The sequence below is a fragment of the Thunnus maccoyii genome, chromosome 3 (assembly GCF_910596095.1).
Source record: "Thunnus maccoyii chromosome 3, fThuMac1.1, whole genome shotgun sequence".
Taxonomy (NCBI): domain Eukaryota; kingdom Metazoa; phylum Chordata; class Actinopteri; order Scombriformes; family Scombridae; genus Thunnus; species Thunnus maccoyii.
Window position 1 is genome coordinate 10,530,730 of NC_056535.1, and position 143,275 is coordinate 10,674,004.

The 143,275-nt window shown below is 39.0% G+C and overlaps 11 protein-coding genes and 1 long non-coding RNA gene across 19 annotated transcripts in view; 6 read left to right on the forward strand and 6 right to left on the reverse strand.

Moving 5' to 3' along the window:
• LOC121893829 (interferon-induced GTP-binding protein Mx) overlaps positions 1–400 on the forward strand; it is a 13,169-nt gene extending 12,769 nt beyond the window's left edge. The window contains exon 12 of the mRNA XM_042405926.1: positions 1–400. This exon is cut by the window's left edge and continues 940 nt beyond it. The gene's annotated coding sequence lies outside the window, so the exon portion shown is untranslated.
• Positions 401–3,447: 3,047 nt separating this feature from the next.
• LOC121893955 (interferon-induced GTP-binding protein Mx-like) lies at positions 3,448–12,786 on the reverse strand. 2 transcript variants are annotated; one of them, XM_042406178.1, is made up of 14 exons: positions 12,548–12,785; positions 12,290–12,394; positions 11,241–11,378; positions 10,969–11,123; positions 10,519–10,657; positions 10,242–10,440; positions 10,068–10,146; positions 9,854–9,976; positions 9,568–9,709; positions 9,316–9,474; positions 9,090–9,166; positions 8,753–8,995; positions 5,382–5,614; positions 3,448–5,132 (listed from the first exon to the last, which is right to left on the reverse strand). In XM_042406178.1, the coding sequence occupies exons 3-13, from the start codon at positions 11,344–11,346 to the stop codon at positions 5,390–5,392; spliced, it is 1,647 nt and encodes a 548-aa protein (XP_042262112.1). In that variant the 5' UTR covers positions 11,347–11,378; positions 12,290–12,394; positions 12,548–12,785; the 3' UTR covers positions 3,448–5,132; positions 5,382–5,389. The 2 variants fall into 2 exon arrangements, with proteins under 2 accessions (XP_042262112.1, XP_042262111.1); XM_042406177.1 differs by having other exon boundaries at positions 12,290–12,786.
• Positions 12,787–14,775: 1,989 nt separating this feature from the next.
• LOC121893957 (interferon-induced GTP-binding protein Mx-like) lies at positions 14,776–18,244 on the reverse strand. Its single transcript, XM_042406179.1, has 2 exons — positions 18,058–18,244; positions 14,776–15,097 (listed from the first exon to the last, which is right to left on the reverse strand). The coding sequence occupies exons 1-2, from the start codon at positions 18,242–18,244 to the stop codon at positions 15,057–15,059; spliced, it is 228 nt and encodes a 75-aa protein (XP_042262113.1). The 3' UTR covers positions 14,776–15,056.
• A 3,566-nt stretch (positions 18,245–21,810) lies between these two features.
• LOC121894160 (interferon-induced GTP-binding protein Mx-like) lies at positions 21,811–31,598 on the reverse strand. 2 transcript variants are annotated; one of them, XM_042406563.1, is made up of 12 exons: positions 31,132–31,598; positions 26,892–27,029; positions 26,602–26,756; positions 25,562–25,700; positions 25,253–25,451; positions 25,093–25,171; positions 24,761–24,883; positions 24,500–24,635; positions 24,067–24,225; positions 23,914–23,990; positions 23,066–23,299; positions 21,811–22,513 (listed from the first exon to the last, which is right to left on the reverse strand). In XM_042406563.1, exons 1-12 carry the CDS (start codon positions 31,316–31,318, stop codon positions 22,232–22,234), a joined length of 1,908 nt encoding a protein of 635 aa, XP_042262497.1. In that variant the 5' UTR covers positions 31,319–31,598; the 3' UTR covers positions 21,811–22,231. The 2 variants fall into 2 exon arrangements, with proteins under 2 accessions (XP_042262497.1, XP_042262498.1); XM_042406564.1 differs by lacking the exon at positions 31,132–31,598 and adding an exon at positions 30,379–30,514.
• Positions 31,599–33,317: 1,719 nt separating this feature from the next.
• LOC121894161 lies at positions 33,318–35,554 on the forward strand. 3 transcript variants are annotated; one of them, XR_006095494.1, is made up of 3 exons: positions 33,318–33,503; positions 34,114–35,256; positions 35,465–35,554. It is a non-coding gene; the product is annotated as an uncharacterized LOC121894161 (long non-coding RNA). The 3 variants fall into 3 exon arrangements; XR_006095493.1 differs by having other exon boundaries at positions 34,114–34,960; positions 35,148–35,554; XR_006095495.1 differs by having other exon boundaries at positions 34,114–34,960.
• Positions 35,555–37,352: 1,798 nt separating this feature from the next.
• On the reverse strand, positions 37,353–40,481 carry LOC121894228 (zinc finger protein 544-like). The gene is made up of 3 exons (XM_042406674.1): positions 40,231–40,481; positions 39,583–39,939; positions 37,353–38,546 (listed from the first exon to the last, which is right to left on the reverse strand). Exons 1-3 carry the CDS (start codon positions 40,412–40,414, stop codon positions 37,726–37,728), a joined length of 1,362 nt encoding a protein of 453 aa, XP_042262608.1. The 5' UTR covers positions 40,415–40,481; the 3' UTR covers positions 37,353–37,725.
• A 2,744-nt stretch (positions 40,482–43,225) lies between these two features.
• On the reverse strand, positions 43,226–65,461 carry synpra (synaptoporin a). Its single transcript, XM_042406657.1, has 6 exons — positions 65,356–65,461; positions 65,157–65,222; positions 46,249–46,373; positions 45,441–45,639; positions 44,986–45,177; positions 43,226–44,137 (listed from the first exon to the last, which is right to left on the reverse strand). The coding sequence occupies exons 1-6, from the start codon at positions 65,371–65,373 to the stop codon at positions 43,886–43,888; spliced, it is 852 nt and encodes a 283-aa protein (XP_042262591.1). The 5' UTR covers positions 65,374–65,461; the 3' UTR covers positions 43,226–43,885.
• A 6,982-nt stretch (positions 65,462–72,443) lies between these two features.
• Positions 72,444–78,209, reverse strand: zbtb49 (zinc finger and BTB domain containing 49). 3 transcript variants are annotated; one of them, XM_042406102.1, is made up of 8 exons: positions 77,763–78,209; positions 77,217–77,372; positions 76,007–77,133; positions 75,830–75,876; positions 75,674–75,747; positions 75,320–75,402; positions 74,387–74,548; positions 72,444–73,947 (listed from the first exon to the last, which is right to left on the reverse strand). In XM_042406102.1, exons 2-8 carry the CDS (start codon positions 77,354–77,356, stop codon positions 73,199–73,201), a joined length of 2,382 nt encoding a protein of 793 aa, XP_042262036.1. In that variant the 5' UTR covers positions 77,357–77,372; positions 77,763–78,209; the 3' UTR covers positions 72,444–73,198. The 3 variants fall into 3 exon arrangements, with proteins under 3 accessions (XP_042262036.1, XP_042262037.1, XP_042262038.1); XM_042406103.1 differs by lacking the exon at positions 77,763–78,209 and having other exon boundaries at positions 77,217–77,756; XM_042406104.1 differs by lacking the exons at positions 77,217–77,372; positions 77,763–78,209 and having other exon boundaries at positions 76,007–76,888; positions 76,971–77,061.
• Positions 78,210–78,272: 63 nt separating this feature from the next.
• On the forward strand, positions 78,273–81,368 carry lyar (Ly1 antibody reactive homolog (mouse)). The gene is made up of 8 exons (XM_042406105.1): positions 78,273–78,725; positions 78,820–78,934; positions 79,028–79,135; positions 79,320–79,403; positions 79,909–80,218; positions 80,580–80,648; positions 80,822–80,907; positions 81,087–81,368. Exons 1-8 carry the CDS (start codon positions 78,604–78,606, stop codon positions 81,222–81,224), a joined length of 1,032 nt encoding a protein of 343 aa, XP_042262039.1. The 5' UTR covers positions 78,273–78,603; the 3' UTR covers positions 81,225–81,368.
• Positions 81,369–81,469: 101 nt separating this feature from the next.
• On the forward strand, positions 81,470–90,615 carry tmem128 (transmembrane protein 128). 2 transcript variants are annotated; one of them, XM_042406108.1, is made up of 5 exons: positions 81,470–81,719; positions 86,153–86,285; positions 86,914–87,075; positions 88,733–88,841; positions 89,049–90,615. In XM_042406108.1, exons 1-4 carry the CDS (start codon positions 81,632–81,634, stop codon positions 88,830–88,832), a joined length of 483 nt encoding a protein of 160 aa, XP_042262042.1. In that variant the 5' UTR covers positions 81,470–81,631; the 3' UTR covers positions 88,833–88,841; positions 89,049–90,615. The 2 variants fall into 2 exon arrangements, with proteins under 2 accessions (XP_042262042.1, XP_042262041.1); XM_042406107.1 differs by lacking the exon at positions 81,470–81,719 and adding an exon at positions 84,574–84,744.
• Positions 90,616–92,955: 2,340 nt separating this feature from the next.
• Positions 92,956–100,217, forward strand: otop1 (otopetrin 1). The gene is made up of 6 exons (XM_042406652.1): positions 92,956–94,099; positions 94,362–94,498; positions 94,844–94,902; positions 95,105–95,235; positions 97,161–98,068; positions 98,724–100,217. Exons 1-6 carry the CDS (start codon positions 93,727–93,729, stop codon positions 98,892–98,894), a joined length of 1,779 nt encoding a protein of 592 aa, XP_042262586.1. The 5' UTR covers positions 92,956–93,726; the 3' UTR covers positions 98,895–100,217.
• A 2,108-nt stretch (positions 100,218–102,325) lies between these two features.
• drd5a (dopamine receptor D5a) lies at positions 102,326–103,720 on the forward strand. Its single transcript, XM_042406653.1, has one exon. It carries the CDS (start codon positions 102,326–102,328, stop codon positions 103,706–103,708), a length of 1,383 nt encoding a protein of 460 aa, XP_042262587.1. The 3' UTR covers positions 103,709–103,720.
• Positions 103,721–143,275: the final 39,555 nt, after the last annotated feature.

Genomic DNA, 143,275 nt, shown 5'->3' on the forward strand with positions numbered 1-143,275 from the left:
TGTTAAACTAATTTATAATTCATTAAATTGTCATAAAATAGTTGCCACATGAACCTGGAGACTTTGCGCAGTTGGTAATCCTTCTCTGGCTCAAACCATTTGCACACAGTAAAATATTGTTTTCATAGAATCCATGATTTACACTGAGTCAAAATGAGAACAGTTAAGTATGTTTTAACTCCAAAACACCTGCAGGCAGTTTAGATTCTCCAGTTCACCTGATCAGCCCATGCTAACCACCATGCCACCTGTGTATATCAATCCCTGAAATAGGACAGTCATATAATGCATCACATTCCTGGATAACCACCCAGGACTGCATATTATGTCACTGTAAGAAGAATGTTTGATGAAACTAACTTAAACTAAATTATAAAGTATACCTTTTTGGAAAGTGAAACCCTTTTCCTCTTTTTTTGGATCACCAAGAGGATATATGTTTTCATCAGGAGAACATGAATATTTATTCTCTGAATAACAAGAAGTAGGAGAGGATGAGAGCAGTCAGTAGCCAGGGCAGACCTACCAGGTTTGCTGTTTGTAGAGAAACTGAAGAAGCACAGCAGTGAGTAAAAGACTGAGAGGAAGAGCAAATAACTGATACAGTAAGTCAACAAGTAAGCTGCTACTTGTTGACTTACTTGCCAACTCTGATTACAGTTGGCAAGTATCTCGCCACAGTTGCTCCTGCTCAGGCCATGGCAAAACCAGAGAAAACTACTGCTCAGCCTGCGGCAAGTGAAATCATTGCTCTTGCCATGGTGAAAACAGCTCAAACTCAGTTCCTGTTCTTGCACACACTGTAAAAGATATCCACTTAAAAGTAGGTCTGGAGAGAGACTTAGTGGCCAAACAAGTAAGCCAATAAAACGACCATCCCTGGCAAGTAACTGATGGCACCTCCAACAATCATTATGGCAACAGCGGCTCTTATGATAGACAGCAACATCAATGCCTGTTCTCATTGCAGTGTAAACAGTGTAAGCCACTGGTTGCCCTGTTCATGACTTGCAGGGACTCGATAGGTGACATCTCCGCTTTTTGACCGGATGCTGACCTCTTTTGCTTGTCAGGTTCTTCCATGTCAACTGACAGTGGACCCTCAATACCTTCACAGTGATGCATCTCAGCACCAGCAGATGTTAACCTGAGGAGACCTTTCTGTCCCACTGTGAACACTTGCACTATAGTCTCCTCCAACAGATGACGATGAAGAAATTCCTCCTCCAACAGAAATTCATTTCTTTTTCCTGGCCTCAAAGAAGAAGTTGACAAATATAACAGTAAACACTTGATACCTCTACAGTGACAAATCTTAGGGCAGGACTTCAGAAGACTCCTCGAAGTCCTGCCGGACACCTGCAGTGTCTCCTCAAAGGGACGAAGAAGAAAAAACTGTGTTCCAACTGTTGATTCTACCTCCTCAATCCTCTCAACAACCTTTAATTTTAAACTCTTAATCTTGACGATGAACACAATCCAACTTCTTGGTGATATCTGATAAATGAAAAAAAACTTTGGAATCTCTAGACAAAACTAAAGACTCACTTTCACCCTCTCAAACCTTAGTTACACTTTATTAACTAATAGATTTGTCTGTCTTTTCTTTTTAAAGACCAATTACTAATAAGTTAAGGATTTTATTTGTACTGTGGTTATGGTGGACCCTAGGAGGGGTCGGCATCATGTGGATGGAAGTACATTCACTTAAGTACTCTACTCACCCACAATTTTTTATCTACTTTACTTGTACTTGCATTAGTATAATGGTACTTCCCTACATTTCACAGGGTGTACTTTTTAACCCACCACATATGGCCTATTTGACAGCTGTAGTTGCACATGAAAATCAAGATTTTACAGACAAAACATTTCACTTCAAGTTACAAATTTAGCTTCACTTTGACTGGCTCCAACATTAAAAGGCTGCTCACACTGTAATGTACTGGCAATAATATCCGATGCATTCCAACATAATAAAGCACTTTGACAGGGGTCTGTGCACTTTTACTTTTAATACTTTAGGTACATGTTGCTCCAAATACTATATTAGTAAAAAGTAGATTATAAGCAAGTAAATTATACATTTCACTTTTATACATTTAATTTTTACATTAAGGTATTGCTGAGCCCCAAATCTCAGGGAAATAGTTGGTTTTTTGTTTTGTCCTATTACACTGTTATTATACTAAGTGTTAAACCTGATAAGTAGCATGATGGGTAATGATCCATAGTGACTGCTCTGGCCTCTTTACTCAAGCCTGTTACTGTGAAACAAGTAATCCCATATTGCACTCCACTCCACAGTTTTTCTTAAAAGCTTCTGTTTTCCTTATTAGAGCATATTCATTCATTATATGTCAAACAAGTATAACATAACCTGTTCAAAGTATTTTTTCTTTATTATAGTTCCTTTATTACTCCACAATGGTGGGATGGGGTAGGAATTTGGGGTAAATACTGTAGTGTTTCTTCTAATAATACCACAGGATTTGTTCACAGAATTATCTTTTTAAAGTCAAAACTCAACAGAAATTCTAGCCCTCCAACTTTTAAATGAACTCTAAGGGATATGGACTTGAGGGCAGGGGTGCCATGAGGTAAATGTTTTTGAGGGGGCACAGTTAATTTTTACACTAATCCAAGTTGTTACCAGTATTTATCTAGTTCTGCTCTATGTTGATCAAACTCAATCAGTAAATCTATTTACAATTTACATTTTTTTTTTTACAATTTAGTTTCATTTAGCAGATGCTTTTATCCAAAGTGATGTACATCTGAGAGATACAACTAGGATTGAATGACAGTTATTAACACTTAATTGCATTTAATAGCAATATTGAACAAGAAAATGTTAGCGAAAAGGCTTTAGACTCAGGGACAATATTAGCTGGTTAGCTAGCCAGCACTGTATATTAGCTTAAGGAAAGCACCTAAACATGTAGCTACTGTTTTTACATACACTATCTATGCGGACTTTGATCTCCTGATGTCCATTCCCTTTTGTAGGAAGCATTTCAGTGCTCTAAATTTGTTTTGACAAAAACACTAATTTAGCTACAAATAATAGCAAAGAACAATAAGCTAACTAATGTTAATGTGATTAACGTTACAGCTAAAATCACTGATGCTAGATTCATTTTAAATGAGGGAATTTTGAAGTTCTAAGTAATTTGCAAATTCACTCAAGTCATACATGTTGGCATATGGCGTGAACTGAGATTGGTTATTCATACCTCACACTATAGTTAACATCGACTCTACAGGAGTCACAGCTGCAGCTGAGCAACTCTACGAGCTCCGCTGCTGCTACTTAGCTGGAAGGAACCAACTAGCCTAAACAGATAGGGTGGTCTGGGTGTAGCAGACAAAGTTATATGAATGAAAACATACAGAAAAGTGCCTTTTGTTTATATATTATATTATCAATGCTGGGGCATACACATCTGCTTGAGGTAAAGATAGTTACATGGTGCTCTTGGTTGAACAGTGGTCAGAGTTTTTTTTTTTTAGTTTGTCAACCATAGGTTTTAAATCAACAAGAAGAAAAATGTGTGTTCAGTCTATACTGACTCTAGTACTATTTTTGTTGCATGTATTTTGTCCTATGATTTGGTTTGTGTGGGGGCTGACATTTGTATTCAACTAGGAAAAAAAGCATCCAAAGGGGAATTATTTATATTTCCTATTTTTCTTAACTCATGAGGACACCTACCTCAACCATGAAAAGAAAACACAAGCAAAACCAAAAAGCTGTATTCCAAATAAAGCCAACATATCAAGCTATAAGTTAATTCCTATTTGTTTCTACATATTTAAACCCTACAACTCATAATATGCTTCAGGAAAATATTGTTATTATGTTATGAATTAAATTTCAATTTAGTTGGATTTATTGATGGAACCATGCATGAGGGTAGTGATTCAACAATTTCAAACAGTGTTATTTAAACCTGTAAGAACACCCCATAAGGAACAGCAGAGACCCGGTTTCCAAAGATAAAGACTACTTTTTAAAAATATTTTTGACCAAGAAACCCTGTGTTAAAAACAGCTGGTAGTTTAAACTGTACAAAAACGTGTATTTAACACCCCAATAGCAGCTACTGACCAGGGTGAAGACCCACTCAAGGCTAATGCAATACTGGGTGTTATCACAATCAAGTACAAAAACACAACTAAAGATTAAAGGTGTACTGTTCAAACATGGCAAACAAACAATATGACTTATTGTATGTCTGTAGTTGGACAGAATTGTGTGTGTTGTTGATTTCCAGTAAATCTAATGCACTGTCTACTGTACTACTACTACTGGATGATCTGTATGCTGAGGATTGACAGGAAACTTACTTGAAAAGTAATCCATCACAGTGATCATTTAGTTGCCTTATTACCCCAAAAGTTCCATCATAGTCAGTAGTAGTAGTCAGTAAATGTAAGTGTTTTATTTTAAAAAGTCTGCATGCACCACATTACCACACACAAATAACACAACCCTGCAAAAATAAAAGTAGACACCTGTTCCATTAATCCACATGAACTGCATAGTCTGTGTGGAAGTAAAAAATAGAAGCAGCCTGATTTAAAATACAGAGTCCAATATACATGTATGTCCGGGCCAGGAGTAATCCATACCCATTTGTCACACATCATTTAACAATCCAGACAATATAAAGCTTATAACAGACACAGCTGGTTAAACAGATTGATCAACTCTATTTCTAATTATTTTAACATTCACGATATATCTAATGTATCACAACAATAGAAATCAGCGTTTACAGACCATGCTCCAATTGTCAGAATGTTCACACACTTTTTCAGGCCATATCATGAAATGTGCCACAATTTTGCATGTCTGTTTACATGCATATACAATAATGTATATACACAAAGAGCCTGGCAAAAGTCTTTCTTATCCATTCTTGTTACGATGACTTATGAGGTTTGGACTATTTATTTATTTTTGCATCTTATAGGTAACGTACAGTATATATCTATTGTGCCCTCAAGACCCGATGAGACCAACAATGATATACTCACCCCACAACCATCAACGAATATCAACGTACAAAATCAATATAAATTAATTAAATGTAATTTCATTAAAGAACAAAATCACGCTGTTGGTCCTTTTATTATTATTTATGAAAGTAAAATGGAAATTATGTGAAAAAAAGCATACAGGTAAATGGTAAATATAGTTTAGATGCAAATAGTAAAAGGAATCAAGGCCCCATTCTGTCTCAGTGGTTTCATCTACCGCAAATCCGCCCATTCAACATAGGACACAGTGAAAAATAATAATACAACAATCCTATAACCCATGATTGTACTGTTTTTGGAAAATGAAAGCGGCACAGCAAGTCATACTGTTAGGCATTGACCTCTAGAACTCCACCAGGTATGCACGGGCTTGCATGAGCCGTTTGAGGCGACTTTGCAAAGAAGACCTTTTTAGGTTGATGTCCAAATCCTCCTTTAGCAAGAACTCCATATTCTCCTTGTCCTGAAGCACCTGCAGCATCTCTCTCTGCAGTTGGACAGCAGACTCCTGCAACATCTGGTAGCGGATCACAAGTGGGATCTGATCAGCCAGACGCTGGCTGGCAATCTAAGAAAAAGAAAGAATGTTTGACAGAAGTATATCGAAGTCATGAGAAGTCCTTGAAAAACCATGGAAATGACATCTTACTGTTAATGTTTTGTCCAACGTCATTATCTGGTCAAAATGTAATTTTGTGCAATACTTACTTACTGGTTCATGACAAATACCTGCTAAACTGACTCAGCTGTACTTTGTGTTAAGCACTAATTAGCAAATAACACCCCTAAGATTGTAAACATTGTACCTGCTAAGAATCAACATGCTAGTATTACTATCGAAAGCATGTTAGCATGCTGATGTAAGCATTTAGCTCAAGTACAGTGTCACGGAGCCATTATCTCTCTCTTTTGCTGCGTTGACATGGATTCAGGCAGACGGTAGGATTTCAAACTCTGATCATATAATTCCAGGTGTTGTTGCACCAAAATGATTAGCTTCATGTTGTCCAGATCACCCATGTTTTCTCCTTGTGAGACGGAGCTATGCAACATCCGGATGTAAATACCGTTGCGGAGGATGGCAAAAACTTAAAATATTTAAACTTATGACGGCAATGCCGTCTACCATTACTGTTGCCAGTATTCTCTGCTGGCCTCACCTAATTTCACCGACCTGCTCTCATCCACTAAAATAATATGTGGTTTGCCATCTACCGTCTCCCTGAATCCATGTGAACACAGCATTAGGACCCTATTTCCTGAAATAGGGCAACGGCACAGATCCAACTCTTAATTCCTGGTGCATGGCCTATGTCGGTGTGACTAACATTTTTTTTGCAATTCTCCTGACCATCAATATTGGCGCTCCCTGGGCTCAACCAGGTGCAACGTAGAGAGACCAAATACATTAGTAGTGGGAGGAATACAGAATCAGCAGGTGGAGTTGGGGTTAGCTTCAGTAGTGACCAATCACATGAGCTCCTCTCATCCCCTTTAAACGCAGCAAAAGGTGAAACGGGGGAGAGAGGCTGACTGAGAGAGAGAAATCAGTTCACCTCTGTGAAGCATAGCAATTTCCAAAATATACATTTAGAACACCCTAAATATTAATATACATCAATCCAAATATGCTGACAATGGCAGAATGAAAATAAAGATAGTTCTTGTGTGTGGCAGCTGATTGCATACCGGTGCTGCCGCTTATTTTGTGCAAACAATTAATACAGGATAATTAATACATCTAAACTCCACAATTCTACTCCTCCTCTGCATATGTTAAAGTCCTCATTTGTGCTTTTAAGTATATGCAATATCCTTAAATAAACAGATACAAAATCGGATATGGAAATTTGCTGGTTAGTCAAAATATTTAAATGATGAATGAAGGTATTCATGCTGTGCTCACTGTGCATAAAGTAAGCAGGGCTGTTTAAACCTGTTTTAAAGCATTTCCACAAACACGTTTTATTTGTTCACAGCATAGGGGATGTTGATGCAGGCCTACTCTGTTTAGGAAGTAGCATGCATGGCACAGGACCTCTGGTTGTCAGTATTTTATGCACTGATTATACAGATACATGTTTATGCGCAAAACACACATGCACATGAAATGCAAATTTTGAAACTCAAGTCATATCACTTTTTAGCAGATGTGTTGTGTGCACATATTTGGAATACAGATATGCATGTGTAAGTGTCCATTTCTTCTTGTAATGAATATTTGGTCTGGTACAATTTTGGTTTAAAAACTGTTGTGAGCAGATGTCACAGGATGTCAACCTTTCCATGTTCAACAAAGGTCCATCTGGGAATGACCACTGTGCAACACATCTATGCATGTTTTGTTTTGTATTTTTCATACAAAAACCTATTTTTGATTCTTGAATTGGTTGAGAGCAGATCCTAGAGGGACATCCTCTGCATATAAAATCAACGTCATTAGCAATGATGTGAGCTTTATCTGGCTTAATAAAAATTATAAAGGGTTTATTATTGAGTCACATATGTTCATACTTTTGGTCATTTAGTTTGATATGAGCGGAACATCACCCCATCTCACGAGAATACAATAGTTCACCATGAGAGTTCAGAACTGAGAATGTGCTGCACTCTTGTTTGAAAAGCAACAGTAACAAGAGGACAGAAACCGTGCCGAAATAATGTTGTTGGGTAAGTCTGCTTTTAAAGTTTGCTTTTATGTTGGTGTGTATGTTCTATGTATCTGTGTATGCTCATGTTGATGAAGAGTTCAGTGATTTATTTTTATTTATTTTATTTATTTTCCTCACAGAGTTCAGATGAGGACTGTTGGCAGCTGTTTACATCCTGGAGTTAGCATTAACATTAGCCTGCCGCAGCCTCAGTGGAAACTGGAGCAAAGTGCATCAGATGGAATTAAAAGAGTTAAGAATTCAAACTGTCAGATTATCTACAAGAAGCTGTACTTTTAATGATAAACTTTTTCTGTCTTTTATCCTAACAAAAACTGTTGCACATCAATATTGACAATGTGTTTCTGTAAAAATGATTGAATATGTCTTGTATTAACTAATACAATACAACTATACTTGATGTGTTTGCTGCATTTCATTATATATAATTTTTATATTGTTGTGGGAAACTCACTTATCCAACAGAATGTATTTCTGAACTCCAGGTCATTGGATTATGCTCCTGTGGATGATATTGTTGGTCAGAATCTTCCTTAAAAATTGTTTTGATTCTCATGTCAATCTGCAGTAGATGAAAAAATGTATAGCAAACTCAAAGGGGCAGAACTTAACATAATTAAAAGGTGTTTTGTGATTTTAGAGCTGTCTGTGTGTCAACTGAAGCCAAGAAGCTCTTCATCTGCATATGCCATAAGAGGTGGTATGAGTAGGTTTTATCACAGATGTCATCTCCTGCCCAAAACAAAAGCAATGAAAGCACCAAAATTGCACTGTGCTGGCTAATCTACATAAACACAGCATCAGCTGCACCCTTCCTCGCAAGCTGGTGCAAGCATGCTCGTTTGGTGCCTGGAAATTACCAAACAGGCACAGACGCAAAAAAAAAAAAAAAAACAGAGAAAGAGACAGACTTACACCTGAGGAAAATTGCATGCAAACTGCGTTTGGACCAGTGCTGGCCTTGCGCCTGCAGGAAAATAGGGCCCTTAGTCTTGTTGTCTTGTTTTTCAAGAATCATTGAAAATAAGGCTTACTTTGTAATAGGATTTAAGATGCAACTTTAGCTGCTGCAGTGTGGCATGGTGATGATCAAAGATTTGGATTTCATCATCCTCTTCCTCCTCTTCCTCCTCTTCCTCCTTCTCTCTCTTGCTCTCACTCAAACTGCTGCTGTAGGTCCTGTCCTGAGAGTAAACGATCAGCTCCATCTTGAACTGAGTTCTCAGTGTGGACTCTGCAGTGGACTCCTTTTCTTGCTTAATGGCTTCGATCTTTGCCTACAAGTAAAATTCTGGTCAGTCTGAATATTGTGGGGACAAGGACTATCAAATTGTAAAAAAGGTCGATATTAAACTCATTGAAGTTGGCTACCTTGGCTGTTTTCAGAAGGTTGGGAAATCCGGTGAAGCTACTTTGGGCCAGCTGTATGAAAGCTTTCCTAACAGCATCTGGAGGAAATTGGAATAAGATACAGCAGGTTGATTTCTGACCAGATTCATGAATCAACTGTGCTAATCAGCAGTATTTATGATAACTGGAAAAAGAAGAATAACAAATAATAAAACTGAGTAAGTCTGTCGTTTATTCAATCATATACCTCCTGTATCTTTGAGTTTCTTGACAGCTGGTTCTTCCAGCTGTTTAATCTGCTCCTTGACCATGATCTCAAAGGTCTTGTAGTTGATGAAGCCTGGCAGTTCTCTTCCACGGTACCTCTCTTCATATTCCTCCACCTCTCTGTCAATTCTTATGTCAACTACAACACACAAATGTATATTAGAGTCCTGTGGCTGTGAGAATAACCCAGTGTTGGTGGAAAGCTGTAGTCCAGACAAAATGAAGCACTCACAGTTTGCTCCTGAGTCATCCAGGTGGGTGTTCCACTTCCCAAACTCTCTTCTGAGTGTAGAAAAGACATTGAGCCTTTCTCCACACTTGAGTTCCTCACCTGTAGTCAGACTAAGGGCATCTTGATTGAATGCTGACACTTTCTGGAGCCCATGAGACAACAGAAACAGGTGTTTACAGGTGTTTTTGTTGTTTATTTAAAATACTTTAGGATAAACTAATTCATATTGGTGGTGAGCATTTGTTATTGTAGCCAAGTAAATGTTAGGTAGAGTGAGGGAACTCACATCAATGAGGAAGGCGAGTCTCTCGCCTGCGTCAGATGGAGGTCCAGTGCCATATTTCTCAAGCTCTGCCTGAGTCTGTGCTAGTTTCTCCTCTATCTGCTCTTCCAGTCGAGGCAGAGATCTCTGCAAATCATACAGAAGTCAAAACTTTTAACACCTCAAGGTGACCAATCTTAATTTATACAGTAAATTTCCAAGATCAAGAAGAATTCACCTCAATATGTTGCACCAGCTCAAGGGTGAGTTTCTCAGCCAGTTTAGGAACAGTAGCAAGACCGTCATTGTAAAGAGTGCTACAGCAAAAATAAAAAGGTACTGAGAACATGCTCCACAAACTGCCAAACACCGCATAAATATTTGTATAAATGCCAAAAAAGAATGAACTTACTGGAAATACACATGATCTTTGAAGAAGGCTTTCTCTCTTTCTATTGCTTCAGTAAGAGACACCTTCTCTGTGATCTCCTTCTGACCCCTGCACCTGACGATCATGTAGCCCTTCTTCAGGTTGATGACCTCATTATGGACAATGTCAACCACTGTCTCTTCTGTGCCTTTGTCCACTAGATCAGGTTTCGTCAAGATACCTGAGAGAGAAAGAGTACACTTCCTAAGAGTCGAATAACTTATGTAAGAGCCAAGTGGCCAAAATCAGTTCCATTTACCCAAAGTCCTCTCTCCATCAGGATCCACTCGCCGTGCCATGTTCAAAGCCTCTGTGGTTGCTATGTCCACGTTGCATGGAACAACCACCAAGCTGATGGTCTCTTGTTTTGTGATGAACTTCTGGATCAGTCTCTTGATCTGAAAGTATCAATTCAGGTTGTGTCAAGTTATAAGTTGCACATCTGTCAAATCATATTCATGTTTGAGCCTGTTCTGTTCACATAATGAGTGAATATTACAGAACTTAAAGTCTACAGCCATTCCAAAACATTATAATTTAAAAAATCAGCAGCAAAGTGTCTTTCAACAAGAAGTGTCCTGGTAAATCTGGATAATCCACAGACCTCACTGTCTACACTTTTCATTGGAACAACTTTTTACCAAAGAAATTATTCTGTTGATGTGTTTTGGGTATCATCTAGAGTAAAAGGGACAATATACAAGCACACCTGATCTCCAATGTTCTCTGGTTGTCCCTTTACAGCCACTCTGGCGATACCAGGCAGGTCAATGAGTGTCAGGTCTGGAACATCAGGAGAGGCAATCTCCAGACTGATGAGGTCATCACAGATCCCCACCCCGACTCCGGCTATTTCATTCTGAGCTGGTGAGGGGATATGATGAATGATGGTCACAAAGGATGGAAGTGGCGAACTTAAATAAAATCAGTAGCTCCATCAATACTTTTGTTTGTGACATTTTAGAATGTGGTGTACTGTACCTTCGAGAATCTTTTCTTCCACATCTGCAGGGTCTTCTATCTCTTCCTCGTGGTCCTGGTAGCTTATCTTTCCATACCAGTCCTCTCCCTCTTTCTTTTGCTTCATCTTCAGCTCGAGAGGACATCTTGTCACAATGCCTGAATTAAGGGTAAGTCAATGACAAGAGAGAGGAAAAACTCAAAGTGAAATCCATTGTACTTGGTGAAAGTATGAAAAGCAGCGGGATACCTCAATAATAAACAAAGTAGAATTATCACCTTTCTGACAATGTCAACAAAAACTGAAAATGTATAAGCTTTGTAAAAGTAGAATTTATGCAAGAGCTGTTATATTGAATTTCATCAAATTGCACATGTTCATAATAAAGTGCTCAGTGAGTGTCTATCATATTTACTGAGAATAAGCCTGGTCTAATCTGGCAGATATTTTGAATTTCTTGTCTTGGTATGTTCTTTTGTGTGCCAAATTTGGTGGGCTCTGGTGTTCATTGTTTTAGGTGGCAGGTTTCCTCTGCTTCCTTCTTTGTCTGAACCGTGAGCCAGTTCATGTCAGTAATACAGCACTACAGTGAATGTTGCCTTGTGGCATTCTTGCTGGCTTGTAGCGTACAAGCTGGCACAGTGCCCTATAGTCAAACCAGTACCTGTTGCAAAACTAGTCTTACAGGTTTTGAGATTACCTCCTTCTGTTTGACGATGGAGTGATGCTCACATGAGTGAAAAATTACATTTAAAAATTACATTAAAAAAACAATATCCCATTACAGTTTTTATAGGAACTATTTTCTACCAATCCTACCTCAGCCATAACGACTCTAACATAACAGAGCGGTGTGCCCCCCCCCCTTCTGAATGTTCTTTTTTTATTTAAAAATGTTGACTTATGAAACTTAATCATCCCTTCATTTTAAGCAACAAACATCTTTTAAACACTACAGCCTTGTAAATACAGAATCATGATAGATAGATAGATAGATAGATAGATAGATAGATAGATAGATAGATAGATGGATGAATGGATGGATTTTCTTTCTCAGTGACTAACTTACCACTTCCTCTTGGCAGAGCCACACCTGACAGCGCCTCCAGCACAGAGCTCTTCCCTGAGCTTTGGTCGCCAATCACGGCGATAGCAGGCAGCGCCAAGTCCCTCTCTACACCCAGAGAGCGAAGAGAGTCAATGAGGTCAATGCAGGGACGCACCTTCTCCTCATACTGCTGGTTCAGAGAGTTCATGATGATGATTTGTCGTTATGTTTTAAAAAGGAACAAAACTGCTGGATGAAAGTCCTCACTGAGCTCTGTACCTGACAAGTCTACAATTGGCAGCTTCGACCTTCAGTGTCGAAACTGTGAGCCAGATAGGGCTGCCTCAGTGATGGAGAGGGAAGACCGGTCGAAAGAAATTGAAACTTAAGTTTGGTTTCGTTTCATGTCTTTTGCTGTTGGCGAAACAACGACGTGAGACGGTGGAGATGCCGCACCTGACGTCGCCTACCAGGAGATTTTTCTAGGCCTATAGCTGCTCGGACTGTGTGCAAAAATCTGCATCCAATGCAACTAAATAAAAGAAATGCATATCTGTTCAAAAACCTTTTTTTTATTTTTTTATTTTTTAGTAAAGAACATTTTCTCAAATTTGGTTTTTACAACTTGCTTTTTTTTTTTGGCTAACTAATGTCCTCAACAAATATTTTTTCTAACTGATTTTCGACGTGAGCAATGAGCGTGAATAAAAAAGGATGAACATAAACTGATTTTGGTCAGAAATTAAGTCTGAAATCAAAATATGCCGAAGCTTTCCTCCTCCTAAATTATTCATTTAACATCTGACATGTTACAGAATTTGAAAACTATGAAATATGTTTTTCTTTTTCTTTTTTTTTAACACTCTAAATAAGAAAAAAATGTAATACACCTGTGTGATTAACATGAACCACTGATTTTTTTTTATATCAGAGGGGAATATTTGTGAATCTATGGAGGGTTTAAAGGGCCTAAACTGAACATATTAAATATATAAATAATTATATGCTTAAATAAATTAATAAATATATAATTATATAATAAAATTCTTAAATGAATTAATAAATATATAATTATTTAATAAAATGCTTAAATTGAATGCTTAATTTTCACCATAAATAAATACATCCAAAGTTAAATGAGATATTAAATCAAAATCACCAACTCAATGGCTTGTTTGTTAGGCTCATGTCCCATCCACGTTATTAATAAATCAAAGTACATGTCAAATAAATTTTTCCCAAAGATGGTTTATGTTGTTTTAAGTAGTTCTTATCACGCTGATGTATGTTCAGGCACTAAATTTTCTGATAAGTTTGTTTTTAATTAGTTATTTGACAATATAAAAGGGGATGTGATGTCATGATTGACAGCTGTGATAGCCTAAACCTCTGTCAGGTGCTGGGAGGGCTGGGGGGCATGTTTATGGATTATAAGACCTGGATACCGGACTGAAAATGGTACTCATTCAGTCCAAAAAGAATTGCTCGGCTTGTGCATACACCAAAAAAAGTTTCTAGCCGCCGGGTTTGCTGCCGTGTTATATGGGCACTCAGCCCATAGACTTTACATTGTGATGATGTCATGGATTTTTAAATTGCTTTTCTCAGCTCAAGGAAAGTTTTACAAATATAAACCTCCATGGATCAAAAATCCATAATAGAGAGAGTAATTATTGACCTTTTTTGTAGTTTGAGCTGTCCTGTCAACAGCTCTACAGGTGTCTGTTTTACACTGGCGGTCTAAGGGGAAAATGCTTTTGTGGGCTGCAGGGGATTTTTTACTGCAATACTGTGAGTGACCACTGGGAAAAACTGGCTGCAAGGCTTAGCGGCGGAGCCCTATCCAGCTCATATAATACGTCCATAGGCGTGTTCTGCGGGCATTCATCCTGCAGCCTGATTCTGGCTCCAAATGATGTCATACAAGCAAGATGGCAAGATGGAGATATTTTGGCTTAATTTTTGCAAAGTGGTAGGAAGTGGAGACATGTCCATATTTATATACAGTCAATTGGACAGATGAGAAAAAGCTGAGGTTACATTCTTTTAAAAAGGAAGAGGAAAAGGAAGAGTTCAAATGTTTTATTTGACAACAGAAGAAAAAGGACAACAAAAATATTATTATATTATTATATTATTAGACATCATAATTCCTACTTCCTATAAAGAATAACCAAACAAAGATAGTTTAACTGCAAACACAGTTACTGTCTAAACAGGAATGAAGCAATAACTCAACCACCACTGAAAAATGAAAAATGAAAATGTAAAATGAAACACACATATGTTTATTTATGATGTTTTATTGTTTTTACAATGAGAATACACACTGAAGAGGAGCCTTCAAGGAAGTCTTTTACGGGCTGACATGCCCCCTTTTTATTGCTTGGATGCTCAGCTGATTGCACTGATCTGGTACATCACAACATCATCATTATACTCAAGTGTATCATGATATTGTCAAGAACTGAACACGGCTTGGACTCAAAATGCAGACTAACACAGTATGCAAGTTAAAAAAAAACAGTCCTTTAATTGCAGCAGGGCCGGTACACAGGTGATCAGTCAGTACAACAAGATAATCCAAATCCGTAGGCAAAAGGCGAGGTCAAAGACAAAACAGGTCGGGAACTATAAGGCTTACTAGGAGAAAAAAAAAAGTCCGGAACGCTGACAACAAGAGGAACAAGACAAACTGGCACAGAAGGAAGGGAACACTGAGACTATATACACTTGAGGAGGGAAGACAACGAGACACAGGTGCAACACATTAGGGCAGGGCAGGTAATCACACGGGAGGGAGACACACAAGGGCAGGAAGTGAAGGACCTGGAACGAGACAAGAGGTGAGTATCAAAATAAAACAGGAAGTACAAGACAAGGAACACTGGGAGAAACAAAAAGATAACTCAGCTTTCCAGCCAGGGCATGGCAGATATATCTTATAAAACCCAACTTTTATGTGTTATTTGTTTTCTGATTCACCATCTAGTTACAAATCTGTGTCAATTGTAGGTCTCATCAACAACAGAACCATAAACAACTTTCTTCATTCACTAGAAAGTTTTTTTTTCTTTTCATTATCTGTTTATTCCCCCATTCATCTTTATTATGGATAAAATTAAAGTCAGGAAGAGTCTGTCTGTCAGTAAGAAACACATTTTAAACACATTTAAATTTTACATCGTCATTTCCATTCAGTCACACATGAGGCTGAAAATTCCTGAATGTTGGGTTTGATATGAGTTACATAATTTCCATCTCCCTGTAACATTTAGCCAAATACATCATTTCCATTGTTCAAAAGACACCCTAATATTCTAAGTTATTCGATAATGAATTCACAATCAGAATATCAATAAATACTGATGCAAATTATGAATAAATAAGATAAACGCATTCTGCCAGTAGAAATTGTTCATGTGTGTCTAAGCAGGACACAGTACACAGTACACAATACAATATAAATACAGCATGCAGGTTTTTATTCATGTGAAGGTGTTTGTTGAACAGGTAATAGGCTGCAGAGAGAAAACACCACTGCTCTGGCAGCTGCCACCATCATCAGAAACGGATGTCAATTCACATGACTCTTCAGAGGAAAGGATATCTAATTTCTCTAAAAACATATTTCCTCATTTCCTCTGTCCTTGCATCTTCCGTGGGAGGGACTAAGATGCAAGGAAAAGATATAAGTGAGGGAAACATGGATGCAATTTAAAGGACTTGGGAGGTACCCACAGTCTCCTGGTTTTGGTTTTGTTTGATTCGTCATTTCTTTCAACATCCAACCTTCCTGCATTATTTTCCACTCACACGTACATAACTGACTAATGATTTTGTCACACCTTATTTATTTGTTTTTGTAAATAGTTTAATTTGATAAATAGTTTACTTTGATGACCCCCAACCTTTTGTGTGCTCTCCTTCCTTCTTTGTCTGAACCGTGAGTCAGTTCATGACAGTAATACAACACTACAGTGAACGTTGCCTTGTGGCATTCTTGCTGGCTTGTAGTATACGAGCTGGCACAGTGCCCTATAGTCAACATCAGTACCTGTTGCAAAACTAGTTTTACAGGTTTTGAGATTTCCCTCTCCTGTTTGACAGTGGCATGATGTTCACATGACTGAAAGATTACATTTAAAAATTACATTAAAAAAACAATATCCCATTAAAGCTGCAAGCAGTGATGATCAGGCCCTTGCACCTTCACGCATGCCGGGGTGTGCTGCAGTTGAAGTTTTGTTATTGCCAGGCAACATGATGCAGCATTTACTAGAGGGCATTGTGCACGGATATGCATTTTCCTGAATGTTGGACATTGTATGTAGGAGATAACTATCTTTCCCTATGTCCAGTTTACGGTGCTAGAAGACACAAAATACACATTTTTAGACCTTTTCCATACTTGTCTTGGCTTGGCTTGTCTTGGTTTGACTTGGTGCATCAGCACAGCACAACAGAGATTTCGATTTAAAGTGTGTCTTTTAACTGATGAGATGCTTGTCTTGACTGAAATAGCAGTGGGTTGTATACATCATGGCTGTGACTAATGGTCAAAGTATAAGTTGTAAAATGATGGATAGACAAATTTCATTTTGGAAACGTAAATCAACGTGGCATGGTTTGGGTCAGTAAAGCCAAAATTACCAATGGAAAAAGCCTATATTTTGATGTATATCAAATGTACACCACACACTTTAAATTTCATGTAAATCAAAGGAACTTTGTCACATAAGATTGCTTCCTGTTGCCTGCAGACAGTTCTACACAAGTGCATCATTCATTCAGCAATACATTTAGTGAAGGTCACCTGACATGCATATGCAGTGTGATGAATATGTGATGTTGCACAGAGGAGTTAAATACTACTTCCTGTGTCCACTATGTGGTGCTAGAGAGCACCCACTAATTATATGTCAATTTGCCATATATCTTGTGTAGACCATACCTCGTAAATTCCATGTAGATCAGGTGTAGTTTGTCACATAGCGCTGACTTCCTCTTGCCAGTAGGTGGCACTATGACTATGACTCAATATTGACATGTAGATGTGTTCAGCTCTGGACTCCAATCAAGCTTGTGAAATTTGGAGCAGAATGGACAAAGTCCAGTGGAGTTACAACAAGTTCCTGTTCCATGGCGAGACATGGAAATTGCCAGGGGCGTTCGACGAAAACTCATAATTTTGATAATAAAGCATCTGGTCATGATATATACGCCTACCAAATTTCATTCTTCTACGACAATCTGTATTGAGGGGCTCAGTTTTCTTAATTTTCTAGGGGGAGCTATCTAGCCATTTTGCCACGCTCATGTTTGAGACCTATAAAATATCAAATTTTTCGCCACTTCTGATGTATGTGCAAAGTTTAACATCTTTTTGTGCATGTTTAGGCCCTCAAAAATGCATTTGTTTCAGAATAATAATAATAATCCTTACAAATACAAGAGGGCCTTCGCACTGTTCGGTGCTCGGGCCCTATTTACAGTTTTTATAGGAACTATTTTCTACCAATCCTACCTCTGCTGAATGTCTAACTAACATGTCAGCCATAATGACTCTAAGATAACAGAGCGGTGTGCTTTTTTTTTTTTTTTTTAGCTTGTTGTGGTTCTTCCCCACAGCCAAAATAAACCAATACAGCTGTGAATACCTATTTCATGTCTTTTTAATTTACTTTTCTGAATGTTCATTTTTTTTATATAAAAATGTTGACTTATAAAACTTAATCATCCCTTCATTTTAAGAAACAAACAGCTTTTTAACATCTTGTTTAACTTACCTCTTACTCTTGGCAGAGCCACTCCTGACAACGCCTCCAGCACGGAGCTCTTCCCTGAGCTTAGATCTCCAATCACGGCGATAGCAGGCAGCGCCAAGTCCTTCTCTACACCCAGAGAGCGAAGAGAGTCAATGAGGTCAATGCAGGGACGCACCTTCTCCTCATACTGCTGGTTCAGAGAGTTCATTATGATAATTTGTTGTTTCCCGTAAAGAAATGATGTCGTAAAAAGGAACAAAACTGCTAGATGAAAGTACTAGTCACTGATGAGTTCTGTCCCTGACAAGTAATGTCACATCTGCTGCAACATAAACCTTTAAACAGCTATGGAGCGGATGCCACACCTCCTCGCCTACTAGAGGAATATTATTTATTTAACATTTGACAAGTTACAGAAGTTGAAAACTATGTATAAATTATGTTTTTTTTGTTTGTTTGTTTTTACACCACTATATAAGAAAAAGAAATGTAATACACCTGTTTAATTAACATGATCAACACATTTTTTTCTACCAGCAGGAAAATCTTTGTGGATCTGTGAATCATTTGATCGAGTTTTCGGGAAAATTGGACGCCCTTTTCGTTGTAGCCATTTTTCGAGTAACACCGCCCCCCTCTTACTCATTTTGCCCATTTTTCGAGTAACACCCAAACTTACTAATTTTACCCATTTCTTCTTAACACTCACTCCATATTCATGTTATCAAGTTTTTGCAAAAATTGGACACCCTTTTCATTTCACCCATTTTTCGAGTAACACCCCCCCCGCTTGCTCATTTTACCCATTTTTTGACAAACACCCAATGTCATTAATTATACCCAAGTTTTCGACAAAATCGGATGCCCTTTTCATTTTAGCCATTTATCGAGTAACACCCCCCCTTTACTCATTATATCCATTTTTTCACTAACACCCCATCTCACTAACTTTACCCATTTCTTGATCAATACCCACCCCATGTTCGTTTTGTCAAGTATTTGACAAAATCTGACACCCTTTTCATTTTAGCTTTTTAGCCCTTTCCTCACTTTACTCATTTTCGAGTAACCCCCCCCAACTCATTTTATCCATTTTTTAACTAACACTTAATCTCACTATTTTACCCATTTCTCAATTAAGACCCACCCCATGTCAATTTTATCAACTTTTCGGCAAAATCTTTTCATTTTAGCCATTTTTCGAGCAACACTCCCCTTACTCACTTTATCCATTTTTTGAGTAGCATCCCCCCCTTACTAATTTTACCCGTTTTTTGACTATCACCCAATCCTACCAATTTTGCCCATTTCTCGATTAATACCCACCCCATATTCATTTTATCAAGTTTTCGGCAAAATCGGACGCCCTTTTCATTTTAGCCATTCTTCGAGTAACAACCCCTCCATACTCACTTTACCCATTTTTTGAGTAACAGTCCCCCCTTACTCATTTTACCCATTTTTTGACTAACACCCAATGTCACTAATTTTACCCATTTCTCGATTAATACCTACCTCATGTTCATTTTATCATGTTTTCGGCGAAATCGGACACCCTTTTCATTTCAGCCATTTTTCGAGTAACAACCCCCCTTACTTTCTTTACCCATTTTTACAAGTAACAGCCCCCCTTACCCATTTTACCCATTTTTTGACTAACACGCAATCTTATCAATCTTACCCATTTCTCGATTAATACCCAGACCATGTTCATTTTATCAAGTTTAATTGGATGCCCTTTTCATTTAAGCTATCTTTCGAGTAACACCTCCCACTTACTTACCTTACCCATTTTACAAGTAACACCCCCCCCCCCTTACACATTTCATCCATTTTTTGACTAACATCCAGTCCTACCAATTTTACCCATTTCTCAATTAATACCTACCCCATGTTCATTTTATCAAGTTTTTGGCGAAATCAGACACCCTTTTCATTTCAGCCATTTTTCCAGTAACCCCCCCCCCCCTTACTCATTTTACCCATTTTTTGACTGACACCCAATCTTGCCAGTTTTACCCATTTCTCGATTAATACCTACCCCTTGTTCATTTTGTCAAGGTTTCGGCACATTAGGACGCCCTTTTCATTTTGGCCACTTTTCGAGAAACACCCCCTCCCCCCTCACTCACTGTACCCATTTTTATGAATAACATCCCCCCTTACTCATTTTACCCATTTTTGACTAACATCCAATCCTACCAATTTTACCCATTTCTCGATTAATACCCACCGCATCTTCATTTTATCAAGTTTTTGACAAAGTTGGACGCACTTTTCATTTTAACAATTTTTCAAGTAAAACCTCCCCCTTACTCACTTCATCCATTTTCGAGTAACAACCCCCCCTTCCACATTTTGTCAATTATTTGACAAGCACCCAATGTCACTAATTTTACCCATTTCACAATTAATACCTACCCCATGTTCATTTTATCAAGTTTTCGGCAAAATCAGACACCCTTTTCATTTCAGCCATTTTTCCAGTAACCCCCCCCCTTACTCATTTTACCCATTTTTTGACTGACACCCAATCTTGCCAGTTCTACCAATTTCTCAATTAATACCTACCCCATGTTCATTTTATCAATTATTGGGCAAAACTGGACGCGCTTTTCATTTTAGACATTTTTCGAGTAAAAACCCCCCCTTACGCACTTTACTCACTTGTCAATTAACACCCCCCCTTACTCATTTTACCCATTTTTTGACTAACACCCAATGTCACTAATTTTACCCATTTCTCGATTAATACCTACCCCATGTTCATTTTACCAAGTATTCGGCAAAATCGGACGCCCTTTTCATTTTAGCCACTTTTCGAGTAACACCCCCACCCCAGTCACTGTACCCATTTTTACGAGTAACAACGTCCTCCCCCCACTCATTTTACCCAATTTTTGACTAACACCCAATCCTACCAATTGCATTCATTTCTCGATTAATACCCACCCCATGTTCCTTTTATCAAGTTTTCGACAAAATTGGACGCCCTTTTCATTTAAGCCATTTTTCGAGTAACTCCCCCCCTTACTCACTTTACCCATTTTAGAGTAAGACCCCCCCCCCACTCATTTTACCCATTGTTTTACAAACACCCAATGTCACTAATTTTACCCATTTCTCGATTAATACCTACTCAATGTTCATTTTATCAGGTTTTCGGCAAAATAGGACGCCCTTTTCATTTTAGCCATTTTCCAGTAACACATTTTAACTCATTTCATTTTAACTTACTCATTTTACCAATTTTTTGACTGACACCCAATCTTGCCAGTTCTACCCACTTCTCAATTAATACCTACCCCATGTTCATTTTATCAAGTTTTCGGCAAAATCGGACGCCCTTTTTTATAGCCACTTTTCTTGTAAGACTTCCTCACAAAATGCCTGAGTTGCATATAAATAATTAGAAAATAATTAGAGTGCACTTTAAGCTTAATTGACCAGAAGATGCAAATTTGCTGTCCAAATAAAGTCCTTTATGCACTTAAGCCCTTTTACACATCATATAGCAAAAGTGTTATCCAGCAGTGGAGTAAAGGTGTGGTTGTGGCAAAATGGTGTTTATATGGAAATACTAGAGACTTTGTAGACATGTTTAATCTGAGTAAGATCCTGTAGCCCAACTCTGGCAGCTCCCGGAAAGGAGCTATTTTGGCTCCACTTTTGCATAGTGGTAGGAGGTGGAAACACATCATCCATAATTATATACAGTCAATCAAAAAGCAAAAGCAGGGGTTCCAGTCCATTCTTTTAAAAAGAATAGTTTGAGATGTTTTATTTGCCAACAGAAGAAAAAGGACAACAAAAATATTAATCTAGACATCATAATTCCTACTTCCAATAAATAATAATCCAACAAAGATAGTTTCACTTCAAACACAGTTATTGTCTAAACACAGGAATGAAGCAATAACTCAACCACTACTGAAACTAAATCAGCACAGCAAATAAATCATAAGCTACTAATGCTGCTATTAATACATTTTCAACCAAAGTAAACTTACATATCATATACACAGATCAAACTATTGAGACCTATTGAGAGAATTTTTATGAAACATGAACATATTGAATGAAAAGTCTCAGAAAACATGGATATTAAATCTCTAAAATAAATGACTAATTATGCTCAGAAATATGCATGGTAGAGAAATAAAGAATGCTGAATTAGCACATTTAAATGTGCTAATTAGAAATCTGGGTTTAGGTTTTGCACTGGAGATGTGTTGAAGTTGTATATGTTCATACTAAACTCAGTCAGCAAAATGCGTGCATTTGACAGGCGCTTGATGCGACCCTGAAGGTTGGTTCTCTCGGTTTTTATGCCATGTTCCTCATGAAGCAGGGACTCGGTTTTCTCCTTGTCCTGAAGCATCTGCAGCATCTCCCTCTGCAGTTGGACAGCAGACTCCTGCAACATCTGGTAGCGGATCACCAGTGGGATCTGATCAGCCAGACGCTGACCAGCAATCTGTGGTTTGTGGGAGGACAAAGATAATGCTCTAAATTTTAGCTTTTTTGGGTGGCACTTTAAAATAAAGACTGGTCTTAGTAAATGTATTGTTAATTTCTGCTGTTCAGTATCATTTACATATTGAATGAATCCATTTGGCAAACACTTTTGTCCAAAGCGTTGTACACATGAGGTTTGCCTGTCTTCACTGTCTCTTTTCACATACATACAGCAGGAAACATTTTACTATTTACTATTTCCCTATCATCAATACTAATAATGTCCTTGTCTATATATTATTTGGATGTCACTGATAAACCATATATAAAACTAAACCACTTGTTAGTAAATTTACTGATTATTAGATCATTATGATCTCACTATTTGTGAATCACTCATGAACAAAGTGTTTTGAAAGTGTTGCCTTTGGAGAGTTTCTCCTGTGAGCCATCCTAAACAATTACAGCCACGAATTACAGTAATTCATGAAAATTACTATCTTTATAGTTTATTTAAGATGTGTATGATTTATGAAATGCTGTGAAACACAACATGTAGAATTATTCTTACCTGGTAATAGGATTTAATGTGTTTCATCATCTCTTTCAAGGTGGCCCCAGTGTCATTACTGCTGAGAGCGCGGCCAGTGATTTTCTCCTGTTCTACTTCTTCTCTCTTCCGTTTCCCTAACTTCTTGCTGTATGTGCTGTCCTGAGTGTAGACGATCAACTCCATCTTAAACTGAGTCCTCAGCATGGACTCTGCTGTAATTTCCTTCTTGTTTACAATAGCTTCAATTTTCACCTAAAGAACATAGAAATGTATCAGGAGATATTTAACAATATTTAGTCAAATTATATGGAGCCCACAGGAAAAACATAACAACAATAATTAATATTTCATGCTCTCAATTTAATAATTTGTGCTTTCAATTTAAGAGAATTCACCATCATGCCATTCTCTCCTCCTGCGTACACCCTCACTAGGGATCGCTTGGATTTAATAAGGTTTTATTTTGATCTTGGACTAAATGGGTATATTTTGGGTTTTGGCTTGTCAGTACAACACTCTGAGATCTGAGACTTTTTTGCTGCAAAAACTTTCACACTCCTGCATATGTCATGCCAGTATGTCAGGATTGCTCGCAAACCTGGAGCAAATCAAGTTCTACCCGCTCTTCATTCAACATACATCAGCACATAAAAAGACATTTGTCAAACTTCTAGCTGGCTGAGTGTGTTTGGTGCCCTCAACAAGAGGGGAACAGGCAACATAGATAAATCAAGAGCACTAATTAAATAATCCGTGTGCATGAATTATTGAATCAAGAGCACGAAATTTGTTTTGTTTTTTTCTCTGTGGCCCCTCCTTGGCCATGTAACATTATATACAGTAGCAACTGACAATGAAAATGATACCTTGGCTATTGTGACGAGGTTAGGGAATCCAACGAAGCTGCACTGTGCCAGCTTAAACAGCTCTTTCTTCACAATTTCTAATAAACATACAAATCAGTAACAAGGTGAAAAATACATGGTCAAATAAAAACTGTATTGAGGTATGAGACATACCTGCCACTTCCTTGAGTTTCAGGATAGCAGGATCTTCAAGATGTTTGATGTGCTCCTGGACCATGCCCTCAAAGGTCTTGTAGTTGATGAATCCTGGCAATTCTCTTCCACGGTACTTTCGCTCATACTGAGCTACCTCTCTCTCAATATTCCAGTTGACTGCAACATGAATGAATTTGTGAAAGAAAAAGTAGATGTAAAGTAGTTCATTTGTTGATTAGCAGAGGTCAGTAGAGCAAATTTACGTAGTTATAAAAGTTATTACTTTGTATTTGGAAATGTAAAACATGTTGCACTTTTCACATCAAGAAGAAAACAAAACACCAGAGGAAACAATATTTTCCTTAAGAGCTCACATATTATGTTACAGCTTTGCAGTATGAAAGCAAAGACACCAAAATAGATGTAATGACCAGGATGTTTATGCACTTACATGTTATTCCAGAGCGGTCTATGGTATCTTTCCATGCTGCAAACTCTTTTCTGAGTATGGAAAAGATATTGACTCCAAATTTTAGTTCGTCCCCTGTGGTGAGGCTGATAGCGTCATGTGTAAACGCTGTCACTCTCTAAATAATAGATAAAAGACATGAGAATAAATGTACTGTATGTCCTATTGTATAAGGAGTAATTTGGGTTAGGAGATGCAGTGTTTTGTATGTTACTTAAAAGATAAAAAAGCCGATAAACTCACATCAATGAGGAAACCGAGTCTCCCAGTTCTGTCAGATGGGGGTCCATTCCCATATCTATCCAGATCTGTCTGAGTCTGTTTTAGTTTCCCCTTTATTTGCTCCTCCAGTCGAGGCAGAGATTTCTAGAAATCACACATGGCTCAAAATATTAACACTCAAAGTCAGCCAAGTAATTTGTAGTGAACCGTTAAAGTGAAGCTGTAAAGCTGGGGACAAATCTGAGGACTAGCTAAAACCTACTAGACAAACCACACATAAAGACTGTTTCCATCAACTGGCACTGATTTTTAGTCTTTGACCGATCAGTTGTCATGTGTGTCCCTGTATTCACCTGGATATGATGCACCAGCTCAATGGTGAGTTTCTCAGCCAGTTTAGGAACAGTGGCATAGCCTTCATCATAGAGAGTTCTACAGAATGAAATAAAAGGTTACACAACCTGTGAATCTGCAAAACGTTGTTTACATAATCATCAAAAAGAGTGAACTCACTTGAAATGCACATGATCACTGAAGAAGGCTTTCTCTTTTTCTGTTGCTTCAGTAAGAGACACCTTCTGTTTGATCTCCTTCTGACCCCTGCACCTGACGATCATGTAGCCCTTCTTCAGGGGGATGACGCCATTATGAACGATGTGAACCACTGTCTCTTCTGTGCCTTTGTCCACTAGATCAGGTTTGGTCAAGATACCTAAGAGACAGAGGAATTTAGACAAAGTTTACTTAGAACTACTAAAGGACAGTAAGGTTTTGAGCTACCTAAAAACTTGGTGGCTTAAAAAAAAAATCCAATATATTTACCCAAAGTCCTCTCTCCATCAAGATCCACCTGCTGTGCCATGTTCAAAGCCTCTGTGGTTGCTATGTCCACGTTGCATGGAACAACCACCAAGCTGATGGTCTCTTGTTTTTTGATGAACCTTTCGATCATTAACTTTATCTGAAAGTATTGATTCATATTATATCAAGTCTAAGATTATAAACTGCACAACTACCAAATCAGCAATGTGCTTTGCACTGTTCTAATCAAATAATAAAGAACTACATTATAACAAGACTAAATAACTGTAGCCTAGCGGCCTTGTGAGGTTTTAATAGGCGTTACAGACCAGAGAACAAACTTGTTGGATGAATGAGAAATCTTCTTACCACTAGTGGTGCAATACATGTAAGGAAGAAATGCCATGCTGTTACCTAATTCGAAAGGGTTTCTCCTCGATTTTTCAGTATGCTGTTAACAAAAACCATTTACTAAACCCCTCCTCCAAACAGCAATTGTCCAATTATTGCTGAGCAACCATAACTAGGCAACGCTTGTCAAGCTTTGGCTTTCTCCACATGCAGAAGCGATGTGCATGGGGCTGTATTAAGAGTCATACTGTGTGTAAGTTTGCAGGGTGGTGGCTTTTAGCCTTCCCAAAACAAAAAATAGATGAGAAAAAGTGTAAGGAATGGATTCAACTGTGTGTTTATATGCACTAACGTAAATTGCAAATGTTGTCCAGCTAATTGGCTTAGCACTTACAGTAGTAGCTTAACCCACTGTTATTTCCCAGGACAGTTTTGTGGGTTACAGGTTATGTAAAAACAGTGTAGTTTCCCCACTGTGTGGAAGCAGGCCCTAGATACTGTACCACAGTGTAGGCATATGTTAGCAGCTCTGTCCTGCTCTTGTTGAATTTGGTAACACTCCTGCAAACAGCCCAGTCAGACTCAAGCTAGGAGCCAGTGTTACGTTTGCTAAACAAAATCGTCATCTGAGGACCATGATTGTTTATACCAGATTTTGTGGAAATTGCTCCAGTTGTCAAGATATAGTACTGAGACCTGAACTACTATACCTGCTCTCCAATGTTCTCTGGTTGTCCCTTGACAGCCACTCTGGTGATGCCGGGCAGGTCAATGAGTGTCAGGTCTGGAACATCAGGAGAGGCGATCTCCAGACTGATGAGGTCATTACTGATCCCCACCCCGACCCCGGCAATTTTATCTTGAGCTGGAGAGAGAGAGACCGATATATGATGATTACAAAGGATGGGCATGCTGATCACCGAGCAGCAAATTAAACCTTTAACCTCCTTCAATACTTGGCTTAATTGTTAAGGACATTTAAGAATACGGTATACTGTACCTTCTCTGATCTTTTTCTCCACATCTGCAGGGTCTTTTATAACTTCCTTATAGTCCTTGTAGCTTATCTTTCCATACCACTCCTCTCCCTCTTTCTTTCTCTTCATCTTCAGTTCAAGAGGACATCTTGTTACAATGCCTGAATCACGGGAGAGTGAATGATGAGACGAGGAGCAAAAAGTGAAATCCCATGTTCTTACCACACAGCAACATATCTCAGACAGTACATAAATAATTTCAATTAAAAATTGGGTCTCAAATAATTTATAAAATTGAAAAATAGGTCTGTACATCTAAATGTGTGACAGGCACATCAGAATGAGCAACTTGAGTAAAAGTGAAGAAACTTCCACACATTGTCTCGATTACTATGAGTATATTTATTTGCAACATTTCTGTCTACATGACTTTCTTCACATATATGATTTTTCAGGTCAAGGTGTAAGTTATATTGTCAATAAAAATAGGTTAATGATTGGGCCTGTCATTAAACATTTATTGAAATCCAACTGAAGTCACATTTAATCATACCTTTTGCAGTAAAAAATAATGTTACTGTGTTTTTTTAGTGTATTGTTAGTTGTATGTTATTAAAAATAACAAAGGTCTGTGGGGGAATCAGAAATGCTCCTTTTCATCTCAGCCAGATGATGTGCAGGCTCCATTCTCTGGAAAGCTCCACTGTCAGGACTGTTCTTTTTTTTTGCCTGCATTAAAAACCATAGAAGAAGACATGCCCATGGTTGTTGCCAGGAGCCATACACAGCAGTGACAATGTGACTGTGACTTGTGTGGTTTAAAGTAATTAAATAAGGCAATTCATATATACTAGCTATATCAAAGAAAACATTGTGTAATGTATTGTTTCTGAGTTGGGTTTTATGCGACTTGTGTGTGTGTCTGTAGTTGGCTTGTGTGTATGCAGTTACTGTACTGCATCAGTGTTAGCAGAGTTAGCTGTAGGCTAAGTGCCAATAAAACATTATGACTCAGCGTCAACTCTGACTGTCCTTTCTTGCACACTCCGTATATTACACATAGTATTTACAGAAAATGTGGTGTTGGTGTTTTTATTTGTAAAAACTTGATGGGTCACCAACTACCTCAATAGATGGGCTACATACCAGGAAAACCACAGTACTTGCTCTTGCTACTGATGTGTTGTTGTTGTTTTTTTTAACATTTTATGGGTCCACAAAACACTTTTAACAACAAAGTGGCTGCTTCTAGCAGGTCTTGTGCACATATACAGAGGAAGAGAGAGAGAGAGTGAGTAAGTGAGAGTATGTGAGTGAGTCAGACAGAGTGAGTGAGTGAGTGAGTCAGAGAGTGAGAGAGAGAGAGTGAGTAAGAGTGTGTGTGAGTCAGAGAGTGAGTGAGTGAGTCAGACAGAGTGAGTGGGTCAGAGAATGAGTGAGTGAGTGAGAGAGAGAGTGAGAGAGTGAGTGAGAGAGAGAGTGAGAGTGTGTGTGAGTGAGTCAAGGAGTGAGAGAGTGAGTGAGAGAGAGAGAGAGAGAGAGAGAAAGTTCCGACCAAGCAATCTGATTGGTCAACTAGACGTGCTCAAATCAGTATGACAGCACACCTAGCCATGATCAAATGAAAAAAGCCTCATCACTAAAAATATTACTCAGCCATTCATTAGAATTACAGACCATGACGTCGCGCTAACAACAACAGGCATTTCTGGGTAGATGACTGGTGGTTGATTTGAACTGCGGAGATATGTGAACTTGGCAAACTTGTTTTTTTTCTGTTGTCATTTTCAGCCGTAACTGTAACGTTTAAAGATATGTAGTTAAACACGGTGTTCCGACCTATCTGACGTTTCTGTTGGATTTAGTGTATGTGCTGTGTTGCTTTGTTAGCGTCCTTGGTTTGTTTTGTTTTGTTTTTTTTTTTGGGGGGGGGGACCCGAAGCGGACTTTTGAGTTGTCTTTCGTTTATGTTTGTGAAACTGGACTGAAATGAACTGATTAGGGGTTGTAGGGAAAACAAAACGGACCATTTACTGAGTGGATTGAAATATCTATATATAATATCGAAATATCTTAGTTACAACAAGATTGAGCTAGCAAAGCAGTTTTGTGTTTATATGTGTGGTATTTATTCAGTTTGGGAAATGCCACAATCTCTAGAAAGCATTAGCTCAAGTAGGCTGGCTGACTCACGACAGTGATGCAGTCAGGAACGAGGCGCTTGACCGCATCACTGAAGCACACCCTCTCTGTAATATTGCTTAATTAAAAATGCGATATTCTATCGTCATAAGCCGACACAACCAAGCTCAGGTCTCTGTCAGACAGAGAGCCAATCAACTGTGAAATATGAAATGACGCTTTAGTGGGGCTACGGGCTGTCTGCTCCACTTGTCATTAATTTCGTGTGATCTACATTGAATACACTAACACTCTGAGCATGCGTATTAATATTTTCCCACGTACAATACACATTGCATTGTGAGAGAGAGGCACATTCACGCCGGCCACCGTAGGCCCGCTGCGGACATGAATCAGGAAAACGCAGTCTGAAGCAGCAAGGCAGGGAACAATTAAAAATGAACTAAAATCTAACACAAATTATATAATGCAATTTATGAAGATGCTATATTCATAGATAATAAATTATAGCAGATAAAAATTTGAAAATTGATAACATCATTTGTTTGAACAGTTCTTTCTGGTGACAGCAGGTGGGGCTGTGCCTGCCCCTAATGACCAGTCGCCAGTGAATGTGACTAATTGAATAACTTTTGCAAACTTCACATCATGGGATCATTAAAGTTTCAAACGTGCACTTACTATAACTTGAAAATAATGATTTTTAGTCTCATTTCTGAATCTCACATTAGCCTATGTAGTTTAGTATGTTATTGATATGGGCTGAACACCCCTCCGCAATGAAGCATTAGGGGTCCATTACTAAACCTTTACTGGGATCTTCATGCAATCCGTGAATATAAACTATAAGATGTTCATTAACCATATTTTGTCAAAGTTTGGCATTCTCTCCTGAACTCTGTGTGCCATCTTTTCTTTTCCTGTGTCAACACCAGCTGAGCGGCTGAGATAAGTGTCATCACATTTTGGGCGCGGTCTCTTCTGTGACCCTAGAGGTCACGAACCATATTTGGAAGTTCAACTTCCTTCACATTCATGTTGCGGCTACAGCTGGATCATGAATGTATTATAAGAGCTGGATACTGGACCAAAAATGGCGCCCATTCAGTCCAATACGAATTGCTCGGCTGGCACATATGTCAAAAAAGTTTCTAGCTTCCCGGTTTACTTCCGTGCTGTGCGGCCCACTGAATATGCGCAGTGCTGTTTCCCCCACTGGCCCTGCCCGCGAGTTCCCGCTCAGCCCATAGACTTTACACTGTGATGACGTCACATTTTAAAAAATCACTTTTCTCGGCTCAAGGAAAATTTAACAAATATAAAACCTCCATGGATCAAAAATTATTAATAAAAAGAGTCATAATTGACCTTGTTCGCAGTTCGAGGTGTTCTGTCAGCAGTTCCCGTGTATGAGGAAATGGAATAGAGCTTAACTCTCTAAACTTTTTCAATTCATTCTCTATGGTGCTTCTTATCACTGCGTATGTAATTCCATCTCTGACCACAGTGTGGGATGCACTAGCAGAGTGCCGTTGTCCGTTTGTTAACTTCACGGGCAGTAGAAGAAGCAAATCAATGTTATTTGTGGGGTATTTTTTATATATATATTTCTTGAGAACTGCTCATTGAAAGAACCTCATTTCCCCATCAATGCACCTGCCAGGTATGAAGTAGATCGGATGAACGGTTCTCGAGATATGGATAGGACAAACTTACATACATACAGACAGACAGACAGAGATTCCTTGCTTTATAGAGAGAGATTTAACAGTGTAACTATTGGGTTGTACATTTCACTAAGTATAAGTTGGATTTGTTTAGTCTTGTTTTCAATAACAGAATGTTTTTTTAGAAAAAAATTAGATTTTTACATTACAGTTCCATGATTGTGCATTGTTGCCATATAGCAACATTTTACCAACTACCCCCTAAAAAATCTTTTTCAAATAGGCCGATTGCCATTGTTTAAGCAATTTTAGGTAATAAAACCACATCAAAACATTTTTTTTTGTTTAACTAATAATTAATGCAATAGAGGGTTAAAGGGTAAAATGTTTCACACATACGAATTTATAGTGAAGTATCTGCGTCCAAAGCAAAGAGTTGTTTTTAATAGCTTACCACTTCCTCTTGGCAGAGCCACCCCTGACAGCGCCTCCAACACAGAGCTCTTCCCCGAGCTTTGATCTCCAATAACGGCGATAGCAGGCAGCGCCAAGTCCTTCTCTACACCCAGAGAGCGAAGACGATCAATGAGGTCAATGCAGGGACGCACCTTCTCCTCATACTGCTGGTTCAGAGAGTTCATGATGATTTGTTGTTTCCTGTAAAGTTTTTCTGTAATGTTTTTCTTTTTTTTAACACCACTAAATATTAATAAAAAAATACACTTGTTTGATTAACATGAACTACTTATTTTTTTCTAAAAGCGGGAAAATCTTTGCGATTCACCTTGTTCTTGAATTAGATGCGCATTTTCTAGCATTAATTTCTGTAAAAATTAAATTAAAAAACCAATTTAAAATCCACTCCACTGCCGCTGATAAGCAGTATGTAGACAGTTTTCAGTGCGTCAGGTGAAAATGGGCATGTACTGCAATGAAACCAGGAAACTCGCTGAGAAATCAAAACTTGATTTAAGTTTCGTTTCCTTGTCTTTCATTTCTCTTGCTATGTTTAGTGGGACCAACGCCAAAGTTGCAGAACTCTATGTGACAAATTGGTGAAACGTATATTAAAGGAGGGCGCTGTTGAAGCATTGTGCCTATGTAATGAATAAACCTGTTCTCCATGTGACAAATGCCTTGTTATGAGGTTTTGTGAATGAACCTACCTCCAGCCCAGGGTTAACAGAGTATATACGGTCATCTAAATTCAACTACGACACATTGTATAAATAGTCCACCTGGTATTTGGGTGCGTGGCTGAAAATCACTGAAGAAACTGAAGACAGTAGTGGTCAGTGATTTTAATTAATTAACCAATATGTCCATCTTTTTCCATTTAAAAAGTTTTATTTTTGTCTATCATCAAAAGCAATATGTAGTCCAGTCTTTCTTACATTTATAAGTATGCACTATATATTTTACATGATGATTTTTGTAAATGAAAAGGTGGCTTTAACAGTCAGGTCAGATACTATTTGCAACTTTGTGATTGTTATTATATTATAGTGGTTCATCACAGAAATGTTGTAATCGTAATGTATTCGTGTTAATAAATATTTTACTAACAGGTTAAAGATCTGTTAATAGAACAACATTTGTGTTGTCAGGTGAAAAATCTTTTGTGGCTAGTGAGAAAAATCATTAATAAAGTAATTAAAGGGCTCACTTGCTGATAAATTTGCAGTTATAAACTTTAATAGGTTTAATAGGGTCACAGGTCACTTTCTCTCTAAAAAGCAGCAAAGGTCAGTAAGTCATCTTATCAATGTTAATACGTTATAATAAAGAGTTTTTATAATGATCCCTAATTTTTTTTTTTTTTTTTTTTTTTTTTGTAAATGTCGACACATTTTTAAAGAATGGATTTTGATCTGGATGCCCTGGAGCACTTTTCCAGAAGATCAGAGGTGAAACGGTCCATTGGAAGGTTGTACATGATGAACTAAAGAGTTAAAAAGACAAACAGACAAGTGTCCTGTGTTAGGAAGATAAACAATCAAACTGATCTACAGTACAAAGCATTAGTAAATTACTTTTTTAGGCTACTTCTAACAAGGTCAGTATAAACCCATTATAAAAAGTACCTTATTAGAAAAAAAAAGTATATTAAACTAACTTTTATCTGTGTTGTAGTTGTTATGTTTCAACGCTTGTTCAGGCATAGGCTAAACAATAAGCACGCAATTAACAACCGCCCAGGCTATGTATGTAGTCAAGCCAGTTGGGGTGCTGAGTCAAACATAATTTATTTTTATGCACGTCAATGACAATATTAAGCACAATGAGGGCGTGAACCACCAGCACATTTCCTTCATTAAATACTAACTTACCACAAAGCATCTCTGCACGCATCATAAAAACCTGTTGAAGTTGTGGTGACCAATAACTCAGTCAATTATCTGTGCCAAAATGAAAAATGTTGTTGCCTGGGAGCAGCTAAAAGGGCAGATGATAGCCTACTATTTGGTTTAGCCCAAAATGTAAATACTCAAAGTTCAAACACCTCATATGTATTTCTCGCTCTATTGATTTAAGTTGCTGCTCTGCTTTATGTGGTTGTAAACTTGCACTTCCAGTATTTCTGGCAGCACCTGAAGTGAGCACAGGTCGGTGGAAAATCTCCTGAGTGACCAGCAGGAGGCGACAGTGCTTTCAGAAACACCACTGACACGTTTCATGACAACAAAGTCTGATAATGGGATGTGTTCATCTGTGTAAACAGCACCCCAGCAGACATGGACACCCTGCAGTATCTAAACGCTCTTATCTCTGAGCGGCTGGCTGCGGCGGTAGTGGAGATTATCAGGGAGAAATCAGCCGATCCAGGTAGGAGATAGATCACCTGAGAACACTGGTGCTCTGTCCTCAAGTAAGATTACACAGATCAAGTGTGTGGAACTAACACTTTCATCCCTGGCAGCTGTGACACAGGGTACAGTAGATGCATTTACATTATTTAATTTGCGTTTTATAAACAAAGTGTTGCAGCTGACATGATGAGGCTGCAGCTCCTTTTAGTTTTTGTCATATTGTTTTCAAATAATGGCTCAGATTAGCCTATTTTTCATAAGGATGTTTTAAGAATGCATGCATGGTTAAGAAGCAGTGGCGTGTGTTGACCTTTAAAACAACAATGTCTATATGACTCTAGATTCTAGATTAAAATGTGAATTTAGAGGCATTTTTCATCTCCAGTCTCACTTCTATCTACACTCTTAGCCTATTTCAATCAACAGCTCCACAGGTCCTAAATGCAACACTGGATGCTGATTTTTGCTGTTCATTTTTTTCAAGAAGACATAGGCGTTAAACAAGATGAAAACATGTAACAAAATGTGTAAGAGGTCATGGATGCACTCATGGTTGTGTTTTTTTTCATTCAGATACAAATGACAAGATAACATATATATATAATTTCTCACTTGTTTCCTTGTAGATCCACTTGAGATCACTCATTATGAGCAGGATGGGTCTGATGAGCAGCAGTACCCTGAACATCATCTGCTCCTCTAGAAGAGACCGACCATGACTACAACCTCTCTCTTCAGTCAGAGTGTTCATGATGAAACTCATTCTTACAGTCCCAGCCAAGACCAGACTCTCAGCAACAACACGGAAGTGAATGGAGAAAGGATTAAGGCACTCACACTAACAGGAACAAGACAAAAGAAGAAAAAGGCAAGGCAAATCTATGACTTGTACAGCAGAGGAGAAGAATTTATTGGAACAGAAGTTGCTAATATTCTCACTAGGGAGAGAGGAAATGCTTCCCATCAGGGAAAAGCGGTTTGAAGAATCGAGACATTTGAGGGATCATGTGGGAATCCACACAGGAGAGAAGCCGGAGCAGTGTCAGGAATGTGGCATGAATTCAGAAATGTTTGTTTACGTTTGTTTAAACAGCAATAAGGCCTTTTATTTTGGCTTTTTATCCATAGGTCACACTTTCCAATTACATAACACACCTGTTATTAATATGAATGAAATAAAAAGATAATAGCTGTTTTCAGGGAGGGCATGTCTCTTGAAAATAAAAGCTTTCAAGTACAATAATTTAAATGTGTGCTGAGTTGGTGTTTATATATGCTTCAGTTCCTGCAGCAAAAAGTGGACTCTATTGAGGAGAACCTGAAGAGGCTGATGACCTGGGTGACAAAATTCCAGGGACCAAACAGCGAAGACAATGCTCTGGACCTCAAGCACAGTGTGGAGCAATTACAGCCTCTGTGGGAGAAGAAACAAGCGGCTCCTGATTGAGAGCACAGTGTGCTCTGTGATCAACTGTAAGTTTGAATGGCAGGAAAAGAAGACTGATGCACTTAAAGAAACTTTCAATTATAAGCAAACCATGAGCAGAATCACAAGCCTACACAACACTTATTTACCTCAAAATTGACAGTTTGTATTAAAAAATAAATAAAAACACAAGCAATTTCAAATTCAAACTGATATATACTGTATGTATTGTAGAAGCAGTCATGAGGTCTAAGCCAGGGCTGGCAGAGAAAGAGGCTGAGAGGATGATCGCTGAAACCCTAAAACACTCCAGCAATGGCCGAAAGACATCCAGAAACATTAGGTTAAGGCTAAGATGTACTGCAAATCTTGAGAACACATGAGCTCTGTCTTCTCGTAAATGACACGTATTTTCCTAAGTTAGTAGCTAAAACAACAATGTTGACAGCTAGTTAGAGGCCTTCAAAGTTGTGTCTGAACCAAGTTTAACCATTGGTGGAGATACAAATTAAATTGCTAAGAAAATAAGAAAACTTGCCTCTTTTTTCCAGGAAAAACAATGTCCAGACCTTTCACTGATGAAAGAAGAGGAAGAGGACAAAACATACATATTTTGAAAATGTATCGTTGTTACATGCTTGCAGGAAGTGCATTAAAATGTTTCATTAAATATATTATTTCTTGTCAAAAGGATTTGTTAACTCCCCTGTATGTGTGTGTTCTTGAATTAGATGCGCATTATCAAGCATTAATTTCTGTAAAAATTAAATAAAAAAACAATACAAAATCCACTCCACTGCCGCTGGAGACAGTTTTCAGTGTGACAGCAAAATGGGCATGTACTGCAATGAAACCAGGAAACTCACTGAGAAATCGAAACTTGATTTAAGTTTCGTTTCCTTGTCTTTCATTTCAGTTATAAACTTTAATAGAGGGTCACAGGTCACTTTTTGTTTTATCTACTAAGTTAGTAGATAAAACAACAATGTTGACAGCTACTTAGAGGCCTTCAAAGTTGTGTCTGAACCAAGTTTAACCATTGGTGGAGATACAAATTAAATTGCTTTTTCCAGGAAAAACGATGTCCAGACCTTTCACTGATGAAAGAAGAGGAAGAGGACAAAACATACATATTTTGAAAATGTATCGTTGTTACATGCTTGCAGGAAGTGCATTAAAATGTTTCATTAAATGTATTATTTCTTGTCAAAAGGATTTGTTAACGATAAAATCGTTTTAATTTCATGTTATTTACCTATTCATTTTTTATGATTTTATTTAAGGTTTCTCTGTAAAGCACTTTATTCTACATCTGTTTTTAAATGTGCTTTTGAAACAAATCTGACATTTAACTTGTCCTGTCTGTGTGGCAGTATGTAGGGAAGTGTGGTCAGAGGGTCCAGGAAGGTGGTGGGGGTCTTAGACTTAGAGATGTTGTCAAAGATTAAAAAAGGTGATTTATTCACACTGTGCCACCAGATCACACATAACAAAAAATGAAAGGATACAAAATCGCAAACTTCTCAGTGTCTCACACCTGAAACAGGTAAGATGGTCAGAAATACCCTGATATTAATCACATCTCTGGCACCAACTAGAACTACAACAGACTCACAACCACAGCCTGTATTACACTGACCATCTATTAATCTGCCAGTTATTCTCTCAATTAATTAGTAATTTTGAATATAAAATGTCAGAAAATGTGAGAAATTTAATTGATTTAAATTAAATTACCTTAATAAAATACAATTGGATAAATTACTAAAATAAATGCATTGAATTCTAAATTAAACTGAATTACATAATCACATTAATTAAATCAAATGAAATTGATTGTCCTCAATGAAGTTGTACCATCAGATGACTTAGGGAGGGAAAGTGTGGCTTAGCTCAGGCTAAAGGTTACTTTCACAACTCTGAAAGTAGGGTTTAAACATTGTTTAAGACTTTTACCACAATGTCCAACACTTTTTCACAACTATAAGTGTGCAAAAATAGAACCGCTCAATATCATTATTTATATCTCCCTTTGACCTCACCGTCACTGTGATAACTGTCTAGACAGCTGCTGATCTATTAACATAATAACTTTTTTAAAGCATTTTGAGCTGCATCTTATAGCATGTAAGATTTGATCATTTTATTCAACTTAATTCTACTTTCTGCTCTGTGTGTTTGTGTTGTTTGGAATCAATTTTCCTCTACTGAAGTGTTCAGATATTAAGGATACATGATACTAAATGTGATACTATAAATGGATATTAGTAAGTTTTACTAACCTGGTGACCATCCTCCATGACACCTTGTGTGACTACAAACCCCTGAGAAAGATCTGGAGTCAAACCATGTGATGCTGTCTTATAGGATATTCAGTAACAGTCCTGCTGGCAATAAAAGTCATCGACCTCATTTGAAATAAATAAAAAACAAAGTCAGTACATTCAAAAAAATTTAATTAATAGAGCTTTGCTTCCATAATTTGCTGGACCACGTGGGACTAAATTGTAAAAGCTAGAGTTTACATGATCTCATACAATGTATTTTAATGTTAAAATTTGCTCCCCATCTTTTAAGACTTGAACTGTCCATAAATTTCAAAGCAGAAAAACAAATCTCTTGGGATGATAAAAAAATGAAATTAATTTCAGTTAGTCAAGAAATGTTTCTCTATACTTTCTCCTAGAGAAATTAATTGTGAACCATGGACAGAACCGTATTATGCACTGCAGTCAACATATTATCTATGTTTTCCAGTGAGTACTATATGGATGTATTCGTAGTATATAGTAGTAGTATAATATTTGTACAGTCATAGTGGTTGAGTGTAATCCATTTTGTCTTCTGCATGGGTCTTTAGATGTGTGTTTAAGTTGCTCTTCCTTTTGAAGCTTTTCCCACACACCATGCACAGATGGGGTCTCTCCCCTGTATGTGTCACCCTGTGAGTCTCCATGTCGCCCTTTCGGTTGAAGCGCCGGCCACAGTCTGTGCACTGGTACGGTCGCTCCCCTGTGTGGATTCTCATGTGCAAAGTCAAAGCTCCGCTCTGTCTGAAGTTCTTGCTGCATTCCTTGCACTGGTACGGTTTCTCTCCTGTGTGGATTCTCACATGATCCTTCAAATGGCTCGACTCTTTAAAACGTTTTGCACAGATGGGACACGTGTGTCTTCTCTCCCTGGTGAAATAATTTATTTCTTCTTCCGTTTCAACACTTACCCTTTCCTGACAGCACAAATTGGAGTTTTGTCTTTTCTTTTGTATTGTTCCTGTTGGTGTGAGCACTTTAATCCATTCTCCATTCACCACACCTTCTGTACTGTAACTATATTCACTTTGAGATGCGAGGCAGTCTGGATTTACCGAGTAGAAGGGCTGAGAGACTCTGTTCAGTTCGTAGCCTTCTCCTTCACCATCTCTACTCTTTTCCTCATCACAAACACTCCTCTCTGACTGAAGAGGGAGTTTGCAGTCATGGTCGGTCTCTTCCAGAGGAGCAGATGGTGTAAACCTTTCCACTTTGATGTACGGAAGATCAGGGTCCTCGCGGTCCTGGCAGGGGCTCCAGGCTTGTTCAGTGTACTGCTGCTCATCAGACTCATCCTGCTCATGATGAGTGATCTCAAGTGGATCTACAAGGAGAAAAGTGAGAAAATATACTACATTTTACAAGTATCTGTTGTCTTGTCATTTGTATCTCAATTTGTACATATTTTACTAATAACAATAATTATCATTCTCTCTTAAGAAGACATGCTAGCAGCTCTGTGAGGCTCCATTTGAGCTAAATTAAAACACGTTGCACAAGTCTTCTCCTGTACACCGAGTTTTATTCACCAAATTTTGCCCAAATGATGGCACTGGATGAGTAGTCAGGAGATCAAAGTTATTATAATTCATCCTCTGGGGACCATAAATTTCACAGCAATCCATCCAATAGTTGTTGAAGCGAAGAAAAATCAGAGGATCACCAAAGTCATTTGAATACACTGTCTGGAAATCATGTACCAAATTGTGTGCCAATCCATGGAATAAATGTTGATATATTGTTACGATGAATCCTCTAGGGACATTGAATAGTTGCTGTAAATTTCTTGGCAATCCATCTGATAGTTGTCAGTATATTTCACTCTGAACCACAAATTTCAACCTCATGGTGGCACAGGGGAAAAAGTCACCAAAATCAGTAGGATTCATTCATCGGGCACCATGAATGACTGTACAAAACTTCATGGCAATCCATCATATAGTTGCAAATTGAGATATTTCAGTCAGGAATAAAGTGGCGGACCGACAGACCAGCATTGCCATCACTACATCCACGCAGTTAGCACAGCCAAAAACTGTCTGTTACCATCAGCATGTTGAAACTAAAGCAAAGAAGAACATATAGTGTGGCATTTGGGAAGTTGTTTCACCTTGTTGTTGGCATGCAGTGAAAATGTCATCAAGGGACGAGATAACCTGAGTGCAAATAGATTATTTTCTGATGTGATGCTGTTTTAAAAGCATGACCCGAAAAAGTTTTAAAAGTGTGACCCGACAAACCTGATCAAAACCTCTCAGTATAGAGAGAATCTCCAACACACAAGGATACAATAACAAAATAATGAACGTAGCTTTTTTCAGTCCTCGGCTAGATGTGCTTCTACCCAGTCCTCTCCTCACCTTTCAGTTGCTGAAGTCCAGAAGACTCTGGCTTCTCACCAGCCTCCCTGGTTGATGGAGATGTTATAAACTCATCACCATCAGGTTCAGATTTGATATCTGCCATCTGTTCAACAGTTAATACTCTGTAAAGGTGTGAGGGTGAATCCTCATGATGTTCTCTTTTCACAAACTGAGGAGACACTGTGGTGTCACATGGCTGCCTCCAGGACGGCCCTCGCTGATGATCAGCCTTCTGGACTTTAGTGTGCAGGGTGCTCGGGTGCTCTGGACTCACATCTGGGGCCCAGACGTCCTCCTCATGGCAGCTTACAGGGGAAACCTCCTCATCACAGTAGTGAAGGCTGACCTGTTGAGCTGTTGAGTGAAATACGAGTGCAGACAGAGGCGAGACTGGAGATGAAAAATGCCTCTAAATTCACATTTTAATCTAGAATGAGTCATGTGGACATTGTTTTTCAGTTTTAAAAGGTCAACACATGCCACTGCTTCTTAACTATACATGCATTCTTAAAGCATCCTTATGAAAAATAGGCTGATCTTACTCTGAGCCATTATTTGAAAAAACTAAAAGGAGCTGCAGCCTCTTTGTTTACCTAAATGATGAGATATACATCATTATCATGTAGAAGCATTTAATCCACACACCTGATCTGTGTAATCTGATTTGAGGACAGAGCACCAGTGTTCTCAGGTGATCTATCTCCTGCTTGGATCGGCTAATTTCTCCCTGATAATCTGTAAACGTTTTCTCCACCGCCCCGAAAATCTCCACAGCCGCCGCAGCCAGCCGCTCAGAGATAAAAGCGTTTAGATACTGCAGGGTGTCCATGTCTGCTAGGATGCTGTTTTGACAGATGAACACATCCCACTATCAGACTTCCTTGTTGTGAGGCGTCTCAGTGGTGTTTCTGCGTGTGTTTGAGCCGCTCAGACAGACTACTGTCGCCTCCTGCTGGTCACACAGGAGAGTGCACTGACCCGTGCTTACTTCTAGTGCTGCCGGAAATACTGCAACTGCAAGTAGTCACGACCATCAGAGAGGTAGCAGTGGTGGAGGACACATTCATATCTTTTACAAGTATAAGTCCTGCATTCAAATTTGACTAAAGTAGAAATACAGAAGTATTATTAGCAAGATGGACTTGAAACAACAAAACTAAATGTACACTTTATGCAGATAAATGGCTGCTGTCACCTTTATTTTAATATTAATAATGATGCATAAATGTGCAAGACAAATTTTAATGTTGGAACTGGTCAAGGGTGGGCTCATTTGAACTACACTAGATGTTCTAATTTAGTCTAGTTTATATATAAACTATATTTTATAAAAAATATTGCTACTTTTAATAAGTTTTGAATGTTAACTGTAAAGGCTCATGCACACCCTCAGCTTCTTGTAGACAGATAAGCAGGAGAAAATGTCCATAGGCAAGAGAAGAGAGAATTCCTGGACACTGTCTTTTCACTTGCAATAACCTTTATTAATTTTAAAAAACTATTTATTCAATAAAGTTTATTGCAAGTAAAAGGACAGTGTGGGGGAATTCTCTTCTCATGAGTTTTGAATTTAAAATCTTCAAAGTAACTACAGCTGTCAGGTACACATAGTAGAGTAAAAAGTGCAATATTACCCCTGAAATGTAATAGAGTAAACATATAAAGAAAACTGAAATACCCAAATAAAGTGAAAGTAACTCAAAATGGTACTTAAGTTTGGTACTTGAATAAAGCCTAGCCTAGCTAGTTTAGCCTAGTTTTCATCGCTGGTGTCTGGTAACATACAAAAATATATTTATTTCTCAATTTATTAACATCATAGTCTAACACAAGATTAAGATAACGTAAAAGAACGGAGATCTATTTTAGTTTGACATTGGTAAATTATTTTAGGGTCACATATTTTGTTGATGTCCCCATTTCATTCACTTCGGAATCAAGACTGGTAGTTTTACTAATAAGGAGGGGTTCACCATTTACACTATCAATTATTAAAATATTTGACCCACTTTAAAAAAGCTTACCTTTTTAAATTAAAATATATACAATTCCCAACCAAAGACATCTATAACACTCAATTCTTTCAAAGACCAGTTACCCAACAAAATCTTGATGACAAATTCCCACTCTGTGCTCTGTGGGGATGTGAACCCTTGCAAACTTCCAATGCTGTCCTGTTCTACAGTAAGCAGCCACTTCAGACTGTACAAAACCAACAGTCCTATGGTATAGATGCACTGCAGCCACAAGATGGCCTCATCGTTATAGTAATTTGTGTCTGTATGCAGTAGGCTATGTTTGTCAGTGTACAGTTCAGCAAAGTCAATCTGTGTGGCAGTGATGAGAGCTTTGACTCTCTGCAGAAACAGCAAATTTTGGGTGGAATTAGATCTGACTTTATGAGTACTAATGAGTGATTCACCAGCCGCTAATTTCATTTTCTAGTAAAAGAATCCTTCTGGAGTCTCAAGGCAGCACATTTGACTTGTGTTAAATGTCCAAGTGAATCTGATAAAAATAAAGACAGCTGTACTTTTCACCCCATTGCTTCTGGAAAAGGACATGCAACAACAAAGCCTCTCAACCATATGCATTCCTAGATAGACACAGATGTTGTGTTCATAAAGGCTTTTGTTTTAATAAGGACTTCAAAATACTGCACTTTGCTGTTTTGGATTACAAGAAGGATCAGACAATGTCACTGTGGGCTTCACATTGTCCCTGTTTCAGACACCAGGTTAAATTTTCAGTATCATTCAGTGTATGAAAAGTAGCTAGTTTTTCACTATTTCAGTGCACATTTTGACACAGATCAGATAAAGAGATCTGAGTAGATACATGAGGACATGTCACTTATGGACAAATTTGTGCATTAGCACAAATGGCTGTAAAACATCATCACTCTCATTGCGGTGCAAGTGTATGGACCTGTACACATTATCATGGACATCAGGCTATACATACATGGATGGTCAATCTGTTTTATTACACTGATGCGAGCCACATGCTTAGCAGGTCAAAAAACAGGGTTGCACAAGTCATATTCATGTAAACAAACAGCAACCGAGCATTATCCTTTGATTTTTACAATACATGAATTTCACAGATTTGTTTAAAATTGTCCAAACCTGAACCATGATTTATGTACAGATATGAGCCCACAATTTACTATTCTTCTATTACAACTGGGGTGCAGATGTGTTTTTTTGCTATGCTTTAGCAATGTAAATGGATACTCTGGACATGCTTTAGAGAGGTATAACTTGTTTTTTTCCAGTAGCCAACAGTCACAGTAATTTGTAGCAAGATCTGCAATTTGTAAACAAGGAGGGAGACAATCTTCCTCTTAACATTATTCAAATAAAATGAAATAAAAGATCTGTCTGCATCTGTGTGGATGCATCAAAGAAATGAAAACCATGGAAAACCAAAACAATATACTGCAATGGTTGCATTCTGTACTGTTTTTTTTTTGTTGTTGTTATTGTTGTTGTTGTTTTTGCACAAACCCTATATAGTGTATTTGGCAGTATGCAGTTATTGCTTTTGTTTTTTTGTTTTTTTAACTTTCTGACATTATCAAAACCAGTGTCAGAAATGAATTGGAATGTACTATATTTGTGCTGACAAAAATAACAGACGTCACTAAAGTATGTTGAATATATATGATATGAATCTATATCTGAATTAGAAATGCCCATTATCAAAATATACTTCCTGTTAGCTTAAAAAATAAGGTAATAATACTCACCTAAATAAAGTAATGTGCCTGGGCAGTTTGAATTTTGTAAACTTTCATAGATAAATTGCATGTTTTTTTTGTTTTTTTAACTAGTTTCACAGAGAGCATATAAAGACACATCATGCACTTGTCAACACCATTTTAGAAACTTGAAGAATTATACAAACATAGAGCACTTCACGGCAGACTGCAAACCAGTTTGAAAAAGACATCCAGTCGAAACAGTGAATGTCAATTACCAAGCACAGAGAGAGAAACTGTCACTACAAGAAGTACAACATTCAGCAAACAACACCTTTAAAAGAGAAGGAATAAAAGACTATATGTAATCATTTTGTACAAGACCCAACAATACTTGTATGTACAATGGGTGTACTTTGTATCAGCTGACTACTTCCAACTACTTCCTTTGACACCTTCTTTCATATGACCATCTTTTTTTATGTGTTTATGACCCATTGATGACAAACTGAGCAGAGGTTGAAAATTAACCCCCTATCACCCCTGATTGCCCTGTTTAAAATGCAGAAGTGCCACACAGGAAATGAAAAGGCATGGCTACATTTGATTGGAGTAGGAGGTAGGCCCTCCAACCGGGCTGTACTCAGACGGCTGGCCGAGGTTTCCCTGGGTGTTGTAGCTCCCTGACTGGTCAAAGCTCCCCTGGTTGTAGGGCTGCTGGTTAAAGGTGCCGGCTTGTTTCTCAGTTGCTCCGCCTGTGATCCTTGAAGCACCCTTGTGCCAACCAGTCTCCTTGAAGACAAACCAGATGTTGCCAGCCCATAGAACAAAGTTGAGGAACCCAAAGACCTGGAGAGAAAGAGACAGAGAGAGAACAAGTGTGGGCATCCATCCATTCCTCTCATTATCTGATTCTGAGATTTTGATTCATGCATTCATCTCCTCCAGGCTTGATTTTTGTAATTCTTGTAACTGTTCTCTGGCTTACCCCAATCATCTATCAATAGCTTGCAACTTGCTCAGAACACTGCTGCAAGAATCTTAACCAGAACCAGAAAGTTTGATCACACCACTCTAACTCTGATCTCTCTCCACTGGCTGCCTGTACATACTAGAGCTGATGTTAAAGTACTCACCCTGACCTAAAAAGCACTACATGTGCTAGCACTTGGTTACGTCTCTGATCTCATTTGACCATATACCCATATACAGCAGCACAAACTCCTATGTTCTTTAGGTTCCCCTTACTTATCCTTTCCTAGAATTTACAAAAAACTCAGCTTGCTTCAGAGCATTTTTACATCGTGGTCCCTTCCTGTGGAACAGTCACCATTTGTATTAGAACAGCTCCTTCTCTAGAAACCTTAAAGGCCATACTTAAAACTCACCTGTTTTCTCTGACCTACAACATATAACTTATTATTACCTTCTGGTTAGTTCAACACCGTTGTTTGTTTTTTACCATTCTCTCTGCAGCCTGGTGGTTGTATTGCCATTGTTCTCAATGTTTTATCTCTATCTATGTTAACTGATGTTTCCTAATCTATCAGTTGTATTGTTTGTTAGTTCTGCTGTTGTTTTCATTGTCCATTCATTGTTTTCATTGTTTGTAAAGACACTATTGTGTGATAATGCACTTTAACTGAATGTTGACTTGTCTTAGCTATTAATTTATGTATCCCCAGTGTGTAACCTACCACTGAGGTGTTGAGTCCGGACCAGCGTGGTCCCTGCACAGAACCGCACTTGTTGGTCTGGACTTTGCAGGCAGAGATGAGGAGCTGCACCTCATCTGGATCAGTGGCTATTTTGACATCAGACAGAGCCTTGGCCCAAGCAGAAGAACTGACCAGCCACATGAAGGAAAACACCACAGTCACAACAAAATCCTGACGGCATGTAAGAGAGAAGAGACAAACAGTATAGACATGGATAGGTCAAGCAACATAAAGAAATAATAAAGGAGTGTGAGGAAAACATTATTTTGTCTGTACTTTCCAAAAAATACTTTTGGTTGCATGATAGCTTGCTTTGTACAGATATATCTAGCATATTTGACATTAGAGAATACAGATAATTGAGAATTGAGGGTAATATTATTTATCTTATGTAATGTCGTACTTTGTCCCAGATCATAGGCCACTGTACTCACAATGAGCGGTCCTCGATTGTTTTCGCGGTACTTGTTCTGAAAGAAGATGTAGACAATAGTGGCACCGAGGGAATACAGGAAGGCAAAGACCGCAATGGTGACGAAAAACTCTGCTGAGGATGAATAGTCTCCAATGAGGAACAGGCGCTCCCTCCTCGTGGCCTCACATATGGGCGCTTCAAAGGACACCTGGTACAACCTGACAGACACACAGCAGGAGGCACAGGTGTCAAATCCAAGCACCCCTGCTTCACATGCATCCAAAATTGTGTTTGTAGCTTTAATTAGGATATATTTTACTCAAGGAGGTCCTGGCAACTGTGATACAGTGGGGATTCTTCTGTGTTTTTAACTTTAGTGCCTTACTAATCTTGTGTGAATCGGTAAATTGAGAGTGTCATCTTATTTTTGTCTCATTTTTGTCATCTTACATCAATATGGAGGCTGCACTGGAGACTCAGCTCAGTCACCCCACTATAATGGCCAGCGTGGAAACACAAAATTTCTCTGTTACATTTTTAAGAAATCAACACCAACGTATCTTTCTACAACCAAGCTTTCATTAGAATTACTTTTTTATGACAGAAATAGTCCCACATGCACATACATGCGTTACTTTTGAAACAAATAACTGTGATTTCACAGAGACCTGTTTATATCAAGCTATGTTGATTAACTGGAAGCAATCACATTGCTTGTAAATATTCATTTTTGGTTAATCCTGCCATCAAACATTGACATAAAGAACTGTCAACAGATTGTCAAACATGGTCAATGATGCAGACAGGCTGAGATGAAGCCCGCTCACCTGAAAGGATACGCAAAGTCGATGCCGATGCTGAGGTTGCTGCTGGCCTTCTCCATGCAGTCCACGCTAACCCGCAGCTGCCCAGAGTAGCCCCCACATGTTGCAAATGCAAAAATGGCAAAGAGCTGCAAAGAAAAAAAAAAGAAGCAAAATCAGATCCCTACTATGGCAACGACACTGCAACTGATTTGAACTGAGGTAATAAACCACTTAATGCACAGTACAGTTACTGTACACTCACACACAACCACTTCTGACAAGGTGATACTGTCGACAATGTTTATCAGACCCACATTTTTCCATCACAGACCCTCTTTATCTGATTCAACATACATACTGTTACTAAGTCGGAGAAAACTGTGAGAACAGAAGCATCAGCTCCATGTTACCATGTTGTGTTACTGTAGTTTTTTACGACGCCCTCAAGTATTGTGCTGCTTTAGAAATGGTCACTTGTGCACTAAAGTGTTAATGTATTTCTCCACTTTCACACACAGATACACAAACTTCACAGTGTGGCTGATGCAAAACCCAAACTGTATTATGTTGTGATGTTAATTCAGTGTGTATCATCTTATTTTGTATACATATGTGTCTCGTACATGCTGCCTTTTGCGTTTTCTGTCTTGCATCCTCATGAAATGTTGTCTCTCATATTATGTACTAGACTTCAGTGTTGTAATATCACACAGAATGAATTCCACATATCAGGGTTCAAACTTTTTTTTTCTGCTGACAGAAACAACAAAATGTGCAAAAACAGTTAAAAAATAAATCCCATCCTCTGCCAGATCAGCCCTTTTGCATGGTGTTTTATGACTTTAGGCACAATGTAATCTGCATCAATGCAATCTGTATCAATATGGGATTTAGTTAGTTATCAACATGAAAGTGAAACGTACCAAAGTTTGGGTGAGCTTTTATGCTTTGATGTTTTGACCTATCATTAGGCATCTGCAATGGGTATCAGGCTGTAACTTTATACACATTATCATCCTGTGTACTAGAGAAAGGTAACTGAAATGATGTTTAGATTGCAGAGAAGATGGCAGAGTTGTAGCGGATGGTTGTGTGGAAGCCTGCTGATTCTGTTAATCAGTCACTGGAAAACTTGTGTTGAACAATCTTATGCTGATGCCTGACAATAAAAACATGCTGTGAAATTAGTCACTTCCAGTGTGATGGCACCGTTTTGAGCAGATTTTATTGGCACTGTCAACCAGGACAAGTATGACCAATCAAAATCTGTCAAAGGTGGATTACAGTGGACATCTCCAACCATGCAAAATGTGCTAGGTTGTTTTGCAATTTTCCATCACACAGATTAATATATTAAAGCAGTCTTAGTTGATTTTTGGTATATAAAGTTTAAAACTGGAACTGGAATGAATTTCTAGTACGAAGCCCTATAAGTGAATAGTGAGAATCAGCAGACCCACCATTTAAACATTTTGCTTACGGACATCTCAACAATTTCTCTGCCATGAAGCCAATTTAACTCCAGCTGATAGCATTTTGGCCACATCAGCACATGGACTACAATAGCTGTAGTGAGTGTGTGGTCTAAGCTGAATGAGGGAGAAAGAGAAAGAGTCTGGAGAAAGACATCTCTGTCTGTGCTCCCTCCACTGGCACCTGATGATGACTTCATCCCCATGCTTATTTAAAACAACAGAAATGCACATTCCTCCTTAAGCATTTGCTCCATTAAAATTGGCCTGACAATACAAGCATTGACTCTCCCAGGACTCTGCAAACAGACAAAGGAAAATCTGAACTCTGAAAACTTTGTATGTATGCACACATCAAAATATGGGCGACTGTAAGAATAAAGTATATGAATAGATAAAATCTGACATCAAATGTAATCTGACAGATTACACAAACACAAACTGCATTAGTAATGTGGTAGAGAACGATATACAGTAGGTAACTACAATTAAATATAGACAGAACTGAATCCTAAACTTAATGAATATATACTTCACAGCTTAACTTTTATTACAGGCTTCAAAACTGAAGTAAAGCACATGACAATTATAATGTTATTATAACATTGGCTCATTGAAACAAGGATAATACAGAATGATCACACTGGTCTGAAAAAAAAATTGAACATGTTTGAACACGTATCCAAAGTGTTTGCAACAAAAAGCTATATCCAGTATGAAAACTTGAACTTACCGGTGCAAATATGACCATACACATGGAAGACAGGAGGATCAAATCCAGCTTTGTTACACTACAGGGCTCCAAGAAGCATTCTGATAACTAAACAGAGGTTGGAGGAGGCTGCCTGAGGACAGCACAGTAGTGTGTGTGTGTGTGTGTGTGTGTGTGTGTGTGTGTGTGTGTGTGTGTGTGTGTGTGTGTGTGTGTGTGTGTGTTTGTGTGTGTTGGGGGGCGACAAAAGAATAAAAGGCGGGGGGGAGGAAAGAGCAAGTAGGGGATATATTTTTCATCTAAATAATAATAAAACCTAAGACACAGGCTGGACCCTACGTACAGGACTAATGATTGATGCAGAGTGATGCTGATTTATTGTACAGTAGCCTATAAGAAATATCTCAGTGGCTCTTCTCACAAGATTCCTAAAAATCTTACGAACATCAGTGGTGGAAGAACATTACAGTTGATTGAAACACATGGCTAAAACACTTGATTGCATAAGAGGAAGAGGCAAGTTGATTCATTATAGACACATTATACAAACAGCAGCAGCTTCATATATTATATTATAAAACTTACCCACACATGTTAAGAGAGAATTTTGAGTGCAGCTTCACCATTTCAGATTTTGAGAGTGGGTTAGTTAAAGTATATTGGGATGCTCTCACTTCCTGCACACACAATCCCTACCAGTACTGTGATTAAGTCATCGCCTCTCCTGCCCACTCCAACAATATTGTGGCCCAAAGAGACATCACTATTGAACTGTATGTAGAGTAGAGACATTTTGCTACAGCTTTGTCTGCCTCATTTGACAAACAGGAGAAGGGGATAATTTGCTCTTCTCTCCCCACTTAGCTCTAAAATTGACGAGTATTTTTAATGACATGCAGCAAAAGCAGTTCTGTGCAAGCAACTGTTAAAATTGACACAAAATATATGATACATAAATAAAGTGTTCTGCGTTTGATGCCTCTGTCCCTGTACTTAAAGTCCTTCATTTAAATAATTTTTCAAGTAAAAATGCTAAACAATCACTGGTACCAGCTACTCAGATCTGAGGATTTGCTCGTGTTCTTTGTCATACATGATAGTGAACTGAATATTCTTCAGCCTCTGAGACTCTGAACTAAACAACACTAATTATAAAAATATACAATTTAAAAGAGGCCTTGTTTGTAGGTGTAGGACAAGCAACATGGATGATATTTAGAAAATAAAGTAACGTTAGAAGCTTAGTTTAATTTGGCACCCATTTTGTAGGTAAAATGTGGACGTATTTTTTTCAATGGAGCTTGGTGTTAACGTTTCTCTGCAAAAGAGTCTGCTAGTGGCTTCATTTAGGTTGTCGCCATTGGAACAAAAGCCTCTCATGCCATGCTTTTTGGTGAAGTGCTGCCTGGCAAATGCTCTCCCTCTGCCCCGGGACCTCCCAGCCAAACAGCCAGTGCTGAAGCCAGAGGCAATAGGTGACCTATGCCCAACCATGTACTTGAATGCCTCCTGTGTAGACACTCAGTTCACTCGCTGTTGATCTGCTAAACATGCTGCTCATGCTGTGTTTGCTCTAAAGATTTGTGCTTTGTCTGTAGTGTCGCTTCACAATCACCATGGTCTCGGAGTATATGAGACAAACTAGTTTTGAACTACCCGTGGAAGTATTTGCTCCGTTTTACGCGTGTAACTACAGTCATGGTGTACTGGGCTCTGAGTGCTTCCAAAATGCGGATGACCTGAGCTCAGTGTCCATTCTTGATTAAAAGCTCTGTTTTTGCTGTCTACTTTTCTCTTTATAGAGCACTTTTCTCTGACTTGTGTCACGCCTCATTTCTGGTCTCTCCCTGACATGCTGGAGTCAGTCGGCAGAGTCCTGAAGCTCAGCCCTGCCGCTGCACAGAGCTGTGCGGCTTGCTGATTGCTAGTTCATTCAAAGTTTATTCATAAACATATCATGTGTCCAAATTGCACCGAATTTGACACTGCACTCCCTTGGTTCCCCAGCCATACAGCCGCCAAGTGTGGAGTCAATCGGATGAACGGTTCAAGAAATATGTGAAGGACATACAGACACACAGACATATGGACATATAGACATACAGACAGAGATTCCTTCCTTTAGTAAAGAGATTTGTTTAGATATTTTTTACACATTCAAACATTTGAATTCAATTGATCAAAACCTTTTTTACACATTCACACATTTTAATATATTCATACAAAATGTTTTCACACATTCAGATACAGTGATACACAGCTACAATACATATGACCATTTCATTCCATATAATATGCCACTCTTCAAGAAATAAAGGTAAAACCAATAAAGACAGATGAGAGATGTGAGACTAGGAAGGACAACATACAAGTACTACAATACATACAGCAGCTGGTCAACATTTTTTGATTTCCTGAATAAAAATGAAAAGACTGAACCATAGTCATGATCAGACTGATAAACAGGCCTCTAGTTATAATCAACAAACATGAACATGAAGCAAACACACATCCTACCCTCTAACACACACACATACCCTCCACCCTTAATATTCTCTCTCTCTCAGCACAGTTTTTCATGTAACGCTTCAATAGCCTCAAGGGTTCTCACAACCATGATCACCATAATCAGACCTGACGCCTAGTTAGCATGAGCCTCCCCTCTCTCATATTACAGGCAGCTGGACATGCAGCTTGCCAGCAGCTGGGGATGAGATGTCTCATTAGTGACCTCTGGAGGGTACTATTAAATACATTTCAACATTATTATATCACTCAGCCATATTACAGCCATCCTGGGAATATGTTCTTCAGTTACATGGGAATTAAAATTGTGGTTTGGGCAAGTTTTTCTCATGCAAGTATTTACATTTATGTCTAAAAATACACTGAACATTGTAGTATTTGTTAAATATGTGCCAAAAATGTGAGAATACATAATGTCAAGGTGCTCAGGAGCCTGCTGTGTACATTTGAAATGTTAAGCAATATGTAAACTTACTGTATGTTAATATACACATGCACAGCTAACAAGTCAACATGGACATCTTTATCAGTTACGTCTTCTAGGTAAACATAATAGTATTCCACTACTATGCAGACAACACCTAGCTGTGTATTTCACTAAAATTGAAAAATACTGGTAATGGAAAGTGAATCCTGGACAGCCTCAAAGATGTTCAGCGCAGGATGTCACAAATTTTCTTCCAGTTTGAAACTGCATTCAATGATTTTGACCCGTTGGGAGTAGAAATACTGTAAAGCAGCAATTACTGATATACTATTAGGTTATCAATTTGTTATGGCTAGTGTTAGCATGCAATAAGAAACACAGTGACATGAGCATCCCATTGAAGTTTTGTTTTTGGGCAACTAACGATTATGAGGCCAATATTGTTTTAGTTCTGCTTTGATAAAAATATCTGGGTATCTTTTGCTTGGTGACTTTTCCTCCCCAGCCACACGTTTGAGCAGCTTGTGGTTTTAGAGCGGCTGCTCAATGTTTTAATACTGGTATCTGATACTTTTAAGTGTTAAAATAATAATAAAAAACATCTGAGATTGTTTTATTTGACTTTTTTTTAAATCATTTTTATCTTTTTTTTTTTGGCTTAGACTCACTTTTTTGTCTCACTTTTCTTTTTTGGATTGACTCATTCCCAGCTTTTGAATACTGAATGTTGTTTGATTTCACTGTTATAAAAGTAATATAATAATGATATTATTTGACCTTGTGATTATTGAATAATTGGTCTTAGATGATCTTCTTTGTGCAGTCTTTAGTTTAAAGAGATAACATCTCGGAAAAAAATCAGACCAGTTAGTCACTGTAACCACCATGTTGCCAAGGAAATGTGTCTCCCATATGAACAGCACATAGGCTTTAATTCCACGCTAATAGAAGTTTAATATCAGCCATACAAAAATGACACGCTCACTTCCTCTGCCTTCAGGATTCAAATAACTGCAACAGAAAATGTATGTATGAATATTTCTGGTAGCAAGGATATTATGAATCACAGAGAAAGCACAGTTTTATCAAGGCTTCCTGTGTGGTATGTTTATAGTGGCACATCAGATTTTCCAGGGGGGGAAGACACAGGATGCTACAAGGAGGACTTTTCTGTTTCCATTTGGTTTGTCTTTCAAAAGAGATTAAATTTTCTTCAGTATCAAGTTCGATTAGACTGATTTGATTCCATTTGCACATTTATAGGGTAAATACTGTCACCTCTGTCTGCTCATTGGCCTGTTTTTCAGAATTGAATTTCTTGATCAACATCTTCTCTGTTGTATGGATCTTAATGAACACTACATCAGACCTGGTCTTACTGATTGCAGTGTGAGGTTATGTGGGTAATCTATGAAATCAAACAAAGAAATACAAATTTTCTTAAGGCAGAGGAAATCCAGCCTTACTGACATTTGATGTTCAAAAGCACTTATTTTTGAAGCACTGATTTAATATATTTTGATATGTTAGAAACTGGATGGCCCAAGACATGTTAACCATTAAACTCATCTCATGCAGCCTGAGGTGCCCTATCTGAAATACATTATCAGGTGGTTCATGCCACCTTGTGGCTGAATGCAGGCATTGAGTTTAGGATGAACCTCTCTATGTAGGGTACCTTCAAGTGCATTGACTGCTTGTTATTTTCAGATGAAGAGTGGTTCAGACAAAACAAACCAGCCATACTGAATCTGCAGTTATTAAGTCTGTGCTTCTTGGGCGCCATGTGTCTATACTGAGATTACTGTAGGACTCAAAATTAGATTTTTGTAACAACTTGTTTGAGATAATTGGTTGACAGTTTGATAGTTACATCATAGCATTATCACAGCTGATAAAGTAGCAGCAACATATATTCAGACCCACATGCACACAATCAAAAAGATTTCTACAGATATAAAAAGATCAGAATTTGCAGTCTTTTCCTTCACATTAATGGCTACTGTTGGATATTTTGAACTGTATGTTTTGAACCTCCTCACAGGGGCATAATTGCACAATACCAGGTGATGCTTTGCAAAGGATAATCTGGGTCACAAAGGGCTAAGCGTGGTTTGGCTGGGTTAGATCAGCCCAAATCAAAGCCTTCAGTTTATCACACAGCATTTTTCCACTTGTTTCTTGCAGCTTCAGGTCTCAGGTGGAGGCTGTATACTGTTTACCTGGCTGTCATGGTGCACAGTGGGAACCTTTGCAAGGAATTCCTTTAGTGAAGCGTTTTAAGTGATTCACTCCTTTTATCTGCTTTTGGTTCTGAGGCCACAATCACACACAGAAAAGTGCTCACATGTCTGTACACACAAATTCACCAATCAATGTAAATTATATGCAACCAAAAGATCTCATAAATACTGTACATGCAGACTGTGCCATGTGCTTATCTGCACAAATAAATGGAAGAAGGGAAGTGACCAGAAGAGCGGGAGAATAAATTATCCCAAACACCCCCAGATAAGCATCTCTCTCTCTCTCTCTCTCTCTCTCTCTCTCTCTCTCTCTCTCTCTCTCGGTATGTATGTCTATGTACTTGATCTCTCCTGCAGCTGCCTCCTCTCCCTGTGATTTTCGGCTTGGGTTTAGCCCCTCTCATTTCTGGCTGGGTCCTTTGAACAGGAGAGCATGGCATTGTGGAAGGAGGGTGGGTGCTAAGCCCCACGCCCCCGTGTGTTTATCTGCCTCTCCCAGCTGGGCTCCTCAGGGAACAAGAGATAGAGAGCGAAAGAGAGGCAGAGAGAGGGAAAGCAACAGAGAGAGAAAGAGAGAGGAGCACGGGCACAGGAATCAAAACTGTATGAAATGCAAACAAAGCTCTGAAACATCTCCCTGTTTGCCCTCTTCTCTCCTGACCTACATGGTGTTGAAGAGCACAGCACTCATAGGAAGACCTTAATTTGATTTTAAACCGATGTATGTGCACTTCAATCAAACATAAAAAAATGTAAATTTAGGTGAGTGAATCTGAATATGAGTTCAAGAACTGTCTGTGGGTGCCATGGTGGCCTAATGGTTAAGGCCTATACCAATTAACCACAACATCCATGGTTTTATTCCCAGCAGGGGGACCTTTGTTGCATGTCACACCCTCTCTCTCTTCCCTCATTTCCTGTCTCACTACACTGACTCTCAAATAAAGGCAAAATGCCAAAAAAAGAATCTAAAAAAAAAAGAATTCTGTCTAAGCAGAATAGCGCAGGCAGTGTTAGAGGCTCAGATGGAGACATGAGCACCGTGGAAGAGCGGAGGCTGGCTGAGGATTATGAAACTGATCCACTGGCTTCAGGCTTGACCATCAGCAGTCAGACCTACTGTACTACCCAAGACACACAGTCTCAGTTATGAAGAACAGGAAAATGAGGGTGTAGTAAAAGGATGAACCAAACAGAGAAAGAATAAAGATAATAAATGAACAGAAAGACATGTAGAGAATTTTGAAGGAATGGTGGCTTGATAAAATGAATAATATTTGACTGTAAAATAAATATAATAAGAAAGGTGAGAGGAGGAAAGTAGAGATGTGAGCAGGGAACAACAAATGGTGGAGCTGCTAAAACAAGAGTACGTGATATCCTAAGAGCAGCAGAGGAAGCGACGGATGGGGAGGCGAGGATCACGTTAAGTGGCAGACGAACTGAAAGGTGCATTCACTGATGAGCTGCACTTGACATTTTCGCAAACCTCCTCACACACACACACACACACAAAAACACTCACACGCACGCACACCGTCCACCTGCTCTATTCAAGTCGATAGGAATCGTTGCGATGTCAAGTGGCTGCCTCAGGAGGAGAAGAATGCCTCAGATGTTCAGCCCCTCTCCCTGCCTGACTGAGAGGGAAAATAAATCTAGGACACTCTTTATGAGGACAGAAAGAAAGAGAAAGATGAAACAGAGTGACACAGAGATTGAGAAAGGGAGGCCTATCTCTTTCAATTTGTTTCCCTCCTCCCCACTATAATTTACTGAATTAAGGGAGGAAGGCAACCCAATCCTGTAAACTGTACAAACTCATCGTATGGAGTGAGTGATTTGAATAGGGAGAGCACAAAAACTTTCAGAAAAGTAAATGTAAAATGTTTTTAAAGGGAAGTTCTGGTATTTTCAATAATTTTTTGTATTATCATGAATTGTGGCCATTCCGACATTGTGTCATGTTAACTTTGTTTAGCGCCATGGATAACCTTTGTGGCTAACTGCACAGGGATCAACTAAGCAGCTAACCAAAGTAGCTGCTTATTAAATTCATGTGAGAGGCTGTGCATTGCTATCTATTCAGTATGTGTACATGCTAGCAAACGAGAAAGTTTTTTGTTTTTGTTCCTGCCATCCAAGGAAATCCAACCACCAGAGTACACAAATGAGGTGCTAAATCAAATGGAAGAGGAAAGACAAAAAATGGAGGTGGATCTAGAAACTAGTGGCATTCCTGCAGCCACTGCTCTGTATAGCTGACTGAGGAGGAAAAGCTTGCTTACAAAGAGTAGGACTTGTTGGTGACCAACTTGGAAAATCTATAAATGTCCATGGATGAGAGTGGACCCAGCTGTGTCAATACTACAAATTTGCAATTCTGATCAACACTGCACAACCCCTACAAAGTAATCAAAGCATTTCAGGACATAATATCTATCTTTACCTTGAAAATAAAATCATAAGTAATAAATGTTTATTACTGCAGATGAATAGGTAGCAAGTTTGGTTAACTATCCATATGCAGTTAGGTACAGCTAATCCAGAGGGTGTTTACTTTTAATATAACTCAGAGCCAAGTGTGTAAAATGATTGATGTAACAGTTTATGTAAGTTTATTAGGATAAATTCAGGATCCTATATTAATGACTCTGTGTTTCACAAATCTCTACAAAGGGATCTGTAAGTGCAAAGTTAGCAAGACCCTGAGTCAGAAAAGTCAATTACAGCATGAAAAAGAAGACCAGGGTTGGAAAATACTGGAATTTACTTAAAATGTAGTGAATCCAAGATCAATGACTGGATCCAAGATCAATGTTCCCTCTGTGACGGAGGGAACAACAGAAGCCTAAATGCCTTTGATTGGGCACTTGGGGAGATGGAGACAGCATTAGTGAGAATTACACAGAGACTTTTCTGGATCTAACTGCCAAAGAGCCAATAATGGACTTCAAATATGCCGCCATTGTGGAATTTGGGTGTATTGTTAAACGGCTACAGTTTCCAAATTCAAAAACAAGAGAAGTAAAGAAACTCTTAAGTCCATGCCAAGTGTATTGTTGACACTGTGTCTCTAATCGCAATTTGAAAAAACACTCTGAGGAAATTTTTAACCAACCACAGAAGTAAGTGAGATAATAAAGTCCCTTGTGTGCCTCATGTTATCATTTCTCTTCTGCTTTGGTGCTCTTTGCTATCTTTAGGCTGATGATCTTAGTTCATGTAATATGCTCCTGCGCATGTACAAACCTGTGTATGATGATAAAATTGTATTCATGTTTGTGTATTCATGTTTGTGTATTCATACCGCATTTCCATTCATTTATATGTCTATGTTTGCGCATGGCTGCTTGTGTGCCTCAGAATGTGTGTAACCTCGCTGTGCATGTGTTTGTTTATCAGAGGACCGGGATGTAAGCAGGCAATGTACTGTATAGCCTATGTATGTGAATGAAGAGTAAAAATATCTCTCCACTCAGGCAGAAGCATTAGCCACACTCCACACACACACACACACACACACACACACACACACACACACACACACACACACACACACACACACACACACACACATACACGAATACACACACACAGTCTGACTTGCTCACTTGCTCTCACTGTTGCGGTCCACCAGCATGAAAACATGAGCAATTTTACAGCAAAACAACAAATGCACATCAGAAACAGCAGCACATGGGGCTGAACAGAGAGATGCACATTTGAACTGAACTTTGACACAAAATGTCAAGTGATGAAAAATATCACCTTAAATTACATACTGGGGTTGAAATATGAAAATACACCTATGATCTTTCATTTTTAATTCATCTTAAAGATCACATGTTCTTCCTCCTTCTCACTGAACAAATGTGGTAACTCTCTAATGATCTGGATCTTAGCTGCTAAATTAGTTAGAAAACCCCACTACTTCACTGACAACAGATACACAAAGAAGTGACATCCATCTAAAAGCTGATCTTTGCTCCAGTAGAAGCACCACAGAACAAAATCAGTAGCTCATTTAGCGGCGGCTAATCCCTTAGTGCTTTGCGCCCTGCACAGCGCAGATTCATCTTTCCCCCGATCTCTCTGCTCTCTCTCTCTCTCTGTAAGCTCGACTGACCACAAGCAGGCAGAAAACCTCCATTTATTTTTGTAACACTGTCCCTTCTTGGTGCTCCTCTTCTCCCCATGGGGTTTCCATGGCTACTTAGTCAGGTGACCTAGCTGGAACCCGGCCCCTGTGCCCTGCAGTGACAGTCACTGCACTTATTAAGCTGAGGGCACCCAGCAGAAATGTAATACAACCCCACTGTGTGTGTGTGTCTTAAGAAGAATCTGAAGATGAAGAAAATCATCCTCAGTTGTGACTGTTCCTCAGTCTTTACTAAGGCGAGGGGATATTAGATGTCCAGGTTGAGGACCAGGGTTCAATTTGAGGATTAAATGAATGTAGTATTAATGTACGAGTGAATGTGGGACATGTAGGATGTGGAGCTTCCACTGAGGAAGCAGCTACTCAGAGTTGTTGCCAGCGAATCGCTGCCTGTCATGGCAGCAGGCCAAGAACCGTAAAGAAAGCTGAAGAAGGAGGTCTACAGTGTAGGGCTAGGTTGGGCTATTGGACTCTTTAATCAGCAGACAGACAGTTATGAGAGGAACAGAAGGACTTCAGCTCCTGTGGTTGTGGTTGGCTTCTCTGATCTCTCTGGAGGTCAATGAGTTAGTGAAAAAAAAAAAGCAATGGCATCTTCCAGACAGACAGTCAATGTTTCAGGTAGTGTTAAAGGATGGGTTTGGGTTTTTTCAAGTCTGTCTTAATGCAATACTGACATATCCTACGTATGTGGAATATATCTTGGTCAAAGTAACGATTCCTACTAACTATACTGACCCTGAAGCTATTCTCCTGGAATGCAATGATGCTTTAGCAGTCTGAAGTAACTCAAGTCAGTATCTTCCAAAGTTACAGTCTGTTTAGTATGAAATTCTCCCTTTTTGCTTCTGCAGAATGACGTTACTTGCTGAGCCGTGGTGGAGGGATACATTCTGGTAGCCGCCTGTAAGTTTGTAAACATTACCCTGCTCCATCTCTTTGAGTGTTTTGGTGCGTGTGTGAAATCTCAGAGTCAATCTCCAGTTGTTCTTGTCCTCCAGACCACCAGAAATTTCAGTTAGTGTTTATTAACAATAAGCTATACTGTATCCAAAATTAATTCTCTTTAAAAATGCATGAAATTCACCTGCTTTTATATATAATTTTATTTCAGTATGTAGACAAGACAGCTTAATATGGTGTGACGTGTATGTATGCACTGTTTGAGTGTCTTAGTTGTTTTCCATTACTCTCAGTCTTGTCTGTGTATGTCTACACACAGTCTCAACACCTGTGTTCCTGTGTGTTTAGGATGTCTTGTTTGAGTAGATATGTCCTCCAACAGGAGAAGACAGGCTAACCTTTCCCTGTCTGAGTCACAGATGGCGGACCGTCGTCTCAAGGTCAAGAGAGAAACAGAGGTCCAGCTCTGACCTGATGGGTCAGGAAAGGCCACGTCAGATCCAGGAGCTTACCAGCTACCACAACCACACAAAGCTTATTCTAAAACCACACCAGTGGAAATGTTTTAGTGTTACACAGAACTGACCAATTCTTATTAATTTGCAAAGAAACAACACCAACCTCTGTATTCAAAGGTTCAAACTCCTGTAATGAGTGAAAGAGATTTGGTTCATTTAATGTAATAACTAGTATAACCCTCCACCAGTGATTTTGAAATAGTGAAAAAGATCATATCTGCATTCATTTGTTTGCTTTAAATTTTGTTTTATTTGTTGGACTATAAATAATGAGCCATTCTCTAACATGCACACGTGGTGCTGTAGGCCTGGATGGATTTTGTGCCTACTTGGGGATTAGCCTGAAAATGGCTATGTGTGGTGTGAATAACCATATTGTTCTCTTTGAAGGCATCACAACCTCGAGCCTCGCACAAACAAACTGTGCATAAACAGCGGACTGTCAATCATACTTGTGATGCAAGTAGGAATATCTTAGAGTTATAAGATTTATTTGCATTACTTATTTTTAGCATTTCAAACTATTAGCATTTCAAACAAACATCCAGAGGAAAAAGAGTGATGATCTTTTGTGCAAATGTTGCACATTACAAAACCCAGTCTTAGTTGAATTACATTCTATTAATACCAGCAGAATATCAACATATATTAACTAAATAAGCATCTAATTCCATATGAGTTTTTGCAGAGTTGAGTGAGGAGGAGACACCAGAGATAAAACTTTTCTAATATCTGACATTACAGACTGTCAGACTTTTGTAAACTATATTGACTGATAGATATCAGGGAACATTTTTAACAGTTATTATAAACATGTTTTTTTTTTTGTTTTGCAAACATTATACCTGTTACAATTTGATAATGATTTACAGAAAGACCAATGATGTTTTTGGTGCTCTAATTCACCTGCTTAACCAAAGCAAATTCTATGAAACTGAGATGTGTATATTTAACTGATACTGTAAACCCTACACCAGTCTCTTGAAGTGTTCAAAATAGGTGTAATGTTCTCCTCTATCCTCATGACCCCTTGTCATTAGGAACTGAGGTATTTCAGTGCTGAAAAACAGATCTTTGACCTGGCAAGTCTCTTGCGATATCTGTTAGCAGCTGTTGCCAGTCTCTCTACATCTCCCTCCGTTCACTCTTTCACTTGTTTTCCTTTGGTGTGTGTGTGAGTGCATGGATGCATGCCTGTGTGTGTGCGTCTATGTCCCTGTACAAATGTTTTTTATGAACATTGTGCAGCACTCTGTCAAAGCTTGCACTGTTACACATTATCAAGGTGATAGGTCAATGAAGAAATAACACAAAATGTGATGGACTAAAAGGCAGAGAGAGATATATATAGAGAGAGAGAGACAGAGAGAGAGAGAGAGAGAGAAAGAGAGAGAGAGAGAGAGAGAGAGAGAGAGAGAGAGAGAGAGAGAGAGAGAGAGAGAGAGAGAGAGGGGAAAAGAGAAACAAAAATGAGAAAGAGAGTGAAGTGAGAGAGTTTTTTTTCCAAAGATGCATCCAATTTTGTCAATAGCAGTGCTTTTCTGATCCGTTGAATCTCTGGTGTCTTTGCTGTATTTGCATAACTACAGACTAATTTTGGCCCATCTCACCCAATTTCCCAGTGAAAATGAATAGTGCTGATTTGAGTGTTTAGATTAGAGTCCTAATCAGAGAAGAATTTTGATTTTATGCTTATTTAGGATGAACCTAATAATAGTTTTTTATTACAGTAGCCAACATACTGTATATTAATGGCAGATTTGCCTTCATTTGTCTACAGCAGCACGTGTACAGTTATAGTAGTATAGCAAATCTGCATGTGTATTTTTCTTGTTTATGAGTTTGACTGTCCTTCACTTTCAGGCTACATTTTACAAAAAAATAAACTTCTAAATTATTCCTGAGCAAGAGGACATGTAGAGCTTTGTAAAGAGGACAGATGTCAGTGGGGCTGGAGGTTATGTTGATTTTCATTATCAATTCTTTTCTAATTAATTATGATTATTCATTTGTTATTATAACAATAACTAGTTACATAACTAGATAACTAGATACATTTTCTTATGTGTATGCATGTGGTACTTAATGTCACTATGAATATGATAATTGTACACAACTTTCAATGTTATTCAGTTCCCTTATATAAAATATAAGGAGACTGAATAGTCATATATTCTTATATTTATATTCAGTTATTCTTCTGTATTAACTTACACTCTATGACAGTTTAACATATATTGAGACAGATTTTTATTTCTTGCTGGAACATATTCTGTTATTGCTACCATTCTATCATTAATTGGTTGAAACTCACCATGGGACTTGATATGGCTAAACAGTGTAGGCACAAGTGACCTTCAGCAGAAGAGGTTACACCCCAATCAGAGATGATAGCTTGATTGATATCAAAAGTATGTTTTATTTAGTAGTGAATACTCTGAGAAGCTCAATTAATAGATGAAACCCTTGTGACACATAACCTTCTACTGTGGCACAGGCTTATCTGGCACACACAAGCACACACTGAACTGTCCACCGCAGGGCAAGCTAAACCAGCATACAGTAAAGTCCTGAAGATGACATCACAGGACAGTGGGTTAGTCCTTTGTTTTGGATGAGAGGAGGACCCTTACTCATAGAACGACTCTAATGATGCACTCATTCTTTGTGACTCATCAGCTTAAGTTTTGCTGCAAAAAACAGCCAGCGACTAAGTCGATACAGTAAAACTGCAGCGTGTGAGATGATACAGCCATGATGACGCTTTAGCGCATTAAAAAAAATGCATGTATATCATTTGCATCATGTGCTCAATCAACTGTACAATTTTGCTCTCTTCCTCCTTCCATCTCTCTTGCACACACACAAACACACAAAGACACACACACTCTCTCACACACACACACACACATGCAGTGAGGAGTTTGGGCACATCTCAAAGGACAGCTTCTGCTTGAGTTGGTCCATGGTGGAGAGGAGGGGACCTTACAGCTGTTTGGAGCAGAATATGCCAGCAACTGACAGTGTGCCAAACAGGCCAAGAGCCTGCTAGCATGCACACACACACACACACACACACACACACACACACACACACACACACTGAGTCGTTAAACCATCCTCTAGAATCTCCTGCAGACATGGCTGATTATGAATTTGTTTCATCCTTGTACAGGCCCAGTGCTGACTGAAGATGTAGGAAACCTACTTGTCTCCTGCAACTATCTCGACTAACGTTAACACAACCTTTAAACAACCTTCTGTTTGTCCCCATGACCAATCAGCCATACAATGAAGGGTTCATTATTATTAGCAAAGTAAATGTCAGTCGCTGCCCCAACAAAAGCCTTTACTGCCTGGGGGCATAAACAAACCAAACTGACAAACATGTGTTTCCACTGGTGTCATAATGTACAAAGAAATTCACTCTAGGCCTTTTCCATAATGAAGCATGATTGTCGTGAACATAGAAAATACTGTGGCTGGCATCATTTTCATGGTTTTACAGACTTTTCACAAGTGGTTGAGGTGTCAGTCTAACTTCAGCTGAATGCATCTAAGATTGGAAGGAAGTTGTTGTTTGAATGGCAGTCTAAAAAACAACAGGGGCCATATTCAAGTAACATTTAGGGGTCCTAAATTTCCAAATTGGTTGTTGTGTTTGGTCTGAGAGTAATTCATAAACACTCGGAGTAATAAATGTGCTTATAAATCTATGTTAAGTCGTAGACCTGTGAACTGTAGTTTCTAAATGCCAACAGAATAACTCTTTAATTTTACTTAATATTTGTGTTAAATTGCTGTACGCAACACATCAAACCACAAATGTCCTCACCATACCCAACATCGTACAACACACTTCCTCAAGATTTTCCCCAGCTACAAAAATGAATTTATATATTAATAAACATACATACTGTATATACATGTAAGAATATATACATACATGCATACATACAGTACATCTGTTCTCATGACAATTGCTGGGCTGTCTTTGTAGTTAGAAATATGAAACTGCACCATCAAAACAGAAAAACATGGTGTTCAACTAGACGGATAATTTTGGCTATTTAATTAGGTTTTATTTTGACCTTTTAATTATAGTTAAATTAGTTGGCAGTAATATACCTCTGCACATTATATTTTAGAATGAATTCAGAAATTTGTCTACAATTAAGTCATTACTTTGGGATTAGAGATTTATGAAGTGTGGTACCCCTCGTTAAAGTTCCTCTCAGCAGTTTTGTGCACAGACAGAAGAGAATGAGCTACATGTCATTTAACTCTGAAAACGACATCATATGCGACATCTGTACCTGTCAGAGTCTCCTGAGGCTGAAGCACAACTGAGCTGGAGTCAGAGTGTAATTGAGGGCCAAATGAGGACTCCAGATGGAAGCAGAAAAAGTGAGATAATTTTGACACCAACTGTGATGTAGCTGAAGCTGCATTGAGGTCATGGAGATTCCTTTCCATTCTGGTATCAGAGAGAAACAGCTGAAACACAATTACACCACTGCTGCAGAATAAATCAGAATACCTGGGTCGTAATTTGAATCGTTTGTATTTTTATGAACCCACTGGCCAGCAGAGAAGTTGAGGAGTGAATGAGGGAGAAAAAAAGGCACAGCAAGGAAAAGGTCACTTTCATAATAGTGTTGGTTTGTGTGTACGTGTGTGAGTGAGAGGGTGAGGAGGAACATTTCTAAATGAACTGTAGCTTGCATAAGATTGTGTGATTACATCTGAGCGAACACTACCAGGTGATCAGTGGATCACAGGACGGTGTGCAGTCATGCTCACACAATCACACATGCTGCCCTCTGCCACACACACACACACACACACACACTCACACACACACTCACAAGAAGACACACAGAGGGAGCTATGACAGAGTGTTATCTTCATCATACAGATGGTGCTTTGGATCATCTGCTTGGTCTTTGGCTCTGGCCCACAAATATCACAGTGAATCTGGTCACACACAAACAGCTGAGAGGGACGCACTCTGGAACTCACCTCGCTGATAGACATCTGCCTTATCTCAGCTAAAATGTCACGTGTCTGACGAAAGGAGAGTTTGAATGAGGTTCACTCCCTTTGCATGTCAAAAAAAATCTGTTTTTATTTGGATTGAATTTTTTTCATGGAGCAGGGACGTGCTCTGCTGTTTGAGGATTCTCTGCATGTTTGATGGCATTTATAAAAGTGGGAAAGACAAGCACACACACGCGCGCACGCAAACACACACACACACACACACACACACACACACACACACACACACACACACACGCACTCAAACACACATCCTATCTGTGCATAAGCTGAACATCCTCATGGCTACAATAATTTCTCCAAACTCACATAAAAGAAAATCATTTATCTGTTTTTGCCTTTAGGCTTCTCTGCACTGTACAATAAACAGGAGACCACAAACGACACCCAGACAGAAAGAGGTAGTAAAGCTTTGATTCAGTCAAAGCTAGGACACCCAGTTCTTATTGTGGGTTCCTGTTATCATTTCACTTGGGGTAAAATGGAGCTTTTTTTCTGGACTGGCGCAAAGCGCACGGGATTGGCACGACACATCCAAAATACGCATGATTGAAAAGCCACACAGCGGTTTCCCCTGGCATGTAGTTCTCACAGAGCAATAAATCCTTACATAAACTTGAGCCATTTAGTCACGGTGAAATGGATCATTGCCGAGCTGATTGCGGGTTAAGGTTCCTCATAAAATTCAGTCGCCACAACCCAACAGATGCGATGAAGTTTAAGTTGCACCAGTGAGCTGCAGAAACCAGATGTTTGCTCAACGTGAGAAATGTGGGCATCATTGCTTTGTAAATAACATTCATCATATTGAATACATACATACTACATTATGTAATTTATTGGTGTATTTACACTGCATGATTAAGTTACTGCAAGCAAAAAAAATTAAAGTTGCAACTCACCCATTCCAAAACACGGATAAATCCCAGAGGTAATTTAAGCACTTGAAATGTCCCCACAGATGCAAGCTGCGTAAGGACACAGAGGGAGGATAAAGACGTTCTCATTTCCATTACCAATTAACGAAACATTGGCCAATTTAGCAGACAATTACACATTTCTCCGAGTCAAAATGTTCTTGCTATACGTTCATTTACTGACCTGATTAGCGGTGTCCATTTCTGCAGTGGGCCACTTTCTTTCTTACTTGTTTGATTGGATGTAAACAATCTCAAACCGCAAGCCAAGACACGATTGATGTGTAGCGCGTAACAGTCAGGGGCTCTCGGCTCTGATTCCGACTCCAGTCGGAAAAAGCCGAGTCCTCTTCGGGTTATTTGTTGAGGAATGTTTGCCATGGAGACAGGCAGGGATTGGCCACAGCAAGGAGGAGTGACGCCTTCATTTTTTGCCATTGGAGGGAACTGATTTGTTATTTTATCAGTCTAACTTGTTAATTTTGTCTGTAACTTCTAACATACCCTGTTAGGGATCCTATATGTCCAAAATAAATTAGCTGAATATTTTGTCTCCGCTCAAGATTTTTAGCGATTTGACAAAACTGATTTCATGATAAAGTCTGGAGCTAAATGAAAATTTAATCTTTCATATCTTTAATTTTGAAATCTGCTGAAATGATCAGGTTTCTTTATTTGTTTGAGGCTCACATTTAATCAGAAATAAATGTAATTAGTTGTATTATTAAGTGGGTTTGGCTGCTAATTATAGCTGCAGCTAAAGGCCTATCTATCATATTTTCAAAATAGATAGCATATTCCAATTGTATTTATTACAATACAATAAATATATAAGTTTATAAAATGAAAATAAACTTCATTTACTCAAACTTTACTAAAAGGACAAAAATAAAATAAAACACTTTTTGGCAGGGGTTTTGGAAAGGGCGAGCATGCTTTTCTTTACATGTAGTTTTTACTGGGAAAAAACAAACTTTGAAAGTGTTATTTTGTTTCAAAGATAGTTCACCATGTTGGGAAATGAACTTATTTCCTTTCTTTTCAAGAGATGACAAGATTGATACCACATACCAGACAAACATGTCTGCTGGAAATTGGAGCCAATTAACCTAGCTTAGCATAAAGAGTGAAAGAGGGGGAAACCGCTAAACTGGCTTTATCCAAAATTCAAAATAATACACTTACCAACACCTCTAAAGCCTCTAAAGTTAACATGTCATTTGTTTAGAGTGTTTTACAGTCAAGTCATGTCACTTTAAAACATACCAGGCCAGGCAACTCTCTACAACAAGGGTTTACTTTCCTGTGCACATGTAATGCTCCTGATCCAGACCAGCTCCCTCACTGACGATGCCCTGCTCCTCTCTGCTTCATGTTAATAAGATTTTTTTTTTCGTCCCTGGCTGCCTTTATATGGAAGAACATCAAGCAACACACCAATGAGATCACTTCAGTTATTGTATCCAAGGCATTGTTTGTGTCTCACACACACACAAACACACACATAGCTGTTGCCCCCTGCGTCCAGTCTTTATGCAAAGCTAGGCTAAACAAGTACTGGCTGTAGACACAGAGAAGTTCATTTTTGAAAACTGGGTCCTGTGGGAACTGACAGGACCACTCTCCACCCACCAAACTTTAAAATAATGGCTCAGGAGCAGCAGTCCCTCCATATAAGTCACAGTATTTACCCCACTGGAAACGTGACTCGCTGCATGGAGACCAACATTATGTAATCTGTGACGGCAAGGAACAAGCCAGGGCTCCATTCATGCATGCACACACACACACACAAACGCACATACAGGTAACTTTGTGTGATGATCCTTGAATGTCTGATTGCTGTTTTTATCCAGATTCACTGGAGGAGCTGGAGAGAGAGAGAGAGAAAGAGAGAGAGAAAGAGAGTGAATACCACTGCAAGCAAGATGATAGAGAGTGAGGGGGGCTTCCCAGAGTCTGCTGTATGCACTGATGACAATTCCTATATAGCCAAGTGCAAACTGCTATGACAGCGTGGCTAATTTTACAACATCCCTCTTATCGTTCCTCCTCTTTCATTTTCTTCCTCCACTGTCTCTCTCACACACACACACACGAATGCACACTCACATAGAAACACGCACACACACACTCCCTGCCTGAAGGGCTCTGTCCGTGCGATTAGGGTATCGTTGGATCTGATTGGCTAATACTTTCACCACTAGAAATCAAAAGGATCTGAGCAAGAAGAACGGAGCTTCTCATATGTATTTCATCCTTTTAGTTAGGATCTGTTTCAGATGAGACGAGGCACAACTACTGGCGTTCATGGAGGCCTGTCGTTTGACTTGACTGTAGTCCCTGTAGTGAAAACATTCAGAGGGTGTCACAGTCCTCCAACTGACAAGAGTTCTGATGTTTTTTTTTGTTTTTTTTTGCCAGAATGAAATAGTTTTCCTGGTATGATTTTATCCATACAGCATCTAAAGTAATGACCTGCTACTTAAGTAAAGGTCAGAAATTCTCTAATTCTCTTTCCAATACACTTTACACCTTGATTCAAGTTTGAGTCACTATCAACATACCAGTGGTGAGGAGCTGCTGCCATATCTCCAAGCTAGCTGGGAAATATGAATCTACAAATAGACACAAAACCCAGCCAATCATCTCTCAACTTTCCCTCCGGGTGCTATTGTAATATTTGGAGTACCGAAAATACAACTGTCAGCAATAAATATTAGGAGCCTGGTCTGTATCTGGCTGCAAATCCAAATCCCTGTTCCATTCTGTCCTGAGCCTCTACTGTATGTTTTGAAACAACCTAATATTCTTGCTCGAGGGGGGAAACAGAATAACCTGTCACACACACACTGACAGGTGTCTAAACCCGTTGTGAGAAACTGAAAGTGTCTACTGCAGACCCAGAGGAACACACTTGGGTACAGTAGCTAAGGGGCAATTATGAGTGTGGATAATAACCAGGGAGGAAAATACATATCTGTGTGTTAAGACACTTTAGTACAAGTGAGCTTGAGCTGTGTGAATGTATCTGTGACACAATAACACCTGTCTAGCCGTGTTTTGCATGAATGGCACCCTTACAGTCAACGTGAACAGATGGAGCTAGGCAGGTAGCATCTGTGTAGGAGGAAGACAGAGCTGAGTGAGACAGCACAGCAGAGCAACAGTAGGAACAATCACCATTCTTCTCCTCCGCTTAAGCCTCTTTCATATTGCGACACACAGAGGAATTATAGCAGAGAGACTAGGTCAGCCACTTATCCATCTCATCCAACAATGCAACACGCCACAACTCCACAGCAATTACTGCTCAGCTGGAACCTCTGCCAGAGCACATCCACATCTTGTGGTGGTGATACAGTTTTCAGTGCAATAATAATAATAATAATGAATACTGTGTTGCACAAGTGGTAGGGCAAATGGATAAAGAGATGTTTGAACAAAAATCACATGAACAGAAAAAAATGTTGAGATAAACAAGAGTTGTCTGTGTCAAAGATGCACATTTAAAACCAGCAAAATGTGAAATATTCGACGGAAGCTCAGCCAAACATGACTGTGCTCTGCTCACCCTGCAGTGAAATATCACAGTCGACCAAATTTGAGAGGATTCATCACACTTGCTTGTTAATTAAACCTATCCTCATATGCCTGTGACAACACAAAGCAATGAAACGTGATTAGATACCGAAACAAAAGACGAGCTCTGGAAATGTTTCTGGGTAAAATGGCATTAGCCCTGGTCTCATTCTGCACCAGTAACACAGCGTACATAATCAGGATTAACTTTAGCATGATGGAGAGAGCAAGAGACAGAGAGAGAGAGCGAGAAGTGGTTACCGTGTAATGAATACACAAGAAATACACAAGACAAAGTGTTTTAATTTCATCAAAGCACACAGGATTTCCTTTTGTCTAGATGGGTGTCTATGAGTATGCAGGTAAAAAGAAATATCCAAATACAATGTATACCAAAGATTTTGTGTGATAAGGTCTCCAACTCTTGATTATTTTAATCTGCTGCAGACATGTTGGTTTCCACATTTATGGTATGAGAATGATGATAGCTTGGGCTTGGAGACTACAAACATTTAACCTAGACATTGAGTTGCACTTTGGGAAGTGTAGGATTTAGTGTTTCTGGCGTTTGACTCACAGAGACTAAAAATCAGGGCATCTCTGCTGCAATGATTGTGACCATCCTTTTAGCCATGCTAACAGTGTGGCTCAAGGGATGTCAAAACATCCAGCCTAGTCCAGCCCTTTGGTCCAGACTGAAATATCTCAACACTTATCGGATGGATTGTCATGAAATTGAATGAAAGACATTCATGGTTCCCAGGGGTTGTAGTTTAATGATTTTGGTGATCCTCTAACAACTACTGGAGGTCCCCCTCAGGATGAATTATAATAAAGATGGTGAACATGGTGCACATTATACCTGATAAATGTCAATATACTAGCATTATCATTGTGAGCATGTTAGCATGCTAATGTTAGCATTTAGGTTTAAGCACTGCTGTGCCTAAGTACAGCCTCACAGCGCTGTTAGCATGGATGTAGACTTAGTCTTGTTTGAATCCATCTTTCTCATGTCTCGCAATAAATTTCTGAATTGATGGAGTAGCCCTTTAAATGGTCAATAGAGCCTGTATGGAGAAGACTCTGAGGGTTTGTGGTCTGAGGATCCTTGTAACAAGACCACTTCCTGGGTGGGCATTTTCTCTCACATCAACTGTCACAGTGGATATGTGCGAGGTAGCTCATGACAGTTTAGAATCGGAAGATTTGCCTTGACGCAGTCTGGAAAACAGGGTTGGCATTGGTGTGATGTTGCTTTCTGCCTCCATGTTGTGAAGAACAGAAGGGTTTTCTTCACACTCTCAGACTGTGGTATCTCTTGTAAAATTAGAATGTGTTCAAGCTCACCAGCGTTTGAATTACTTCTTTGTATAGTGTTGCATTTTCTGAACACTATGAATAAAATAACAGAGTAGTATAACCATTTAACCTTAATATCATAGTGTAGGAAGGAATATAAGGGAAGCACAAGTATGCAGAACAATTGGGACATTCCCATTGTTCACATATCTGCCACACACACACTCTGCTTCACACTCTTCTCATGATGTGAAGCATCAGGGTCAGGCACATTTTACTACCCAGAATCCCTGTCTCTTGTCCATCACTGGTTGGAGGACTGATGTAAAGGGCAATGAAGGAGAATGAACACCATAATAACAGATTTATCCCACGTGTTGCTAAGCAACAAATCCAGCAGGCATAGAGTAACAGGGTCTGTATGTTGTGACGATGGTCAATTATCATCTGCCTATGTTGTTGTGAATGCTGTCGACTCGGGTGCACTGTTTACAAAACCCACATGCTGCAGTGGTGTTGCACAGTGTTTACTGGGTGTGTAGTGAATCATACTTGTGACAGCTACACACTCAGTCTCCATAAAAACCAAATCAATCCCATGAGCAATGTTCATACCTTCAGGGACTCCACTAGAGTGGACAGGCATTACATAACATGCTATTATGGTACTAACATTTGTCATCCTTAGCTTTTATGTTCTGCAAGGGATGAATTATACATTTTATTATGTATTCTGAGTGATTGAAGATCCAAGCTGGTACCAGTTTAGTCTGAAAGGTTTCTGCAAAATTTTTCTTCACACATTCCATCATGAACTGTATGATCTGGTTTCTAACTCCCTCTGTAGTCCATTTAACAGCACAGCACTTTACCACTCTCAAGTAAAGCCCTTTCTCAAAACAAACCAGATGTATCTTCTTCATTCTACTGGTCTCACAGTGCTCTGATTCACACAAGTTGAAGAGGTATTAAACAACACCTAGATAAGCCTTTACATGAGGCACACAAATGATACATTCTCCTGTGAACATGATGAACTCAAAGGAATTACAAGCTGTTTAATGTGATTAAAACTATTTTGTAAAAGAATATAAATTCGAAAATATGTTGATGTAAAAATCTCTCAATACATGTGACATCAAACAAAAGTCAGTTGAAATAGAGTTCCCATTCACTTAAGAAAGTGTGTCCAAACTTTTCACTGGTACAGTAGGTTTTTCTTGCCATAATTATTCTTCCTGTTTATACTGGCTGTTAGATCCCTTAGTAATGTATTTACAGTGTAAGTGATGTGAGCCGAAATCCACAAGCCTCTTTCCATGCAAAAAATTATTTAAAGGAGACATATTGTAGAAAGGGAGATTTCCATTTCTTTTTTGATTATAAAGTCGGTCTAGGTGCTATACAACTACTGTGAAAGTATCAAAATGCTCAGTCCACGGAGAAATGCACACAGCCCGTATTCAGAAACTGTGCCTTTAAACGAGCCGTTTGGACTTCTGTAAGGTTGTGATGTCACAACTATATGCTCAGTGTTTCCCCTACCATTGCCCTGGAGGGGACGCCCGGCCCTCCGATGGGAGCCCCCACCCCCCTGAAAGAAACAAAAAAATGTTTATGTTATTTACTTAATTTATATGCACCGATTTTATTTCAGCTCAGTGTGAGTGTCATTCATGGTCGAGCTAGTTTCTCTCCTCTCCTCTGCGCTACAATCTGTTACCTGTGGTTGGCCTGGGTGTGTGTCACTCAGAAAATAGTCAGGCAATCAGAAGAGAGGGGCACTGAGCAGACACAAAACAGCCTGTTTCAGGCTGAGTGAGAGCTGCATCCATTTCGTGTACAGCTGTAACTAGCTGCTTTTTGATCAGAAAAACATGCAAATATTTGTTAATAGATCATGAAAATGAAAATATTAAACCGGGAAAGGGGCATAATATGACCTCTTTAAAAGTTTATCTGAAGCTAATATGAAGTTTCAACCATCCAAATTAGTCAAATCAACTGGATATATTTCAACATTAGTCTTCCTAGTGCCAAAGTCCCTCTTTTTGTTACTATACTTCAACCACAGCTCAACAGGAAAACACTGTCCGAGGAAACACAAAGAGGGAATTTTATGCTAAAAAGACTGTAAATGTGGCAGAATTGATATGATATATAAACTTTTAAATACATCTTTGCACAAAATGACTGTGTGGACACACTGTGGATTTTGGCCCCATCACTTACATTGAAAGCAAATTATAGGGGATCTTTTAACAGTCAGTATGAACAGAGGGAATGATTACAGCAAGGAAAACTTCTTTCAATGTTCATCTGGGCACCTAATTTGTTTTAAGACAGATTTTAAAAATAATGAAACCTTTTAAATAATCACATTCAAAATGATGAACAGATATTTTTTTAATTAAATAACACAAAAATGAAATAGAATGTTCACTTTATATTCTCATATGAATATATCATTATTTGACACTGATAGTCCAAAATAAGTCTGCTTTTTCTATAATTTAAAGTGCAGTGCAGTATATACAAACTGAAAGAGTGTAACTGACATTTATATTAGCCGTAATGAGCTGCAATGCATCCTGGGATCATGGATCGTGTTTAAGAAGGAACCTTATAGCATACGTCCACACTGAATTGCAGAGGGCAGTAGACTGCTGCTGCACTGATGTCTATGGGTTTAAACATTCGAGCATGCTGCACTTCAGGCCACATCTTAATCACTGATGTCACAGAAGGTTTCTTCTATCAGCTGTCAAAGGCTGTGACATCACTGACTGGGGTGTGGCCAGAAAAGCATCACTTTTAGTTTAAAAAGCAGTGCAACAGAAGTTTTCATCCCTCTTTGAGAACATTTATGATTTTTTTATTTCTGAAGAAAAACTAGGAAATACTTACTTTGATTTTGACCCAAATTAAATCTCAGTTATTAATAATTTGCATTACTACTATTTCAAGTTAGCTTAGTCATAAGAGCTACCATTTTTGTGTGTTTTATTAACGGGTCAATTTTAACCAAATTAAGATTCAGGTGGTTACTGTCAGAATCAATATGTATACTGAGTAAGCATCAGTGAAAAGTGCACATCCTCAGGTCAGGGTATGCTGTGCTCATTTGAAGATGAGGCAGCATTTTATTGCTCCATGTCGTTATCATTCTGCAGAGTTTTCATTGCCAGGCCCCACAGAGTTACACTGGAGATGAACTGGCCTTCACTGGACCTGTAGGAGCCACTACTGGGCCTGCTGCTAGACCCTGTAAGGGAACTACAGTGATTGTCTGTAGGTGGCAGGTAAGTCCTCCCCACCAGACCTCTGCTCATCTCCACCGCCATAGTTCCATTCTCCACATACGGACCATACACAACTTCCTGAGACAGGTGGGGTTTGGTCAGCTTCATATGGTCCGAGACGGGCAGGGCTGCACTTCTCTCCTGGTGGGCGGAAGAGAGGAGGTGATGGGGCACCAGGGAGCGCAGCTCTGGAAGGGAGTTGGGGGTAGATGCTGGGCTGAGGTGCACGCTGGGAGGTGGAGTGTCTATATGTGGTGATGGTTGTGGTGGTGAAGGAGGAGGTGGTGAGGGCTTTTCTAGGCCTGTGTGAGGCATCATAGTGGAAAAAGGCTGCTCACTGGTGGTGGCAGGAAGTTTACTGTGGCTGACAGGTTTGGGAAACGAGGCAGCTCCATCGGAGCTACGCGTCTGGTCAGAGTTGTCTGTGACGGGGCTGTCAGATGGAACCCCCTTGCAGTGCATGTTGCTGTGTCTCCTCAACATGGCCGAGCGGGTGAAGCTCTTGCCACAGGCGTTACAGAGGTAAGGTTTCTCACCAGTGTGAGAGCGTATGTGACGCTGCAGGTCCCCTGAGCCAATGAAGCATTTCCCTGCATTGATTTAAAATGCATATTGAGAGTAAAACACTGAGCAAACATGAACTATCTTCCATATTGAATTTAAAAAAAAACTTTTTAGTCAATATTTTTTTTTCATTTGGGCAGGTTACAAACAGAGATTAATTCATTAAGAGTCAAAACATCAGTGATCCTAAAGGAGGAAATGACCACAAAACTGGGAAGCCTAATGTAAAAAGTAAAAGCAGAGGCAAATAGCAGTTAAATCTCATGCTCAAATTCAGCTATTTTGTCGTCTATTCTTGAATAATTAGAACTTGAAAAAGCCTAATCAAGATGACACGTCTATCTGCACTATATTAGATTTTGTTTTTACTAAAATATGTTGGGGTTTTTTGTCAATGTTACATGCAACCATGTCTATAGTGGAATCAGTTTCTACAAAACCAGAACGTGAATGATGATTCCTTACCACAAGTGGCACAGCTGTGGGGTTTTTCCCCAGCATGGCGAGCCTTGTGCTTCAGAAGTTTCCTGTGTGTGTTGAAGGACTTTCCACACTGGTCACAGGTGAAGGTCTTGTCTGTGGCGTGTGTCCTCTTGTGCTCCTTGAGATTGCTCAAGTTGTTAAATCCTGAGAAACGTGACAAATGTGGTGAGTAAAACACCAGTCTATTAAATACACATTGGGACTCATGCAATTGTTTTTTTTCTCATTTTTGTATTTTTATCCTAAAACTCTCTTACTTTTTTCTGTGGTTTGCTCATAAAAGTGTTCAAAGTCAGATTCAACAAACTCTCTTAACTGCCTGAACTTGTCGTAAATCGCTTGTTTCAGCTTGATGAATGCCACCTGTTCATGAGTATGTGTGTGTTCGTGGGATGTGATCATTAGCATAATCCACGCTCCTAAAAATGCCATATAAGATTCCATGTTCCGCTCCATTTGTGGGCGAGTTTCATTCACAAAAAAGTTCCATAAAAATACTGCACAGCATCAAGTCCTGCTTTCAGAAATCAGCAGACAAAAACGTAACAAATTTAGGAGTGTCAGTAGTAGAGGACCTGAAACAATTACAAAATATGAATGAAAAGGCAGAAATGATCTATTCATGAAATTTACGACAGGTCTGGACCACTCAAGAATTTCATTTGTACGAGAAAATTGATGACTGACACAAATGGTCTTAAATCTCTCGTACGTGCATCTTAAGAACAAATCTGTTTGTACGAGTGGTTCTTGCATGAGCCCCTTTGTGTCACAAGCTTTCAGGTGGGTCTCTGAACTATATAGTGCAAAATACTGTCAATTGTTTGTCTCAGGTTCATCTTAAAAATTAGATCATTAGAAAATAAGACCTACAAATAGATTATTAGGTAAGCATCTGTTAGAGTTGTCACATACCTCGACCACAGATATCACACAGATGTGGCTTTTCTCCTGTGTGGACGACTTTGTGACGATGGACATCCCCTGATGCTGTAAAGCTGGAAAACACAGATGAATATTATAAATATATATTTCTGAAACCGCCAGTTGAAATTAAACTTATGTCACTAATGATGTCTAAACTTAAGTAAAACTGCTTTGCTGGGGCTTTAACTCAAATATAATCTGTTCCTGCTGAGCTATCAATTACTGCAACCAACACTTTACTACCACCTGCCTAAATATGTGATTATGTCTTAAAATAGGCAGACCCACAAACTTAATATAAACAAATGCAAGCACTCTAAAATACCCAAACAACAACTTTACCTTTTACCGCATAACTCACAGATGTACGGTTTCTCTCCAGAATGTCGCCGCAAATGTGTCTGTAAATTTCCAGCCTGTAAAACAAAAAAATAGCCCGATGTAATCTAACCGTCTAAGAATAACTGCTGCAAATTAGAATTTAGAACAAGATCATACCTGTGAGAAGTTTCTCCCACAAATATTACACTGAAAAGGCTTCTCACCTGAAACAACAAAAAATGTAGATTTACATCTGATAATGTCATTAAAACAAATTGTACAAAACCACTAATTTAACTGAAATGTGTTACTGTATATCACAGGGGATTATAATGAATTTATAACAGGGATTACCAGTATGTGAGCGCTTGTGCAGCTCCAGGTTGCTCGGGTGTTTGAAGATCTTTCCACACACCTCACAACAATATTGCTTATGTCCTGTCTGCTGTGGTGTCTCTGGCACCATCTTCAGATCTTGTTCCTCTTGGTTCACAGGTGGGGAACTGGGGACTTGTGCATCTGTTGCCACCTCAGGAACCTCCTCCCTGCCTGTTGTAAGGCCCTCAACAGGAGCCTCTGGAGCCCCAGTCTGGATCACTGACTCTTCTTGGTGACTCTCTTTGGGACAGCTAAGGATGGGCTCACTGACTGATTCAGCACACATCTCCTCTAAAGCCTTCTGAGACCGTAGGTAGTTGTATTTCTTCAGGTACACAGTCTTCTTTGGGCGCACTGGCTTGTTGAGCATGGAGTCTGCTTGGTCAGAGCTGGGAGTGATTAAATTATCTGATGGTGTCAAAGAGGAGACAGGGTTCTTTTCAACTGCCAAAGATGTGCAGGGAGGGTTGGGCTGAACCGAGTTTCCTGAGCATACAGGTGTTTGGTTACCTCCCTGGCTGACCCCAAGCTGACACTGCGGCTCCTCCACCGCCACCAGAGGGCCTGAGCCTTGATTCGTGGCAGCACTATTAGTCTGAATTGCAGTTTGTTTGAAGTACTGCCTATTATAAAAGTTACGGAGCTTGTAGCCATGGACAAGCTGTTTTTCTACAGGTGCCTGAGCGCTGCTAGCTGTGTCACAGTTTGAGCTGCTATTAGGCACAGAAACGGGCATCCTTTTGGTGTGGTCCACATCACTGTTAAAGCCTGGCCTCTGTGTTTCAGAGGGACAGTGGAGGTCAACGTCATGAGGCAGACTGCTTCCCAGGAGGCAGTCATGCTCTGAATTCAGCATGCCTGGGAGAGAAAATGACGGGATTTCTACTGGTGGAGGACAAGGCTTGAGAAAAGTATTACACATACTTAGGACGTTTGGAACCTGCAAACACTGAGCGATGTCCAGGAGCGCTTGTACATTATCCTGGTTGATGTCGAGATGAGAGGTATACATGTAATCCAAAATTTGGCCGATACCACCGACATCCTGGATAACCAAGTTGAACACATCGTTCTTCTGACTAGGGGAGTTTTGGAATAAAGACCTGGAAAGATCAAAGTAGTAAAGGGTGTAGATGTGCCAAAAATTCAGTGATGTGTTACTATGCAGCTATAGATATAAACGTACCTGAAATAGGAGCTGAAAGCAGCCAGGACGTTTTTGTGGGCTTTGAAGCAGACACCTTTGACCATCAGCATGCAGTCACAGAGGAGCCCCTGAATCCTCTGCTCCTGGAGCTGATGCAGGAGGTAGGAGCTGTGGTCCATGGTCACTCAGCTCTAACTTCCTCATCAAAAAGCGAATACATGTCACACGGTCACCGACAGGACTACTGATTTACTCCCATTTGTAAGGCAGTTCACGAAATGGAGCCACGTTAAAAGTGATATAAGCAAGTGCTAGCAACATTTGTAAGTGTTTTACTATTCGTACACATCGCAACAACCGCGCAGAATCCGATGTCTGTGCTACGCGACCACCCATGCAAAAAATTGGACGAAAGCTCGCTAACAAGCTAACTACAAGGCAAAGCTAACTAACCGCACCAGTTTACTAAACAAAATGAATCAGTGCTGCACGAAATCCCACACGGGTGACATTTTCAACTGGGAATGAAAGTCCAAACATATTGTTACGTGAAGATAAGTTCAAACATACATCTGCGGATCTCACCTTTTATTTGGATGATGGGTCACTTTTCCACCGAGCTAACGTCACTTCACTTCCTGGTACCGTCAAGGAATCCTTGGTGCACCTTGTATTTCGCGCAGCCAAACCATGAAAACATGAACATGAACAATTATTTTGGGAACTTCAGTAGCAACGATATGTGATGTATTGTAACGTGGATGACATGCTGAAAGTCGCTATTCCTATATTGCTCTTCAATGTAAAAAAAAAAAAAAAATCAACTCCGCCTGGGTCGGAACTTCTCTTCTGTTTCATTTTCACACGGAAGATTAATGATGTAGATACACCGAGTGTAAGTTGGTGTGGTGCCTTTTTTGCCCCACCCGCATTCTGCTAAGACCCGCCCCTACTATGCCTCTAATTGGCTCTGGTTCTGATCTCACGCTTCATGCCTAAACCTAACCAATCTAACCAAAGAAGGCAACGAGTACTAGCCAATCAGAGGCGGAGTAGGGCGGGTCTTCGCAGAATGCGGGTGGGAAAAAAATAAGGCTGGTGTCGTCACGTGTGTTTTGAAAAGTTAAGCACCGCGGATGGAGAAGTGTAGAAGGACCGTTGCTTCTCAGTGCGATTTTGAGACAAAACAAGTTTAACATCGCGGCATACAACAGTTATACGTTTGGATAAGTCTTCTACTAACTTCCAGTGACCGGTTCAATTGTGGCATTTGCCAGCTTTACTTGTCTTTGGCTAACGTTAGCTCGTCCCAGTGCCGTGTCGCTTTCGCATATGTATTTCGGTTTAAACGTTAGTGTCGTCAGTTTCAGTTAAGATAACGTTACACAGTTAAAACCCAGCCGAGCAGCCAGACTCATCGTTGAAAATGGTGTTCTTCACTTGCAATGCCTGTGGCGAATCCCTGAAAAAAGCTCAGGTTGATAAACACGTGAACATGTGCCGGGGCTGCCAGGTCCTGTCCTGCATTGACTGTGGAAAAGACTTCTGGTATGTTTTCACTACTACCGAGTTTCCAGTTAAACACTCAAACTGACAGTGCTAAATGTCTCTATAATTTAGTTTTTCTGTATGTGTTGGGCAGGGGAGAGGACTACAAAAATCACATTAAATGCATCAGTGAAGATCAGAAGTATGGAGGCAAAGGCTATGAGGCTAAGGCAAACAAAGGAGATGTGAAACAGCAGCAGTGGATTCAGGTAAACTATGCCCATCAATGTAACCGTTCTGTATGTCTTAAAGAGGAAAAGTAGGGTTTTTTTGTTTCTAACCTGGTTATTCCTCTCCTGAAGAGAATCCATGACGCCATGAATAAACCTGGAGTCAGTGCAAAGCTGAAGGATGTGCTCAAACAAGTCAGTGCGTATGATAACGTCCCAAGAAAGAAGGCCAAGTTTCAGGTTGGTGTTCCTAGAAAATAGTATCAATTACTTCACATTTTATTGAATATACTGACTGATCAGTTGTGTCTTCCTAGTGGTTTTTTTAGTGGGTGAGGGAGACATAAATGTGGGTGTGTGTATGTGTATTACAGATATTGGGAACTTGCATTTGTGAACTAATCACCTTGTGACTTTTCCTCAGAACTGGATGAGAAACAGTCTGAAGATTGCCAACCCCAGTCTGCAAGAAGAAGTGTGGGATATCCTCAATACAGCCACTGAAAATGTAAGTGACTATACTTAGTGATACTGTTTGATTGTTTGTCTTTTTCCCCGATGCATATCAGTTGTTGTTTGTCAGCACAGTAGATACGGTGGAAAACTAGTTTTAGTACGTTTAGTTTACTGATAATTTCCTAAGTATTGAAATAATGTCAGTAGGGGCTTCCACTGGCTCCAAAGTACATTGAAAACATGCTACAGAGTTTCCTCTTTCATAGGTAATATCATATCTTGCTAAATGAAAATGTAAATGTTTCCACTGAAATAATTTCCACAAAGGTGGTATGTGTATTAGAAGCCGGTCAATGTAACTATCAGATTTTGACTGTTATGTAGCACTTATGTCATGACATGTGGAGAAAACATCAATAGCAAAACAACAATATGCTCCTTTATGCGCTTTTCCTTGTGAGTCTGGTTGTAATAAATTCCATTAATGAAAGAAACAATAAGTTACCCATGTTTGCAATATCCCAGCTGACTTTCATCATTCACTCTTAATCTCACAGCCTCCCAAGGCTCCGCAGCAGACTAAAGAAGATAAACAGACAGTAGCTGAAGTCAAAGTGGATACTAATGGAAATGAAAAGCAGAATGGTCACCCAGATGTTGAGAAGAAGAAACTGAACAAGCGCGAGCGTAAAGAGGCCCGTCAGCAGAAGAACGGGAAGGTTACTAAAGGTGCTGAAAAGACAGTCGCACAGGAACCAGAGGAAGAGCAGACAGCTACAAAGAAAAAAAAGGACAAAAAGAGAAAACATGGAAATGAAGAGAATGGGCATGGTGCTGATGATGAGATATCCAGCAAGAAGACGAAGAGTGAGTACGAAATTTGCTGAAGGGTTCACACATACTCTGTTATGTTGAATCTTTCTGCCAGTATATTGTTATTAGTAGTAGTCTAACTTTTAAACATGTGCTTCCCTGATATTAGCAAATATAATGACCCCATGTTTGAATTAGCAGCTTTGCAAATTGGCTGTCAAATGTAGGTAAATAATTAAGATTTTGTGGAAATGCAAAACACTACCATCCACCTGTGTGCAGTATGCACTTTTGTGCATGTATTTGGAAATATTAAAATTATGACCCATTTTCATTTTTCCTTGTTAACTGAAAAGTGTAGGACTACGGTAAGTATTTTATGATTCACTTATGACTTTTATCTTTTGTCCTCCAGTTGGCCAAACAACAGAGGCTGCTGACATACACATGTCAGAGGAGACTGACGATCAAGCAGTTTCCAAAGGTAATGTGGTTTGGTACATGCCCATGATTGACATCTGTCAATAAATAAATGACAGTTTTAAATAATGAAGCCACCAGGGGTCAGTGTTGTTTCTTTTGTTGACGGTGAGGAAATGACCCTCAGAGAATATTCTCAATACCAACAGCTAATTAGTGTTTCTGAAAAACTTACAGGGAAATTCAACTGGAAAGGAAATATCAAGGCAGTACTGAAAGACTCACCTGAACAGGAACTGTCGGTGAAGAAACTCAGGAAGAAGGTGAGACACAGAGTGTTTTACTTACTGAGTTGACATAAGTCTGCAGCTCTTTGTTTGTACAGCATCCCATTTGACCTCTGAACTCACCATGTTGTTCTGATAATCTTATAGAAAGTAAGTTGAAAATTAGACTTGTCTTTGGTGTAACATGATGTTAAGAGCTTGATCCTCTTTTACAGGTTCTGGCAGCGTACTATTCATTCACTGGTGATGGAAACTTTAAATCGGAGGAGGAGGTGCTAGCACTTTTCAACAAGAAGATCAACAACAATCCCAAGTTTAGAGTTTTGAAAGACAGAGTTAAACTTGTAAACTAAACATCGTTATCTCACCCTTCTAGCATGAAATGTATGTTGTTCCTAGACTTTTAAAATGTAAAAGTTATTGTTGTCTGCCATCTTTGCTTGGATGTTTTTATACAGATGACATAATCTTGAAGATTAAATAATTTTATAACTGAAGTATTTTTCCTGTTCCTGTTCAGTAATTTTGCTGATGGCGGTGGGCCTGGTCAGCATGTGTCTTACAAATTACTTTGAAATTGTCAGTGTTGTTTAATGTATAAAATGACAATAGTGAGAGACGGCTGCTCTGTTCCACATTCCAAGCCCACGGTAAGGCTGGGAAATGGCACCTTATCTGTGGGATTGGATGTTGGAGTGGGGGAAGGGAAACGGGAGAGGTGCACCTGAGGTGAATTTGACTCTCACACGGGACGAAGCTAATGCACATTCCTCGGCACCCCGAACGAGGTTCACTTGGCCAGGGACACAGAAGCTCCATAGAAGCAAGACGCTTGGTGTCAGCCTCAGGTGAAGTTTTAATGCTGTCTGATTTTCCACCGCTAGAATGAGCAGCTTCTTTACCTCTGTACACACACACACACAGGAAGAGCTACAGGAGGAAATATGCCCAGCTTTATGAAGCTCTGCTAATCCCAGCAGGTTTAACACTGATGTTCATTCATCACACTGCTTACCTGTAATTGTATATTGCATACTTTGGGTATTAGTGAAGCTGTTACTCAAGTTAGCTAGTATTAAAATGGTGTTTCTAGTCCTCAGTGGAACTCAGTATTGTTTAATGCTGTTTTTAAAATCCAGACCCCACAGGATACTCAGAAAATGAAACAGGAAAAGACAGTCTTAGTTTCATTTGATTGATCTGCCTTTTATTTCTGCTTTTGGATACTGCAGGATGAACCATATGGCCACAATGTTTTGCATGGGGCAGTTTCACCCCTGAAATTTGGTCTTAGTTCAGATAGATATGGCTGCCATTATGTTTTATGTTCTATTATGATGGGGTTTTTTTTCCTGCAATTAAATGGGTACCCTGTTTATGAAATAAAGACTGAGTTTCTGAAAGAAGAAATAACACATTCCTCTGCAGTCCTCAGCCCCCCAGTTTGCTGACTTTATTATTCTTTTCCACTTGTGAGACAGTTACATTTTGTTTTAACATTTCAATTAATAAACACACTGTTAATACAGTACACTCAGGGGTTTTGCTGTTACAGCATTTACTTGGATTCGGACAAGCTGCATTTAGTGGCTAATGGTAGCAAAGCTCAGATTGATATTGCTGTGTAACTATCATTAGTCAGCTTGCTGACTTTATGACTCCTCTCTACTCATCTTACTGTTATATTACGGTTTAGAATTCATCATTATCCTGTAATTGTCTCTTGTGGCCACTGTGTTCAGCAGAAATTACACAGTATCACGTTAATGTTGTCATTACACAGAGGACCATTATACAGCACACCTGTTGTATGCTGCTTGTAATATTCCAGTTGTTTCTCTTCTTACTAATCCACAGTGTAAGCACCAGACCTCTGGGGGTTGGCATCCCAAAGTCTGAGGTAACACTCTTATCTGGTGCATCTGCAGGAACAATAAATGCTCATGTACGCAAAGTAACAGAAGACTGTTGCCTTGACCTGTTTGTGGGCAAAGTGGCACACAGTCACAAGTCTCCCTAAAAAGTTGACTTCATACTGGAATGGTTATAATCCCCTTTATATCAATACAGAAATTTGAAATAAACTCATCTTTAAAAGGTATCAACAAACTAAAGATTATATCATTGTGGTAAGATTTATTGCAGCGCTTTTGTTTAAGACTACTTTTGCTTAAGTTGACAAAATGAACAGGCAAGCGAGTGTAGATTGACAAAACTGGGCTCTTGGAATAACTGTAGTATAACTGTAACAACTAACTGTGCAGCATTATTCACGTTTCATCACAGCACATGGTCTCTCTTAGGCTTGTTTCAACTTGAGAGTGAAATGGGACAAAGGTATCATCAGTGTCAGATTCTTGCCAGCGCTATGTAAAGGTATACATTCAAGATAAACTTTGGAATACAACCAGCTACTATGCATTCTGCAGGGTTTATGAGGGGTGGCAGAAAATGTGCCTTGTCAGACTTTTCTGTGCAAATATCCTCCGTTACCCTTTTGAATATATTTGTCCCCCATCCAGCTGTAGTTAGTGTAATGTCATCAGTGTCAAAAGGGTCTATGAGAATGGATGTATGCAAAACACACTGTGACATGAAATGTATGTATATAAGACATGTTCTTTCTTTTGTGTGTTACAAATACTGAATTAAACTAACATATTTCCCTCTTGCAAAGACTTGGTTTAGCATGATTTTAGTGTATGCTTTACAAGTTCTAATTTTGTCCATCCAAAACTACAAATATGAGATTTATTATTACCTTCTTGGGAATATGCATGTCAGACTGTCAACAAAATCTCTAACCCTAACACCTTTACCACCAAAGGTTAACAATGTTTTGTCAAATTTCTAGGCATACTTCTACTTTCAGGAGAAAATATTGTGTTTGCCATTACTTGAGAGGATTAGAAAAATATTTTTGAATAACCTTCAACTTTTAGTTTATTATCCAAACATTTAAGTGTAGAGAAAATGATTAGACTGTTGTTTTCCGTATTCTAAAGGGGCTCTGTGTCTGTGGACCATGTCAGTGCTTTGAGACTGATGGAAAAAAAGCAATGTCTTTAAATGCATACTCAGACTCCAAACACCCCCTTTTAGGAATATAATTTAACTATATATTCAAGTCATGTAATGTGTTTTTAATATGTCTTGTAATGGGTTGATTGTTTGATTAACTGATATCTGCTTACTTTCTGTAGCTATGTCTTGATATTTGTTAGATTCGGTTATTTCTAAGTTTATACTAGTTTATACATATGGATATACTGTTTGCACCGTTCATCATACAGCTATATAACATACAGCTACATTGTTTGCACTTTTTAACTGTCACACCAGTACCATTTATACTGTTTATTCTGTTATTTATGTAATACAGTACTGATGCATACCATTACACATATATCATACATATTTTTATAAGTATTTTTAGTATTTTTATTTATTTATTTGTTGTATTCCACACTTATTATTCCTATTTCTATTCCCTTACAAATCTCTGCTGCTGTGTGACAATTTCCCCACGTGGATAAATAAACATCTATCTATCTATCTATCTATCTATCTATCTATCTATCTATCTATCTATCTATCTATCTATCTATCTATCTATCTATCTATCTATCTATCGATCTATCTATCTATCTAATACAAAAAAACTACAACTGTCGCTTTGAAGTACGTCATAAAATGCGACTCTGTCTAACAGGAAGTGTTTTCTAATCAGTTAGCGTTTAGAGCTAGTGTAAGTTAATGATAGCGTCTACACAATGCTGAACGACAGTGAGCTGGCAACGTTGCGGAATAGATTTAAGAGAGATGCGGAGTTTCTTATGCAAACAACGACATCGGTTGACGGAGATGAAAAGAGTAAGCGTTAAAAATGTAAAGCTGGCTAACGTTACTAGCCAACTTCAACTGGTAGTTTGTTGGCGGATAGAGCTAGCTGACAGTTAACACTCCATGGTAACGCTACTAACGTAACGTACAGTTCAAAACAAAATGATACAGAGCTCTGGTGTGACAGTTAATATCCTTATGTAGTGCCATTGGCAAAATTAACTATAAGTCTATCTTGCTGGCTAACCTGAGGTAATTATGGTTGGGAAAATAGCTAACCTTTATGGTTTGAATGGCCAGTTTGTATCTCAGTTATTGTGTAGTATTTCAAGAACTTGCAATTTTCCATTCGCAAAACTATAACGTTAGCTATAGCCTTTCAAATATAGCAGAACGACCTATGCTGATTGTAATTGCAGCATTTTTAGTCAGAAGGGGTTTGTGGGCAGCTTGTACAGTGAACAATTGTCCAACTTTGTGGCCCTTCACTGGCAGAAATCCAGCAATTCTTGATTGTTTTGACTGTGAGCAAACACTGTGTCAGCACAGCAACATAATACAGGGAGACTCTACTCCGACAGTCTCCAATCCAGGGGTCATCTCTTTGCCAGTGTAAACAGATATGTGTAATACAAGCAGCAGACCAAACATTTGTCGAGTGGTCATCTTTTCTTTATTAATCTCTGCGTATATTATCTACTGTACATCCCTCAAGTTGTCCTCCTGGCAAGACAGCTTGCTATAGTATATCTTGTGTACAAGATGGACCAGTAGGCATAACTTTGATTAAATATGTAGGCCAACTTCTTGTCTGGGGCATGGAGTTCATTGTGAACTCTGCACAGAGCAGACCAGCATGCTGAAGCACTTCAGCAGCCAACAACAGGCTCTGATACGTTTAATCAACCAGTAAATTATAGAGATTAATAGTTCTCTGAGAAGTAAGATTATCTCAAAGAAAGCTATCAGTTTCACCTCAAAAGCTCCTTAAACCAGAAAGGTGGGGATTTGCACATTCTGTTAAGGCAAGAGAAATCTCATATTCGGCAGTAAGTTCAGTACCATACTGTAACGCTTTCAGTGCCTCTCATTATTCAGAGTTATGCAATGTGGTGCTGTTAAACTGTATTACTACTTTGCAGGATATCAAATCATTTTATTAACTGATAATAAAATTTAAGACTATAGCCAAACCATTTTGGGAGTGTAAATAGTTGATCACTGTCACTTCTCTGAAAGTCCTCACACCTTGGGCTTTGGGAAACAATGACTGACATTTTATAGACCAAACAACTGATTGAGAAAGTAATCATCAGATTAATCGATAATGAATATAATCGTTAGTTGCTGTCCTAGAATGAAGCATGCTCTTCAATTAGACATGTAGATTGAAATACCCACTACTAATAAAGTTATTTTTTTCCCTGTTATGTTTCAGGTCAAGAGGAAAAAGATGCCAAGCCTCTCCCTCGAATTAACAGACACTCCATTTTCTGGATCGTGGCATCTGTAAGTGTGACCTACTACGTGGATTTCCTCCACAACATCATGGAGAATGATGATATCAAAAGGTAAGTGAGATAAGGAAGATGCTAGAATTTCCTCTCTGATCTCAAACATCTGAGGGATTTGTTGCACAGAATGCTCGACTGTATCTGAAATCTATCTTTCATTCACTCATTCGTTATCCCCTACATTCCAAAAACTCAAAAGTTAACCCAAATTAAAGCAAGTACACTTGGTAGTAAATGGGAGGTAATTTCAGACATAGCCTTTGTGTAATTATCTCTCCTTCTGCATGGCCACTTGTAAACATCGTAGCCACGCTTAAAAGAAAACACCCATGTTCTGACCAGTGGCAAGGCAGAAGTTATGAGATGATTATTTGACTGCGACTTGCTTACAGTATCCTGTAATGAGACACTAGTTTATTATTCTGGTCCTGTATGTAACCTATACTCACAGCAACCGTTGTTCCTGAAAAGCATTTATTGTGACGTTCACAGAAAGTTGTTCACAGAAAACATCAAGAATATTTTTTTTCTTGTCAGTGGTGTCATTGGTTTCTTGATACCACTAGGAAGATGTGTGTCATATTGTTGTCGATACCTTCTTTTGTATTTGAATAGCTTCAATAAGTCTTTATAGATTTTATTCAGGTTTTAAATAAAATTTCCTCTTTTTAAACTGTTTTTCCAGTTGGTGGTTCAATGTGGGACTGGTACTGCTTGGGATCTGCCTGTCTCTGGCTATGTTTTGTATTATCTACCTGGAGTGGTTCAAAGGCATCCAGCACTACGACCAAGAGTATCCCGCCATTCCTCCCATCACCACTGCAGCCTTTATTGGTGCATCTTGCAGGTAAAACAGCAAAAAAGGAAGAAATTAAGTACCCGTTGCCTTAACTTTCTGTCATTCCTGTAACTTTAAAATACACAATAAGATTTTCTTTTCAGACACCAAAGAAAGTAGAGCAGCATTAGATTTAGGTTGTAAAAATACATACTGTACCTGTTTCAAGCTCTTTGGGTACATGAAGTGAAGAGGAAGAGGTAAGCCAATATGTGCTTTTGCAGATGATATCATCAGATAAGTCAACAACTGCAGTACAGAAATTTTCCTTAGCTCAAACAAAAAAGGGACTAGTCCAAACCAGGAAAAGCACTCCTACACCATAATTACACAAATGAACGTGTACATGGGATGTCCTCATATGTTTAGTATGTTTCGAGATTTGTGACAAATCTACTCGCCTTTTAGGCCAGATTTGGTTTACATTGTAGCTCTACGTTCTACGTTTTCAAAATGCTCGACTTTTTATATCAACCACTCTCTTTCATGCTCAACAGGTAAGTCTTTGCTGGCATTTGCTGGTGTTGATTCTCAGTTGGTTCAGCAGTACTAGCAACCCTTCAGCAAATAAACCCTTCAAGTGTTGATATCGAAAATATTCCTTAATGGAGTTTTAAAGTTCCTTTATACCCATCGGGTGTTATCACTTAGTTTGCCTGATTAGGCCTTAGACTGTACAGGATTGTACAGACTGATCTTAACTGGCATCTGTCTCACTTTCCTGTCTAATTACTCACAATCTGCAGGGCCCGTAATATTTTAAAATCACTTAAGAAATACTGTAATTGAAATAATCTTGTCCTGTGTTCTAGGCAGTATGAGCTGCTCTAAACTGCCATATGCTTTATTTATTCTTTTATTAAGACTCAATTACTTGACTAGTACAGTATTTTATATGGAGGGTTTGCTGGTCTGATATGTAGAACAAACAATGTTCTTTAGCCTTAAAAAACTCTTTTTGTTATAATTTTACACTAGTGCAAATCAATCCACCGTTTTCTCTGTATATCAATGAAGATCAGGGCAGACTGAGTTAAAAGTAATCTTTAAGTAGGTCTGTATCTTAACACAGTGCAAGGTGGGCCCTTTACTATAGCACTTGTTTTAGCTGTACCTATTTATTTAATTGGTTGTGGGATTGTCTGTGGTTGATGAGGGGCTGAGAGGGGCAATAATCATGATTAATAAAATTTAAATTTAAATGGCCCTTTTTATTATTGATTTGTACATTAATGTGTGATTCATTGCTAATGTTGTTTATTTGATCGCTAACATCTCAATAGTCATTTATTGATTGACCTGTAAACTTTCTTTGTCCTGCGATGAGCTAATCCTCCTCATTTAAATCATGAAGCCATTTCCATGTGAATCTTTGTTGGTTGATTGGAGCCTATGATTAGATTATGTGGGAAGCATGAGAGCACCAAGCTTTAATTGTGTACACGTTTGTTTTGTTAGCAGTACTAACCCTAAAACTTGACTGGCATTGATTAGCTTCCCACGTTCTTCCTTTGAATCAACTGTGAGATCAACATGACAGTGTAGGAGGCACATGTATACAGCTAATATTTAATGATTCATCAAAACTGATAAATACTCAACTTGTCATCAAATTTCAGTTTCAGTTTGTGAATATTTTTAAGTAACGTGTGTCCTTCTCTTGCAGTTTTAACATAGCACTGTGGCCGGTGTGGTCCTTCTTCACTCCACTCATCCTCTTCACTCAGTTCATGGGTGTGGTCATGTTCATCTCTTTGCTTGGATGAATGTGACGGGTGAGGATGACGCTCCTTGTTTTTTAAGCACTTTTGTAAATTTGAATTTTCATTAAATCTCTTTTTATTGAATGTATAACATTGTATTTGTTGAACATGTAAAGTATATGGTGTGAAATCTTGTATCATTAAACATTACATATTTAATACCAATGTTTCATACTTGAAGAATCACAACTTTACATAATCTTTCCTTTTGTTTTGCAGCTCCGGAATCCCAACTTATTAGCTATGATGTCGAATTTTGTATGCAACAGTTTTTCTCCTTTGCTTACAAATATTTCTTACAAAGCGCTCAAATTGCCAACTGCATTGACACATTTCCTCAAACCTCAGCACTGGTATCAGTACAGTAAACCCACCTTCCATAAACTTTCGACACTTTAAACCATATCAAACACCACCACCTTATCTTCTCCCTTATCATTATAGTATATATTCCCATCAAACCACACATATACAGTACATCTCCCTTTTCAAATGTAGCTGAGAAAACATGCTCTCAGCACAGCACTTAACTTTTAAAACAACTGTCAAAATGTCTATGAGGGAAACATTTAGTAAATATTTAAGATGCTGATCTTCATCAGCTTCAAATTCAAGTGTTCTCTGAATAGAAAAAAAGGCCAAAAGTATAATATATTATTACCATAGTAAAATATATAATACAATTTATGCATTAAAAATGACAATAACACAAGATAAATGCTTATTGGGACGCACTGCTGTCTCAGTTCCTTGTTCCAGTCTGATCTTTGTCATGTTAATTTGGTGTTTAAGAATTCTCTCTATGGCTTTTATACTCAGCTCGTGTATAATTGAAAATATTTAATTATCTGTAAGAATTTCTTTCCTTGTTATGACAGGACCTGCCTGTTTAATATTCTGTGCTGTACTACAGATTCTTAATGTCATTATATGGTGAAAATGTTCACCCTTCGAAAAGTTTAGATGACCAAGGCCCCTGTATATCAGCTGAGATTTGGCTGGACACAATGACCAGCGTCTCTTAAGCTGAGACCATGATACACCACATAGTCAACAATAGTGTTCTAAACGTCATTTGAAACTATCTAACTTGTTTTTCTCCTCTGCTGTGCTCTTTCCTCTCCGTCTGTCACACCATTCCTTGTTTGGTTACAGTAGGCCTACACCTGCAGCATATTTTATTTACTGTAGTTGTGAAGATATCTGATCTCTCCGCCAAGACAACACAGCCAGTTGGTATTAATGATTTTCGACAGGTCAGATACTGAGGTAGCCTTGCTGTGGTGCTGATGTGCTGAGAGTATTAGCATCTGAGTTTAGGATTTGTCATTGCTGTGTTTTCCCAAAGAAAATGTGTAAATAACTAATGAAAACTATTCTAAGAAGGTTTTGCAGTCAGAGAGAAATGAATGTTTTGAGAAAAAGGGCATTTTCACAGCAGACCTTTCCCATTAAGCCATGACGATGAGCAGCACACACGATAGCAGGGCTTTAAAACTGAAGCAGCCAAAGAGAATTCAGCCATTATTAAAAGTTATTATTTACGCCTGTGCATGTCCTACTGTAACATGTCAAAAGGCTCATTGTGTTTATATGTAGAAATATGTGTGTAAGCAATGGAGAAAAACTGCAAGAAGTGTCTCACCACTTAAAACTATGTAATGAAACCAACAGAGTTTTAAATTTATTTTTATTTTTTTTCTCAAGTTTGTGCTAAAGAATGTGAAGACTTCAGCTTATATTCTGTAAAATGTTTTTTCTTTAATAAACTTTTATAATGACGTTTCCTGCAGAAAATCGTTATCATTGCTTGAAGATGTACAACATCAAAAAAACAACAACAATTAAAAACTACAAGATTGCAAGATAATAGTTGGACCTGAAATTGCAGCTAAAATAGAGAGAACTTGATACAAAACTTACCTGAGAACAAGGGGACATGCTTGAAAAATTATCATCAACTTTAAATTTTTTGTTTCTTTTCACATACAGCATTTTTCATATGATCAAAACTACCTTTAACTGTTCAGTCATATACTGACCAGTTTATACATCCTTAAAAACCTAATGCAGTCCAGTACAACATAAATTTTGTCTTTCAATTAAATCTTATAATGTTCAGTTTTTGTTTACACTGTTATAGTACATATAGTTAAGTTAATAAAAATAAGATCAGTGCATTCATTCAATACTATTATTTTCAGAGTTTGGAGCATTTACTGGATATAAAAGGCCAGGCTTTACACAAATGTATATTTTAAACCTACTTATGATGACCTGCTTAGATCCATCTGACTGTAATCAAGTCAAATTACATGTTTTGATGCCTAAATTTGAGATAGTTCATAGAGTTCATAGCTACTTAAAGCTCATTTCAGTTTGACTTATTCCTCCAGTGTGTTGATAATGGCTATTCATCATTCAGAATATTTAATGTTAGTGGTGGTAAAATTTCCAGATTAATACCACCATATAAACATGCTCCATTGAAAGTGACAGCCTTGCTTTACTATTACATCCATATTACTGACGCATTGATGTATGTACAGAATTTTATAAGTGGATATTTGTGAAAATTTAATCTAGAAATAACTGCTAAATATTGCTGTCAAATCAATGTAACTGATTAAAAAGTAAACATTTAGCATAAAATGGGAATACACAAATGAAATACTTCTAAATTGTACTCAAGTACAATATTTGAGTAAGTGTATTTGATTACTTTCCACCACTGACAGTATGCACAGCTGTTCATGTGTACAGCAAATATTCCCTGAAGGCCTTATGAAAAGGAACAAAGTCCAGCATTAAGCGTTATTAGTAGGATGCTGCACATAAATTTCTACATACGTGATACCATAACAATATTTAAAGTCCTTAGCTCTTGGTCAGATGTTAATAATGTTAGAGTGGGTTTATTTCTGACAGCAGGAGACATGATCAAAAAGACAGGCCCAGCTTTATCATACTGCAGATGTTGTTTTCCTGAGCTATGTCTGTCCTATCAAATAATCTCTCCTGAACTCACGGGTGATGACGCTCTAATCGGTCACGTTAGTCATTGTTCTACAGATGAAGAAGCGATGGATCCATCATCTCACACAAAACCCCTCTCGATGGGTTAGTAATGTTTGTACATCAGCTTATTGTGTGCGATGTTCGGCTTTTTAAATAAATTTCTTTTTCACGATGACAGTAAAACTTTTACAATTAATCATACTGTTTGACGTCGTCACTGTGTCGTCCAACTGCGCTCAAAAATCAATGGGATTGTTTTGGGGATGTCCCTGAAGTGTAAACTAAAGAGAGCTAAGAGCATTTCTTAATTCAATCAAAATGTTCAGACCACGCTCATTAAAATACACTGATAAAGTGGCCTACTGAATAGATCCTACTCTTTTTCTTTATCGCCCCGATTATCAGTGATCAGAAAATCAATACTCGGCGGATGACTTGAAGATGAGCACAGTCCTCGTGATAAGGGGGGGGGGGGGGGGGGGGGGGGTGCTCGTGTGCGCAATGGTGCGCTGCTCTCGCGCGCAGTCCTTATTGCTTTGCGTCCTGTATGTTTACACTGTAGCCTGCATAGTTATCTTCTCAAAAGACTAAAAACACACTGCAAAACACGTCAAAGTTTCATTGTTTTAACAAAACTTGACGTCATGGCTAGTTGAGATATTAGTTATTCATGGTAATAAATGAGTAAAAAAATATTTTGGAAATCTGTATCAGTATTTTGCCAACTATTCAGACAGTTGGGTTACCATTATTTCTCTCACTCATAATCCATCACCAGTTTTCCATGTGAGGACAACCAACACCAATTATTTACTATTATTTCGTTTTTAAAAGCCATCAGGCGACGTTTACCAGTTTGAGTAATTGTGATTAACTTCTCAATTATGCAGTTTTTCTTATAAAGGAAATTTGTTTAAAAGACACTATTGATTAAAAAGATTTAATTACCTCCATCAACATTAACATAACACATCATAACACATGTCAACAGCCCTCCTGCTGTTATGCAGATTGCGCGCATCCGCCCAGGCTCTATATAATGAACCGGAGGTTACACGGTCATATCCATAACAGCTCTCAGTGCTGATCAGTCTTTTCTTTCCTGACATCCACTCACAAGCAGCTACTGTGATTTTCACTACTGAAATCTGATTCTTTTTTATTCTCAAAAGTTTTTTTGACACCACATCTCAAACTCAGGTGGACATAAAGAGCTGAGTTGGTGGCACTTTGGATTTGACGCGCTGTCAGGACAGGTCACTTGCCTCCACCCTGTTAAAATCGCAGGTTTGTGAAATGTCATCTTCCTTTTCATCTCGTCCAGGCCTGTGTGCTTAACACCCGATAGCCACCCTGAGAGGATTTCAGCAGACCTGGAAAGACTGTCTGGCAGCTGAACTGAGGAGGTGGATTTGGACGAAGCTCGTGTTTTTTTCTGTTATTGTGGATAGTTCCGTGCTTAGCGTTTTTGCTTCTTTAGGCGGTGAATGGTTGGCACAGCAGGCCCAGTGATTTCTCAGAATCATATGGGAGTTTCAAGAGTACGGGGGTCTGGGATCACCAAAGACTGAAACGCAATCTCCCATTTTCAGTGACTCGGTGAGCCTGTTACACCACTAGATATTTCAGTTTCAGGGTTACAAGATGACAATAGCATCTATCAAGTCCATCTTCAGCGAGGCTGGACATTGAAACTCTGCGTGACCACTGAGCCGGACCTTGAAGATTGAATGAGCATGTTTGGCACAGTACTTATCCGTCTGAATCCCCACCTTGTAGCAACAGGTTACGCACCTGGCCTCCCTCAAATGCACTTATAGCGCGCGGCTTTGACTTTACTCTTCTCTCAGCACTGCGATCTTTATACATTTCTCCCATTATGGTGGAACACAGTGGCCTGGATATTATGTGCCTAAACAAATACCGTCACAGTTCCTCCTCATCGTCCAGCTCCGAGCAAGAAAAGAAGATTTTCACCAAACTAAAACTCAATTTGTCAGGGGACTACCCGAAGAAGAACGCAGAGATCCTCAGCGGTCAGTACGGGGCCAATTTGCTGCTGATCGGGGCGGCGTTGATGCTGGCCATCGCGAACCATGGCCCCTCTGTCCAGGAAGAGCACCTGCTGTCCTTTGTCACCGGCCTCATGATCCTCCAGCTGATCTGGATGATGTGGTACATCCTGGTGCGGGACAGACGGACGAACACGCGGACTGAGAGAGATGTCCACGCCACTACATGTTGGATAAGAGGTCAGTTTGTAAGATTATAGCAGTAAATGCGTAAACAAGCAAATTGATGCCATTTTTGCCATGTATTTAGAGGTTACAGATGTCTATTTCAGTATGCAAGTGATCATTCAAAAACCACAGTCCTTATGTGATGTGGTTTGACAAACGGGGTTTAAGAAAACCTGAAAAGTGATTTGTTTTGCCATTAAGCCGAGGCACATTTTGAATTAGTTTGTTTCATCAAGTGTCAAGAACTTAAATCCTTATTTCTTTTTTTCTGTAGGTGGTTTGACTCTCCTTGCGCTGCTTTCACTGATTATGGACGCTTTCCGAATCGGGTATTATGTTGGCTATCAGTCTTGTGTGTCGGCTGTGCTTGGGGTATATCCTGTCATCCATGCAACTCACACCATAGCACAGGTAAGTTTACAACCCTGCTTTAATTTCAATAAAGTGATAATCTTTCAGCGGTGTTAGACACTGTGTCTTTTTTTCTGTGCACCACTTAACCAGGTAGGTCTTGGAATAATGTGCCCTTTGTTGCTCAGGCGAGCACAGAGTTGCTGCAACAATATAATCCTGTCATTGTCCATGTAGTTTTAGTGCAACTGACAGGGGATAAGGACTTAAATAATTCTTATTGAGTATATTTTTGCACTTTGATCAAATATGTTTTAATATGCTTTTAATATGCATTATGTTTGGATAATGTTTGGTAAAGTTTTTCTATAGTAAGTTTTTGTGTCTGCTTTTGGTTTTGTTTAGGTGTATTTTCTCTGGTTTCACATCAAGGACGTCATCAAGAGTTTTGAAACATTTGAGAGGTATGTGAAACATGTGACATTATAATTTAACAAGAGGTTAGTTGTTTTCATATCAATTTAGTCATGAAACATCTCACCAGCAACTAAAGAATGTGTAAAATATAAATCTACATGCATGCACATAATGGCAAACTGAGTCATAACACTAACATGCTGTTAGACAGTTGGTCATTAACCTTGCTTTTAACTGTTTGTCTTTCAGATTTGGTGTAATCCATGCAGTCTTCACCAACCTCCTCCTGTGGAGCAATGGCGTGATGTCAGAGGCCGAGCACTTCTTGAACAACCATATGAGAAGACTCTCTGCCCTGGGCTACAGAAACCTCACTATAGGTAAGGGCCAAGGGGTCGATTGCTGGCTTGTACCTGGAAGAAAAGTACAATAGTCCAGTTGAGAGCTCACTTCAATGGATAAAAGAAAAGGGAAGGAGAGGAGGGTTGCGAGGGGAAGGGAGGTTAGATCAGCAGCCCAGTGGCTCTTGTTTGTGTCGAACGTCTCTCTATTAGGTTTCAGGAGATACACAGTGTCGCTAGTGCTGAGGCCCCCTCCCCAGTCCTTTCCCCACACTTCAGCCACCACCACTCTCCTTGGCAACCCCCCGCTTGACCTCAGACGGCTTTGTCCCAGGCTGCTTACTCCCAAGGGTGCTGCAATTACAGTAACTGATACATCTAAGCCTAGGGTTGGGGGGCTCGGCTGCTCCTCCTCATATCCGGCTGACTGTGAGGCTGGCTGCACCCTGACTGTTGTTCCCTTTTTAATTAAAGGGTGCAGGACCATAGTGGTGGCCTTTGGGGGGTAGGAGGGGTAGGAGGATGCATTTGATCTCTAGAGGGCAACAGCATTACCATAGTGAGTTGTAGTGAGGTTTACAAGGAGTAATAAGTATAAAAAGTGCTTTGTCATCAACATCTGAGATGTTGAAGAGTTCGGCTAATGAATGAAATTTCAAATTTAAGTGAGTAGAATATGACTATGAATATTGACCATCAAGGGGCAATATAGAACATTTTTATGGAGTGGCCCATACCTTTATTAAAAAACAAAACATGATTGAAACTTTGATTTTATAAGCCACTGCCATCAAATTAATTTAAAGAGGCACAATTGTAAAACAAAATACTGGCCTTTACAGTTACTTCAAATTAAAGTATTATTACAAATCTAAAACATTTTGAAACGTCAATATAGATATACTGTATATATTCCAGCCATACTCATCTCTCAGTCCGTGTCTGCACCTTCAGTTATCCAATATAGACAAAAATGCCCCAAAAAATAATCTTAAAGGAAGCAGACAGTCTTTTGCTTTGAATTTAGTGTGAGGGTAGAAATATAGAGCTTTCTAGCTTTGTTGTTGTAGTGATACCAGTTATTGAGATGGCATTAGTGTAGAGTAATGGTTCCCAATATTGGGATTGGGACCCCAGCAGGGGGTCACAAGATAAATTTAAGGGGTCACGAGAGGATTAACACAATTAAAAAGCTGAAAAAACACATTTCTGCTACACAAGATTATGTTTATTCTTTCTATCCTTTAATCTTTGATATTCTTTGTGAACTACTGGATAATTTTACTTCTTTGGGCCTCAAAAAATTATTTGAAAAAAAAAACAACTTTTTGGTGGAATTGGTCACAACTAGTAAACTCAAAGTTAGACAGACAATAATAAGGGGTGACAAGTCAAAAAGGTTAGGGAAACATTGGATTAGGGGATAGACATGAGCTTCTTTCTTTCTACATGCATGTGAACAAAGCAGTCTACTCTCAGCTGCTCAAAGGTCTGGCATCCTCCAGAAGAGACTGTGTTAAACTGTATAAATGAGATGGCACTTGAGCAAAATATTCAACAAATCTAATCTGCATTTTAAAATGATCCTCATGAAACATTTACATATATTCCACTTAACACAGAGTAACGGTTAGGTAGTTATAATTTTGCCTCAAGGCTTTTAAGGCCTGAGTATGTCAAGATGAAATTCCATCATGATGTAAAGTCTAGAGACAGAGGTGTAAATTTCCCCCTGTCACAAGGAATAGAGTATACACACAAAACAGATGTATTTTGAGGGGTGTATTTATTCTAATATTTATGCTTTTTATTTCTTTCTGCCAGTATGGTATCATGGCCTGATAGATGGAGGTGGTTTTATCAATTGAAACATAGACAAACAGTGTTAAATTAGAACAGCATGTAAACAGTTCTCTTTCTGATCTCCCATGCATTTGCATCCTTTTTTGATTTGTTTTTTGCAGATCACTCAGAGCCTTCTTGTAACTGCACCACTAGCACTTGCTCCATGTTCTCCAGCACCCTCAGCTATCTCTATCCCTTCAACATTGAATATCACATCTTTGTCTCCGCCATGCTCTTTGTCATGTGGAAAAACATTGGACGGACCATTGACCTCTCCTCAAATCGGAAAAGGCTGACTACGAAAACCCAGAGCTTGACATTGGGCCCCATTCTGGGTCTACTTGCCCTGGCGAGCACCATTGGGATCCTGGTGGTTTACATCACCAATGTGGAGCAGTCCCTCCAAACACGTCAGTCAGCCATTTCTATGTTCTACATTTATGGCATCGTCATGCTCGTGTTCATGTGCTCTGCTGGTGCTTCAGGTCTGCTCATATACCGAGCGGACCACATGCCGTTGGACACCTCCAAGAACCCATCCAGACAGCTGGACACAGAGCTGCTGTTTGGATCCTCTATCGGCTCCTGGTTGATGTCCTGGTGCAGCATAGTGGCTGTTTTAGGCACAAACAGCAGCCCTCCTTACCGCTGGACCAACCTTATCTACTCTCTGCTCATTGTGTTGGAGAAGTACGTCCAGAATCTCTTCATCATAGAGTCTCTTTACCGCCAGCAAGAGGATGGAGAGCGGGAGGATCCTGAGTTACCAGCTGCTCCTAAAATCTTCTCAGTGACTTCTTCTTTGGCCCCACCGTATGATGGCATCATCAACCGAGCCTATGAGACTCCAGACAGGACCTGTGTTACCATGGAGAATGAGCAGGAAGAGAGCGGACAGGTGTACAGCTGTCCGAGGAAACCTTCTGAGGTGCCTCTTCCCGTGGGAAACAAAGTAGTGGAAACCCTGAATGTTAAGAGGCAAATCCTGAAGAACATTGCTGTGTTCCTGATAATGTGCAACATTTCGGTGAGCATGTCAAAAAAACAGAATTACAGACAATTGATTGTAGATGAGATTAAATGGAGACGTGTTTTTGTGAATTTTATTATAATTAGCTGAAGTTAAAGCAAAAGTTTGATATCTTGGGAAATACACTTTCGGTTTCTGGCTGAGAGTTAGATGAGAAGATCACTCTCTATGGAGAGTTATGTGCCAGATTGCTCTGAGCAGTAACCAGCGGAGACACCAGGAAGTTTACTGGTTGCGGTAAATTTTTTAGTAACTCCTAAAACAGCATATTAATGTTTTTATGCTCAGGTTTTTTGTACAGATTAAACAAACAAGATATAACATGTTAATTAGTGAGATTTAGAGGTACTGTTAGGTGGGTTTTGTTACCATTTTATAGAAACAGGCAAGGCTAGCTTTTGTGCTAAGCTAAGCTAACCTGATGCTGGCTATAGCTTCATATTTAGCAGAGAATATGAGAGTGGTATCAATGAAACTCTCCACCAGAAAACGAATAAGAATAACTTTTCCTTTAAAGATGGAATTCAAATCAGATTTGACCATCCAAATTTCCCTTTTTTACAGTATTTGCTTCGTTCTGTCCATCTCTTTATCAGAGGCAGAAATGACAGCTTGTTGTTTTAACAAAATGTAATTTCTTTCTTTCTTTCAGCTGTGGATCCTCCCTGCCTTTGGCTGCCGGCCGCAGTACGACAACGGGCTGGAACAGGAGACATACGGCTTCAACATATGGACCACAGTTCTCAATTTTGCCGTCCCTCTGAACCTTTTCTACCGCATGCACGCTGTTGCTTCCCTCTTCGAGGTGTTCCGCCGGGTCTGACAGAATAGTAGATGTCTGACAATGCTAGATAACATGCACAAGAACACTTGTCACCACCGGCTCCCGAGAGTGTCTCACAGCGCAGGTCAACCGTTCAGGAGGCAGTCTGGGTCAGACTCCAACAGACTTGAAAGCAAGCCGTGGAGACAAACAAAACACAGATCCCTCAGTGTGGGGATTACAGAAGAAGACGAACCTATTAGCCTGCGTTCCTTGAAGAATTACTTTGTAAACGCGAGGCTTTTTTGTTCTGTAGTCATGTTTCAGTAGGTTTTCCTGACTGGTACATTATATAAAATATATATGCTGTATCTGACACGCACATTTTGTTCTGTTTCATGTTAGTGACTTAAACTATGTAATAGACTACTCACTTGATTACCATGAACATACTACAGTCAAGCCACTGAAACACCTGTTAGTCTCAAATATCAAATAAGGGGATAGTACTGTATTTGACAGAACCACAAGTGCAATGGTGTAGCCCTTGATCCATATTTTATCTGCATTTGAAATATGCATATGGATGAGGTTCTCAGTTTCTTCTCTTAGAAGTTCAAGTAGTTAATGGAACAGCATGCAACACTTGAGCTACAAAAAGAGTGACAATCTTTGCACAGCACTATGTTTTGAATAATCTTTATGTGTTGGACTACAGTTCTCAGAACCAGCACCTGCCTCTCTCAATCATTTAAGGTTCATCAGTTTCCTCTTGTAGGCTGATAATTCCCTATTCTGTGAAAATGAATGGTAATTATGTTCAAAATGGGTAGCGCTGTTTTGATTTTGCTGGAGTACAAGGTCAGATCGCAAATTTACTGCCAAACATTTGTTCCATCTTGGTTTAATATTGTTCATATCAGGTGCGTCTATATAATAAGAAGTAGGAATCTGCTGAAGCTTGACAGTCACTATATTCTAAACTCCTCCTGTATCAGAAAAGTTCCAGGATTATTACACCAACATGAATATGAAGGACTGTATGTTTACACATGAAGAATCAGCTTTAAAAGTCATCCCAGCCTGTGCCATTACACATTTCTTTTTGATATTACACACACATAGATATGTACTGTACAGTTTTATATCAAATCAATGTATCATTTCAGACGTCTAGCAAGTTATCAACCTGGTGCTATCCACTGTATATGTTCTCACTATTTGTGCCAACTTGTAGTAAAATCCTCGTTTGTTTTTTTTAGGTGAAAACTGCAATATTATATTGTATATCATCTTTGTAAATACTGTCATGCTGATCAAAATCATCTTTCAGACACTGTGATGCGATTTTGTGAAATTCAGATGAAATGGTGCTCATGAAATTATGTGTACAATAGTGATGAAATAAAAGTTTTTTTCATATACGAGGGTTGTCACGTGTCTTATTTTATCTCCTCTTATGTTATCTGCTCTTCTTAACACCAAGGATCTGCTCACTGATTTTTTTCCTACATTTTCATTGAACTTTTGAGCAAGCAGCTATTGTAGTAGACCCGTACACCACAGGGTGGCGCCACGTATATATGTTAGTTTGTCAGAGCACTCCAAAAGCTCCTGTAGCCTACTACACGCAAATACAGCTTGGATTATTGTGCCGTCACTTCCTCATGGTTTCTTAAGACAGATCTCAGTTAAACACACGAGGACGCAGTTAAAGTATAGAGAGGAATTAAAGTATAGAATTAAGTATAGAAAATAATTTAAAAAACTGACACTCTCAAACACACACACACACACACACACACACACATTCAGTGCCAATAATTTGTTACTACATATTAATTAATAATCATCTGGTAACTATTTCGAATATAAACATTGACACAATAACTTAATGTACGTTGTCTCGTGTTTTTTCTTTTCACTTAAATGTCAGTAACAATGTTCCACATAAACTCATTTTAGACATTGTTTTCTGTGGCCATTGTCAGTCTGCATCAAACTTTGATAGGCTATTTAAACATTAATTCCTCGGTTCTGTTATTAATGTCTGTATAATGTCTCAACTAGTTGCCCAAATGTGCCGGACACAGGTTGCCTCTTGACATGACATCCCGAGATTAGTTTACTCCAGAGAATTTGGCGTCGGGAGATTATTTTGACGTTGTGTCAGAACGATTTGACAGGAATTCAGACACATCTAAAAATATCCGTGACGTTTCAAAGCCGGAAACGGTGGTTACTGCTGTTGTTGTTGTTGCACAGACGCACGACGACTCAGGGCGCGCGGAGCTCCTGGTTTAACATGCCCGCCGAGAGTGTGAGTGTGACTCACCTGTTCAGGCATCTCTGAAAAGTGGGTGAGCTATGACCTCCAGTCGGTGGTCGTCAGAGGGCAAACAACCACCAGTATTCAGTGGTACTCGGAAAATAATTGATTTTTCCTCATTTTCAAAGACCTTTCTTCATTAAAGACGTTTTTTATATCAGGCTGAAAGTGTGTGTAGAAGAGTTTTGGTGGTTTTACAATGCACTGCAGTCACATTTGCAGCTTTCATTATGGTTCTGGGTAATAAAGGAATAAAGGAATTAATTAAATTTGGACTCATGCTTCAAGGAAGTACTGTAAAACAGTGTACAGACCTATGGGGTGGGGGATTGTAGTCTAGATCAGGATAGATAGATAGATAGATAGATAGATAGATAGATAGATAGATAGATAGATAGATAGATAGATAGATAGATAGATAGACTGCCAGATTGACTGTGCCAGAGGCTGTTTGCTGTTTCAGAACCATGGACAGTTCCTTAAGTGCTACTACTGTAGACTCCATGTGAGACTCCTCTTTACTATTCTGGTAGGCTTTCTCCTGAATATTAAAAATGTTTTGAAATATTTTGCCTATATAGTCCTCACACAGTTCAGTCTTACAGTACAACACTCCATACTGTCAGTGCTTCCACTGCAGTGTTGTGTAATGTAAAATATAGATTATACACACTGGAGGATAGATAATCCACACATATGAAAATGACTTAAAGCTTGCAATTACGCAGCTTGGAGTTTCCACCAACGAAGAACCCTCAAAATGTTGAGGGCTTCCTCGTGCTGTGCGTAGCACCACGCACAAAGGAGGCGCGATGGTGTATGCGCCCAGCCCTGGTTAGGTTAGTGTGTTGGCTACAGGGACTCCCTCCTCTCCCACACCGCGCTCGGACTGAGAGATTCACAGAGACAGCCAGGTCAGACGACCGGGCCAGCAAGGCTGCAACATGCGCTCGCCACTGCATGCTGCGTTACAGTCCCTCAGCGCGCCTGGCACGTCGCTCGGCTCAGTTTTAACGCGCTCTCTTCTCTCTTTCCGTCTGTTTTGCACTCCAAATCAGGCTGGCAGCCCAGCGAGTCAATGGGGACAATACGGTGAGTTGCTGATGAGTGCGCCCGTCCCCGCGCACGGAGTAATGGACTGCAGTTTTACTTGAAGAGGCACATGGAGAACCCAGCCAAGTATCTCTCATCGGTGCAGGGGATTGACTCTGCGCCGGCACCCCTCGGGGAGATTATGTGGAACAGCACCGAAACAGAGGTAACAAGCGACGGGGGGAAGGATATGGTCGTGCGTACATTGACGGGCTGTCTGCTGTCCCTGCTCATCCTATGGACCCTGCTCGGGAACATCCTGGTCTGTTCCGCGGTGCTGCGCTTTCGGCACCTGCGGACCAAAGTCACCAACATTTTCATCGTCTCCCTGGCTTTGTCGGATTTATTCGTGGCCGTTCTGGTGATGCCGTGGAAAGCTGTGGCAGAAGTGGCGGGATATTGGCCGTTTGGCACTTTCTGTAACGTCTGGGTCGCTTTTGACATTATGTGCTCCACCGCATCCATCCTCAATCTCTGCATTATCAGCGTGGATAGATACTGGGCCATCTCGAGCCCTTTCCGCTACGAGAGGAAAATGACCCAGCGAGTTGCCTTTGTTATGATTAGCATCACTTGGACGTTGTCTGTACTTATTTCATTCATACCGGTCCAGCTAAACTGGCACAAAGCCGGCGGTGACGACATGACTGGGACGCACAACTCTTCCACGAGTCGGCAGATGGAGGAGAACTGCGACTCCAGCCTGAGCAGAGAATACGCTATATCGTCATCTTTGATAAGTTTCTATATTCCCGTGGCAATTATGATTGTGACTTACACCAGAATTTATCGGATTGCACAAATACAAATTAGAAGAATAGCCTCCTTGGAGAGAGCGGCAGAACACGCGCAAAGTTGCAGGACCAACAGAATAGAGTGCCAACACCACAACACCTTGAAAACGTCGATTAAACGGGAAACCAAAGTGTTCAAAACTCTTTCGGTGATTATGGGTGTTTTTGTGTGTTGCTGGTTACCTTTCTTCATCCTAAACTGCATGGTCCCGTTCTGCGACAGACCTGCTACAGACCGAGACGCGGGTCTGCCGTGCGTCAGCGAGACCACTTTCGATGTATTCGTGTGGTTCGGCTGGACCAACTCCTCCCTGAACCCCGTCATTTACGCATTCAACGCCGAGTTCAGGAAGGCCTTCGCGAGTTTATTGGGCTGTCGCTATTTCTGCTCCAACACACCAGTGGAAACTGTTAACATCAGCAACGAGCTGGTCTCATACAACCAAGACACCCTGATCCACAAGGAAATCGCAAACGCCTATGTCAACATGATCCCCAACGTGGTTGAATGTATTGAACATGAAGAGGCTTTTGACAGGATTTCACAGTTTTCTCATAACAATGAAAACGCCACCGACTCGGTTTGTGACCTGGAGGACTGCGAGGCAGATATCAGTCTTGACAGGATGTCACCATTCACACCCAATGGATTACATTGACTCCAACTTGTGTCTCCCCGTGCGTAATTGGATGTATTGATAATAATCCTCCTTCATTCCAAAAGCTCTTCTCCACAGGGAGCCCACAGGTCAGGGTCTACTGAGCTCCTGAGCAGCGCCCCTTGCAGCTGATGAGGGATCATAGTGACTTGCTCATGGACACTTCAGCAGGGCACATGTCTCTGTAGCCACCAGGCCTCCCTACCGCCGCTTTGCGTCATATATGAGATGTGATGTTGTTGTCCTGTTCTGAAAAAAAGTGATGTGTAGGTGTTTATTTACATGACAAGTGAAGTCTGTGTTCATTTGTTCAAAGGTTCAGTGTAGTTGAAGCTGTTGTTTACTCGGAGGCTTTACTCAGAGTGTCTGTGTCTCATGTCCATCCACTTGGAGGGAAAAATGTTTGTAAAGACTCACTGAGGATTCATGAAGGAAACATTTTTTTTGCTGCTTAAGAACCTCATGTGTATCCAGTGCTCGCCTTTCCACTGAGTATGAAAACTGAGGGCAGCCTTACAGACAGTGCAACCAAGATAGCTCTACTCAAATGTAGTGATTTCAGCGCCTTATAGCTCATTCAAAGAAGAGTTTTGAGACATGAAAGGAATGTGTCGTATGGAGTTCAAGTTACATGATGCCAAAACGCAGTATTAAAGTGTTTGCCCACTGCACCCACCCCAGTGACTCCTCCTGCACACCTGCTCTAGAACACATGGACTCTTATGCAGTTTGATCCAAGCTCAGATGGCTGGAGGCTTTGATGGAGATAAACATAATGTAAAGGCATAAAATCTAATGCTAAATATTTAAAAGTGAGACCATATATAATGGCATCACTAATCCAAATGAAATCATTTCAACTAGAATCAGTGGAGTCATTTTAACAGTCAAAACATGTACTCTTTTCTGTGATCTGTCATTTCTCATTGAGGCCAAGACTACTAAAACCTTTCTGCTTTAACAATCACATCAACTCTTACTGAACAAACACAAGAAAAGAAAGAATCACATTCAATTATTAGCTTGAATAGACTTTCCTAAATGACCAAAGATTTCAAAGTGTGAATCAATAACTCAGATACAGTAAGGCTACAGTATTTTGTCAGCTAGAGAAATGTTGCTATAGAAAGCCCACACATGAGGCCACTGGGCCAACATCACTGGATGTCATACATCACCTCTCCTGCACCTCTCTATCTCTGTACTGTACAGATGACTTGATCTGAATGTATACTACTGTCCTTTAAACAGTGAAGTGTGTCATCATTTGTCTAATAAAATGCTGTCATGCTGAGAGGATCAGAGTGCTCTGGTATCTTCCTGAAGGTGACATTTTGTAGGTTCCCTAATGAAAGTTTGCAGGTTGGAGAAATTTCCACTTTAGCATAACTTTCATCTTTACTCTTACTCAGCAGTGATCTTACTCTCATACATATCCACCTCTCCCTGTTTCTTTTAAAGACGATTTTTTTTTCATTTCGCCTTCTTTGGGCAGTTTCACAGTGGGGAGTGATGAGAAATATTGACAGAAAGAGAGAGCCAGGGATGACATGAAACAAAGGTGCCCAGGGGACAAAAACATTATGATTACGTGGTGTGCATCTTATAGACTGCTGCTCCTCCAGGACACTTCCTTAGTCTGAACTGTCTCACAGGTTCAGACAGCTGATATATTTCCTCTGGCAGAGGCAGAGAGACTTGAATCCTGCTGATAAGACTGACAGAGCTGTGTGTGTAAAGCAACAAAAAAAGAGCAAACATTGAAGCAAAGCACACCCAGAAGAAGCACCTCTGTTCTTCATGGCATCATCTATTCTTGGCGAGGACTCACACTTGACTTCTTTTTTTCATTTTCTTTAGCTGAGTTCATTTAGGTTGAACAAATAGCAGTACTTCATATAGACCCCCCCCCCCCCCCCCCCCCCCCCCCCCCCCCGTAAACCACACTTTGTTGATCTGCCAACAGCATCTGTCAGTTCTCTATTTCTGCCAGCAAAAAAAAAAACAAAAAAAAAAACAGTGTGCAAATCCCTTCACTGCTCTTATCTTATACGGGTTTTGGCACACATCAGTTTACAGGCAGAATGTGCCACTTTTTAAATGTAAATTATCAAATAAATAGATAAATAAATACATTAATCTCAAGCTTATATATTGTGAGATAAGTGCAGGACTGACAATACTCATCCTGCCTGAGAGCAAAAAGATTAATATTGTAGCTGTATGTAATAAAAGATAAAGTCTGTGCCAATTATTAGGGAATTTAGTACTAATAAGACTGTAACTTTGGAACATAGCCACTTAAGATAAACTTTTACAGTTTACAGTTTGCACAGAAGGAAGACTGCAGATTTTTTCCCCCATCACTTATATCGAAAGTGCACTATGAAGGGATTTTTTAATATCCAGTATGAACAGGAGAAATGATTACAGCAAGCAAAATCTGTTTCAATGTTCTTTTGGGTATCTGACTGTTGTTTAAAGACAAACTTGAAAAATTCCTTTAACATCAGGTTAGATAATGTTAAACCTGTGTTGAAAAAATGCTGAAAATGTGTACAAAACCGTATTGCATAACTCAGGAAATGCAATTTAGTGTGGGAAATGTAATCTAGACGAAGACGTGAATGATCCACATCTCGAACATCACCCTTCTCTATTAAAATGTCTCACTCAACACATTTTTCAGAAGTTGTTATTTTCCCCTCATCAGGGGCAAAATTTGCACAGCAGCCGGGGGAAGTAGATTAAATGACATCAAGGCGAACGCCTGTTATCTGACACCCGGAGGGAGCGGTTCAGTGTTGTTCACCTCCAACCTCCACCTTGTTGCTGATCCCCATGAGATGAAAGATGGGAAGGGGCGGGAGGAGATTGAACCGTGGATCAAGTTGTGTCTGTCAGACCTGAAACGTAGGTGATACAGTACCTCAGCAACAACTTGTCTGGCTGTGATTAAACTCAAAATCACAGACAATTGTGATCACACCTGGGAGAGGGATGCACTTTGGAACTGTATTTTTTAAAAGTTCACCTTATGTGAAGGGTATAATAGAAGTTCATTATTTCAAATTTCAAAAGGACATGACTTCTGTGTGCAGTTGCTACTAATTAATGCTAACTGAAACTGGAATGATGTCTTCTTGTCCGTGATTGGCCCTAAATATTTTCAAGCTGTTTTAAATGTTCTACATTAAAAATATAATTGCACATGGAAGTAAATTTTCAGATTTTTTTTCTGTGAACAATAGGAACCATTAAATGAGTAGAAAGAGGAAAAGAGCACCATTCCCAGGGGTTGAGATGTTTACTTGTTCTCTGTGTTGTGTCCTTGTAGTGTGGAACAGATATGAAAGGTTGTCTGACCTCAATATTCAAGAGGAGGGCTAGAAAGGAAGTGGAGGCAGGCTTAGGGGGGTTACACCATCCGTCAGGACACATTCATCAAAATCACTCTTTCCTCCTGCACACACGTTCATGTACACACGCACATGCAACACACACATCCACATTTAAAACACAGAAATGCACTACTGTTACAAGAGATTTGCTTTGAATCTCCCCTCACTGTCTCTTTTCTCTGTCATACAATGCACACACGCACATACACGTATGCACACACACACACACACACACACACACACACACACACACAGAGTTTTTCTTATTTCTTTCTCTCTATTATTTCTTTTCTCTATTTCCTCTCAATTCTCAGCTCGTCTGCTGATGAGTGAGTGAAACCCCTAATTACAACAAATCAGGCCGGACCTTTTTTATCAGGTATTCCATGATTGATCTGGGAATAACTTTGGTTATTAACGTCCCACCATCCTCTGCCCCTTCCCTTGCCTCACAACTACACTTCCACGCAGAAATCTTTACACAGTGACTTTCAGCTCTGCCTAAGTTTAAATGATCGAAAGAAACTGTCTCACTGAGGCCCGCTCTTTTGACCTGCACCGTCAAAGGAGACTTCATTCTGATTACTAAGCCACATCAGTATGAGATCAATTCACCTTTGAAGATCAGAAGTTTTGCTCTTTGAAACTCCCTCTTTCACTTCTCTCTGCCAACCCATCTGCTTCCTATCTCTGACACAGTCCGTGGTTTTGAGTTACTGTCATTGAGCTTGAATGGAGAGAAAGAGTGGTGTCTATTTCCCCAAGAGCCACTTGTCCACTCTGTATGTTAGCCCTGTGGCATGCACAAACTCTGAAAGCAGCAGAGAAAGCCTTCTGTTCTGTTCCTCTAATATAGGATTCTCAAATATCTAAAGACAATGTCCAGTACATTTGTTTGCTACAGCCCCTTTCTCCTCTCCCTTCATGCCCTGCACTTAAATTACACTCTGCCAGCCATATTTAAGGTGGTATGACTCCCTCTTCCCCCTGTTTCCATCTGTCTCTGTCTGCAGTTCCCTCTCTGATCCAGCTGAGGCAGGACAACGCGACTGATTTATCTTTATTCTCTGAGGGGTTTCCAGTCTGAGAAAGAGTTTGAATTTATTGATGAACAGGACTCAAAGGTCCACCTAATGAACTTTTACTTCCTGAGTGTAAAAGTGAAGATTTAGATCTGGTTTAGGTTGATTTTATTCTTAAAAAACTGCAGGATTTGTTCTGATGATTTTGATTGATTCCCTATTGATTATAAAACTGATCAAAGTTGCTTTGGTTGGTTCCTCCGCTCGCTGTGCATGTGTGTGTGTGTGTGTGTGTGTGTGTGTGTGTGCGCGCGCATGTATGTGTGTTCATACTGCAGCAGCATCTTCACTGCGCTGCCTGCTCAGCAATGAGACAACCCAACAGACGTGTAATGTGAATTCATGTATTCAGTTATCAGTGCCCTTTTTTTTCGCTTGAGCACCTGTCCCCAAAATGTCTGTGCGTGGGTCTGGCTCAAGCTATTTAAAGACCCCTGAAGACACTGCAATGTTTTTGTACAGGTGTCAGGTTTGACTCTTCATCATACTAAAAGTGCAGCAGTATCCAGTAAGTATGACCTCAATTTCAATTATTGATCAAGTTAAATGTCTGTTAAAATGTAATTCTTCATTTTATAGAGTTCCCTCTCAGAGGAAAAGACAGATGCTCTTTGCAGGTATTAAACAGCATAATAAAAAGGAGAGTGAACTGTTGTGGGAGGAAAATATTGACGTTAGCTGAATAATTTTGGCAGAAGCAGAGGTCGGCTTATTACTAGCACCAGTGGGATTAGACTTTCACTCTTTTGCCATTGAAAATATCCGCACATAGCAGATATCAAGCAGACATCTGCAGAGGAGAGATAAATGTTTCCCTTGAAGCAGCAGCAGCAGAATTAATATTTACAGCAGACTTCATCCATGAGGATCACATGCTAAATAACTTCTGCCAATCTGGTCATGGGACCATCAGAAATGAGCAATGACACAGCTAAAAATTGCATGATGTCAATGGCAAAAAACAGAGATAAAAGCCAAATGGAATTAGAACTGAGATATTTCTGTTCTATTATCTGCATTTGTACATATTGTAAGGCTATCATCTTAGCCTAATGCTAAACTATGCTATTGATTCGCAGCTCCTCTGTTGTCTCACTTGAGTGACAAGCTATCTTTGCTGTGTGGCAGTTGTATTTAAAAAATTTACAAACAGCCCTTACTTTTATTCATATTTTTCCATCTATGCTGTCACATCCAACTGGCTAGTTTTCTCCATTTTGCATTAGCAAAGAGAGCAACAACAGCCTAGCCTAGCTTGATTAAATGGGTCAGACGCCGTATTTTTTTCCCCACCCAACCTTAACCAACCAATGCAAAGACCTAGCCTACTCTGCCTCTGATTGGCTAGTACTTGTTGCCTTCGTTGGTTAGGTTTAGGCATGAGGAGTGCGATGGTTAGGGTTAGGGTAAGAATATCACTGTCAGAGCCATTCAGAGACAGAGTAGGGACGGGTCTTCAGAGGTTCAGATGGACAATGCATCTTAAGAACATTTGATTTTAACAAATCATAACAGATCAAATATTCATTAATTTTCCTATGTTTGAACAGTAGTTTGTTCTAGCACTTAGCGCTATAGGACCAGAATGATGTGATGTGAGTGATGACATGTTAGCATCAGATTTTTTAATCTATAAAACTGGTCCACATTAGAATTATAATGAAACTAATCTGAGCAGATCATCAAATCTTCTGTCTTCAGGTTGCTTCTTCATGCACAGATTCTCCAAATGCTTATAAAAGATTGCTAAAATATTTACATGTCGTCTGCTGCAGCAATATAGAATAGATCTTGCAAAAGAAAACACCTGCTTGAAATGGATGTGGCCGAAACTAGATCAAAAAGTCCAATCACTTTGTTAACGAAATTTAAAAGACTATTCATAAACTGCAGCCAAGTATATAATCACTCTGGAAATTGCCATATTGCTCTCTAAGTCAATTTACTTCAAACACTCAGCAAACAAGCTCTTAGTTTGATGTCTTCAAAGCAGCTGGAACAGAATCTCAGTCCTCTGCTCATAAATCACCATGTCTATCATCACAGGGGAAATCAGACCAGTGAGAGACAATAACTCACACAGGTCTGCTCTGGAATACTAGCTTTTATGATAATGAATAATTGTGCTTCATGGCAGTAACTGCTGTCACATTTGTCATTGTCTCATTTCAGTTACGCACTGTCATGTTTGTGTGCTGTTAACCTGAAGGGGATGACCTGTCTGACAGGAAGCATTTTCAAATCACATCATGTTATAGGAGAGACATTGAACTGATAAATAACCAGTTATGTCTATATATAATGAAACAAGATCTAATAAAACTAACTTCATAATTAGCAATCAGTCTGCGCTGACAGACAGTGGCCCTCACTTTTCGGCCCCTAAGCCCGACAAAAATATGCACGAACCCGTCAAATGAACTATAATTTCCTGCAGGGCAGCAATCCATTGTCACTGAGGAATGCTGAGGATGCTGACCGAACAAAAGATCCCCAGATGACTGATTTACGGTAACGTGTTAAAGCTGGTGACCTACAGCTCTTTTCAGACCTGGTGTGTGATTGCCCTCTTCAAGAGCTTTCATTGGTCAGCATATAGAATAGAATAGAATAGAAATTCATGTGGCAGGAACACACTGCATTGATCAAAGAGAAGGCAATTATGACTTCTATATCTCAAGTAATTAAGTAATTAACCTTATTTCCTGCTGAGCATTTTAGAAGTATAACTTCGCATCTTCTAATCACAAGAAAATGATCTCACAAATATAAAATCTGCATCTCATATTTACAAAAGCTCTATCTTGTAATTATGAGAGGAGGATCTGTCAGTTTTCAGTGTAATCTGATCAGATCTGCAGATCACAATGTGAATTTGACCTGAATCCCCATGATTAAAATTCCTGCATAATGTGGATGCTGAGATAATAATTTAATCTTTTTTTAACTTAACGGTTCATGCAACCTTTATCAATCACCTTCTGCATGTGAGTGATGTAGTTTCTTGCTGTTAAATTGTTAAATAATACTCAAGGATGTTTTTTCCTCAAAACTTTGATTGTTGCATATCATGAATATTTAAGGTCTGTGTGAAGCAAAAATAAATGTGTTCTGAGTTTTTCACACCACAGAAAAATGTTTTATAAACCACCCAGCCAAATTTGACTGATTAAAAAAATCACCAAGTATATAAAATTAGGTTTCAAAATCATGGAAAAACAAGCAGTATTCTGAGATCTTAAATGCTGGGGGCGTGTCTGCTGAAGGCACTTAACAACCTCTGAGCCTCTGAATTTAACAATGCTCATGCTGAACTCCCTTAAAAAATATACAATCTAAAATAGGCCTTGTAGGGGTAAGACAAGCAACATGGATGATATTTCAAAAATAAAGTAACGCTAGGAGCCACTGTTTAATTCAGCACATATTTTGTAGGTAAATGTAGACTTATTTCAGTAAAAAAGTAACTTAAATGACTAGTTAACAAGCGATCCGTCACCAATCACTGTTATGTTAAATTGTCTTTTTTTTCAATGAAGTTCGGTGTCAACGTCACTCTCAGTGCTGGCGAGGGGCTGGATGTAGCAGCTGCAGGAATACGTCTGTAGTGACGACGAAGGCACCGGAGTAGCATCCGCAGTGCAGCCCAAGGCAACGAGGGTGACACTGGACAGAGTCCAGGCAGACACACAAGCTTATGTTAACAAGGCTTGGTGCACGGACAGTGCCATAATAGAGAGGCACTGCTCTGCTAACCTAGAATATCTCATAGTTAACTTTAGACTTTTCTATCTTCCCAGAGAGTTTACATCTAATGTTTTGACTGCAGTATACTTTGGGATCCTAATGCTAAGCTTGCAATGAAAGAATCATATGTTGTCATTAGTTAACAATTGACTACACGCTACGGGTGTGCCCGAATACAAATACGTTATTCGGCAAAGCACAAATAGTGGGTTTTTACGAATATTTATTTCATACAAATATTTAAAACAGGTCTCAACAAGGGAAGTCACATCCACCTGCTACATGACACACATTTCCTGATTTGGACATCACTCCTGGAGTTGTTGGTGTTCGCTAGAGATAAAGCAGAGCTACTGACAGGCAAAGTGCTCTCAAGGGACTCTCCATAACCTGTTGTTCCCCTTCTCTTTTACACAAAGTTAGGTCATAAAAAATAGACAATAAATGAAAAGTGCAAAGCAATAATCGCCTTTGAAGTTCTTCTCAATACGTTACAATTTGTGCTGTCTCTGTGTTATGGGTGTATAAATACCTACAGGTCTGTCTGCAATAAGACAATGAGTAAAGTTTTAGCTCAGTAGTCAACACAGTCATCTATGATATGGAAGACTTCAGTTCGAGACCCGGTGTGGGGACCTCCTTCATAAGGTAGTTTATTCATGAACACTTATTGTAGCACTTTAATTTTCCAAAATTAAAAGCGACATGAAAACAAAAACAGGATTTTAAGCCTCTTTCCACTTTTATTCAAATACAAATACAAATAATTTTTCTGCCTAAACAAATACAGATACAAATACAATACTGGGCCCTCTGCACATCCCTACTACACACCCAGTTGATGCTAAGACACTCTAGTTCTTACACAGTGTTAGGAGGGGGAGTAGTCATGCTAGTCATCCCTCTACATCATTGAGCCACCATTTCACATGTTTTCAGCAATTATTTTCTAACATCTAACATCAACCAAGAAATAAAAGGAAATGACAGTGGAATTATGCTATAATCACTGGTTTCTTCTTTTATATTTATATTTCTTTTTCTCTCATACTTCGCATATGTACCGGGTTCTTTATCTGCAAATGGTGCTGAATGCAGTCACATCACCTGAGTTTGATATCAGTAATTTTCCACCATACCTCCATGTACCCACATATCAAGTCAAGCTGTTCACATTAAGAGAACATTGGTTATTGTCCTGTATTATCGCTCTTGACAGAAACAGGTTGGCCATGGCACTATTAACACTGTCGGATGTACTTATGCATCACAGGACATTAGCTGTTTATTCAGTACAACAAGCTGCGATTGAGTTGTCAGGCTTTCAACTCTGCTTTTGTCAAACCGTGTTGATAACTAAGAGGCTCACATATTTTTGCGAGTACACCTCTGAAAGCTTCAGAAACAGAACAATGTCTCTTGGTTCAGTGCAGGACTCTGAGATGAGGTGAGCAGATGCTACTCTTCATTTTGTCTTTATTCTTTGCGTCTACAAGCCTCAGACTCATAAGTGAGCCAGCAGTTTGTGTGCCGGACCTCAGCTGTACAGCTGCTCCAGAACAATCACAGAGAATCAAAACAACATAAACACGTCTATGCTCATCCTCCAGGGATGTATATGAGAGGTTACAGGAACAGTCATCCTTTCAAAAACCTCTGTTCTCCAAACTCCATTCGGGCACTGATTGTTTAGATTGTCGCTCTAATCAAAAGGCTGATTACCCTGAAGCTTATGCTGTCTGCGTGCGTGCAATTATAATCTGGGATATTTTCCTGCTAGTTGCTAATTGCTACAAGGTCCCACAAGACCACTGTTGGTGATGTCATTGTTGTATCGGGTCTGAATGTGCTGCGAACAGAGGTCGACAGTCATTGTATCTTATGTCCACTGGTCCCCATAGTGATCAAGTAATTAGTATCAAAGTTTGACTCAGTGAAAAAAATCACATATACAATATTTCCTGATGGAATTACATTTCTGTAACTGGCTTCCTCATAACTGAATTGTTCATTGGTATTGAAATATGAGATATAAAATGTAATATCATCCAGCAGCCAAGAAAACAATCAAACTTCTTTAATAATGTGGAACATGTTTTGTAATGAGGAATATAATGGCCTGGGTGATCAATTAATTAATTTTTTATAATCTAGACATATATATATATAACCATACACCATAACACTTATTTCTCTTTCTTTATCTAGAGACAGAATAATTGAAAATGGTCTCTGGAGGTAGAAGATACCCAGAAATATGCAGTTTTCCCACCATATACGCCTACGTCAGAGTCAGAGAAAGCGATAGGCTGTTTTTGAAAGTCCTCACAGCACCTCCAAGAACATGGCCATGACAGCAGGTAAAAAAGTATATTTTATATGAAACAGTGCTGAGTATAAATAATTCATTTGGTCCTGCAGCTAGAGGAGCACATTAAATGTCTGATGGGGAACATTTCTCGAAGAATCCCCTCACAAAATAAGCAGGGGCCTCCTTCTCACATCGTGTCGTCATTTGAAGAAGAAGCAGGGTGGGGGGAGCGGATGTGGAGAGTAGAGGTGGTGTAACTGAATCCATGGTGCTGTGCTGTCTCTCTGAGTGCTGACCTGCAACAACACGGAGAGTCAGCCATGTTTTATCGATGGAAGGTGGGTGGGTAGCCTGCTGCTGGCTTCAGATCAGATATCCAAAGATGCATATCCATATTTGGCGATTATTTTGCTTTGTAATAATAAAATATTCTGAAATGTAAAACCAGGCTCAAATCATTCATTGATTAAATATTTCTATTTTGTGCTACTTTATACTTCTACTTCACTACATTACAAAAGGAAACACTGTAATTTTTATTCCACTATATTTATTTGACAGCTATAGTTACTGGTTATTGATTGATTTTACATAAAAAATGGGACAATCTTATAAAATACATAATGCATGGTTAAAGATTAAACCAGTATTTTCCAACCCCTTACCAATATGCAGTGTCTAACTGGGGTGCCTTCTCATGATGTCTGTGAGTTGCAGTAGTTCCACCAGAGACCAGCCTTCAGACTTCTCAAATGTTTTCATTCAAATAACTGTTTGAGGCCAAAGAGGCAAAAATGAAAGAATATGGTTTTTAAAAAAATGCAACAGAACTTTGTTTTTTCTTCATTCGTAGTCCATTAATCATTTCATAATCCCTCTGGTTTATCTTATAACTGCTTGAAGGGGCTCTGACCCCGGTTGGTACCCACTTGTGAGAGAAAGTTTCAATTCTGGTACTGTATGCAAATGTACTGTGTGAGCTTGATGTTATCTTCACTTTATAACATCCTCCCTGCCCTCTGCAGAGTCAGCTGAGACCCTCCAAGCACTTGTCTTAATAGACCTCACACTTGAGGTTTTAATGAACAGATCAGACCTCTATTTGTCCATTTCAATATCACACTATTAATAATTTCTTCAACACCACTGAACTAAACTTAACTATACATAAAGTGGTTAAAACCTGCTCCAACTCTACTAGTTACAACAGTTAAATGCAGCTTATGCACTGATGCAACAGTATTTAAAAGAATCTAATAATGTAATTTTTAGCAATATATCAGTCACAGGGAACATTTTTCTGCATAAAGAGTACTTTAACTTTTGATACTTTAGGGACATTCCACTAATAATACGTCTGTAGTTTTACTCAAGTAACATTTTATTTGTAATGAAGTATTTTTACACTGTGTTCATCTGTATTCATACTTTTGTTTAAAGCTTTTGAAATCTTGGTCTTGATCTCAAGTATTTCTCTACAACATTAAATAATCATGTTTAAATAAGCAGCAATGAAATTTTGACTTTTTATGAGTATTTATTAAGAGTCAAAAACTCAGCTAATCTGCTTTATCAGGACTGCGTGGGTGTGGTTTGGTTAGATTTGATTGACAGTAGCCTAACAACACAAGCAAATGAGCCACTAATGTTTTTGATTCGATTGTTGTCAAAGTCACACAGAAGTATGTGACATCACTTTTGTCCAATTGAGACCATTTCAAACCAAACAAAGGACAAAAACACAAATACAGCAATATCAAACATGAAAAAAACACTGAAATTGTGTGTTCATACAGGACCCCACCTGTCATAGTAATAAGCCAATTGAGAAAATGGGTTTTCTGTGTCTTCAAGTGAAATATCTTAGTACTTATTCCACCACCAGCGGACAGGGTTGATTATTCAGACCAATCAATTCATGTGTCATCACTATGGAGACAGGTCCCTAAAATGAGTACAAAGAGAGTGAAAAGCCATTTTTGTAAAAATAAGGGTGACATAAGAAAGGAATAAGTCAGAAGCTACAGCAGAAGAAAAAGTAACAAGATATAAGACTTCCCTGAAATTAGATCTGAAAGAACTGTTCCATTGTTTCGATAAATAATGCCTGTGTTTCTAATCTGAGCTACTAAGATTGCATGCTTAGTAGTGCGGAGCATTTCCTTGTGAAATGGGGCTTGATATTACTTTCCCACAGTGCAGTGTTTCCATCAAGCTGTCAAGTGAATTTTATGTAAACTACAGATGTGACAAATAAGGAAATGTAAGGCACATTTCCATTAAGGAGGTGACAGCAAATAATGAAGCTCCCCGAACACCAGAAACACACACACATCAATTTATCAAAGAGATGAGTATCTGAATAATAAGAGGTGGTGTTATTTATTGCCACATAATAACACAGACCTCTATTCAAAGACAAAGAGAAGTGCACTTGGTAATATGCACCGATTAATGGCCAAACCAACATGATGGCACCTAATAAATGAGATTGAGTGCAGGTTTGACATTTATATGAGCTTATGTTTCATGGAGACACATCAGGATGTGATTTGTCAGGCCCATAATGCTGAGTCTGTCATCATGTATCTGACAAATAGATTTCATTGCTGAAATGTATGTAACATAATTTCACAGCAAAAAAAGAGAAAAATCAATTTCCATATGACTTGTGTGAGTTGTCAGTCATGACATTAACACAATTGTTCTATAGCCTGGTTAAGGAGACGGTGGTGAAAAAGACACATGGTGTTTCAGCTGAGACATGAAATACATTCAGTTCAATCCACACCCTTCCATATTGTAGCACTAGGTGTGTGGGAATGATATGTCATTAAAAATCTCAGGACTCCTTCACTCCGGGCCAGTACATCATACCATATGGTTTCAGGAGCTGCGCGGCATCTCCTAGACAGCTTTTAGGTGATGAGGGATTGCAGTCTTTCCATTTTAATTCTTCATTTTGACTGTGAGGAAAGTGGATCTGCTTACAAAGACAAAAGACAAAATGCTGACTGACAAACCTCAATAAAATACATGAAAAAATACAAATGTAGAAAAGAGAATAAACAGATGTTATGAAGATTATAGTAAGAAAAAAATAGGAGAAAAATGCAATTTTTGTTAAACTCATTCAATCTCACTATACGTGAGTATGACAACTGAAACCTCAGCTGTGTGAACCATTGTAAGACTAAGAAAGCTATTCATAAAGATGCTTTTAGGATCTCAAATGCCCAATGGCCATTACCTCGAGCTAATCAAGAGTAAGATGAAGATTTTCAGTTTCAGTTTCTCTAATGGCTTCAAACGTTTCACCGACATTTTCGGGCCTCAAATGTCAACATGTGTACAAGAAAACTAGGTGTCCCTTTTGATTCTACCTTAAAATTGGACAAATAAATAAATGCGTCATGTTTTCTACCTTAGGTTTTACAAGAATAAAACAAATTAACTCATTTAGGGACTTGGAGGTTGTTTCACATGCTTTTTATCTCCGCATATCTCAACTGATCAACTGAAAATGCACCAAGTGCAGCAACAAGGATCTTCAACAATCACTTCTCTCCTCTGTGCTGACCTCTGTTCAAACACAGCATTGATTTTAAGATTCTTTTGTTTTTACAACACTACTGATTTGGCAGCAGTTTATCTTTGATCTCCTCAGCCACTGTTCCACCTCCAAATGCTCTCCAATCACTCCTCTGCACTTCACGTCTTCTCACGTCTTGAGTCTTATCATGATTCCTTACATTCTATTACATTTACATTCATTTTATTTGTCTAATGAGTTTGAGCTTCTCTGACAGCATTTCAGTCAACGTTTGCTGTCTTTAAATGTGTTCTATAAATAAATTGACTTGACATGTGGTCGATTGGTTTTCTCTCCTCATTATTTCCTATCAATTGAACTAACTGTCTAAACTGGATGTCCCATCAACTGACAATTCAATTTGTGGCAGGGCAGTTGAATTATCTGGTCAATGAAAATGCTATTTCCAATCTTCACCTGGGTTTGAGGTTTGTTATTGAACAATTGATCCCTCTTGTCGAAAGGGAATCTTTTCCTACCTTTCTCAAGGGCACATTATGCATTTAGCTGACATCGTCGACTGGAGTGGGCTGCAGGAAGGGTCTTGCTCAAGGACATGAGGGCAGGCTGTTGATGCTGTTTGTGGGGGTTGAACTATTTGTTCAGCAATTTGTGAAACATCAACACGATCTTCTCCTCAGATCTGGTTTTACTCTCATTACAACATTACACAGATTATGGTAAAATAATACTAAAATCAATGTCAACATGCAGGTCTACTATTGATGATGGATGAAATGATGGAGAAAAAATAAATTATGAAATTTAATCAAGTGCCTGATTAGTTTTACCATTTATATTGCATTAGATCATTTTTCCTCCAGATTATGTAATTTTTCACCAACTTGCTGCACATTGTGACAGTGTTTCAATGTCACAATGTACATCTGTATTAAAGGATTATTTCATCATTTTGGGAAACTCTTAATTGCTTTCTTGCCAAGTTTTAAACAAGAGGATCAATACCTCTTATATATCAAAATATGAAACTGAATCCACAATATAGTTAGCTTACATTGCATCCTAACCTGGCATCTTTCCAAAGATAATAAAATCCATTTACTGGCCTCTTGCTATTGTTGAATCAAGGTTTTACTATTTATTCTCCATTCCTTCCACTGAATCAGCACATTGTCACATACTGCTCTAACATTTTCTTTTGCACAAGCATCATCTCTGAAACATGTCTTACACAAAAACTGAGCAGTATATTATGTTATCGATTAAGATTATATTGATCCCAAAACATAAGAGACTATTTTGTCCCTGGTTTGAGTAACTTCTGATAATTGCAGTCTGTTTGTGCTGCCAGTGGGAACACTCCAATATAATTTTCACAGAACTGCTGCCTTTTGACAATTTGAGCTATTCTTGCTTTCCAAGAATCTTTTTTCAGTTTGAATCCCCTTTGTCCTCTTTTATGTCCACATCCTCCAAGCATTCTAGGTTTTAACATTGATTTTTTAAATCCCTTTGGATTGCTTTTTCTTTGACTTTTCTTCTTGGCATCTTCCCAACACCAAACAATTTCTTAAGCTTCACCAGAGTTTTTGATAGTCAGTGATTCTTCTCCACAATCTGATATAACACCAAAATATCAGCGCACAAACAAAGCTAAGCCCTCTATCTATCTATCTGTCTAATGTGGGAGTTCACGTAGGAGCCAAGATCAATAGCTATGTCCCTACAACTAATTCATGAAATTCTAACTAAGTTAGACCTGTTAGTTGATGTTAAAAGTTTGCTTGGAGTTTAATTGTGTTTCAGTGAGACCATTAAGAGACTGTATGCTGTGGATATCGCCCACTCTGTTGTTGTAGTGTAATTAGGGAAACTCCTGCCCTCTAGAGCAATCCCCAAGAGACACACTATGGTTGCACAGTGACCTAACATGACACCATCCTCTTGTGTCTGTGTGAGCTTCAGTTCAAGTGTGAAGATGTGTGCACAGACCCATGATGTGTGCATGTACTGTATCTGTAAACACTTTACAGATCCTGTTTCCTGCTGCCTGTAATTAGATGAAGACTGACCCACAGTAAAGTAGTGACTGATGCTCTCCTGAGCATCATTTGTAACGGAAGTATCAATCACAAAGGACAAGGTGTAAATGAAATGTATGTATGTGTGAAACTAGGATCAAAACACTCTATTTTCCAACACAATTCACAGCTGAAGAAACAAGACTGTGTTATCTATCTATCAATGAAAATTATATTCAATTTGATTTAAATTTGTTTTAACTTAGTTTGTCTTTTGATTTTTGTTTTAATTGAATTGATAATAATTAATTTAATTTATCATTAAAGTCCTGTAAATGTTTTAAAATGACTCTTAAATGTTTGTACCGTCCATATCCAAATCTATGCCTATGGGCATGTAACTCCCCACAAAATCACATAGTCATTTTTTAGTTTAATATTTTAGGAGAATGCTCTTATTTGCTTTCTGTCAGAGAGTTACAAGACAAGATCGATACCAAACTCATGTCTATTAATAAGTTAATACATTTCAGCCAGGAGATGGTTAGCTTAGTTTAGCATAAAGATGAAGCAGGGGGAAACTATCCTGGCTCCGTCCAAAGTTACAAAATACACCTACTAACACCTGTAAAGGTCAATAATTAATAATAATAATCAATCTTTACAGAAACTGAGATGTGAAAATGACAATATGTGGTTTCGCGGGGAGTTTCATGTTGTAATTATGGGTTGTCATTGCAGCCCAGGCACAATGACAACCCAGAGTTACACCACATAACTCCCTCTAAAACCACAAATTGTCATTTTAAAATGTATGTGTTATTCTGTATTTTCATATTGTACAGTATATGAAACACTCTAGTTTTAATAATAATCATTTCTGCCTAGTATGGTTTCTCCCACAAAAAAGATTGATTGTCTTGTTAAAATCCTTAAAATAACATCTCTTCCTTCTCCTTCATTAAAAAAATCCAGAATATGTGAATATGCAAATATCTTTTCATTTCAAAAGTTTAACTGCTGAATGCAAGATGTCTCCTACTTCACTAAAAAGTCTATTCTCTGTGAAGTTTCAAGTTTCCACATCATACTTTTGTAATGATGTGGTGATGTCGCAAATCATGCTCATAGGTACCTTAAATTCAGATTTTCAGTGAGCACAGAGAAACTTACAGTGTGTAAACAGCCTTCTAGTGTCAAACTCTACACGTACAACACGAACATCATTCTGCACACTGAAGCTCAAACATCAGAATGAAGTAACAATAAGCAAAACACATTTTTGAGTGGAGGGGGACTTTAAAGTACACACATGAGAGTGGTACAGGTCTACTCTTCCAGCTCTCAGCAAGAAAGGAAATGAGCCCATAATTTCCCAAAATGTCAAATCATTCCTTTTATAAAAGGATGCATACGAAAAGTATTTTATTGTTTATTAGAAGATGAGATAGGGGATCATACAAACTACAGATACTGAATCTTCACAAGTTTACTCTTCAATTTCACATACCCACATTGAAACACAGCAAAATATGTTAGTCTAGGTATTGTTTGGGATTTAGGAATATGCATAATCACTAAAAACAAAAGCGACATCTCTCAATACCAGTTGATCACTCTTAATGAAAAAAACTTCCAAAGATAATCAATACACTGAATGATCATCTGGCCACACAGAGCAGTAATTGCTGTCATGATCACTTTGTGTTCTTTGACCTTCAGAGCATCACCACTGCTGACCTAATGACCCTCAGCTGCTCCAAGCTCTCTTTGTCAGTCAGAGAGACGAGCACCAAACACTGTATTGAAACCTGAGCTGTTTACACCTGCTGCTCTGACTGACTGGTTGGTATGTCATGTCACCTCAGCTCATTCAGCTCCACACGGTCTGTGTTTACAGTCTCTCTTGGGTCCATCACGGCTGTCGGCTTTTACGAGGGCAGAGGGGTTCGGACGGTCATTGTTGAGGGCGATTCATGTCTCACGGTTCTTAAAGTGCAGATAAGTTTGAAAACGTTAGCTTTACTGCTTGCTTTAGTGCTGACGCTGCTCTTCCTCCAACATACTCTGTCATGTCTATTGTTTGCCGCTGCTTTTGTGAGGCAGGTATTTTGATGAATACCTGGTTCTGAACAGCAGTGTTTTGCAGAAAATGATGATTCAGCAGTGTAGACAACAAGGAACATTGCTCTTATCAGCACCCTACAACTACTGTTCAAGATCCAGCCATTCTGCTCCCCTATTTTGATGATTTTTAAAACTGAAGTTTGTTTGAAATATGTACATATTTGACAAAAAAACTAATTAAAAATAGACAAAACATGCAGCTTTGAGCATAATAAGACTTTTGGAATTCGTTGGTAATATGCAGCAGAGAGAGAAACTGATGCATTCAAATATTCAGCTGTTCACTAAATGTCTGTCAAATCTCAAGCAAGTTCTTGAGCAAGTTAGTTTTTAGTTTTATATCAACGTTTGTGATGTAACCGCATGCAACATTCTGTTCTATTCGCTGGCTTTGAAGTTTCTCTATCGTGTTGAAACTTGTGTAAACAATCAAACCAAAGAGGCAGCGTCATTTTTTGTCTAACTGAAAGTAGGCCACAGGTTAAAGAAGATCAGGAAGATCCTGAGTACTCTGTCTGCGGTCGTCATTTCATCTCTGCATCCTGCGGTCTTACAGGGTTACTGGTAACAGGCTGCAGGGGACGTTCCACTCAAATTACAACAGCAGAGGCATATTATTTCCCAAATGTCCACTGCAGAGATCAGGTGGCATCGGAGGCAAACTGAACAGCTCGAGTGAGTAACCCTGACCCACATAGCAGTCCAGGAGTGATAAGTGAACAATGGAGTTGTGTGGCAGGGTCTGCGGGATGAGACAATAAAGAGACGATAACCAGAACACCCCACGGCTCAATGGATGGATCAATTCTTCAAGTTTAAAAGAAAGACCAGGAGGAGGCGGAATTGGTATCATGGCTTCAAAACAGGCCTGGACTTACACCATCACAATGATTGTTGTTCTGCAACGGTGGGCAGAAACTGACTTGAATGATTTAAGAATGAAAAATATCAACACAAGAAATGAGGCAAAGTTTTGCTGAAAACCTGTCTGTGTGTCGGTGTTTGAGCCAGCCAAGTCATTTTCAGTGTGGATGACACACAGCCTCTTCAAAACCTCTTTATGTAGCTCTTCATTTGAGGGCTTTGTATCAACAGAGATAAGAGCTTCTCATCAAATGAAGTGTCTGGAGGGTCAGTGAAGGGCCATATCAGTCAGAAGATGTCACTTGGACATCAGACTCAAATATATCAAGAGTCTCCAAACAAAAACAGCATCACACCAGGTTATAAAATACAACATCATTCATACAGAATCACTCCAAAGCAGAGGCATCCAAACAAGCAAGTTACATTTCTGTCTGATTTGTTCAAGTCTGTTATTATTCTGTTTCCTATTTGCACTTCTCATAAAGATTTATTTTCTTTTTTCAATGCTTTTAATTATATTGTTGCTCTACGCATTACAAGATTGAAAACCCTATTGTTTTTGGGGAAAAAACAATTATCTTAAAAGTCCAGTGTGATGGCGTTTTTTTGGTTACTTTTATTTATTTACAGATTTTTATTAAAAGAAAAAGTCTGTAAATTTAGTATCTTGAATGCATTACTCCGTATTTTGTTTATCTTTTATTAATTGTCATTATTGTTTAGGGGACTAATTTGCATTTTGTCTACATTTTTTTCTTTGTTTTCTATTGTGGAAGCAGATTTGAGGCAAGATTTTCCACAAGAAGACTGTGCAGTGCCTTTTTGAAGTAGCAAACACAACAACTTTTAACTATCAGCCATTACAGTGTAGCCTGATAATCAGACTGAATTGCCATTTAATTTCACGTCATTGATTCAGCCTGACATTGAATTCATGCTAGCTAATTTGCCCTAACTAATCTGTAGTGAGTGATATATTCGTCCCACCAAATTGGTTGACACAAAGGCTGTGATAACGGTTGGTAGAAACAGTTAACTTTACGTTTTGTACATTGATTAAAGAAATATATTAATTTAAGACTTCCTATTTCTCTATGTGGACTTACAACTTGTCTAGCTGCTCCAATCTCATCCATGTTGCTATTTTTGTGTCACTATTTTGAATGGCTGTAGCTGGGTAGCTAGCTGATGCCCCCATTCTTACTACCACCAACCAAGTTAGCTTATAAAATGATCAAGGTAGTTTGTGTCTTTGTTTATTTTTATCAGTTTTAGTGGACTCATTCACTTTTGTGCTCATTTGCAAAGGGGCCGGTATACGCCTTCAGAACAGCTTGTTGGATGGTCAAATAGCTTCTTATAGTCTCTTTTCTCTGGTGTCTTTCTATCGGCCCTGAAAACTGCCATCATCAAGCCACTCTTAAAAAAGAACAATGTAGATACCCCACTAATGAACAATTATAGGCCCATATCAAACCTCCCATTTTTGCTGAACAACTTGGCTCTAAACAACTGCTTTGATGTCTTCCAGTCAGGATTTTGACCACACCGCAGCACTGAGACTGCTCTTGTTAAGGTTTTCAACGACACCCACAGAATTTCGATCTCAGTGCTGCATTCCACACAGTCAACAACAACATACTACTAGCTCTCCCATATTCCCTGTGTTCTCCACTGTTTTTCCCTCCCTTGTGTGTGGGTTTGTCCCCAGTGTGTTTGTGTGTGTGTATGCTGGACGTGGCCACTTGGTTTCCTTCTCCTAGTCTTCAACCAGTGCACCTGCAGCTGATCACCTAATCAACTCAACAATCCACTGTAGCATAAAACCCCGGCTCATCCATCAAGACTCTGCGAGATCTTTCAGTCTACCATGCGGTTCACACTCCAGTTTGCCTCAGTTGCCAGCCACAAACAGCTTCATCTTCATCACCTCTCTCTGGTTTGGACCCTCAATTCATTGCCTGCTCTGCGCTGCTAAAAACACTTTTCTCCAACCTGCTTTTACAACACCGAACCCCACACCTGCTCCGCTCCAACTGCTCTGTCTGCCACCCTCTGCCCCGTACCTATATTGGACTCTTCAACCACACTGTTTGCAATAAACCCTTTTCTAAACTGCTTCTGTCTGTGTCCTGCATTTTGGGTCATAAATTGAGTAATTATAACAGTTTGGACATAAGGTTCTAACAATATTATCACTAAATATTTTAAGTAGGTTGTCACCAAACATTTTTAGGATGTTATCCTAGAACATTCTGAGAACCAAAAATTTTAATAATAATAAACCAGTCTGTCTTTCTGGGCTCCAGAAAGTTTAGGGTCTGGACTCGCACCCTGTTATTTCAAACTGTTCTGCCAGGGCAGAATGTGAAAGGTGAAGTCTCCGTTCTGCTATGTAGGCACGCATTAGCAGTGGATAATTGCTTCTCTTTAAAAAGCCAAATATAACCACATCACTCCTACTTATTATAACTCCCTCCTTTTACTTTATGCAGAAACTCATAGACAGAAGTGCAAGGTATATAGAAATGTTTTCCCAAAGCCAATCAGCCTGTGGAACTAAATTTCTGTTTGCCAAAAATTAATGAGGAAGATATTTCTGAGTAGGCAATACTGCATGAGGGCAGGTACTGTAACTAAAAAAATTAATACACACCTCAAACGAACAGAGCAGAAAGGAGTTGGGTCAGAAAAGAAAACTGTGAGAGGAGAACTGCACAAACATTTGATTGACTGTTGCAGCGTGTTTTGGATGCCTCTCTGCAGTGATTGTCTTCAAGAATGTGAAAACGTGAAGCTCAGTTACAGCTTTCTTGGCAGCTCAGAGACACTTTTTGCTTGGTGTGCCCTGAGAGATCCATCCTGCGGAAATACATGCAGGGCTGAGGACGAGCTGCAAATCACACATGCCTCTCTTTAATCTTGTTTCAAATCCACTGAATGTGAATGTGAAGTGCCCATGTGCCCTCCTTGACATTCATATGTTGCCTCTTGGCCTGTAATAGAATATTAATATTCCCCCTGTCCTTGAGAATTTGCAAACAATTGAACTGTATGGAGAACTGATTTATTTCTGTGTATTGAAAGGTTTATTATATCAGCGGATTTCAATGGTGAAGCTCAGTATGCTGGAGATTCCATTAATTATGGAAACAAATTGGAATTTTATCACTGTAGCTGAACTTAAGTGACATCTGGCTATTACAGTGTTCTGAGTGGCTAACGTGATGGTAACAATTGTCCAAGATGCAGTGAAAAGCCAAACAAAGAAGTGTGAATACAATTTTAATTAGTTTGCACTTATTGTGAGTGTCCTTCACAGTCATGCCACTGGGTCCTGTGGTGTCAATTTGCATTGCAAATCTGTGTGTTGTGAGACATTTCTGAGCAGAAGACCAGCTAGCTTAATGTGTGGTGCTTTCCATAAAACCAAACATAGAACTCTTTCCTTTCTCACAGCAGTAAATTAGATGTGAAGACCAGTTGGCTGCCCTGCCCAGATACCAAACAAAAACTAGTATTTACATTTAAGATGGATCAAAGCCCTCCGAGGGAGGCAGAAGGTGGGACAGGATTAAGAATTGACTGCTAACAGCCCTGGAGGGCCATGATTGAGATTACACAAGCCTCTCTAAAGATAAAGGAGCTGCAGCCCTGCTGTGCCTAGTATTTAAACTTGTAAGACTTTCTTTCAGCCTACACAGACTTCCATACAGAAGAGTGGAATATTTCCTCAAGATGGGATTAAAAGGGAAAAAAAAGAGTCCAACATCACTATTAGACCAACAGAACCGCGGATGGAACTGCCATACTAAAATGTGTGCCTAAACACATAACACAACTACTCACCCCTCACCCTGAGACACTCCCCCGGACAGTCAAAACCCCCTCCTTCTGATTGCCTCTCCTCTCCCCTTTGCTCCAAACAAAGAAACTATTTTCAAAGAAACCCATATACTTTTAAAATGCTACATTGCTATTACTTCATTACTTTTTCCCGAACTATATTAGAAATTTGCTATCGTTCATAACTAAATTCTGTTAACTGTATATGTGTTAAAATCAGGTAATTAATATCTCAATAACCATTAGAGATAAACGTGATGTTTGGCCGCATTGTAATCCTCTGAGCATCAGAACATCAGATTTTTATTCATGGTAGTTATTTAGTAACAAGATATGGTTGTTTAAGAAATTGTTTTAAAATTAAGACAAAGACAAATGGCGTTGGACCTCCAGTGGACAGCATTTCAAACATTGACACTACCCCCAGGGGGTGAGTGTGTCCATCCACAGATTGGTCAGATGCTTCTCTGAATTCCCTTACCAAACTGTGCCTATAAAAAGACCGTCACTGGAATACAACGGCGGATTTTTCTTGTTACCAGTGCAAGGTTTCCCATTCTGTCTATGTGTTGTAAACCAACTTCAACTGACAAATCTTCACCTCCATCCCCTGCAGCGGAAAAAACGTTTTCCCCACTCCTGACACCACAGCACCGACTCAGCAGCTACCAGCTCACAAACATGCAAGTAGTACACTTCTTCTCTGCTAACAGGGTGAATTCAAAAAACCACATTTGGTTTCTTTATCAGAATTTGATTCTAAATTTACCATTGCATTTACCAGCTGCTTCCAGTGACAGTCACTAGCATGTGGTTTATTCATCTGTTGCATACTTTCTCTGCCAAACTCCAGTTCTGCATTCATTTATTCCTTCATTGTAGCATCATTGTATGTGTAGTTAGCATTGTATTGGGTCATTCTTTTGGTAATAAATGTTTTACGTTTTCTGTAACTTACTTTCAGTCACTTTACGTATCCAATTCCTTTTTTTTTCTTTTTACTTGAATTCAAGCAAATTCCTTCTCAAAGCTAATCTGTGCATTATAGATACTCTTGATTGGTCACCAAGAGAGAAGATTTATTGCTGACTGTGAGGTTATATTGCTGGATGAATAGTTAAAGTGGACCTGTTATGCTCATTTCCAGCTCTATATGTTTATTTTTGGACTCCACTAGAGTAGCTTTGCATGATTCACAGTAAAAAAAAAAACCTTATTTATCTTATTTATCTTACATTGACCCATTATGAAGCCCCTCAGTTCAGCCTCTGTCTCTTAACAGGCAGTCTTAGCTCCTGTCTCTTTAAGGCCCCCCTCCTGATGAGCCCACTACTATTCATTACTGCTGATGAAAACCCAATATTTCCTGCTTTACTGTTTCATATTAAAAGCTTTTAAATGACTAAAAAATGGTTTATAATGGGTATTGTGAAGAATTTACAGGAAATTAAACATGTTCCTCACCACATCAGGAGAGCTTCATTTGCAGCGCTAAAAACAGGGCAACATAACAACATATGGAGATATTTGGAGCTCTCCGTTCAGCAGATCAGTTAGAAATAATGCAGGGAGGAATAGTACAAGCAGAAACAGCCACAGTGATGATGATGTTTGATGAAGAGCTGCAGACGACCAGCACACCTCCAACAGGTAAACTACTTATTTTACTTTGCCCTGCTGTGTAATGGAAAAACACTCAGTGTGCCAGCTTGACTCAAGTCATTGCTCAGCGTGACTACCGCCAAAACAATGGAAAAATGCCATAATATTAGCAGAGCAGTGAACTTGCACGCTGTGTGTGTAGCAGATGACCATATAAAGAAATTGGCTATGAGTGGATGTTGGCTTGGGCTGAAAGTAGAAAAAAAACATTGGAAACCGAACGTCTGGAGCTGGTGCTTTTTTGTCACAGGGATTACTTCTACATACGTTTACCTCATTATTTAACACTTTGGTAATGTTTGATATGAACATCCTACATTGTAACATTATATATATGACTGAAAATAAGGAAAAGCATTATAGGTCCCCTTTAACGTGGCTCTGCGTAATAATTCTGATTCATTCTATACTTCCCTCAACTGAGTTAATTTTTGCTACAGTGTCTATTGTTTTCTTCTGTAGAGGTCAATCTTATGCTTTTTGTGCTGGGTCATAACAGCTCACAGGCACTTGGGTGCAAAATGATGGAAAAAGAAAGATGGATTTTCAGGAAGAATTTAGCTCCAGGCTTTGGTTAATCTCTTCATATATACCAGCAGAATGACAGGGGGAGTGTACAGTGTGTGTACTCTGTGGTGTCATGGAAAAACATGTTTAAATGTTTGGAGCAACACACACAAAAAGGATTTTGCTTTCCAGCTTATCAGGCTGTTGTTAATAAAAATACAAAAGACATGCTTTTGCCATTCTTTCACCGGTAATTCATTTGCACATAAAGTATTGTTCCTGTGGATTCACTGTTTGATTGTGGATTATGTTAGATCATTATGTGAGTGTGTGCGCACATCAATTCTGTGTAAAGTGACAGAAGGTACTGTATTATGTCTGTTGTTGGCCTTTTTTCTGGTGTATTGTGCCAGTATAAAGACATAGATAAAGTGGCATAAAATTGAAACACAAAAAACATCTCACACAAAGAGACTGTAATTAATCAGGAGCAATAAACCAAAGGTTAAGGTTAAATGCTCGATTCCTCTGTTATTCTCCTGTAGACAACAGTGCAAACTTCAACCTGTTTTTAGTTTTTAGATAACTACAGCTCTGCTACTTCGACTTTATTGACTACTGATGTGATTTCCCCACAAGTTATGGGATAATGAGGCAGTCTGTTTTGCCTTGCTTTTATCAAACTGTTCTGTGTCAGTTGTACATTTTCCATTTCCACCAAGATCCTCATCTTAAACATATAATCAATACCAAACTTAAAAACATCAATCAATACCACGATCAATACCAAACTTAAAAACATAGGATCAAAAAAATATCTATCTTGATTGATCATTAGCATTATGCTAAAACAGTTAAGCATTCAAGTTCTGCTTTCACTTAAAATTAAAGGTTAGAGTTCATTGTGAGTGAGTACAAATTTGCATTGTATGCCAGGAAAGAGACTGGCAGAGGTCCCATAATGACGTAAACTCCTCCACATGCTGCCACACAGGCTCCTGATGGGCTCATTTATCTCTGTCTCTTTACAGGCCCAGAAGGTTTTAATGGCAGGATTCTTAGCTGCTCTAAGAGTTGCAGGATGTTCTTCAAAAAAGAGCCGAGTGAGTGTTAATCCTGCATCTGAATAACTCAAAGAAAATGTAATGGACAGTCTGCAACATTCAGCAGAAAGCTCCCTGCTTATTATTTTGTGCAGACGGGGTTATTTTGCTTTTTGGGTTGATATGTTGGAAGAGAGATTTCCTCTCCAGTCACATGAGCACTTATTTCTGTGCTAATATTTTAAATCATCTGACTGTGCTTTAGACAGACAGGTGGCTTTTAGGTATAACCTAGAAAACCATGGCCTAAATCCCTGGCTTATCATCTTCCAGAGATGCACAGACTGCATGCACACACACACACACACACACACACACACACACACACACACACACACACACACACACACACACACACACACACACACATACACAAACACACACACACACACAAACACACACACACAGAGTGCAGACAGTAGCAGCAGCTCAGGAACACATCTCACAAGATCAAAAGGGCTGTATCTGATGCCTCTGGTGCAAGTTTCCACATTAAAAAAAACTTTAAGGACCCTTTACATTTTTTGTCTCACTTCAGCACAAGGAAACTGGTGGGGCCTGGGAATTATGTGCTCTGAACATTTTGTCTGAGTGTACTGCATCAATGTGACAGCTCCTTGAGAAGCTGGAGGCTAGTTTGTGTCCTCTTTCTATCCACTGTAAGCTTTTGGCCCGTCATGGTGGAACGTCTCTTCATAATCGTCCAATTCCTGTTTGTTCTGAACCACTCACTTCATGCTCCGACTGTCAAACTAACAAAATCCATATTTCACACAGCAGAAGCAGCCATTAAATTATCCACGGGGATTCTGCTTTCTTCCACTGTACACACCTGTTTGTGGGTCTGAAATACAAATTGGCCTTTCAAGGATTTATGTCTTTTAAACATTCAATAATGTATTCATATGCTGAAAGATACACCTTCAGGTTTACTACTGGTTTCTACGGGTTTGTGCCTCTCAGTCTCCTGGCTCCAATCTCCATGTATGTATTTGGAAAACAAGACAACTGGGAAGCTGAAAATGATCAGATATAAACTGAATAGGCAATTATTCATTTACACGGACAGATTAATGGATAAACAAACATTAAGTAAGGTGTTGGACCATCAGAAGCCTCCAGAATGGTTCTAATGCCCCTTGACATATTTTAACCACGTCTCTGAACTCTAATGGAGGGATTTAAATAGCACAAACAATTTTTCCTCATTTTAGGTTTTGATGATGGTGGTGGAGTACACTGTATTCCTAAAATTTATGCTTAAATACTTCTGCCCAATATGTTTTGGAGGAAATATAATAGCTGCCTGTATTATGTTTACTGGCAACAAGTGTTCTTCTACCACACAGAGGTGAGAGGGAGGTGGTCAGCGTGGACGGTGGCCGTACGAAGATCAGAGTTTGTGAGTTTAGGTTTAGGCAACTAAAACACTTTGATAAAAGGTTAGGAAAAGGTTGTGCCTTGGTTAAATATAGAGAAAGTAAACATGGCCTGTCTGATGTCTTTGTCCTTCTCAATATTTACCCAAGACAACAATCTTTCCCTAACTTTAACCAAGTGCTTTGAATTTGCCTAACTAGAAAAATATTAATCAGGCTTTAACAAGAGGCTATTGGATAACAAATTAAATGTTGTCACTGTGTTCAGCACATATGCTCTGTGTGTTTTTGTGTGACTTTATAGATATATTAATTTGAAACGTTTCATTATCATGTTGATAAAAAACTAAATCCAGGCAGCATTACATGTCATTGCTGTTGCAGTAGGCCTATGTTGGGTATTGGTCTATGCGTGTCCAGTTGGGCTAAGGCCACAGCATATAGTTCACCATTATCATACTCTGAAAACAATCAGTTTTATTGTTTGTCCTGGTACTATACTTGTTTGTTCAGTTTTTTACTTTAAATCGTCTTCTGTCTGTACATGACCAGTCATTCTATTTCTTTGCTTTGCCATTAAGGAATGTTACATTTAATACATGGCTGATGTGGTTCTTTTGCGACCCCTAAATGACTTTTCTAGAAGTTATTTTCTACTCCTTAATGTTACTTGAAATACCATGAGGTTTTTATGTCCACATATCACACAGTTAGAGTTTGCTTGCACAGTTTTGTTTCAGCCCTTTCTGAAACAACAGAAGTGTTCTTTAAGTGTCCCACAATGGGCAGGAATGACCATTAAATAACTCCAAACAGCCTTGTGAAGTAGAATCTAAGTGAGCTCAAGCCAAATGACTGCAGTGATTCCCAGGGTGCAATATGTACCCCATTACTGTCCACACAGGGCGAATATTATTCTGTCAGTGATGACCTAAATAGCACACTAGCTGCTCCTTTAGGTCTATACAGACTTGAAGATCTGTAGATTCAATATTAAAGGAATGTTCTTGATTTGAGGGGTTACACATTTTATCATCCAGTATTCAGTCAGTACCAGAAATTACTTTTTTAATCTACCTGAGGTATCATAGTCTGTTTGAATTGTATTTTCCTGTATGTTTTGTACAGAGCTGGAGTCAGGTTGTGATTAGCTTAGCTTAGCTTAGACTGGAAACAGCTAGCCTTGCTCTGTCCAAAGTTCAAAAATACACCCACTAATAGCCTACCTCTAAAACTCTCTAACATGTTGTATCTCATTTGTTTTATCCATACACACGCAGAAATGTAAAAATGACAATATGTGGTCTTAGTGCTGTCACTATTTTGTGATGTACAACAGTATCTGAGCGGCCAAGAAATAGTTCGAATAAAACACGTAACTTCCTGTAAAATCCACAAATTGTTGTTTTTTACATTTTTGGGGACTGATTGAACAAACAAGATCAACATCTTAATTTGTGAGCAGTTGGTGTTAGCAGAAGTATTAAATAGAAGTATTATATAGTCAACTTTGAACAGAGCTAGCTATTTCCCCTTGCTTCCAGTCTTTATGCTAAGCTAAGCTAAGCTAAGCTAACCATGCCATCTCCTGGCTGTAGATTCATATTCACCGTACAGACATGAGAGTGGTCTTGATCTTCTCATCTCACTCTCAGCAAGAAGGTGAATGTGTGTATTTCCCAAAAAATAAAACTTTTGAATGCATGGGATCTCACCTGAAAGATCCATTTTTTAGTTAGTTATTGTTTGTTTTTCTGCACGTCCGAACTGAACACCAAAATACATGCAGCTGTTTTTTTTTTCTTATGCCCCCCACCAACAGATCTATCCCTGTCTGTCAGCTAAAAGCCTTCAAGCAATGCAATCTTTTCCCATCAGTGTAAATTCTTCCTGAATGTAACATGTTTTCGCCCCTCCGTACTCAGAGAGCTTAATCGAGGTCAAGATGTACAACTTTCAAATGTAAAACTTCAAACAGCTTCAATCTCAGGTCTCACTCTGTGCCTTGGGCCTGTTCTAGATGAGCCCTCAATGAGACCACAGGAGACATGAGTGAGAAGTGGGCTCCGCTCAGTCTGGCTTCCCTGTGGGAGGCAGACCTGTGTTCTACCTGTCTTAAATACCAGCTTCGTCTGCTTATTTATAGATGCCCTATTCATTCTCTGAGCTGGGAGAAAATAGGGAACGGTAAACAAACAGCACACATTGCTGAAGGAGTTCTTAATGATTGCTGTTAGATGCATGACAAAATTCAGTAACTAAATCATTATGAATGCATTTCAAGCATATATGGTCAAAATTCTGATAAGATGCACTGCACTTAAAATGATACTGTGGCAAACAATTCCTGAAATTACAGCCTGGGAGGCTAAATAATGTCTAAATGTGGAACTATTTCATCTACACTGATGACTGCTACAGTACTGAGAAAGAAGTAGAAAGAACAAATGAAGAGAAAGGGGAATCAAATGCTTTGTTAGTCTGCTGTCCGTCTGTTCTCTCTGAATCTCATCACAGCATAGCTCCTTTTATTTCTGTTTTCCCAATAGTCAACAGGATTTGTTTGCTATATTGTTTCAATACATCATTTCCCTTTTGAAGAAAGTTAAAGGTCAATAGCCTTCTTCTTTCAGTTCTCTCCCGCATCATTAGCTACAGAGCTCTAACTAGCTGTCAGTCATCCCTTGCCAAATATGAATTCTGCTGATCTCGTGCAATTTAAGCTCAGGGAATGTGTTGGTGCAGGTTCAGTGAGTTAAGTATTTTATTTCTGAAAAGGACATTCCCTGAACCTCTTGCTGCACTTTCATTCGCCTATCTCATTGATCTAAAGACAAACTGGGCTTATCATTCAGAAGTAGATCAATGACAGCGTTCATTTGTTTTCCACCTCATCACCAGGGAGTTAACTGTACACTCTAATCAATGGATGGTTATTTATTTGTAGCGGGGACCCTCTGTCAGTGTTTAATGAGATAGATATGAAGACAGATTTCGACTGATAAGCAAAGCTTGAAACAGCCATTGACCTGCTTCCTGTCTTCTTATTTGTGCATCTACAACCAGTATTTTTTAAAGGTGGATATATTTGTAGTCTATATTTTTAGGGAAATCCAACATTTTTTGAAATATTTACATGGTGTCTTACCTCTTGAGCTAATATTAGCACAGGTTCGCCTCCTCTTCGCCCTCCACTGAAAAGGCATGTGTAATTGTTTCTATCTTTCCATCAGAACAGAGCCAGAAATACAGTTCATCTATTATTCATCACTGCTATAGACTCTCCAGACACCTACCAGTAAGAGATTTCCTCTTGTGCACTTTAAACCAACATTGTGCACCTGGAGAATTCCAGCAAAGAGAATATAAGTACTTTTTTTTGGTATTGTATTCTTAGAGCCAACTGTTTGTACATGATTATTTGATATAAAACTTCACGAGTTTTGTACAAAAAAGGGTTTGTACAATGCAGCTCTTCAGAGAGCTGTTTTTACAGTGATTCTTTATATCAATGTCAATAAAATGTAGAGCAAGTATCTTGTAGTTCATACTTAATGTTGCCAGGTTTTAAAGAAAACTCATTTTAGAGCTAAAACAGTCCCAGGAAGGCTCGAGAGCTGCTTGTGTCAGCATTTCCCTGGGGAGACACTTCTCATTATAGCCATGCAGGGACCAGTGGGGCAGAATGAACTCCGAGAATGTCTTCAAATAGACCTTTTTATCCTGCAGTGCAGTACATAACCCTATCCATCACCTTTGAATTCACAACACAATGTACCACATTTAATACAGCTGTGTTCCTGCAGCCATGATCCACAAAGGCGCAGGTAGTATTAATGAGGACTGCGGTAGTTATAATGAATCTCTCCACCTCCACCACAGTCCCAACACATTTATTTTGACATGAGATAAGGTGCTGTCACTTTTCAGCACAATTCAATGTTGAGCCCTCTTGTTTAAAAAATGAAAACTATTGTCCTTTAATCCCTCTGAAGGCACAGCGACCGGCCGGACAACGCAGAGACCTGATCTTTTTGTCACAATAGAACTGTTTAGCTCAGTTTACAACAGCTGAGAAGAACTACACTGCAGAGGCCACTGCAGCAGAAATACTAGGGGGCGTTTTTGTGAAGACTATAAAAAATTATAGAATTGCATTTAAAGATACAGGACATTGTCTTACCTATTTATAAACACATATTTATAGTCACTCTGTTTTAATTGATAATTAATACACATTCATTTTTATTGCCTCTTACCTTTAAGCTTGAACCATTGACTTGAAACAACAAAAAGTAGAGGTCACATCTTCAAGGTAAGTAATCAACCAAATAAAACTTCTTCATCTTTTACTATTTGAGGACCAAATGGCATCAAAATTATGGCAACCTTTTGTTGCTGCTGACATTCATAATATATAGTAGGAGACTATAAATTTGTACTTACACTGTAATCCTCTTGGGTCTTGTTCTTTTTTCCTAATTTTTTTCAGCCCATGATGACTCCTGTCATTTAAACATCTTGTTGTTGCACCATTTTCAATAATGCTATCTGTTGAAACAGCAGATAGAGATAGTCTGGTCGTTGTATCTTCTGTGGTAAAGCTCAGGAGAAAACTCTTTGAATAAATCCCTGCAGGTAAGGAGAGCATCTGATCTCATGAAACGCAATCAGAAGAGAGGAGAAAAGCAATCTTGGTGATATAGTGCCTTGAAAGGAACCCCTGCAGTGAATTGATAGAGAAATTGGGGCTAGATCCATTTTCAAAGATACCTCCTGTTACTCCTGTGGAGAAATTACATTTTAGTAATGCACTACAGTGTCGCCATGCATCATAGCTCCCGAGAGAGACAGAAGAAATCAGGATTACTGACTATCACACTGCATGATAAGAAAACGTTCTAACATGGTAGAGAATCTTTAACAGCAAATTTATCAATGGAAACATTAATTTCACATTGTTGTAGATAAGATTAGGATTGATGTTTTATTTCTTAAATGAATTAACTAAATTGCATGAAATTCTGTTAAACGTTTATCTTATGCAAATTCCATCAGTGATAATGTTTGTGTGTCTTTTTAGCCAGACTAGTGGCATAGTCCCCAGAGGATGACACCTAATGATTGGTGATCCTCTGATAGCACCACCAGCAGGTCCAAATTTTCACCAGTGACATATCTCAACATCTGTTGTTGTAGATGAAGTGATGCAAATGTCTTAACAGAAAATCATGGTGCTCAGAGGATAAATGTCTTATTTTGGTGACCTCATAACTTTTCCTCTAGCGCCACCATGAGGTTGTTTGACGTTTTGAGTGAAATGTCTCAACTACTAAATGAATTGCCATTCTCAGGATGAATTGTAGTAACTTGGTGACCCCTTAACTTTTCCCCCTAGCACCATCATCAGGTCATAGCCTACTCTTAATTTGTCCAATACTTTGGTTTATGACGACACACAAAACTACTAACATTTCCATCAGCCCTAGTTTGTGATTAGTGTCAATTATCAAATGTTGGCATGCATGGTAAAGGTGATGGAAGGTGATGAACATGCTATTTCAGCACATTATAAACATGTCATTTTGAGCCTGGTAGCATGATGATGCTACAGTCACAGAGCTTCTAGACTCCATATGTGTTTCAGTGGGCCACTGCCAACCATTTCTTGGATAAGTTGCATATTGTCTTCAAAACCAACAAAAAAACCTAAATGTTTCCTTTGAGTTGTTACTACCACATGGCCTCTTGCATAGACTCTTACTGAGAGGTGGGTACATGTCTTCCATTTATACAGCAGTTGCTACTGTAGCAACATCATGACACATCACCTTTTTTAAGAGTCAAAAATGATAACCAGCAACCCCTGAAAGCAAAGACAGAATTGAGAGAAGTGTATATCCTGCTGGTAAGAATAAGGCAGTTGTTACAGGGGGTAGTAAAGCCCTGAGTATACTCCCAAGTGGACGCATATACAGACAGCTTCGCACACCACGGATGCGTAGTAGTTCTGTTTATACCTTTATACTTTTTGGTGTTCTGCATTCCACACATGCACAGAAGATCTGCATCTGTTGATTGTAGCGTAGTGGCTGCGTGGTCACAAAAAATTGGAAGTACACAGGTGTCCGCACAGAGCCTTCATGTACACCCTCTGATGATGAAATTTCACCCTAACAGACACTGGCGTACTCACAGACACCAGCTTAACCCAGAAGAAAATATTAAAGATCAGTTGGAGCAGCTCACTGTGTGTACACTCCAAGAAGTATCAAAGACCTGTATTAAGTATGTATGACATAGTAGTATAAAATGTTTTTAGACTGACTGTGACAGTGTGGTATCCACATTGTCTAGACTACCCTGGGTAACTATTATTTTTAGCCTACAAGGTCATTCTTGGTATGCTTTCTCTTCACTTGTGCTTTACATTTCTTTAAAACTTGGACATAGGACTTGGAAAGGAGTTATGCATTTGGAAAAAAGTGCCTTCTTTTCTCAAAATCATATGGTATGTATGTATAAGCTTTGCCCAGGAGCCTGCTGGTCGGATAGTGGACTGCCTCTAGAATACAAATGTACATAAAGTTTATGTTTTCGGAGTTATGTGACTTTCTGTGATTGTCTTTGTCTTAGATGATGAATGGTTTTTGGTCATGAGTCTGCTCTCTTGATCAAGACCAAATGAATATGTCTGTTATGCGTTTTTACCCCTCTCTCTATAGCTGCTGCCACATTCCCATATCATCTATCCTGCCACAGTTCTCTTATCACTTGACTAGCACTCATGTTTATTCCCCATCTTCCAGGCACATTTCCATATCATCAGTCTCTCATTGTTGACACCTGATGTCGAGCTGCCAGTCACCATTTCCAAGTCCAGGGCATTAACTCCTGATGTGGATTGTCTTATTGCAGGGAATAGCTTTTTCAAAAGAATAATTGCTCTGCCCTGGGTGTCAAAATGAGAAGATTTTATACTTAAAATAGCATCTGCTAAAATCTTCTCTTGATGACAATATGTAAAACATCAACTTAATATATTTACTGCTGGACTCTGTGAGATGACTGTGAGATTCTTCGTCATTTCAATTTCATCTTGTAATGCCAGTCTACTACTAATTTGTTTCAAAACTAGTCTAACAATCAAATAAAGTGGCCAGTGATTCCCACAGCTTATCCATCATAAACTGCTGTCTTTCTATTTCACAATCATACCTACCTGTCAGTGAAATAGTGTGTTTTAGTAATATATTGTCAATGAAAACTATATACAAAAAACCCAGAAAAAATTAATGAATATTCAACCATATGTATTTTTGAAGGACCTATCATCCATGTTTTTTAAATTTCTTGTGTATTAATGTTTATATTCTTCTACAGGCCTGTAGTATTCAGAGGGTAAACACTGCACACAAGAAGTTACACAATGCATCTGCACTCAGTGTAAACATTAAACAAAATAATTGTCATTTTGGTCACATGTTGCAGGGATTTAGTGTGTAGACAAAGGCTAATCCAGTGTAATTACTCTGAGAGCTCCCAATCAGATGGTGCTCCACCAGGTGAATTATGCTCATCTGATGCAATTAGAGACCTTTAAATCAAGATCTTTTCACATTTGACAATGTATGATCATTGCTGCTTAAGCATACTTTAAAACCTATAAAATTCCCTCTACACAGTCTCCAGACAAAAGTCTGCTTACGCACAAGAGCATAATTTGTCCGGATAATAATAAGAAGGCATCTGGAGGTTTCAGAGGGGAATGTGAGTGAAAGACTGAACATCAGCCAGTCTATTTGGGACCTGGAAGGAAAGCTGTGGCCCAGTTCCACATTAACCTTCTGTTTTGTAGGTTGATGCAATCAGCAGCAGTACAGATGGTGTACTGGCACATTGTCATTTGAAACTTTTTCAAGAGATGAGTGGTATTTTTCTCTCCCATTAGGCTAACAGACCCACGCGGTGACCTACATGCATTTGTCTGACTCTAAATCAGCAGAGAATTATAATTAGTGAGTTTGTGCATTATTATTTAAAGATATGTTATTTTAGTAAATATTCCTGATTTGAGAGTGTTTCATACAGAAGTAACTTCTATATTTTTGTAAATTATCACTTGGATTCAAAATGTCTGTTTAATGGGTAGTATGGCAGTATTTCAGTATAGCAATAGAAACTGTCTCCCAGTTACTACTTTATTGCATTTAAAATCATCTGTCTCACCAGTGCTTTGCCTCACATACTGTAGTATTCTTTGTTCAGGTTATTAGTTTGAGTTTAGAGCACTGTTGACATGAAATAATTTTCTGCTCTCAGGTTTATGGCTCTTGGTTACCCTGACAGAGGAATGTCAGAAATTGCTCACAGGGCCCAGAGACTGTTCCCTTGTGCAACAGTTATAATGAAAGGATCTTTCATATTTGCTCTTCCCTCAACAATGAGACAGGAAAATTAAATTCGGAGGACAATGTCGACCGGACCAAGGTGACTTTGCTCATCTAATGCCCAGATTATTGTCCAAAATGTGATCTCAGAACAGAACCATCAAAAAATTCTTAATGTACGTCTACTGGGACAGAGAGTGGATGGCTTAAGAGGAAATGAGGATAACTGAGCGGTTAAGCACAAAAGCACGATTAGACCACTGGGACTTCTGGAAGCTTCCTCTCAACCTTTCAACTTCTTCGAACTAATACACCCAAATGTTTATGTACTGTTTTAGGACAAAATGCAGCTTTGAGTCAGAAGATGGTAATTCTTGTGATAGCTGCACCTGCATTCCTCTGTTTTCAACAGTGGCCCTGAGGTGCAAAACACTACAACATTTCAAAAAACCCAGCAACATTTCAGGAAACACAATAACATTTCACAAAACAACATTTTAGGCGTGCATTCCCTTGAAATGTTGTGAAAACTCTGAGTTTGTCAACCATGAGATGAGGGAAACTCTGGGTTTTCAGTTCCAGAAAGAGAGGTAACTTAAACTTAGGGTCAGTTACCATGGTAACTCATCCTGTGAAGCTAACCTGCTTTCTGGTTTACGTCAACAAACCCTGAGTTTCTCTCTGTCTCCTCTTTCCTGCCGAGCCTGAAGCTGCTGTCAGACACAACGTTTCATTTCCTCATTCATTCATATTGAAGTGCATTTATTTGCGGAGGTTTACTGTCTGTCACAAATAAAATCCCGATTGGATATTAGTTTGTTACTCAAGGACTTTCTAAAGTTACCGCTTTTATGTAGTCAGTTGTTTCTTTGAACAGTGGTTTTGCTCTCACATTCAAATATTACGCAGCATGAATTCACTCTCAACTCAGAATAAAACCTCTGCATGTTCTATCTTTTTTTCAAGTGGAAGTTCCTTTTTTTTGTGACACTGTGACTTTGTGCATATTGATTAGACAGCTCAAGTCAGGTTGTAGCAGTTCCTGCACATAATGTGTAATCTCAGTTTACATAAATTAAAATCAGTAATCAGTATCAAGCTTTAGACACATACAGTAAGATCAATGAATAATTGTCTCTATCACTCATGATGCAATTGGTCGCACTTGTGGAACATTTCTATCATAGTTTTCATGTCATACTGGAGATTATGTTATATCCAAATAGACATCTAAAAATGTACTCTCAGCTTTCCCACTGCAAATCACCAAATTCATTATTACTTGATCAGACTGTGATTACAATCACATGTCTCTATGTAAAATATGTCTTATCTGTTTCATCCGTATTTTTTTAAACTATATTTTTCATCTTTAGTTACTGCCCCTTGTGTTTTGTCCCCATCGGATTAAAGCTGAATAAATATATTAAAAATGCACAGATACACAGGCAGATTCCATCACTTTATCATCCATTCAGGAAATTCAGGTCTGGTTAATGGAGTACGCTGAATAAAACTTTGTGTTAACTTATTAACTCTTTTGCCCACTCTGACTCAGGTTCTGTCATTGCAATCTTTTTTTAAGATAAATGTTCACAGTCTGCATACACATGCATTAATGTTTCTTCCTCCACTGGATTAAAATGGAGGTTTCGCCTTTCATTTACCTGTTGCCATGGTGGTCTTTTAACAAAAGAATTTGTTAAACCTGCTCTCTGGAATAGACCCACAAAACACAAAACATAATATTTCATAAAACTTCAGAACAAAACTTCAGAAAACAACAACATAATTTTGGAAAACACAACTTTTCATAAAACACAACATTTCAGAAAACCCAACATGTGTTTCTCAGCTCTATGGAGTATTGCATCTTTCAGCTCATTGTTTTGGTTTTACAGCCCACAACTTTACTGTTTTGGCTCAGTCTCACTGCTCTTATCAACCACAGCAGACAGCTAAAAGCGGCTAGCTAGTGCTAGCGCTGGAGCACTTAGCAGCTAAAGATATTTCCCTCAGCTGGTGGAGACCAAAGCAGAGCTTAATGGAGAGTGAATATTGGACTTACATTCGCCAGGTGGTCAGGAGCATGACTCTAAATGAATACTATTGTAAACAGACATCTGTTTGCTAACAAACTTTATACACTGATAATATGTCAGTGTTGTGTTTACAGTTTGTTGCACTGCGCCCAAGTGGCCAAGAATCAAGAAATGCAGGTATAATCTCCAACATCTGAGTTTAACATCCCTGCATTTGTAAAATGAAATTATGACATTTGTTTTTTCCAACTCTGTCGTTGTTGACCATGTACTTTCTCTAATGTTGTTTTTATTAACTTGTCATTGGGAAGATATTTGTTTGAATAGAGTTGTCCAGAGAGTCGTGTCTTCATAGACCAACCTGGAAATTAGCATGTGCTCAGGTTGCCCACAGTGGATTTCCAGTGCAATTTGTGAATTGTTTTTTTTCCTTAAAGAAAATAAGCTCTGTAGCCTTATGGGTTTAATGTGATAATCATGATAATCACCACAAACAATGTCTGAAAGCTAACACTGTGCAGCTTATAATTTCACAGCTGAGATATTAATTGCTGTAATTTATACCATAGTAATTGGTACATGGGCTTGGAAAAAATAATTTTAAGCAGAAATTGCAAATACTGTGGGAGAAAAGCTTTGGAAATCAGCTGACAGTAGCCATGGCAAAAATATGTTTGGGTGTTACGGCTACAAACTGTGATGTTCTATTTCAGTGCACATCTGAGCATGTCTGTGTAATCCTCTTCTTGCAGTATGTCAGCATCTCCTGACTGCATGAGCAGCCTTTTCATGCAGCTACAATCCACCTGTTTCACCCTCTGCTGCACAAACTCTGAATGTGCATGATGCCACATAGAAATCACTTCCAGAGCTTCAAATACTGAGTCCCTAATGTGAAGTCTATCCTGCCACTTTGGGGTCTGACTCTGCATAATTAAAGTGGATCTGGTGAAAAACATGTAATTTTCAGCTTTGGATCTACCGTTTGAGCTTGTTGATTCTCTTCTTAACTGTTTTCTAGTGCAGTGACTTAGTGAGGTATTTGGCGGCACAATAAATATAAATCAGGACAGCACGGTTTTTACATGAGGTCAAGTGATGATTAAGAGACTGGGGTAAAACAATGTGATGCTAAAACAAGTGGGTCACTTGAACATACAACAAAAACAACAGAGCAGGAACAAACTATTAAAGATATCAGATTTGAATATAAAAAGGTATGAATTACAACTGTAATTCTTATATTTATACATAAATTTGAATTATAACTACATAAAATAAATATTTATAATAAAAAATTTTAAAAGTTTTAAATAGTAAAACTGTATATCCAAAATACATACATGCATGTTGTCACGTTGAAATGGATAACACTGTCATCATTTACCTAGTGTGATAAAATAATCTGTTTTAAAATCATAGTTTTTTAAAAATGATTCCAGGTTGCCGATCAAAATGGGGTTCAGCAGTTACCTTTTTGGGATTCATCTGATCTTTTGTCTATGTGAAGTATGATGCACAGGCAAATC

Excerpts from the sequence above, each read along its gene's own strand:
- LOC121893955 (XM_042406177.1), bottom strand. The coding sequence starts at position 12,476 with ATGAACTCTCTGAACCAGCAGTATGAGGAGAAGGTGCGTCCCTGCATT. Across the intron at positions 9,167-9,315 it reads GAAACTCAAAGATACAGGAG|ATGCTGTTAGGAAAGCTTTC; the intron begins GTATATGATTGA and ends AATTTCCTCCAG. Across the intron at positions 5,615-8,752 it reads ATCTTAAATCCTATTACAAA|ATTGCCAGCCAGCGTCTGGC; the intron begins GTAAGCCTTATT and ends TCTTTTTCTTAG.
- LOC121893957 (XM_042406179.1), bottom strand. The coding sequence starts at position 18,244 with ATGAACTCTCTGAACCAGCAGTATGAGGAGAAGGTGCGTCCCTGCATT. Across the intron at positions 15,098-18,057 it reads GGCTCTGCCAAGAGTAAGAG|GTCCTTCACTTCCTGCCCTT; the intron begins GTAAGTTAAACA and ends GTCTCGTTCCAG.
- LOC121894160 (XM_042406563.1), bottom strand. The coding sequence starts at position 31,318 with ATGAACTCTCTGAACCAGCAGTATGAGGAGAAGGTGCGTCCCTGCATT. Across the intron at positions 26,757-26,891 it reads GGAGAAAAAGATCAGAGAAG|CTCAAGATAAAATTGCCGGG; the intron begins GTACAGTATACC and ends CTCTCTCTCCAG. Across the intron at positions 23,991-24,066 it reads GAAACTCAAGGAAGTGGCAG|AAATTGTGAAGAAAGAGCTG; the intron begins GTATGTCTCATA and ends TATGTTTATTAG.
- LOC121894228 (XM_042406674.1), bottom strand. The coding sequence starts at position 40,414 with ATGGACACCCTGCAGTATCTAAACGCTTTTATCTCTGAGCGGCTGGCT. Across the intron at positions 39,940-40,230 it reads AATCAGATTACACAGATCAG|CTCAACAGGTCAGCCTTCAC; the intron begins GTGTGTGGATTA and ends TTCACTCAACAG. Across the intron at positions 38,547-39,582 it reads TGGACTTCAGCAACTGAAAG|ATCCACTTGAGATCACTCAT; the intron begins GTGAGGAGAGGA and ends TTCTCCTTGTAG.
- synpra (XM_042406657.1), bottom strand. Across the intron at positions 45,640-46,248 it reads GACTTTGCGTATCCTTTCAG|GTTGTACCAGGTGTCCTTTG; the intron begins GTGAGCGGGCTT and ends TGTGTCTGTCAG. Across the intron at positions 45,178-45,440 it reads ACAATCGAGGACCGCTCATT|GATTTTGTTGTGACTGTGGT; the intron begins GTGAGTACAGTG and ends ACATGCCGTCAG.
- zbtb49 (XM_042406102.1), bottom strand. The coding sequence starts at position 77,356 with ATGGACCACAGCTCCTACCTCCTGCATCAGCTCCAGGAGCAGAGGATT. Across the intron at positions 75,877-76,006 it reads GCACAAGCGCTCACATACTG|GTGAGAAGCCTTTTCAGTGT; the intron begins GTAATCCCTGTT and ends TTGTTGTTTCAG. Across the intron at positions 74,549-75,319 it reads GTGTGATATCTGTGGTCGAG|GATTTAACAACTTGAGCAAT; the intron begins GTATGTGACAAC and ends CACGTTTCTCAG.
- lyar (XM_042406105.1), top strand. The coding sequence starts at position 78,604 with ATGGTGTTCTTCACTTGCAATGCCTGTGGCGAATCCCTGAAAAAAGCT. Across the intron at positions 78,935-79,027 it reads AACAGCAGCAGTGGATTCAG|AGAATCCATGACGCCATGAA; the intron begins GTAAACTATGCC and ends CCTCTCCTGAAG. Across the intron at positions 79,136-79,319 it reads GAAAGAAGGCCAAGTTTCAG|AACTGGATGAGAAACAGTCT; the intron begins GTTGGTGTTCCT and ends ACTTTTCCTCAG.
- tmem128 (XM_042406107.1), top strand. The coding sequence starts at position 84,645 with ATGCTGAACGACAGTGAGCTGGCAACGTTGCGGAATAGATTTAAGAGA. Across the intron at positions 84,745-86,152 it reads GGTTGACGGAGATGAAAAGA|GTCAAGAGGAAAAAGATGCC; the intron begins GTAAGCGTTAAA and ends GTTATGTTTCAG. Across the intron at positions 87,076-88,732 it reads TTTATTGGTGCATCTTGCAG|TTTTAACATAGCACTGTGGC; the intron begins GTAAAACAGCAA and ends CTTCTCTTGCAG.
- otop1 (XM_042406652.1), top strand. The coding sequence starts at position 93,727 with ATGGTGGAACACAGTGGCCTGGATATTATGTGCCTAAACAAATACCGT. Across the intron at positions 94,499-94,843 it reads CAACTCACACCATAGCACAG|GTGTATTTTCTCTGGTTTCA; the intron begins GTAAGTTTACAA and ends GGTTTTGTTTAG. Across the intron at positions 95,236-97,160 it reads CTACAGAAACCTCACTATAG|ATCACTCAGAGCCTTCTTGT; the intron begins GTAAGGGCCAAG and ends TGTTTTTTGCAG.
- drd5a (XM_042406653.1), top strand. The coding sequence starts at position 102,326 with ATGGAGAACCCAGCCAAGTATCTCTCATCGGTGCAGGGGATTGACTCT.